The 144,179-nt window shown below is 33.0% G+C and overlaps 4 protein-coding genes across 5 annotated transcripts; 1 reads left to right on the top strand and 3 right to left on the bottom strand.

Annotated features, from left to right (window-relative positions):
- The first annotated feature begins 11,544 nt into the window (after positions 1–11,544).
- Positions 11,545–27,097, top strand: LOC134705606 (zinc finger protein 236-like). Its single transcript, XM_063564329.1, has 5 exons — positions 11,545–11,655; positions 14,789–16,304; positions 16,860–16,939; positions 23,810–25,611; positions 26,406–27,097. Exons 2-5 carry the CDS (start codon positions 14,799–14,801, stop codon positions 27,023–27,025), a joined length of 4,008 nt encoding a protein of 1,335 aa, XP_063420399.1. The 5' UTR covers positions 11,545–11,655; positions 14,789–14,798; the 3' UTR covers positions 27,026–27,097.
- Positions 27,098–36,389: 9,292 nt separating this feature from the next.
- Positions 36,390–42,436, bottom strand: LOC134704905 (uncharacterized). The gene is made up of 7 exons (XM_063563690.1): positions 42,212–42,436; positions 40,933–41,020; positions 39,774–39,901; positions 38,613–38,697; positions 37,981–38,120; positions 37,117–37,243; positions 36,390–36,541 (listed from the first exon to the last, which is right to left on the bottom strand). The coding sequence occupies exons 1-7, from the start codon at positions 42,367–42,369 to the stop codon at positions 36,476–36,478; spliced, it is 792 nt and encodes a 263-aa protein (XP_063419760.1). The 5' UTR covers positions 42,370–42,436; the 3' UTR covers positions 36,390–36,475.
- A 6,078-nt stretch (positions 42,437–48,514) lies between these two features.
- Positions 48,515–68,315, bottom strand: LOC134706512 (uncharacterized). Its single transcript, XM_063565523.1, has 14 exons — positions 68,175–68,315; positions 64,264–64,858; positions 63,372–63,473; positions 62,204–62,302; positions 60,784–60,882; positions 60,410–60,508; positions 55,599–55,699; positions 54,609–54,948; positions 54,124–54,315; positions 52,860–53,140; positions 51,474–51,735; positions 50,674–50,974; positions 50,078–50,125; positions 48,515–49,316 (listed from the first exon to the last, which is right to left on the bottom strand). Exons 2-14 carry the CDS (start codon positions 64,798–64,800, stop codon positions 49,012–49,014), a joined length of 2,766 nt encoding a protein of 921 aa, XP_063421593.1. The 5' UTR covers positions 64,801–64,858; positions 68,175–68,315; the 3' UTR covers positions 48,515–49,011.
- Positions 68,316–71,290: 2,975 nt separating this feature from the next.
- LOC134706513 (uncharacterized) lies at positions 71,291–85,739 on the bottom strand. 2 transcript variants are annotated; one of them, XM_063565524.1, is made up of 14 exons: positions 85,598–85,739; positions 84,848–85,102; positions 84,318–84,419; positions 83,465–83,563; positions 81,895–81,993; positions 81,108–81,206; positions 79,545–79,645; positions 78,610–78,949; positions 77,161–77,352; positions 76,314–76,594; positions 75,495–75,753; positions 74,294–74,594; positions 73,607–73,654; positions 71,291–72,257 (listed from the first exon to the last, which is right to left on the bottom strand). In XM_063565524.1, exons 2-14 carry the CDS (start codon positions 85,058–85,060, stop codon positions 71,953–71,955), a joined length of 2,439 nt encoding a protein of 812 aa, XP_063421594.1. In that variant the 5' UTR covers positions 85,061–85,102; positions 85,598–85,739; the 3' UTR covers positions 71,291–71,952. The 2 variants fall into 2 exon arrangements, with proteins under 2 accessions (XP_063421594.1, XP_063421595.1); XM_063565525.1 differs by lacking the exon at positions 81,895–81,993.
- Between the last annotated feature and the right edge of the window lie 58,440 nt (positions 85,740–144,179).

Below are 144,179 nucleotides of genomic sequence, written 5' to 3' on the forward strand. Positions count from 1 at the left end.
TCTTTAACCTTTCTCTATTATAAATTATGTGTTATTCGTGTCATGTTGAACTCGTACAATTAGATATAAAAAAGAAGATGTGGTATGATTGCCAATGAGACAACTATCCACAAGAGACCAAAATGACACAGACATTAAAACAACTATAGGTCACCGTACGTCATTCATCAATGAGCAAAGCCCATACTGCATAGTCAGCTATAAAAGGCCCCGATATGTAAACCAATTCAAAGGAGAAAACTAACGGCCTTATTTGTATGAAAAAATGAACGAAAAACAAATATGTAACACATAAACAAACGACAACCACTGAATAACAGGCTCCCGACTTGGGACAGGCACAAACATAAATAATGTGGCGGGCTTAAACATGTTAGCGGGGTCCCAATCCTCCCCTAACCTGGGACAGTGGCATAATAGTACAACATAAGAACGAACTATAAAAATCATTTGAAAAAGGCTTCACTCATCAGATTGACAAAAATAAAAGTGGGAGTGGCCGGGTACTTGTTCATCCCGACAACAAAAAGACACTAGGAACAGATCTGAGAGTACTCGCAGTTATCAAAAGTCTAGTTCAAAGTCACTAAAAACTAATAAAAAAATCATACATCTAAGACTAAACTTTTCTATCATCTGTTTAATTTCATTTTAAAGATTGAAAAACATATGGTTATTATAACCGATTTTTTCCCTGCATTATAGTGATTTTTTTTGTGGATCGAATCAGTCAATCAAATAATTTAACTTTGTTTCACTTTTATTGTTGACATTTTTTTCCTTTAATCAACCGAGCAGGCACATTTTGTACGTTATCCATCTCTGGGTAAGGGGTTAAATTGAAGTGCACATGAATACGGATTCAATGAAGTCGTATTATTCACTTGCAAGTGAATAATTCATCATCAATGTTTCTTAGCTTTATTTGACCAAATTGAAACGCTAAAAGCGAATTATTATTTCACTATTTCACTTTCATTAATGAACAAAAGAACCATACTTTAGATTTTTGTTTATATATCTCGTAGCTATAGTGCCCTTTTTAATAATAATTTGATCATAAATTATTAGAAGTTCGAATGTCAAAAAAAGTTTGTGTTCAGCTTCACTGCATTGTTTTTGTTAGTTTCTTATATTTTTGTATGATGCAGCTCGAATAAAACAAATTATAGACCCCTGTACATCAGGATAATGTCAAAGCTAACCTGAGTTCAACAAGTATGAAGGTAGGTGGTCATTTCACTATTAGTTTATTTCCAATTGATAGAATTCAATAACGGTCTGTCTTATTTTCAGTTTTCTAACCTTCGGGTTGATCTTCTCTGTGAAAAAGCTGTGAATCAAATTTGGTAGAATGGTTATCAGCAAAACGCTTAAGACATGAAGAATTTCACTAGATTCGTCCGTCCGCATCGGTCTGACGTATTGCGAAACAAAAACGATTGATGCCGAGATGAGAAATGACATCAAAGCTATCTGTAGAACTGACAAGAATATGCAAATGTGTAAAGGGCGATACTTCCGAGAGACAAATTCAAATAACTTTTTGGGTATGCCTGGCAACTGTCTTCTCTCACGGACTCGGCGTTCTTTTGTGTCCTTAGATAGCATCTCAATATTAACGAATTCTGATCCAGATTCGGTAACCGCATAATTCACATCCTCTCGTGTTTCACCGATGTATTTGGCAGCTTTAATTGTTTTGTGGAGCAACTGAGAGTAGTCGTGTTCTATTTCAGAACCAATGCGATATACAAAGAACAAAAGCATGAAAAAAGAATAAACAAAAGTGAAAGAATAATTTGGAAATATCACAACCGAAAGATATACAAAAAATATTATACATGTCAAAAATGTGAATGAAGCCAGAATGATAATACAACACATAAAAAGATAATACAAATATAGTATAGTTGTAATAAACATGAATATGACTGTTAAAACACAATGTTTCTGTGTGAAATAGCGATGCAGACTTATTGTATAACCTCTGACACATATAAATAGGAATGAAATCATAGGTAACCCATAGTATATTATTACCAGGGAGAACTCAACAAAGCACAACATTATGTACAATGGCAACAGAACTATGCAAAATGGCCATATTGGAAAGTTACATTGATCATTAAAAAAGCTAAAACTTCTTTGAAAACGCATAATTTGATAACAGATAGTGAAACTCCAAAATTTCGGATTAATAAGCATGAAAACATTCGATCGTAGGACACAATAAATTTTATGATAACCTGTACGATTGAGACAACGCTTTGAAGATAACTTTTCAATTGTTGCAACATTTATTGACAACAGGGACGAATATGCTCCGTTGTCTGACGGGAGACCCATTTCTATATGTGATCCATGGTCAACTGGTATTACTAATAGAGCAATACCAGCTACAAAATACAGAAACAGAGCTATAAAAGGGCCACCAAACATTGGTAGAAATAATGATCGGCTTTCAGTTAAACCACCTAGAATTGATGTAAAGCCGAATGGTATTTTATTTTTCACCAGAGCTGGTGCAAGTTCTGGCCATCCGATATAATACATAAGAATTTCCAAATAAACAAATAATGGTAGCCCTAGTACAAAAACAATTCGTCGTATCCTTGTAGCAGCAACTGGATGCTTAAAACCCAATCCACAAATGCCAAGGAATAAGCTAGCCACAGAAACGGGGCTTCTTTTTTGTAAATATATATATTCTTCGTCTAAATCCAAACTCTGGTAAGATTTTTGCTTTGTGGTTCTAATCTTACTTCCAGATTTCATAGAGCGAGCGCTGCATTTCATCAACATAATAGGAAAAAAGCAGAAAAAGACCATTCCAACGTAATATGGCATCAGCTGATATTGGTTTAATCGACTACCGTTTTCGTCGGTGCATTCAAAAAGCTCTGTTCTGGTTTTGTAACAGCATCTGTATCCAAACATTCTGATGGCAAAACCAAAATAAATCTTTGCTGTATACCAGGCGGATTCTGTAATGTGAGGGTATGCACTATAGAAACACCAATAAGTCTTTATATTTTTCCTTTTTTTGTCATATTCTCGCCACGTTTTTACAGGCAGGGTATGTAAAGCTGTTGTTATACTTTGAACTGTTTCATTCTCCCCAAATATGATCTGACTTGACGACGAAGTACTTATAAGCTGTATTGTAATATTTGTTAAAGTTCTTGCGTCTAAAAGACCAAATGAGTAAAGCCAGTTGTCTATCATCCATGACGTATACAAATTGCCTTTTGATTCATGACCAAGAGTCGCACTCCATTCTAATGGCAAGAATGTCTCATTTGCTTTAGAATAAATCATTGGTTTCATATTGGGATTATATATTTCAAATTTAAATTTTGCTATCAAACTATCGGAGTTGATCCATTCCGTTTTGAAGTTTTCTTTTGACGATTGACTGACTTTGAACCCACAAACATCATATTTTTTATCTGTTTGTACGTCATTTGTAGACCGAGACATCACTAGATGAACAACAGCAACGAGATAAATGTACTGAAATGAAAGAACGATCCATTTATATTATAACAATTAGCAAATGGTATGTCAAGTACCGTGCTACTGGAATCCGAATTTATGATCAAATATATTGAAATATATTTAGATTTTTTTCTTGCAATTATCCTATCTATATGTTTGATATTTTGTAACAGAAAAGCTCTACAGGAAGTACCAATAAAATTTTCTTGATTAACTATTTGGTTGAGATTTGATGGTTTATAAGGCGTGCAGAAACTAATTAAGTTTGGTAAAAGTTAATTGCATGTAAAAAAAATAATTTTATTATGTTATTTCACTAAAAAAAATACCTTCATCTTTACTGACTTCAACTCGATATCAGGTAAATAAGGAAGTTGATGTAAGGAAACAAATACGTAAAAAGTTTCTTATATTAGAAAGTTCCTTAAAATAAAGACCTGTAATGAAGCGTTACATGCATGATCTATAACACACTTACAATTACAATAATGTTCCTGTTCTTTTGTGCTTGTGCAATTGAGTGAAAACACACTTTTTGTTAACATTTAAAATGATGAAATCTTTCTAGAGATTTTTATATATAATTAAACAGGAACTTTTGAGAAAGAATTTAGTTGTCAACTTGTGCTCAATAAATGCAGCAGAAGTATACCGGTGTTCAAAAGTTATAAATCGATTGAGATTAAACAAATCCGGGTTATAAACTAAAACCGAGGAATACATAAACAAGTGGAAAAAAAGGAACACCAGGAACTTCAGAAACTCTGAACTGCAACAAAAACAGACGCCAACATTCATAGAAACGAACTATTTGATAATAACTGCCATATTCCTGACTTGGTACAGGACAATTTTAAGAAGAAAAAAATTTTGGGTTTAAGTTGGTTACATGGCTAATCAACCCTCCCGCTTTATGACAATGTTAACAAACTACCGCTAAAATGACAAAACGTGACAGAAATACAGCACACACGCAAGAACAAACTATTATTGAAATGAAATATGTTTTGTTCATAACAAAAGAGAAAGATGTAACTATCTTGTGGAAACGACATTACATAGCATCTTGAGGGAACGAGAAACTATCTTGTGGGAACGAAATAACTATTTTGTGGAAACGACTTACCATATTGAGGGAACAAGATAACTGTCTTGAGGGAACGGCATTATATCTTGAGGGAACGACATTATATCTTGAGGGAACGACTAAGTATCTCAAGGGAACGAGATAACTATCTTGTGGGAACGAAATAGCTTCTTGAGGGAATGACTAGTATATTGAGGGAACGACATTTTTTTTCTTTCTTTCGTGGCCGCATTCAGACAGGAATAGCGATACACATAACCTAGGTCAAGTTATATTTTGTAGTTATACAGTTTGATATGATGACAAGCGATAACATCATATTATAGTTAAGCTTATGAAAGGTGAAAAACAAAAAAACACATCTCAACACAAATCAAAAGTTTTCACTAGACGTTAAAGATTTTCCCGAGTACTCGAGTCCTCGAGAGCATCATGACCCGGAGTACTCGAGTATTACATTTCAGGTCACGGCTTTTAACATCACTGTCTTCAACTTTTTTCTTAAATGTATTTCTGCTTTGTATCTATCTGATGCTTACAATGCCTCCATGTCCTAGTTGGCTAAACTTTTGTTTCTAGTTTGATCAGCTCTTCGACGTTTTTGGCTATGGGTTTATAGATATAGGAAGATGTGGTGTGAGTGCCAATGAGACAACTCTCCATCCAAATAACAATTTAAAAAATTAAACCATTATAGGTCAATGTACGGTCTTCAACACGGAGCCTTGGCTCACACCGAACAACAAGCTATAAAGGGCCCAAAAATTACTAGTGTAAAACCATTCAAACGGGAAAACCAACGGTCTATATAAAAAAACGAGAAACACGTATAAATTACATAAACAAACGACAACTACTGTACACTGTATATCAGATTCCTAACTTAGGACAGGTGCAAACATTTGCAGCGGGATTAAACGTTTTAATGGTACCAAACCTTCTCCCTTTTTTCTTTTCTGAAACAATAGCATAACATCACAACATAGAAAAACACACGATAAAATATCAATTAGCAGGCTGAACTCAATCAAAAAACGTAAATTATTACCGTGACTATGAACGAAGAAATTTGATATGCGATATCTTAAATATCGAGACCTTGAGCATCACGGAAGAGACATTAATTGTCTTAATATGCATCTGGTGTCAGTGGTAAAATTGATATCATTCATGATAATAATGCTGCTTCATATACGTTAGCATACTACGACACATGGTGTACCACTTACATTCTCTTCTGAAGCATATTTGGTAAAAAGATGTAAGCCTGTAGAAGCAGAAATTTTTCTTACCTTTTTTATTTTTTTCATTACAAAATTAAATAAATTACTGATTTAGCCGATGCATGATATTAAACCTAGACTACATAATTATACATTCTAGCATAAAATATGTTTGAACTGCAACATATTTAACTATACAGACATCTTCGCTAGCCAAGGGTTACGATCCACTCCGGTTCTCTATGAAGAGAACGGGAGTGGATCGTAACCCTTGACTAGCGAAGATGCTATACAGACGGACATGGATTACACAGGTCGGGGAACATTTTACATTGGATGACATTGCTTCAAAGTGATCGTTGAAATACTTGACAAATGTCCATGTCAAAATTTATGATGAATGCATGCGTATATTCATGCTGAGTTCACACGTAATTCGAATTCGATTCGCATTACAATTCGAATTAGTTTAATTCGCATTCGAAACGTTTTACGTCATAAAGTCAATTCTAATTCGAATTACAATGCACATCAAATTCGCTTTACTGCCCAAACGACGTTAACTTTTAATTCGTATTCACAAAAGCGTATTTTTAATGCGAATTAGATAATTCGAATAAGCCAATTTTGGGTTTAAGTTGGTTACATGGCTAATCAACCCTCCCGCTTTATGACAATGTTAACAAACTACCGCTAAAATGACAAAACGTGACAGAAATACAGCACACACGCAAGAACAAACTATTATTGAAATGAAATATGTTTTGTTCATAACAAAAGAGAAAGATGTAACTATCTTGTGGAAACGACATTACATAGCATCTTGAGGGAACGAGAAACTATCTTGTGGGAACGAAATAACTATTTTGTGGAAACGACTTACCATATTGAGGGAACAAGATAACTGTCTTGAGGGAACGGCATTATATCTTGAGGGAACGACATTATATCTTGAGGGAACGACTAAGTATCTCAAGGGAACGAGATAACTATCTTGTGGGAACGAAATAGCTTCTTGAGGGAATGACTAGTATATTGAGGGAACGACATATTTTTTCTTTCTTTCGTGGCCGCATTCAGACAGGAATAGCGATACACATAACCTAGGTCAAGTTATATTTTGTAGTTATACAGTTTGATATGATGACAAGCGATAACATCATATTATAGTTAAGCTTATGAAAGGTGAAAAACAAAAAAACACATCTCAACACAAATCAAAAGTTTTCACTAGACGTTAAAGATTTTCCCGAGTACTCGAGTCCTCGAGAGCATCATGACCCGGAGTACTCGAGTATTACATTTCAGGTCACGGCTTTAAACATCACTGTCTTCAACTTTTTTCTTAAATGTATTTCTGCTTTGTATCTATCTGATGCTTACAATGCCTCCATGTCCTAGTTGGCTAAACTTTTGTTTCTAGTTTGATCAGCTCTTCGACGTTTTTGGCTATGGGTTTATAGATATAGGAAGATGTGGTGTGAGTGCCAATGAGACAACTCTCCATCCAAATAACAATTTAAAAAATTAAACCATTATAGGTCAATGTACGGTCTTCAACACGGAGCCTTGGCTCACACCGAACAACAAGCTATAAAGGGCCCAAAAATTACTAGTGTAAAACCATTCAAACGGGAAAACCAACGGTCTATATAAAAAAACGAGAAACACGTATAAATTACATAAACAAACGACAACTACTGTACACTGTATATCAGATTCCTAACTTAGGACAGGTGCAAACATTTGCAGCGGGATTAAACGTTTTAATGGTACCAAACCTTCTCCCTTTTTTCTTTTCTGAAACAATAGCATAACATCACAACATAGAAAAACACACGATAAAATATCAATTAGCAGGCTGAACTCAATCAAAAACGTAAATTATTACCGTGACTATGAACGAATAAATTTGATATGCGATATCTTAAATATCGAGACCTTGAGCATCACGGAAGAGACATTAATTGTCTTAATATGCATCTGGTGTCAGTGGTAAAATTGATATCATTCATGATAATAATGCCGCTTCATATACGTTAGCATACTACGACACATGTTGTACCACTTACATTCTCTTCTGAAGCATATTTGGTAAAAAGATGTAAGCCTGTAGAAGCAGAAATTTTTCTTACCTTTTTTATTTTTTTCATTACAAAATTAAATAAATTACTGATTTAGCCGATGCATGATATTAAACCTAGACTACATAATTATACATTCTAGCATAAAATATGTTTGAACTGCAACATATTTAACTATACAGACATCTTCGCTAGCCAAGGGTTACGATCCACTCCGGTTCTCTATGAAGAGAACGGGAGTGGATCGTTACCCTTGGCTAGCGAAGATGCTATACAGACGGACATGGATTACACAGGTCGGGGAACATTTTACATTGGATGACATTGCTTCAAAGTGATCGTTGAAATACTTGACAAATGTCCATGTCAAAATTTATGATGAATGCATGCGTATATTCATGCTGAGTTCACACGTAATTCGAATTCGATTCGCATTACAATTCGAATTAGTTTAATTCGCATTCGAAACGTTTTACGTCATAAAGTCAATTCTAATTCGAATTACAATGCACATCAAATTCGCTTTACTGCCCAAACGACGTTAACTTTTAATTCGTATTCACAAAAGCGTATTTTTAATGCGAATTAGATAATTCGAATAAGCCAATTCGAATCAATTCGAATTAAAAAGAAGAGTGTGGGAACGCGACTTAATTGCGAATTCGATTCGAATTCAATTCGAATTAAATCTCCGTGTGAACGAGGCATTATTCTAATATTGTACAGTGCGTTTTCGTGTGTGTGGTTTATTTTTAATCATGTTATGTCATTTTTGTTTATAAATCTTTCATCGACAACGATAATTTTGGAATAATATTCTGATCCAACAGTTACCGTCACTAACAAAGGATAATCAAACAAAACGGGAATTTTCTGAAATCTTCTAGCTATGTGGTTGCCTATACTTATAATAATTTAATAAGGAGACGGGTGTCTTCCTCCATCTTGGATTGTAAAAAACAGAGAACCAAAGGTCCATATTTTCTAACAAGTTAGCAAAATGTGATGCAGGAATGCAGATACTTAATGTGATTTTTCATTTTTAAGAACCAATTTATAAGAATATAACTTACAAATATTAATATTTTGGCAAATGTTGATTAGTTTTGGTTGTTTTTATTTTTTTTACAATTGACATTTCAAGGGGAGTTAATTCTAAAACAGTGCATTTTCCGGAGGATTCTACATGAAATTTTCCTTTTTTGTATTTTAAAAATATTTAAGGAATGACTGAAATATTTTTTCTGTCTATTCGAAATAACATGTAGCGGGGTTGCTTCCCTTAGTAGAGGTAGAACATATATAGCCAGTTTTAATCAACTGGGCTAGGGAACCGATTCTTTGGCTGAGTGGGTTAAAACACTGACTGTCACCCAGACGACCGTGGTTCGAATCCCGGTGGTGACGATATGAATTTGTAGAGTAGATACGTGCTCTCCGGTTACAAACATAAAAAAAAAATGTGGCGCACACTGTTAAATAACCCCTTACGCGCGTTATTTAGTGTGCACCAAATATTTAATAGTCATAGACATAGACAGAAAAAATATTACAGTCATTCCTAAATAAACCTGTTGTAACCCTGACTGATTCTAGACTCTTCCAGTTCTCAAGGTATTTTGATCATTTGGGCTGAAATGTGCTTTTTTTATGCATGTTTCAAATGTTTTACAGACAGGCCAGGTCCTTTCCTAAATGATTTTTTTTTTAAATTCTTGTTGCGTTTGCATAACAGTAAAGCACAGGTTTGCCGGACAAGTTGAAAACTACAAAATCAAGCCAGACATTACAGAGATCTAGTTTTGTGTTATCATCATATGTTCCGGCTGTCTTTGTGAACTTTAGCATGCCGATATCAGTGGCGGATCCAGGAATTTTCCGATAAGTGGGGGCCCCGGCACTGACTGACCTTAGAGGTGGCCGCTTCAGTCACGCTTCAGTGATTCCCTATATAAGCAACCTAATTTTTCCCAAAAAAAGGGGGGGGGGGGGGGGCTGGCACCCCTAAATCCGCCTCTGAAAATCAAGTTCACAGTACATAAATACAAATACAAATACAAATACAAATACAAATACAAATACATATATGGTCGGTGTACATTTTTGTATCTGAAAATTCCCGTTTTTTTCTTAGACTTTATAATGCATATGTCAATTATCATATACAAAGTCGCTATGTTTTTGCTTTTAAAGGGAACCTATGGAACGCCACGACTGCCTTATGTTAATAATCAGCATTATACGCAGTGTTCACAGCATTATATGAAGTGATCACAGCATTATATGTAGTGCTCACAACATTATATGAAGTGATCACAGCATTATATGCAGTGCTCACAGCATTATATGCAGTGTTCACAACATTATATGAAGTGCTCACAACATTATATTAAGTGCTCACAACATTATATTAAGTGCTCACAACATTATATTAAGTGCTCACAACATTATATTAAGTGTTCACAACATTATACGTTTTTTGTTGTATGATGAGATTGATGTATGATGAGATTTATGAATGATGAGATCATTCGGTAAACTTCGTTTTTTTAGCGGAAATTACCGAATCCATAATTGAAAGTTTAAATTTCTATATAAGACTGCTGATCATATTTAGAAGACAATCTTAGTACTTGCCGTGCTAAAAAGCTTGTAAAAAATGGAATAATTGCCGGATGTAAAGTTATGTTTAACACCTACAGTGAAATGCTTTAAACTGCATTTTCCATATCTGTTAGATACTTATTCATGTAAAAATGCCAAATTCTGAAAATCGATGCCAAAAATGACTCTATCATATGACATATATAAGCTAGCGTAATATGGCACCTATGTGTTATAGAAAGCTGACTGTTTTATTTAAAAGGTAATTAAGCTTTTTAAAACTGAGTACGGACTATAAAGTAGCACCTTGCTAAATTTCTTCAGTAGGAAATGAACTCGAGAATATATATCATACAAATTTTCCTACGATATTTCATTAAATAAACTTTTTATTATTTAACTTACATTTTGCCATTCGTATTTCTTACGACGAACAGAACTACTTCAATCATTCACCTCTCAGTTTCATCTTTTCCTTACTTATTTCAATCAGTTTTAAATATTGTATGCTACCTTATGATAACATGATTTTAATAACTTTTTATGGATTCGGTAATTTCCGCTAAAAAACGAAGTTTACCGAATGATCTCATCATTCATAAATCTCATCATACATCAATCTCATCATACAACAAAAAACGTATAATGTTGAGAACACTTAATATAATGTTGTGAGCACTTAATATAATGTTGTGAGCACTTAATATAATGTTGTGAGCACTTAATATAATGTTGTGAGCACTTCATATAATGTTGTGAACACTGCATATAATGCTGTGAGCACTGCATATAATGCTGTGATCACTTCATATAATGTTGTGAGCACTACATATAATGCTGTGATCACTTCATATAATGCTGTGAACACTGCGTATAATGCTGATTATTAACATAAGGCAGTCGTGGCGTTCCATAGGAACCCGCATTTTTGTTTTAGGTTTTTATGTTTTTTGATTGACTAAAATATTTACCGCTTACACTATGACCATTTGGGGAAGGTGTTGGATAACTGTCACGAAAGTTAAAGTGTGGTAATTATCTAGACCACACGAACAAGGGCGATAAGCAGGAACTTCAACATTTTTAATTACTTTTATTGTGTGTAAATATTTGCATTTAATGGGATTGTATAGTCAGTTCTGCTGTGTTCATTTAGGTAATACAATATTGCAACCTTTAGACAGTACTTTGCATTTTCGTTTCGACCTCTATATAGCTAGGAAAATTAATACACACCCAGAAAAAAATCACAAAAAGTCAACATACATGTCACAGGCACTTGTTTCTACCCATTAGAAGACCAACTATCAACGTATATTTACCTGTGATACATGTACAGCTACAGAGTGTGGCCAAAAGTATTTGTCACTTGAGTTTTTTTTCCCTATATATTGTATAGAGGGGGGATGGGAGGGGTCCTGATCCCGAAATCCCGTGCTTAAAAACTTGAAATCCCGAAATCCCGGACTTAAAAACACGAAATCCTGATGTCCAGAAATTCGAATAAAGAATTCCCAGATCCCGAAAGTATCAATCCCGACATCCTGACCTTAAAAACACCCGATCCCGGAGTCCTGATAAAGGTCATATCCCCCCTCTGTAGTTTTTTTACAAAAATATATTTTGGGGTCATTTTTGGTTTGATTTTAAGGGGACGACCATTTGATATTCTGGGGGGGGGGCCAGGAGGATTTGTTTTTGATCGGTTATTTATTTTTGTTAACTGAGAGGACAGATTATTCATTTTCTGCACTATTGAAGCAAGATTTTTCATTTTTATTAAAGCAAGGGACTGATTATTTATTTTTTACCACTATATTTATGATATTCGAAAACATACAATTTTTTTAAATATTTGTTAATTAAGAACAATTACATATAGGAAGATGTGGTGTGAGTGCCAATGAGACAACTCTCCATCCAAAAAACCATTTAAAAAGGTTAACCATTAATACATGTATAGTCAAGTCATTGTGTACCATTTACTCAGAATACTAGAAGATCATTATCCCCTTCAGAAATTTTAAGATTCAAGATTTCATTCATAACCTCAGTCACATACTTGTGTACTAGAGGACAATATATATACAAACATTTTAAGATAGTACATATAAGCGAGAAAGGACAAATGAAACACAAATACATAGTAATAAGTATATTACAAAAGACAATTGGTATAATTAGATTAAGTATTTTATAATTTTCTTAATGAACTGAATTATTTATATTCCCAAGCAATATACACATATTGCATACATACATAGTCATGATAGTATTAAAGTTAATTTAGTTTGGTTTTACCTAGCCTCTTTCAAAAGTATTGTCAAACATATCTCGCCGAGCGGAGCGAGGAAAATTTTTTTTTGAAGGGTTTTTGAACCGCTGAAGGCCCAATAAGCTATAGACCTGCTGAGTTATTTATTTTCAATACATTGCAAGTCAGGTAATTTATTTTCAAACTACCACAGAACAAACCATTTATTTTTGTGATTATCAAGGATGAGTTATTTATTTTCAAAATCCTCCTGGCCCCCCCCAGAATATCAAATGGTCGTCCCCTAAGCAACTTGGTACCAATAAAAGCAGAATTGTTACAGATGTATTTGTTTATTTTGATATATCTTGTTTTGTGGATCATTTTTATTTTTTCACAAGATATAAAAGTTCATTAACACAAAATATTATTTTTTTGTTCAGAAATTCGCTATACATTCAACCAAATTAAATTATTAAAAATTATTGTACATGTGTATGTGTTCATATCAAGACAAAATAAAAACACCTGAGGACAAAACTATTACCAAATAAACAAACATACTTTCGACAATTCTACGTCTTTTAAGGCCTTGTTGATCAAAATCCAACCATAAATGCCCATAAAACAATTTTTTGAAAAAAGTGTGTTTTTATATAAATGGATAGCAAACAAATGAAGGTGACGAATAATTTTGGGCAGGTACTGTACATGCTGTAGGAGATAACTACAGTGGTCTAACGGCTGTTTTGCCAGACAAGCTGGGGCCGTGGGACATCACAGCTGGTCCATATCAAAAAGTGCACATTTGCTGTCCAATCCTCGCTTCTAGTCCCAATATGGCCAACGGACGGCCTTGGAATTATTTATATGGGGTATCAATTTGTTTATTTTTCATTTATCAATTCTTATGTAAGTTTCACCTACCTGCCACCCTTTATTTTCTCATATTTAGACAGTTATATAAATAATAAATAAATCATAAAAATACAAATTGATCAGTCTCTATGACAATGTATGAGATCTTGAAAGATTTCGTCTGCTATTTTTGCTAAATAGGTTCATTTTGGGTACTCGGTCATGTCGGTTTTGTCATTTGTGTACGGTTACGTTAGAACGAATAGACAACTTTCGAGTTTGATGCATTTCCGTCAAAAACTCTGGTATTAGTGAACATCATTCATCATTTTTGGGGTACCGTCACTTCCATTCAAATGTTGAGTTAGTTGTTGGAAAACTATAATATTGTTGACATGTTTACATGATGAGTCTTTTCTAGACGAAAAGCGTGTCTGGTGTTTATATACAAAATTTAGTCCTGGTGTCAGCTACATTTTGTATGATGAGTTTATTTACTACCACTGGGATGCCACTGCTGGTGGAGATTTATTTCCCCGTGGGTATCACCAGCCCAGTAGTCAGCACTTTTGTGCTGACAAAAAGTGCTGACATGAATTATCATTGATATGGTTATATTTATAAATTTACTGTTCACAAAATTTTTGAATTATTGAAATACAAAGGCTTTTCTACCTCAGGCATAGATTACCTTAGCTCTATTTCGTAAAACTTTTAGGAATTTTGGTCCTCATTGCTCTTCAACTTCATACTTTATTTGGCCTTTTTAACTTTTTTGGATTCGAGCATCACTGATGAGTATTTTGTAAACGAAACGCACATCCTGGTATCTATGATGAGTTTATGTGTCATGTGTATTGCACAATTTTTTTTTTCAGCAAGATTTAATTCACATAATTGACAATCAGCACTGCTGTCATTAGGGAATTGTGATTAAGTATTTACAAAACCAAAATTATTTCTAGTTTATCCTGCACAATGAAGTAAATATATTTGTATTAACCAGCCAAATTGAGAGAAAAGTGAACAATATTATTAAAGATGACTTCTGGTGTCTTTTACAACAAGGTACTATAGTACAGCATGCAAGTAAGGTTTATTAGTACCTGGTATAAAGTTTGATAAATATATACTGTATTTGTATATTGATTTAAGCAATTTCTAAATATTTTTGTAGGTTGACAACTATGGACTTTCGTAGAGTAACTGGACCATTTATTCATAATTCAACAATCAATGAAGAACAGACAATAAATCATGAAAGGAGCAACACAAATGATGAACAAGGTGAACAGGCTAATACTAATGAAGCCAGTTTTTTAGAAATCGCAGAACGCCTTTTGGGCAAATCTGAAATGGTGTCATTAAGACAGGTGAATGAAGAACTTAAAAACACAGAGATAGCTTGTGATATAGAGTCTGGAAATAAAAATAAAATCCCAGGGGAGATAATCTTACCTGAAACAACTGTGCCAGAGAACACAAATACTTATAAACACAGAATAGATGGAATTGATTTACAAAAAAGGGGAGAAAATACAGATATATGCAATAGAAATGATAAATTTATTGACAATATAATGAATGTCAACCAAAGTTTTGAAGATGAGAATTCACTGACTGACAATACGGAACAAAATAAACCATATGTAGCAGAACAAAATAAACCATATGTAGCAGAATTAGTAAAGCCTGATACAAACTATTCAGAATTTGTTGAGGAGAATGTAAAATCAAGGAATGAAGAGGACCATGACTCATTGGGGGACCATTTATCTAAAATTTTAAACCCTAGCTATAGTCATGAGAGTGATTCAGATTCTATTGAAGAAAACTTAGAACTGAAAAGAATTCAGTCTGTTGACAATGAAATTGAGAATGTGGCTCAAGATAATGTAGCTATTAAATTTGACAAAGGAAGCCAAACTTTTATGTTCCTATCATCTTCAAACAAATCAAATCCAAAAGATATGGGGACAAAGAAATTTGTCCCACAGACTGAAACATGTATCTCTGATAGAGAACTCCCTTATAAATGTAAATTTTGTGATCAAACTTTTAGTCTTTTTACTCAATTGAAAAGACACAAGAAAATTCACACCAAAGATGCCCCATTTACTTGTGAAACATGTGGCCGTGTTTACAGAAATGATGCCGAGCTGAAGAAACATAGGAAGAAACATGATAGTTTAAGACCACATATCTGCAAAGAATGTGGTAAAACATTTAGACAGCTTCACCAGTTACAAAACCATGAGAGAATACATAGTGGAGAAAAACCTTTCTTGTGTGAAACTTGTGGACAGGGATTTGGACAGAAAGAAAGTCTCCGACTTCATGAGCGTACACATACTGGATTTAAACCTCACAAGTGTGCTATATGTAGTAAAACCTTTAACAATACTAAATGTCTTCACCGGCATGAACTTACACACTCGGGTGAACGCAATTTTCCTTGTACTGTTTGTGGGAAATCCTATTTGAGGAATGATCATCTTAGGAGACACAAACGGTCACATGGAGAGGAACCACGTTTCAGATGTTCCTTCTGTGGTAAGGGCTTTCATCAAAAGGTCAATGTTGAAGAACATGAAAGAATTCATACTGGGACTAAGCCTTTTACTTGTGAAGTATGTGGAAAGGCATTCACCCAGAGAGGAAATCTCAAATCTCATCTTATTAAACATTCCTTTGTATGAAATGAATTATTCCTTGCTTTATAAAAGGGTTGAATTTGTGTTGTATGTTTTGACATGTTTGAATTGTATAATCATGATTATGGTACAAGGTACATGTACATGTATATGCCAGGCATTGGTATATATGTGTCTCTAAACACAATAGTTTTTATGAAAAAATATTGTGGTTATACATGTATATAATTAGAAAGTTTATCCTAAAAAAAAACCCATTCTGATTCCCAATTTGGTGAAAAGAAATATTGTGGTCAAGCAGATGAGAGAAAATAATATGAATCCCGACTTTCCTCATACATGTACCTTTTCATGCTTAATATACAGTTGAATTTTGAATTGGTAGCATAAAAAACTTAAGAAAAAAAGAAAAAAAAAAAGAATTTCAAAAATGTTTGTGATATATACATGTAGTCAAATAAAAACTTCTGACTTTGACAAAAAAACATGATCATGACCCCCTTGAAGTAAAATGATTGTTCCATTATGTTTAAAATTGATAAAAGAGACTTTTATGTTCTGATAAAAGTCAAAACTTTATAACATACAATGTAGGGTGCTTGTACCAAGGATCGTAAGGATGGGATGTCTGGACAATATGTTGTTCATTGTTATTTGTATGAACAGTTTATTGGGTTAGTTATGATCAGTTGTTGGTGTTTGTGTAGACTGTAATACTGTCTAATATTTGTGGTAATTGCTGATGGTATCCTTTATAAGTATTGCCTGATAAATATATATATTTTGTCACTTGTCATCTTTCATTTTAGGTGTTGTTTAAGACATTTTTATTTTTACTAAATTCTCATCTTGATGATTTGATTTAACAAGTTACTTTAAACACCAGTGTTTTTGTTTTTAAAGAATTATGCTACATTGTACCTTATTTATTTCAATTGTATACATGGTATTTGTTTTGGGATATAAAAGATGGAAAAATGAAAAAGTTGTACACATTTGTCAAAATCACTCTATTTTTGTATTGTCTAAACAATGAAACATGACAAAAGAAAGTGTACATGACAACTTGCATCTTAATTCAACACTAGTTTCATTTGACCTGAATTTTGACCTTTGTTTGTCATGAAGCCTGGCCCATTAAAGATACCCTTATGCTTATTACAATCCTCTTTAAGCATAATGGTAAAGTGATGCTATATTATTAAACATTTATGCTAGCCTGAACATTGTTCTTGTGATTTGTGAGGGCCCTCATGGGGTTTTTGATTATGTGATTACTTGGCCATTTTTTTAATGATTATTTGATTATTAAGCCAAATATTTCATGATTATTTGATTACCTAGGACTGTATTTTTAGTTTATGATTATTTGATTACTAAAGATAAGCAAATATTTAATGATTATGTGATTATATTGGCAAAAAAATGGTGATTATGTGATTACTAGGACCCCCCATGAGGGGCCTCATTTGTTTTATAATCACTGATAATAATTTTATAATTTCTAAAAAACGGCTTAAGATACATATTTCAAAATCCCCTGTTTCATGTGTTTACACTTATGGAAAAAAGACTACTTACAAACATGTAAGTCATGTAAGTGTTCTTTGAAAGAACAACTATATGGTCATTAATTATAACTGAATTTTAAGAAACACTATTTTTTTTCTAAAATATATACACAGTATTATATATACATGTTATCTATATTGTTACATGCATGTAAAAGAGCTTTGTGTGATGCATACATGTATGTAATTGACGTATATATAGTTCATCATTGTTCATTAATATTACAGCTAGCTTTTAAAGCAAGGATTATATAATTCAATGTTCTCAAACATGTTTGATTTTATTTATTCTCATGTGTTCTCATAAAATCTGGGAATAGTATAATTAACCATAATATGTTATTTTCCTGATAAAAATAATGTATAAATTTTCTACATGAAATTAATTTATATTTTGTAATTGTTTGTTTTCACGTGGTTTTTGTGTGACTAAGTGGTTATAATATTATATATGATACAAGTTATCAAAATAAATTTATACTAAATGCTTTCCTCTTTGTGAATGAATTATCAATAATTGCATGTTGTGTACAGTAGTCAGAAATGAAGGAGTGAAGTGAAAGGCATTCAGGGCAATCTCAGATTAAACATTACACCAGAGTTGGACTTTATTTCCACATCATTTATATACATGTATATTGTAATTCCAAAAGTTGAAGACCCATTCCTGGCCTTGGTTGGTTTTTTTTTTGCTCTTTGGTCTGGTTCATGTCTCTTTGATGCTTTTGTCATTTGGACTAGTTCCTAGTTCCAATTTTACTGATACTTCAGAAGCCCTGTGATATATTGATCTTTTGGACAAAGAGGTTAGTGGGGATATTGGAGTAGACCTAGGGTCTTTTGGAGTTTGAGTACCCACATCCATGCACTCACCAATTATTAGAAAGTACAATCTTGTAGAAACTGCATAGCAATGCATATTTGATCAAATATGACTTTTTTCCGTGTAACCGTTTGAAATTTAGCCATTAAGATTGCTTACCCCAAATTCTTTACCCTCACGTTGTAGTACTATCTAGTAACTATTCATTAGTGCAGCGTATATAATTTCTAGACACAAAGAAGTTAGAGCCGTAAAGAACTACCAATACAATGGAAAGTGGATGCCCAAAATGCGTATTTTATCGAATTTGGCTTATTCCATGTTCCGGACGAATTGTTTTGTCCTTTAGTAATGCTTACTGCAGAAATTCGTTGTCCTCTCGTTGTGGTTATATCAAATAGCTATACGTTAAAAGGGTCCGTTAATAATCTCTAACCGTAAAGAACTACCAAGACAATGGATCGGAATGTGCGTATTTAACGAATTTGTTCTATTTCCAGGTTCCGGACGCAATTCCTCTTGGAATGCTTATTGCAGAATTTCTTTGTCCTCCCGTTGTAGTAATACCCAAAAGTATAGAGCTGAGTCTATAATCCCTAGTCGTACAGAACTGCCGGCCGGGGCGACGGGTGTCAACAAGTGGGAGACCCCAGTGCATATTTTATCAAATTTGACTTTTTTTCCTGTGTTACGGACGATATTTTCGGTCTTTAAGAATGCTTACCCTAGAAATTCTATACCCTTATGTCGTAGTACTACTTATTATCTAAACTCTATTCATTAGGACAGGGTCTATACTGCCTAGCCGTAAAGACTGCTACCAATACAATGGGTATGAATGTTGGTTCCCCAATGCGTATTTTGTCGAATTTGGTTTTATTTTTATGTTCCGGACGCAATTTTCGTCCTCTATGAATGCTAACCCCAGAAATGTTTTGTCCTTTTGTATAACTATCCAATAGATATTTATAAGAGCAGAGTCTGTAATCCCATGCTATACAGAAATGCCGAAGCAATGGGTTTCAACAAGCTGGTAACCCCAGTGCAAAACTTGACTTTTTAGATTAGTTGTCTACTGAAATTTCCTTCATTTAAGGTAAGTTGTTTTTTCTATACAAATTTTATATACAAATTGTCATAAACATATTGAAATATGGAATTCGGAATTTGGAAATCCTTATACATTAGACAATTCGTTGAAAAAAAACCATGTACGCATAGGTTGCATGGACCTTATCACGTTTTAACATAGTCCTCGGCAATTTCTGACATTAAACTTATAAACTTTAACAATGAGCAAAGCCCATACCACAAAGTCAGCTATAAAAGGCACCGAAATGCATTAGTTTGAATTACTTTTCGATTATAACAATGTATGCAGTCCATTGTTGTCATGAGAGAATGGTAAGATTTATAAAGAAGATGTGATTTTGCTTTAAATGGGCAATATTTAGAGCTAAGCAAACATTCATTCAAACAGATTATAATAAGCAATCGATTTTGATGGTAAAAAAAGGGGGTGTGTGGGGTAAAAGAAAGAATGGTAAGCTGAATCAACTCATTTGTTTAGAGGAATTAGATTTAGCTATCGCAACTTAGTGAGTTATTGTAACGATATCAATAAAACCATGAGCCACATACTCGCTGTTATATTAAAATGTGCATGTCACCAAGTATACCTATGTAAATAATTTAAAGATATTTTTACGATCTAATTTACATAATATACTAAAGTCTGGCACAAAATTCACTCAATGTGCACGAATATTTATATAGCTTTTGGGAAATTTTTAGAATTTTATTTCAAGAAATATATGTACAAAAATGTTCTTAGTGATCCACTGAATTTTCCGATATATCAATACATGAAGTAGTAAGTCCGAAACCAATGGTACAGTAATGAATTACAGATTACCGCTTGGAAAAGTTGTATAAAGGTAGAAAATAGAGCCACTTGGTACGTATGTCTCGGCTATTTCAATTGAAGTAATTTATAATTTGAAAAACATTATTTTGTGCTATTTACTCTCAAAAACGAAAATGATACTGCATCTCGTTGAAACAATGGAGTCCATATACAGAAACATGGTCAACCGTACAATATTTGTCTTGATGTCTTCAAGATTTTAAAATTTTTCCTTTAAAAACTGATTTTCAAGTTTTGGGGGAAGCTTGTTTACATAGTTATATATATATATATATCCAATTTTGATATTTTGAGTATACATGTTATCTAAAATATTTAACATGTAATGTACATTATTTTTATTTATTCAATTTATCTAAAAACATAAAAAGGATAAAATGATTCTTTAGACGTAAATTCTGTTTATCAATCTCAGACTCAGTATTCAATCATAGAGACCAAATCACTAATTTGCAGTGTAAATATGTAGTATTACCAAGTCACGTGGTAAATAGCATAATGTGTGCATTACTAAGAGCAGGATATGACGCATTATAAATAAAGTTTCTTTGTCCATACACACACAAAGTCAAGTGTGTACTACACACGTCGAGCAGGATCAATCGATCAATATCCTTATCTCTAATAGAGGAAGTGAACGGAAAAGGATAATAATCAAACTGAGTTATCAGGTTTGTAAATGTTTAAACATAATCAACTTTATTTTTAATTCAAAAACTACATTCACTGTAGTTGTTTTTGTCATTAATCATAAATTATATCGTTTTTGTATAATGGAGTGTTTGTTTACGAGCAGGATATACATGTAAATTATTAACCTTTATTATCACGTTCGTGAAGATAAGATTGTCGTTTCTATACACATACCAGTGGCTTGTTATTATTGTGTCAGAAGTATATATGTTTATATCTATGATACTAGGATAAAGGAAAAGATGAAAGATAAAAGATATTTTATTGGTTTAAAATCAGAAATTACAGGGTTGTTACCTAAATTTAACAATAATTATTTTTTACGCATACAAATATAAACCATAGATGTGATTTATGTATAAAAACACGAAAATATCTATGTTTTTATATATAATTTTTAAAACATAAATTTATTCATTGAACTCCATCACTTTAATAGTACAATTAATATGTTTACCAACAGGTCAAAAACAGAATGTGCACTAAATACTTAAGTGACGATGAAACCCCCCACTTTTATTATGCTTATGTTCTCAGTTGTGAACATATGTGCGAATATAATAATTGATGTTTAAGTGAAAGAAAAGAAATAAAGACTTCTTTTGAATGCCCCCCCCCCCCCCTTTTCCGTTGACGGAAAAGCATGACGACCAAAATAATGAGGGGATCAAAACAATGCAAAAAGAATCCTTCAAGGCTTGTCAATATTTGTTGTGTGTCGGGAACATTACAACGAAAAATATTATTATTCACCAATAAATTAAATTAAATCAAAAGCTTTCGTAAAGTTAGAACAAACAGAAAACATTAGCCAGCTCTTTGAGCTTTTATAATCGACAAATGCATACATTTACACACTAAACTAATTTAACATGCACAATACTATTTTTAAAACATAAAAGACACATATAGCATGCATACATGCATGAGTACTAAACTAAAAGCAACATAAAACACTTATTAGCATATATGAATCACACAATTTAAAAAAAAAAGCAAATAAAACAAAGAGTGTGGAAATATATACTGAGCCCGCGTGCGTTGAAGTGGAATAGATTTTTATTCCATGAGTTTATTAGAATCGTTAATTGAGTAAAGTTACGATGTTTCAGTTCTAAAGTGGTTTGGCAACTCATTCCATAAAGTTTGGCTGCAGAAATTTGAATATCTTAAGATTACAAGCCATACTTTTCAGCTATAAAGTTTTGATGTCTGAACAAATATTTTGTTGCTTTATATTAACGTTTATTACCTTGCGCGTTTAAAATTGTTGTTTAACATGTCGGTCTAGTTTACACATGTACAAGGCAAGGTACGTTGGAAATCAGAGTACAGCGTGTTGGATTACTATACAATCAGTTTGGTTAATATTCATATTCATATTCATACTGAATTGATATTTTTCATACGGGTGTAATATTTATCATTGAGCACTAAAGTTAAAACTCCTATCATTTTTTTCATTGTTAATACTATAGAATAGAATAAGAATAAGAATATTTTATTATGATTGATGGGCAGCATAACATGTACACATAGAACAATACATAATGATTTGTAACAGAAAAACATTTTTATATAATAAAATGAAATATTGAAAAAAGTTCAGACAGATGTTATTATCTTCATTCAATAAAATCATATACATTTAATTCCAGGCAGGATCAGAACCATATAATTATTACAATTATGAATTTAACATTTCGTCAAACATATAGACTTGTAATAATATAGCTCCCTAAATATTTAAGTACAGACAAATTTTCATTAGTAAATAACCATACAAATTTTGCCTCATTTGAAAGATGTATAAAATTCGGACAAATACAGTTTATCTCCTTGAAAAATATCTCCCTATTATTTTTGTAAGCTGGACAACTAGTTATAAAATGTTGTTCATCTTCAACCAAATTTAGACTACATTTCTTACAAAGCCTTTGATCTCTCTCTCTATATATAATGTTTTATACCGGTCTTTTTCTATTTTGAGATCATGTGCACTAATTCTAATTTTACATATGGCACTTCTCAATTGAAAATTGTTTAAAGATAGATACATTTCTTTCGAAAAACAAGTTTTAAGTTTGAAATAAGTATCTAATTTACTATCCTGTGTATCTGTTCTTTTTGTGTTCCAATATTTTACAAAACTATTACAAAGTTTTTGCTTAACTGACTTGATAAAAAAGTTAAGCTTCACCTCCAAATTATGTGAAGATCGTCTACACATATACCCCAGTAGCGGATCCAGAATTTTTCATAAGTGGAGGCCCACTGACTGCCTAAGAGGGGGCCCGCTCCGGGCATGCTTCAGTGATTCCCTTTATAATCAACCAATTTTTTCCAAGTCAAGGGGGGGGGGGGGGGGGGGGGGGCTGGGCACCCTCTAAATTCGCCTCTGTGCCCATATGTGCTTTAAAATTTGTGTTCCTAAATAACGACTTACTATCCGCATAACGCATGATAATATGGATAACAAACGCAATTTCGATTTATTGAAATACAAAGAACTATTCACTTTATTTTACAGATATTTACCAGTGGTGATGGAAGTAGACTTGGAGAGTACAGAAAGACAATCTGAATCCAATGTTAACAACCAGCAAAGACAATCTGAATCCAATGTTAACAACCAGCAAAGACAATCTGAATCCAATGTTAACAACCAGCAAAGACAATCTGAATCCAATGTTAACAACCAGCAAAGACAATCTGAATCCAATGTTAACAACCAGCAAAGACAATCTGAATCCAATGTTAACAACCAGCAAAGACAATCTGAATCCAATGTTAACAACCAGCAAATGGTTATACAAGAGAAAACTATACCTCATTTAAAAACTGATCAGAATAATGGCAAAACATCAACCTTTGATAAAACGAACAGAATGAAAGAGGTTTATAATCAATACAAAGTGGTCAATGATAAAGGGAATCAGGACCAGAAAATGATACTTTCAGCTCGAATAAAAACAGATGCCTTGAGAAATACACTGGAGGTAGAGTCGATCAAAGTATCACAAGATGTACCATCTATGTTATCGTCAATTGACAAGCTTGCGCTAAAACTAGCAGCTAGTAAGAAACAGCATATTATCAGTTCAGTTAGACATGGAGGTGACACGATTAGCGATTCGCCAATAGAAACGCATGAAAACTTTAGCAAAGTAGACTCAGCTGATCGTTTCCATAATATTCACATGGCTCCAGAAACATGCGACATGACCAAGATAATTAAAGAAATATACGAGAAAAGTATAATGAGGGACAAACTGTTATTTGATAAATACGGGAAAGCCTCTTTTTACTCTCCAGTAGAAATTAATTTGTCAACTAAACCAAACCAGTTTCTCAGTACGTCTGCTAGTGACAACTTTATTGGTACCCAAAATAGCGATCATATACCATCTGATGATTTTGACAACAATTGTCCTACTGATAACACTGAACACAATATTAATAGTTACATGTGTGACATGAAATCTGAACCTTTAGAACCTAGAGTAAGCGAGGAGTATCAAATAGACAATGGCATGGCACCTCTCAATGAAAGTGTTTGTCCTGAGAAATCTCTTGATGATAAATATGACTATTTTAGCCGAAATATTGAAATATTCGTAACTCATGGGCCACCAAAGATTAAACCTCGTAAAAAGAAAGCTATACAACTGCCTGTTGATCCACAACCAGTGTTTGACAGCGTAGATGACATGGGTGTTGAGGAAAAAGATGAATATACAAAGAAGGGATACGCTAAGCCATTTGGATGCGATATATGCCACCGAATGTTTAGTCAGATTGGCCACCTAAATCGACACATGCGCATTCATACTGGAGAAAAACCATTCCAGTGTGACATATGTGGAAAAGAATTTAGCCAGAGCGGTGATAAACGCAGACACGAACGGACGCACACAACATATAGACCGTATCAATGTTTTATTTGTGATAAAGAATTTAACCAGAGTGGTCATTTACAGCGCCATCTCCGAATACATTCCGGACACATTCTTTATAATAATGGCGAATTTGATAAGGAACTAACCAGACAGAAATACAAGGAAGACAAGGTAGCCTGTGCTGACAAAACAAAATATTGTCCACTTTGTGACAAAACTTTTGTGAAAAAGTATTTATTAGAACGACATATTCGATCTCATACAGGGGAGACGCCTTATAAGTGTGAGGAATGTGGTAAGGGATTCACAAGAAAAGATAGACTCTACACACATGCGAGGATACACAGTGGAGAGAAACCTTATTGCTGTAAAGAATGTGGTAAAGGTTTCAACCAAAGCAGTCACTTAAAAACACATATCAGGATACATACAGGTATATATATATATATAGACAATGGGCAAGGACACGGGAGGAGGGAATGTTCTATGAAAATATCAAGCACTATAGACATGTAGAGACGAATTATTTAAGTAGTTTACTCTTCTGTTAATTAAATTGATTGAATGTTACAACATGTACAATGACAAAAAGAAAAAGAGAATTCACAAAAAAATAATACCGAAAGATTTTCTGCTCCATTGATGTATAACGAGGAACTAATATCTTGGAGACCCATACAGCTATCAGGCATTGCAGCTACCGCTACATAAACACAAAAATTTATAAGTGAAAAGATAACTTGAACATTTAACATGTTTTAGCAACAACAATAAAAAAAAAGATTTATCTTAAAAAAATGATTTCTTAATTTATATTGATACAATTGAGCACACACTGCATTAAAAATCGAAAATATTTTGAAGCAAAATCAAAATTCAAGATTTATAGTCCACTATATACATGATATCATATGTCTGAGACAGTCTGTTAAACAAGCTGCCTGTATCGGCGAGATTTAACAATGAGTCTGAAGTGAACTTATTGTTATGTTCAACTGAAATCTGCTAAATATTCAGCAAAAGCTTGGATACGGGACCTATATTTCAATGAAATTTCGAAATATTTCGCACGTTTGCATTTCATACTGATAGTTATATGATAAATGAAACATATAGAATGAAAATAAATGAAACATATAGAATAATAATAAATGAAACATATAGAATAATATATAAAAAGAGACGAACATAACACTAATTACCTTTATTATCTATTTTCTCTGCTAGGTGATAAACCATATAAATGTGGAGTTTGTGGAAAAGGTTTTGCACAGTCACATGACAGAAAGAAGCACGAACGCGTTCATACTGGGGAACGCCCTTATGTATGTCCCTTATGTGGTAAAGATTTCAGTGATAATTCTCAACTGTGGAAACATGCACGTACTCATGACGAAGAACAAGAGGAGGGCACGTCATTTAAATGTCGAAGCTGTGATAAGGAATACGAGTATAGCTCTCAGTTAATTCATCACATGAAAGAACACACGTTTGAGCGAGGTGGGAGAATTGAATTACCCAATATTGGAGATTTTGGTAATGACTCAGAAATGGAGAAAGTACGAATGACAGCAGAAGCTCTTTTAAAAGATACCCTAGCCATTAGAGACAGTAGTGTAAATACAGAACCAAACCACGCCATAGACGGGGACACACACCCTAATGTTATTAACAGAACGTTTGGATGCGAATATAATAAAACATTCGAAAATGTAGCAGGCAATTCTTCTGATAATGAAGAAAGCGAACCAGATCAGAAAGACGATAACAACGAGGCGTGGGAGTCGAAATGGAACGGAGAAATGTATATTGCTGAACAGGCTCCTGAGAATGGACATTTAATTTGATTTTATTTATATCATAAGCTTCTTAAATATTTATATCCGAATCAATTGACAATGTGATTAAGAATTCGTATAAAATAAAACAGATTTTAAATTCATTATAAAATGTTTTTGTCTTCTTACGCACACACATAAGGAGAAATGGTTTAGTCCGTCTTGGCGATGCTAAAACTTTTTAAAAATGCTAAATAAACCATATGATTTTGTACTGGATTTGTTTCGAAGATATTCAATTGTCTAACATGATAATAGTTATCAAAGGTACCAGGATTATTATTTAGTACGTCGGACGCGCGTTTCCTCTACATAAGACTCATCAGTGACGCTCATATCAAAATATTTATGAAAACAAACTAGTACAAAGTAGGAGAGCATTGAGGATCAAAAAATTCCAAAAAGTTGTGCCAAATACGGCTATGGTAATCTATGCCTGGGATAAGAAAAACCTTAGTTTTTCAACAATTTCAAAGTTTTTTAAACAGGTTTATAAAAATTACCACATTATTGATATTCATGTCAACACCGAAGTGTTGACTACTGGGCTGGTGATATCCTCGTATAACACATTTCTTACTTTTCTCCTCTTATGTGAGGACTTTGCCATTCACTGTTGTAAAGAAGTGGCGTTATAATGAACATTTTTTCTTTCGCCACTGTTGAGGCTTTATTTAAACTAAAAAACTAAACCAGATCTTGGCAAACTATTTGTTTAATTTGTTGAAATATATTTACAGAGCTGAACATTCTGTAAAAATGCTAATACTTTCTCTCGCACATTCAGTATGCAGTTGTTAACCAATATCACGTCTATAATTAGTTGTTTGTATTCCTACAAGCTGCAGTTTGTTAATGGTAGCTGCAGTCTTTTAAGGATGTTCACTGCTCAGTTTCAAAATAAATAACTTTTCATAAAACTAGTATGTATTGATGGGGAATAAATAGAGGAATCAAAATAGCAAAAAAATATAGGGATCCATGTGCATGTTTTCGAGATATTAGCCGTTGGAATTTTGGCGGGAAAATGTTCTCTCTTGATTTATAACTTTATCATTGACTAGTTAAAGTTCTCAAATACTATTAAAAAATAAATTTTATAAGCCTTTTACAAATGACCTATAATTATACATGTAAAAGATTTATAAAAAGAAAAATGGGGGTTCATGGGGATTTTTTTTAAGGCATTCAAATGGATAAAACCAGACGATTCCGAAAATCTGACAAAAAATCCAAAACATGACAAGCGGACATCCTTAAGCATGAAATTAATAGCGTTTTGTTTTGTTTTTCAATTTGGTGTCCTGCAGCCATAACCCTCACACTAATGCAATAATATTCGAGGGAAAATTGTACCAAAACAATCAGTCATAGTCCGAATTTGGGCAGTGAGTCATTTATCGTTCTAGATTTGTGCCCCTTTGTAACTTTTGAATAGTACAAAGCCTGAGTAGGGGGGATTCGTGTCCTCGGACACATTCTTTTTTAATTCATTTTTATCTTTAAATGACAAGATAATCTCAGTATGCAATGGTATTTGCTGGAATATCTTTGTCTGACTTCAAGCTACACCCTTTAGTGTATAATCATGTCTCAAGAAGATTTAAAGGTTTACAATTTATTAATATCATTCTAGTACAGTCATTTCAAAATATTTGCACCAATAAGTAATGAGACTTTGGTGAAATATAAGCTGTCGGGAACAATACGTATTATATATGAAAATTTCATTCAAGTTTTTGAGCTAAAGTTATCTATGCTCGCAGATATATATATAAACGAAGATGCATGTATATATATATAAAAAAAGAAGATGTGGTATGATTGCCAATGAGACAACTCTCCACAAGAAGCCAACATCCCACTCCTAGCATGGTTTCAGTTACTTTCCTAAAGTAGAACCATTGCCAATCCCCGCGATGGTAACATCATCATTCAAATGCAATTAGTTTGTAACGATAATTTTCATTGGACGTTGATAAATATTTTGAGGGGTTAGATTCCACGTCTTAGGCCACAGACCACAATTAATTCCTCTATTAGTTCTTTATAACTTTTTGTCTTATTAAAAAAATTGCACCGAATCTTTTTGTCCAATTTTTTGTGTGTGTAATGTATAGTACTAGTCCAAAAATATATCCAAAATTCAGAAAGATTGCTTTCACACAACTTACAAATTTAGCCAATACACATCCATACCCCTATGGACAAGTCAAGAGATGTTCCGAAAACTGTAAATATTACCTTTTTGCACTTGACCTAATCACTCTTTCCATATTAAAATCAGTTAAAATACCTTCAACAAAAAGTTATTTCACCTCTCTTCTTTCATTTCCACCCCATAAAAACTAACAAATGAATGAAAAAGGCAAAGAAAAAAAATTAAGAAAAAATACACTATAATTAAAGGGAACTATATCCTTCTACCAGTCCGTAACTAAGAAAGCCACCATTTTGAATTCTGGGATATGTAATTTCTCAAAATATAAACAAGATATTCACATTTTGAGCCTCAAAATCTTCTTTTAGTCTATATTGAAACCATTCTGAAGCGAACGAAAAGTAAAAATATGTTTAGTATTCATGTTTGACACCCAGAGTAAACACATGACGTCACATTGTTTAGATGCTAAAGGCAATGCAACAGTTTCGCGGCCTTTTTTATTTATGCCAGTTTTAAGCCAACATATTTATTAAATGACATTTATTTTAATATGTGGCATTAGAATGGAGATAACTGTATTGTATTTTAAGCTTGGCCTTCGTAAAACTCGATTTTACTGTCGCAAATATCCGTTTACCTATCTCCGCTCCGCGTCGCTAGGTAAACTCAATTTGCGACAGTAAAATCTCTAAGAATCGGCCCGGCTTCGTACGTTATCAAACAGCGCCATGGTAACCCTTACAACAATTGATAACGTCACGCTATTGTGCATGGTACCTACATATGATTGCTCGTTTTGATGACACTACAGCTGTCTGCTCCGTTGATCTATCACTCTCAAGTGTCGATTATTTTACTGTATTTGTGTTGGTTTTTTTCAGTCTTTTACTTGGTGATAATTGCAATTTATTAGTATTTTTAAAAACTGATAGCTTCATAGACTTTATTGGTATTAAGAAGATATGTGCCACATTGCCAATATTAATGTTATTTTTAAAAAATGCCACGGCCCATTTTTAAGAAGTAAACTCGTAGACTTATACGTGCTGTTTCTTGCGGTGGTGTCGAGAATTTTTGAAGTTTTTAATAAAGTGCTGTTTCTGGCGGCGGTATCAATAATTTCATGAAGTTTTTAATAACGTGCTGTTTCTGGCGGCGGTATCAATAATTTGTTGAAGTTTTTAATAACGTTCTGTTTCTGGCGGCCGTATCAGCGTCAACGATTTGTTGTATTATTAATATAATTGCTGTTTCTGGTAGCGGTGTCCTATAGCCATTCTTCCCCCATGCCAATTTTTCCTGGGGGAAAAACTGGATCGATCCAATATTTCCCCCGGAAAAATTGGCATGATCCAACTTCCCCCCTCAACGTTATATGGGGGAAAACGAGGATCAGGCCAATTTTTCCCCTTTGCGGCTTGATAAGTTAGTTTTTCCCCTTTATAAATTTATATTATTTATTTATTAATGAAATGCACATTTATACCCCTGGGGGTTGAAGGCATATACAAACAATACAATACAATATACACAATAGAAAAATTAACATTTTAAACATCATATATAAAGTGGTAAAACAGTAATATTTATGCAGGTGTTGTGTCCACTCCCCTCAGTGCAAATGACGGCGACGTCAGTTAGAAATTTTTATCCTAAAAAAAGAATAATAACTTTTTTGATTAGTTTAGCGGTACCAAAGCTTCATCGTATTACTATAAATTGATATGTATTTATATATACAGTGGAGATCACTTCTAACCTCTCATTAAATCTGTCAGAATCTGTCAGGAGAACTGTTCTAGGACAGTACGTAGAACTGTCAGCCTGACACCTTTTAGTCAGTTCTAGGTTAGAACTGTTCTAGCTAGAACTGATTTGGTCAGTTCTACCTAGAACTGATTTGGACAGTTCTACCTAGAACTGATCCTGACAGTTCTACCCTAGAACTGATTTGGACAGTTCTACCTAGAACTGATCCTGACAGTTCTACTCTAGAACAGTTTTAGTCAGTTCTACTTCTAGAACAGTTCTGATTACAAATTCTACGGCTAGAATTGATTTATAAATTCTACGGCTAGAATTGATTTATAAATTCTACGGCTAGATTTGATTTATAAGTTTTAAGAACTCTTTGTCTAAATATAAAGGCTTCGGCAAAATAGCGATTAATATTATAAAGAGTTTTGCTATTTTGCCGGTTTTATTTCAAATTTTTCGTCGGCAAGAGAACATGTTTAACCCCGTCATATTCTGCATGTATGTGACTGTTCCAAGCCTGGAGCCTGTTATTCAGTGATTTTCTTTTGTTGATGTGTAACACAAATTATTTGTTTTTCTTTCATTTTTGAACAGAGATTAAGCCGTTAATATTGGGAAAAAGGGGGGCATTTTTATTTCAATTGTTTTACATTTGTCATTTGGGGAGTCAGGATGGCTCATTTTACATAAAAAAAATTATCTGACCTTAATCTTTGTGTAATATGTTATTCTGGCCCAAACAACATGGACGGATCCAGCAGTTTTAAAGGGGAGGGGGGGTCCAACTAAATGTCCTCATTCAAATGCATTGATCGTGAAAAAAGGGGGTCCCCCCCCACCGCTCTGGATCTGCCATTGAGCCACTATTAACTTAAACTGATCATATTTGATTTCATCATATAAATCTATATACATTTAGCTGCAAACTGCAGGAATCCAGTTAGGCAAGGATACCAATAATATTGGAAAACATTAATGATTTCAAAATTTTATTTGCACTCAATTTATAGTACTAGCATGTCCTCTTTTTATTTTAAATATTGAATTGTAAACAAATGTGATATCTTTTTACAAGTAGTTTTCATACCTCGGACGGACTTGTTATACAAAAATCTTTTGACCGCATCAATCTAAACTGACCTTATTTGCTCTTTCTTCCTGCAAATCTATATAACTTCAGACTGAGTCGTGTAATAAAATATTTTGACCGCACCAATCTAAACTGACCTTATTTGCTCTTTCTTTCTACAAATCTGCTTAGTATATAGCTGCACAGTAATTCAGTTTTAATTTTAGGTCAAGATGGACTATAATATACAAGTTACAGCAATATTGGAAAACAATGACTTCAAAATTTTGTTCGCATGAATTGATAGTGCCAGCATATCCTCTTTTTATTCAAAGTATTGAATCGTAAACAAATATCAGTAGTTTTCATACTTCAGACTGAGTCGTGTAATAAAATCGTTTGACCGAATCAACCAAAAATGACCATATTTTTTTTTTTTATGCAAGTCTATATAGTTGGACAGTACATCAGCTATAATATTAGGTCGAGAGGGACTGTAGTTTATAAATAACTGCAATATCGGAAATCAACAACCACAAAAAAAAAATTGCATTGATTGAGAGTGCCATCATTTCCTACTTTTATTCGAAATATCGCATCAGAAACAAACATCAGCTAGTTTTCATACCTCAGACTGACTCATGGAACAAAAATATGTTTCTGGGCAACAACAACCCAACCATAGAGCAGACAACAACCGATCACGATGGATTGTATAATTCAAATGACAGCATGTCCTCTTTTTATTCAAAATATTGAATTGTTATCAAATTTCAGAAGTTTCGATATATCAGACTGAGTCGTTTTAATAACAAAATTATTTGACCGCATCAACCAAAACTGAACATATGGGACCTTTTATAGTTTGTTGTTCGGTGTGAGCCAAGGCTCAGTGTTGAAGGGCGTACATTGACCTATAATGGTTTACTTATTTTTAAATTGTTATTTGGATGGAGAGTTGTCTAATTGGCACTCACACCACATCTTCATGATCTTCCTATATCTATATATTCTTTATCGTGTAAATATATATCATGTATATGGCTTCATTGTAAACCAATAATATTTCTAAGTCAGGACAGATATTGTATGATAAAGAGGACACCAAACTTTATCCACATCATTTTAGAGCGCCATTATTTCCTCTCTGTATCGATAATATTACTATTTAAGGAATGACTGTAATATTTTTTCTGTCTATGAAGAAATAACATAAAAAATTTGGTGCACACTGATAAATGGGTTTTTTAACAGTGTGCACCACATTTTTTACGTTATTTCGAATAGACAGAAAAATATTACAGTCATTTCTTATAATTTAATTCTAAATTTCATTTTAACAAAACGTTTAACCCTTGGCAATCTATAAAAAAACGTTGATTTCACATGACTAACTTATGTCTATGGGTGTTGATAACAAAATAACGTCAGAAGACCCGTTACATCCAAACTTAAATTATTAAATATTGAACCGTCACAAAAGTGACTTTTAAAGTCAGTCATTCAGTAGTTCATGATGGTTTTTTTTTAAACAAAACTATTTCATGGCATAATCCAACACTCACAAGACTGATTCATATACTTTATTTTAAAATGAAAAGTACATGTATGTATCATGTATGAGAAGTTCTCTTCTTGGAATAGTATACTGACTATACTGTTAATATATAATTTGAAGAAGGCCAATGATTGGTTTTGTTTGTAGCCTAACGTCCAGTGGCAAATATTTCATTTATGTTCAGATCGAGTATATTTTCAGACTTTCAGGACTCCCATATATTATTCATAATCGTTATGGATAAGTTTGGCAACGAGCTTATGCAAATGAACATAGTTTTTTTTACGTTTAACAACACTGATTTCATTAATCCCATAATCCATCCACTGTACAATTTTCGTTTGAACATTTGTCAAAACAGAATCCTAAATCATGAATGTAAATCCAAGGCAAACAAGGTAAATTAAGATTAAATTTCCACAAGGACTTAAAATAGATACGTCCCTGATTTCCATGAATTAAATGCAGAGTTATATTTATGAAGAGACTGTTAAAGACGGGGAACGAAGAAACGTAAACAATGATGTTTCATTTGCAATCTTATAAAAATATTTCTCCGATGAGTTGGATAACCTCCTATCCACTTCGATATTTGTAAATGTAAATTTTGATCGGTAAAAATATAGAAAAATCCGCTATTATATATAGTAAAGTAATTGGAGCTGATTTTTTCTTGTAAATTCTAAAGTGCCCTTTCTGCAGTGACGTCATTTAGAACTGTTCTTCAGTCCTGACTGATTTGGTCAGTTCTGCTGACAGTTCTACAGTTAGAACTGATTTGGTCAGTTCTACCTAGAACAGTTTTAGACAGTTCTACCCTAGAACTGATCCTGACAGTTCTACCTAGAACTGATTTAGTCAGTTCTACCTAGAACTGATCCTGACAGTTCTACCTAGAACAGTTCTAGGGTAGAACTGTTCTAGCTAGAACTGTTCTAGGACAGGTTAGAACAGTTCTATGACAGATTATTCTGACAGTTCTAATGAGAGGTTAGAACTGATCTCCACTGTACCATGTATACATACAAGTTATATTTATACACACGAAGCACATTCTGATGCAGTGATACAATCCATTCCCATTCGTAAACCCTTAATATCATTGACCTACTGAATATAACTACTTAAACCACTTCTGGTCAGTTTGAAGATTTTAACTTTACTTGATAAATCATTTTTGTACCACAAGGTAAAAGTACCCATCAAAGGCATGGACAAAGAAAAATACTCATCGCCTTTAAAGCTTTCATTCAGGAGAAGAATAGAAGTTCGATAAGGATGAAACTTCATCAAACCTAGGGGAGATATGTACCCCCTCTCCAACCAGCATGGGAGACATGCAGTGGAAACGTGAAAGTACAGGAATTACCTCCGTTATTGTGACTCGCTGTATAAGATCTACAAAAATATTCCACCTGCCCTAAAGATGTATGTATAGTGTCGACCACGATGATATTCACCGGAGTTACACGGACCTGGTATTAAGTAAGAAAAGGCCACCGTACGGCCTCCAAAAATGAAAAAATGTATAGTCGGCTATAAAATGCTCCGACCATACAAATTAGGGAACAAAACAAGCAAAACAAACAGGCTTATTGATTACAAAATAATTTACAAAAAATACATACTCATATGACATGAACCAACAACAACCACTGTACCAGGTAATATATATATAAAATCAAAATTGAGAAAGGAAATGGTGAATATGTCAAAGCGACATCCACCCGACCATAGAGCAAACAACAGCCGAAGTATACAGCCGAATATACATGTTCCTGGCTTTGGAATAGACATTGGTACATAAACAATGTGGTGGCCATAAACTCAACCCTCGCCAATGAACCCAACCTAGGACAACACACCGCAAGGAAAAAAGTATCAGTTGCAATTGGCTTCACTAAAAATGTTGATACGTCGAATAATGATCACTTACACAAAAACAATAGAAACAAAGCACCGAAATAAAAGTACTCGCAGTTACTGAAATCTGTTTCAAAGCTAGTGAAAATATAGACGGACTAGTGGACATATACAGACGGGTGAATATGTAGACAGACTTCTCGACATATAGATCGACATACATGCAGTTGAGAATGTAGAAAGACTAGGGGACACAAAGAAAGGCAGATTAGTTGAAACATAGACAGACTGATAAACCTGTAGACAGAACCGTTGTATTAATGTAAAAGAGCTAAAAATTTGTATCTATAGACCTATTTCTAACACCGTTCGGTTTATTTTTCAGACGTGTACATATATATGCTGATATCTATAATATAGGGGGAAAGATTGGCATGGGGGAAAAGTGGCTATATGTATACGTATTGTCAAATTTCCTCGGGGGAAGAATGGCAATTATCCAAAATTTCCATGGGGGAAATATTGGCTCATGTCAGTCTTTCCCCCGGTGGAAAAACTGGCATGGGGGAAGAATGGCTATATAACAGCGGCGTCACCAATTTGTTACAAGTTTTAATATAGTGCTATTATTGGTAGCGTCGTCAACAATTTGTTGAAGTTTTTAATGCAGTGCTGTTTCTGGCGACGGTTTCAACAATTTGTTGAAGTTTTTAATATAGTGGTTTCCGGCTGCGGCGGTAACAATTTGTTGAAGTTTTTTTTTTATAAAGGTTGGTTTAATGGGTAAGCACAAATGGTAAGTAAAAAATAGTTGGAATGGATTTGAAATATTATTGGCACATTTCATTTCACTCGATTAAAAAAAATATATATCACAATATCTGATAAAAGAAATATATGACATCATCGTATTATTGCACGTAACTTTCAAGTACAAAGATGTAGTTCGTAAAATAAAACATGCAAATATTTATCAAAGCTGAAATGTACAATATTATAACAATAGTATAATGCAGTATTTCCATATTAATAAATGTATCAAATTTATCATATCGATGAATATTCAGCAGATGACTTCCCGCGGACTTTTCCATATGTAAATTGGAATCCAGTCTGCAAATAAAAAACATGAAAACTATGAATCAAATTGAATCCAAACTCTTACATTTTACAAATGAAATACCAGTTTAAAGTAAAAAAACAAAAGATTCTTATATTTAAAACACAACTCATACATGTGCATACTGTCATCACACATTTCCCCCGGCCTAATCGCTTGCACTGTGCAGTTTCGAAAGCTCTCACTCGTGGTTAAGGTAACTGCATACGGAAAACATATCGACCAGTTAAGAGAACGGGAAGACAATACTTTACAAAAACAGATTTGATAAGATCTAGGAACAGTATATCTATATTTATCTTACCTCCTATACATTTCTCGGAATATGATTGGTTTAAAGCGACCTCGTGGAGACCGTGTATATTCAATATTAGGTTAGTAGCCAGGGAGGCATCTATATATATGATCCTGGTAAGATATAGGATTGTCTTTGTAAAATAAAACTTGATTAAAGTGAAACTTGAGTCTCACGATCACTGCCATTTCAAGAAAATGAAACTAATAATATATATGATCATGAATTGTGTACTAATGTACATTTGTACTAATGAACGTATATATATAATACCTTTATATTTGTAGGAACACCTGACCAGAATTTTTTATTTGGCATTAAATCCGCCCCTGATGCCTGCTTTCCAAATTTCATGAACAAAACTCCTCCGATCAAGTAAACAACACCAACACAGAGGACTCTAGACAAATAAAGATAAACAGCATTTATTATTATTTTATACGATTAACGAGTCACAATGAGACCTCAAACATAGACTAGAGCGAACGCTCATACTTCACTGAAAATTCAGGATGACCGTTTAAAACAGTTGTTATATATAAAATACGGTGATGTGGTATGATTGCAAATGAGACAACTCTCCACAAGAGACCAAATGGCAATTTAACAGAAAAATCCAATTTCATAAATCGTGCACTAACTGCAGTATTCTTGAATTAATGTCCTTCAAACTTTACATTGTAGTGGGGATTTATGAATGGAAGCTTCCTTGTTTTTTTTTATTTTTTCGATTTGTCGGTTCAGAGTTACAGAACTTTAACGATTACTTTTAAGACAACTTTTCACAAATAGCGATTAGAATTCCAGGATTGATTTCCTCCAAACTTTTTATTATTGTTGGGGTTGATGATACAACGAAAAATATAAATTTACTCAATTTTCCGGTTTTTCCATCCGGAGTTATGCTACTTTGATTGTAAGATTTGAGTAAATTTTCTATATAATGTATCACAACTTGATTCAGTTGATACTTCATATAATTGTCGAAATAAGTGAACATAACTATGATAAAGTGCCTTCAAAATATGCTATATTATTCTTGCAACAATTTCGATATTCACAATAAGGCGTATAATGCGTTCTTGGTGAAGCTGTTTATTATGTCTCAATGCACATATTTTTAAGTAATAAGCTTACACAATACAAAGAATACTGCCTATACTTAGACCATCTATTTCTCCTGGTTCTCCGGGTTTCTTCGTTGGGCCAGGGCCAGTCGGTGGAGGACCATCGGCACATCCACCAGGGCAACAACATTTTGAAGTCAATGTTAAGTACTGAAAGATTTAAGACAATTGATTTGGTGTGGCAAAAGTAAAATAGAAAGGTGTAAACACCACAAAAAGACAATATAGCTATTATTAATCTAAAGTTTGGAAATAAAAAAAACAAGATTTAAAGGTTTGAAAGCAATTATTAAAGCGATTCAACTCTTGCTAAATATAAATTTCAAGGTCAGTGTTACGATACTGTACCATTACCGACATGATTTACTCCTGGTAGACTTAACGGAATTAAAATCATGCAAAGAAAATCAATCTGTCAATATATTTGAAAGCTACTGTTGGCTGTTATCATTTAGATGCTTTTATTGCTAGTATTTAACATGAACATATATAATATTTCCAATCCATATATATCAATCATTATATGTTTTATCATTTTGAATTAAATGTGTCATCAAACATGACTTTTTAAGTAAAATTGTATTTTAATATTTGTTTTTACCCATTAATCAATTTCTATTATACAATAAGAAGATTACATACATATATGCTGCTTCCCTGTTCACCAAGAGGTGTCATTACGGGAGTACTTGCACTTGGATCACATACCAGTGTCACTTGTGATTGTCTGAAACATACAACACATACAACAAATCGGTTGTAAATGAATCAAGGTAAATTATGTTTATTTTTAATAAAATTATGCATTTGGTTACCTTTATTAAAATAAGCATTATGCATACATATTCTAGTAAACCCTGTACGGTATGATATTTGCATGGATTGGCAGGCGATCAGACAAAAACGCCACATTCTAATTAGAGATGTATTATAATAATTACTATTTAGGAGCCTCTAAAAAAGAACATGAAATGAAGTATCAAATATTAAACAAAATGGCTCCTACGAAAAGCTTTGTCAAAAAGAAAAATGTGGGTTATTTTGGTATATCATGAACGCTTAAGGACTTGAGACAACTGTAGAACCCTTGTCAAAAATTTCGTTTGAGCAACAAAATAAATATCTGAAGTTATAACAGGAATGCATATTAGGACTTTTGCCCAGATCAAATGTACTGGTTTTGTACTGTCAAATTTCCTGAAACCAGAAGGAGGTTTGTTGATTCAGCACAAGTCAAGATATGGTATAGTTTTGACCTGCAATGACTTTTAAAGTCTTTTAAAGCAAAAAAAACAAACAAAAAAAAACAATGATGCAACGAATTTAGGGTTTAATTCCTTTTGGGAAACTTAAAAATTAGTTTCACTCGAAAATATACCTGCTTTAAAGATCGATTGGGTTAAGACTGTGAGGTCGTGATACCCATTGGAATTTATAAGAAAAACTGAATTAGTCTATGAATACACAGGTTTCGTCCATCTTTAATGACACAAATGTTGCTAAGAATTTGTTCTAGTACCTTTAAGACAAATATATTGTTTGTACATGTATTTGCAGATAAAATTGCCAAACAAAATAATTTTTGTGTGTAAATCGATAACATGATTAGATTTTACAATTCACTAAGAAACTCAACATATACCTCCACGACACTAACCAAGAAGGTAACTTAACCATGATGGAGAGATGAACTTTTATATCCAAACATTGTTGTTATTATACATTCTTTCCCATATGATCATGTAGTCAATTAGAAAAATGTATTTATGTCACATAATATTAATGTAATTACAATTGTATTACCTTGTCGTGCCAGCGCCATCTGTTGAAGAATACGTAATACGGTTATTGATGCCATCGTTTGAGAACACAGCAGAAACAGCATCTCCAGCCGGATAAGATGTGGTTCTGTCTACTGGAACTTGACAAACCTTTAAAATAACTTCAATCAGAAATTTTACAATGCCATGAAACAGGAATCAAACAAGATCCAGTGATTCGTGACAGGAAATTAAAAAAAATGTAAAACTTTTTAATATTCAAGTATGACAACAGCTATTGTTAGAGACACGTCCCGACAGAGATAAACCAATGGACCGGACTGTGACAATAAAGTGAACCAACGCAGAAGGAAAACGCTCGACAAGTTCAGCAGGACATCATTTAGACAACACAGAACAACGTTACGATTTTGATCTGATACAATGGAATATGTCACAACATATGATACTAACGATTGAAATCCGAATAGTAAGAGACATTTAGCTGAATTTCCCGAATGTTACGAGAAGAACCTAACTATCGGAAGTGATTATCCGACCTATGTGTACCATTCTCGAGCCATGTGACTCTGTTACGAACGTATAAGACCTTTTTTTCAATTTTTATGTCGTTGCGCTGTCTAATCTCAAACGGTCTCGATAATCGGCTAGGTGTGACCGCTGCAAAAGAGAGTTAATTTATAAACTTACTCGGGGGGGGGGGGGGGGGGGGAATTTGTTTTGAAAAAGATATCCTGGCAAAAGTGGCTGATATTAGCCTTTCTTGTCACTTGTATTTCGGCCCTCCGTTGTTCGATTGTAACGGTTTTTGTTCCCACAAAAATAGACTACTAGTAGTTCAACAATTGAACAAAAAGTTAGCTGTTTTTAAAACTGTGTCTGATCCAATATGGCATTTAACAGAAAGCATCTTTGTCTTTTGGGCACTGTTTGAAAAATGTCGTATAAGGGTCTCTTACTGTCAAACAAACCACATCTTCTGATTTTTTTTTGTAAATAATTATGAAATAGGTTTAGATATAAATAACAAGATGTTTTATTGTTTCAATGACACAAGCAATCTTCTTTAACTTTCGGAATAAATTGATTGAATGTCTTGGAGCAAATCGAGAATATGCTTGTCTGGAGTCCAGTCAATCGCGGCCTTCCTACAGATATTTTGCCTAATTAAGTATACTTACTGCCTGGTCAACACATTGAATTTCTGTGAACGGATAACATGGATTGTATGAATACATGTAACCATCTGGTGCTTGTAAATCTGGAAACCTATGTGTGAAAGAACCCAATAGTTTTTATTTGTTCTAATGTACGATCACACTATTTTAAGATCTTATAAGTTTATTTTATCGTGCTGCTATTTGTCGTGAGGTATGGTGTTTTTCTCTGGTCGTTATAAATTTCTACTGGTCAATATAGCATAGGAAGCAAAATACGGTCTTTTTTTTTAAAAATTGCACCTGCTCTATCAAAAAACGAGTTTTACAGTGTAGTGTACATGTACTACTTTTGGGACAAATTATAGAAAAGTCTATAGGCTCTAACCCAAATAAGGACAATTTTATGTTGAGGGCGTATGTAATGCAGCTTGACAGCTCCAGACATACTAGTTTTTTTTTTTTTTAGTTTTTGACCTTTTCAAACTTGACCAAATCTCTACTGGACCTGTAAAAATGCCCATTTTTTTCGATATGTAATTTCATCTCAAGTTACTATTTTATGTATAAGATACATGAAAAATAATTGGAAGATGTATATAAACAATTTTCATGTTAAACATTGTGCATAATAAGGACTCTGATGTACAGTCGTTTGTTTATGTAATATATACGTGTTTCTCGTTTCTCGATTTGTTTATATAGATTAGACCGTTGGTTTTCCCGTTTGTATGGTTTTACACTAGTAATTTTGGGGCCCTTTATTGCTTGTTGTTCGGTGTGAGCCAAGGCTCTGAGTTGAAGGCCGTACTTTAACCTATAATGGTTTACTTTTTGAATTGTTATTTGGATGGAGAGTTGTCTCATTGGCACTCACACCACATCTTCCTATATCTATCTATTTGTAGACAAAGAAAATGAAAGAAGGATAACTCTGTTCCAGGATCTATGGGCTATATCGTGTCGGTCATAGATATTTGATAAGGGAAGTTGAAATGCATGGAAAAACCCATCGACCTTCGACAGGAAGTTAGTTCAGATTGGAGTCAAACGCTTTCGCCATTTCGAACTCACAAACTCAGTGATAAAGTATACTGTTGATACAGTAGATAAACTTCTTTTCTTACATTTACCAATAAGCACTGGAGGCCCCATATATGTAACAGTTATTGTACTCTGAAGATCTTTGAAGTGATACACGTTATCTTAACTTTGGAGTCGGTTAAACAAACAAAACATTTAAGAATACAATTTCACTTTTTAACACAAACCTAAAATTCCAAAAATGCTAGAAAGGACTTACATCGCATTTCCATCTGTTTTTCCTAATGAACTGAGATCTATAACTTGATTGTCAGTAGTCACACATGAACACTGATCTCTGCCAGAACACGCGGGATCTTGTCCAAATATTACACATACGTAACACAGTAATAAATATAAAACACACGTATACTCCATATTTTGAGAATTGATGTTCTTAAAGGAAGAGTGTTTTAGACCACCCCTTCCTTGCACTGTGTGTAAATAAAATATTATCAATATTGATCACATGTTGTTATTTGCATTGTAATAGTGATAACTATGATAAATACATATGATAATTCACTATATATTTCATAAATTACCTATTGCATCTATTTTAAATTTAACTACTGAGAAGTAATGGTTATTTATTTAACAGCAGTATCAGCCGTGTTTTATGTTAAAGAATCATTTTGGTGTCTGGCCATGAGACTGCCTCCGGTGAATCTAGATACACAACAGTTTGTTCAACCTGTGACTGTTATAAATTCCGTAAATTTCTGGTGACAGATTATAGTAAAGTTCCTTTAAAATAATTCAGACATTTCCTCTGTTTTCATTCAGTTGTGTCTTCAGATGTAATAACAACTTACATGTTTTTTTTTAGATATTGGTTCTTAATAATCCGTTTGTCCTTGTCTTTTGGCTAATAGCTTTAATACTAAATTTATTATTAAATTCTAATAGTATGTAGTTTTGTGTTTAATGTTTCTAGAAAATTATGTTTCATCACATTTATAAGGTAATCGAATGAGATCGTATAAGATTATGTCCAATTGTGTTATAAAAAAACTTGTTAAGGTTTCATCAGCATGTGTAGTTTGGGTGCCCTATGTGGAGTAGGATCTGCGTAGCCCTCCGAAACACCTGGGATCGTCCCCTTTTTTGGTGGGGATCGTGTTGATTTTATTTTTCTATTTCGAGTCTTGTGTTCTATAATTTGTCTGTTTGTCTTTTTTTCTTTTTCAGCCATGGCGTTGTCACTCTATTTTCGATCTATGAGTTTGGCTGTCCCTTTGGTATCTTTCGTCAATCCTTTGTAATATCGTAGAAGGACAATACAATTCTTTCTAAGTATTGTTGAGCAGCTGAGACATCTGCCCTTTACATTTATTTAAAAGGAAGTACCCTATGATGTATTTGTTGACAAAACATTAAAATACATTAATCTGTTACGATTTTAAGCTATTTCAATGAGAGATAAATACATTTTATAAATATCTGATCTGATTGTGGTTTATCTCTTCTGTGAACTACTTACGATTCAATCAGTAACCTTGTCATTTATTTAATCTCAATTTCTTGAGCTTGTCATACATTATGAAGCCATGGCGTTGTCAGTTTATTTTCGATTTATGAGTTTGACTGTCCCTCTGGTATGTTTCGTCTCTCTTTTACAATAATGGTCTACTCTAGCGTCTCACACATCGTATATATATGTAAGTGGCCCCCATTTTGAAATGTGGATAAACTAAGGATTTACCGATGTTATCGTCTTACGTTCTCATAAAAGGTTGAAAAGTCCCATTAAATGAGGCACACTCGCATTGATTTTCGGGAAAATAGGTCAAATGTGAAGGTCACCGCAGCTTTTGCTAGACTGCAATCAGTTTGCTTTCCGGGTTATATCTTTTAAACATATGTCCAACATTAACTAAACATACATATTTTTTAGGGGCCATCTGAAGGACACCTACGGGTGCGCGAACTCTCGCTACATTGAAGATCCATTGGTGGCATTCGGCTGTTGTCTGCTCTATGGTTGGGTTGTTTTCGCTTTAACACATTCCACATTTCCTTTCTCAATTTATAGATGGGTAATTGCTCTCTGATAAAGCGACCCAAAGCATATTCTCAATTAATTAACAAAGAAAATATCAGTGCCACAACCACAACAATTAGAACTTACTCTAAAATCTATTACTTATACTACAATTTATAACGATAGAAAAAAGGATTATGCACTCACCGTGCTGGAATTTTTAACATCTCTAATAACGGAATGACGCGTAAGAGAACATATATACAATAAATTCAAAATACAGAGAAAAAAGACCAAGAAAGTTACGATATGCTAGAAAATAAATACTTTTGATGAAACACACAAGAAGTGTCACTCAAGACATCTTTGGAAGAAATGAGAAAATTTCTAGTGGAGGACATCAGGAAAAGGATACATGATCTACAACGTTGCCGAGATGCAGAAAACAGTAGATGAGTGAGTCAGGAGTTATTGCCCTTGAAAGGATTGAACAATACAAATATCTTTCGTATTTGTTGTGCACATGTTAATAGTAATCTTTTTAGTAACAGTGCATTCAATAAACTTGATATATTATTTCTATTTTAGCAGTGTTAATATTTTTTAGCTTTTTAAGAATCCTCGTAAACATATCGTCATATGTTAATTTATGACTTTTAAAAATCCACTTTTTTCATAAGGGATTGTTTCCCGTATGCGTGGTTATCAGGATCAAAAGGTCAATAACTACGACAAGACTACACAGTTATATAACGTAAGTTTAAATCAATCTAAGGACACATGTATATCTGTCTTAATCAAGGTCACTTTACAATTATAGATAAAATACACGGTTCAATAAAGTAGGCAACACTCTTATTATAGTCAAATCCAAATCATTGTCATTTTCTTAATGATAGATTAATATGTTGCATTGGTTTTAGAGTGTTCAACAAAAAGAGAAGTAAATTGAGTTCTGAAATAACAAATGTGTTTTATAAAAAAAAAACCGTGAACGCTTGTACCATTCGATGGTCAATTTGTATATTTTCAGACATTTTTAAGTGAAAAAAGTAGAAAGTATGGCATAATCGATTTAAATTTAAAAGTTTTTTTTATATTGTTTGGCCTTTAATTTTCGCAATAATGTGGTACCTCGATATTTATATTCGAAACTTGAACACATTTTCGAAGGAAGGGTTTTAAAAGATTTTTCGCTTCATTTTAATGTACATGTTATTGACAAGTTTTAAAATAAACTCTTAAATACATGCTATGTTTTTATTATACCAAATACAGTTACCCCTTTTCCTAAAGGAATCAAGATTTATGATAGTTCGTGATTATTTTTCTTTTCCTTTTTATCATAGTATTCGAACAACTTGGTTATTGAGCTACTCTTTTTAAGAATTCTAAATAATCAACGGCTTATAAGATATTTAAACATTCATTTGGACACCTTTCACGGGTGTCATTCGGTTTATCGAGAGAAATGAGCGTGAAAGAATATCTAACGGCGGTCAAGTATTGAGCGACGATCGTGAAATCTCTGGTAACGGATCGTGAAAGACATTTAATGGGAATTCTAGGTCAGAATCTTTAAAAATATTGCTTGATTTTCAAAACGCGGAACAAATCTGAATAAAAAGATATGTCTGTCAAAATGGTTTAACTTCCCCAACATAACTGTGAAATAAGAAAGAGAAAATATGCAGTACTTTATGGAAAAACACAAAAGGCGCAATGCATGTATATGCAATTAATTACAAATAACACGCTTTTTGTTACTATAATGGTCATGTCACAGTTCATCGTGATATATTCGAAATGTAATCTTTGGTGTATCTGATAGTACAGTAAAATTAAGGTATGTTCTCCTCTTTAAAGCATTAATTTGTATATGAAAACCTTGAATTTGTTGAATATCCATCAAACTTGATCGTGAAAGATCAGGCAACGCATTATTTTTATCGTGAAAGATAATGCGTGACCAGACTTATTACTAGTAATCAGAAATCAGTATTTCTTTATCCATTTGATAAACCTGCAACTGGTTGAAGCCTGTAACTATTTTGATAAGGATGAACATTAAAGCTTTTTTTTATTCAACGCTTTACTTTGAAAGTTAAAAAACAACAACTAAAACATCTCTAGATAAGTTTGAAAGATTCAGCTCTGAGAATCGGTCAAGTGCAATTCATGCAGACTGACACTATTTACTAATAGCCAATAATATGGATATGCAACTTTTTTTTTAAAATTATGATTGTCAATGGTTAAAAAAAGAATGCAAGGTCAGATGAACCATGACATACAGATCTCTACAAATATCCCGTAGACCAAATAAATGTGTTCCGATCCTTACAGTGCCTTAGAAACTGAAAAATATAAAAGTTATGCTGGCCAATTAATTCGAAACATAAGGTCAAAAGTATATGAACCCTGACCGACAGCCAGACATAGACATCTTTCTATCATTCAATATATCAAATACAATTGACGTCATTATGGTCATTTATGAAACATGCAAACAGACATGTACACCATACACACAATGCCATGGCGCTATAGCATACAGGTATATATCCAAACACTAGACAACATAAAACGAGCATTGCCAAATGATGCATGACAATGGGTTCAATGTCAGTTGAAACCTTGCAGAAGTCGAAAATGTACACCTCACAATCATAACAACAGACACTTATCCTAAAGCTTAACTAATCCGCGATACGGACTTGACCACAAAAATGAATCTTCATCCATGAAATAAGGTAGCACTCCACAGTTAGATGTGTAGTTTCGCATTTTGGCCCCTGTGAATTTTACAAATATGAGAGCTAGTGTGCAATAAAATTCATTTTTGGATAGCTGAGTATTAAAATAGCTTTTGTATTGGGTTTATATGAACATCAAGGTTATGTAATGTATGTAATATAGGCTGTTTTCTATATGGCAATCCGTATTTGCATATCCCTACCATACATTGGTCCGGCAATTATTGTAATGTTTTTTTCCAACTTTTTATCGCACGAACTTTGTGATTGGATTTTACGAAAAGATGAGGCGAAAGACACCCATTTTTTATTGGACCATTAGGAAGATTTAGGAAAACAGTTTCTAAAAAGGTATCACTCAAAGGCATTGAAATTCTAGTTTGACCCCAATTTACGGGGGAAATGTGACGTGTTCACCCCCTTTTTGCAATATTTTATGGGAAACAAATGCAGAATGTTGCCATAGATACACATAAAAGGAATTAATTTTCACCCTTTTAACTTTTGAAAATCAAATCTATGGAAGATACTGATTGCATACATATGCACATGTACAACACAAACAGTTAGATTAATGTATTAGAAATCCAGGAATAGGAGATGATAAAACATTTTGTGGCTCATTTTTGATTTTATTTTCTAACTGTGGAGTGCTATCTAAGGCAAATTCGGGGTCAGGTGAATCCTGTCTGACGGACATGTAGTTTATAGGATCCAATATACTAAATGTGGATATCCTATAACTCGTGATAAGTGAGTACTTCACATGACAATAAAAAGCTTCATCCTACAATCATCCAACTATTTTACATTTCATTTTCTGAAAATATTTATACTTTGAAAAGCTTAAATCTTTTGAGGATGTTGACCTATACAGCTTTTCTCAATCACAATAACAAGTATTAACTATGATATAATTGAAGAAAAATGTGAACGTCTTCGTAGCATCATATCTTTCACGATCCTTTTCACGATCTTCAAAAATACGGTTTATGATCTTTCACGATCCAAAAAAATAATTTTTGTGTAAATAGTTCTTTATTTACCAAGTTTCATATTATGTTTATACAAAATAACTATAAGAACCATTTGATTAATTCAAATAGAATGCCTTTATTCGTATTAAAGTAGGTTGTCTAGTCGAACTTGTGAAAAAATCATGTTTGTTTACATTTTTTATGTCATTGAAATGTCGAGAAGCAATCTGCCTTTTGTTGTTTTGTAATAACTATGTACTTTTAAAACTGGATATTCTGACATACTGATCATAATGTTGAACCATTTTGACAGACAGTTTTATTTTGTCGTAAATTTGTCTGTGTAATTAATTTAATTAGAATATGTATTGACCTTTCATATGTCTTCTCGATTAAATGTCTTTCACGATCCGTTACCAGAACTTTCACGATCGTCGCTCAATACTTGACCGCCGTTAGATATTCTTTCACGCTCATTTCTCTCGATAAACCGAATGACACCCGTGCCTTTGATGATATATCAAGAATATTTAAGGAAGCAGATAGTAGTGTGTTAACCTTCCGTCTGCCCGTCCAAATCAATTCATCAGTGTCCTTTGATAATTTTAAACAAATTTAAACGTAGAAGCCCATCAATATTAGGGCAACACGGTCAAAGATCAAGATAGTTGTTGCTAAAATTGGAACGAAACTTCAAACATCGGAAGATATAAAAAAAATCTATCAAATGTATATGACTGTGTTTTCATAAACATATCTCCCAGATCCTCGAGAAATAACTTTGACATTAATGATGAAAATAAGAATGTGTTATAAATATATTTAATTGAATAAAAACACGAATTTTCAAAGCTAATATAATACCATTATGTCAATAATTTTTTAAACGGCAAGTACTATTTATTCATCAGTGTTAACTCAGAAGAAGGCACAGGCAGATACACATGCAATTCTAGATCTCCGTAAATGTTTTTAATTTTCGTTTGTGTCAGAAACGCCAACTTTATTTAAGGAATTTTTTATTTATATTTTGAAGCCCGTTTGTTATCATATTGACGGAAATTAATCAAAGTAACTAGCTGACAACAAACCATATAGTAAATTCATGACATGATTTCAGATAATAAATGAAATTGATATGTATAAGATTGGTGCACCTCAAAATAAAATGTGGACCTGTTGTCACTCGACTAGGTTTAAAAAAATTAATCATCAATAAAATAGAATTATAATTTGGTGTAACACATGCACAGTGGGAATAAAAGTCGCACGAATAAAGTTATGTCTTCAAGGAATATTCCTTTTACCAGCTAAAACATATTTCCCTGAGCTCTTTGTGAGCAACTTTGACTTCCTCGGCCTCAATATCCATTCCAGTTCTTTCTAATGCGGCAACCAGAAAATTAACCTGACTTTCGTAAGGACGCCTTCCCCTCCATTTCCAGAAAACTGCATCCAAGAAGTCATCTGTCTTAGGTAAATCACTAGCAAGATTTGCTACTTCTGAAGGGGATACCTTTAGCTGTATTGCTAACTGGTGGGCCTCGTCCATGTTGAGTTTTTTCGCCAGTTGCATTAATGAAGTTATCTTAAGTACTTTAATTGTACCTATAAAACAAATATCTCTTATTAAAAAAATACATCATCCTGTATATTTACCTGCATTATTGGCGTAAAACGAAATTATTTATTTTTGGTCCAAATGAGTTTGAATTGTAACGCAAATAAAAGATTTTTTTAGGCGAAAAATAAAATGGTAAACGGAGCAAAAGCAAAGCACCGTTTTCAACACTTAATGTGTTTTTATTTCAACAAACCATGTATAACATGTTTCAAATATGCAAAAAAACAACAATAACCTAACAATTTTAAACGTTTACTTTTCTAGTTTGAATTTTTAAACGTATTTCAAAACTCACGCTCAAACTCCATTAAACAAAATTAACCGTTGAGAGATTTTTGTATTAGTTATATGTCGTTTCTGGTCATATAGCGCCTCATATATTCCAGTAATCATACGTTTTTACAATAATCGGTTAAAGTGTTTCTGTTGGGGGTTATTCACGGAAATGCAACCCTTACTCAGCATTCCATTTTATAATGCAGATGAGTGATTGTGACTTGTAAAAGCAGATGAAAACACTAAACATATACGGTACCCGGTCAGTTTAAAAATAGTCATTCCCAAAAAGTTACAAAATACAAAAAAGAACATCCTACAATGCAATACACAGAAAAAAATAGAAAAATGAAACCCACCAAAACCTGGTCGTGAATATATTGTTTAAAAAGTGCATTTTGTTCTTAGTCATTACAACAATATGTTAATTTGTTTGAAAATACAACTCTATAAATGTGTTACAGCTTACATTCAATATCCACAGGTTGATGACCAGCTATTGGCGGCTCGTCTATATCTATCAAAATTAATAAGATAACATGGATAACATAGTAGTGAAAGTTTTTTGTTGTTCTCTTATGTACTGTTTTTCGTATCTACATTTGTTATTTAACCATTCAATGTCTTTGTTGTTTTTTCTTTGTTTATGTACTTAATCATTACTACTGTCTTTTTTTCCTACATCCTTGTATTTTATTTTATTGTACTCTCGTCTAAATTTTTATATGTGCATTTTTTATATTAACATTATGTAATAATATTTGCGTTTTGCTACTAAGTATCCGACTTAACCTTCTAAATGTTCTAGAATAACAATGCCATTAGGAACAGTATTTTTTATTGCTATTCATATTGCCATTTATCGTTTATTTTTTTTAATGAAAAACCGCATTCCTGTATTCATTTATCAGAAATTAAATTTCTAATGTACAAAACCGGTGTCAATATTTTTATTAATATATTTTTTTTGGATATGTGGTGTAAAGAAAGCACTGATTTTGAGACAAAAACTATACAATGATCAAAATAAATAAAAATTTCTATAGTGAATTTATTTATACTGACCGTTAGCAGGTGGTGGCCGAAGGTGAACTGGAAGAGAAGTCAGATTCATGTACGTCGTGATTGGATCTCTTGGTATCAACGTTTCTTTATTGTTTAAGCAACCTTTACTTTCAACTACTCTGATTGGTTCTTGTCCAGTCTCTTCTATAAGTTCAATCTTGATTCGACCAATTGGAGGATTACTTTTGTCTACCATCTCAGTGCTGAAAATTTGGTAATTATCTCTGTTTGGATGAAACATGAGCTTCTGTGTATCTGACTGGTCTGTCCCTATTCTTTTTATATTACCATCAAACTTCACCTTTGTTTAGATAGCAAGTGAAAAAAAACCAGTCTCAATAAAAACAAATCAATCTAATATTTTCTCAACTTCTTAAACTCAATTAAATTATCATAAAACCAACTAAGACACGAAGTGTGTACTGCTTCAAATGTAATTGACGAGGATTGCTACTTTTCCTGCTGAAGGTGAGTTGTCTCTTTTCGATTTTTGTTCCTCTTCGTCGATAATCTCTTAACGCCGTGACAAAACTCAAAATAAGACGCGTAAGACACTTTTCATAAGCTACAAAAGTGACGAAACTAGATACTGCTTATTTCTTGTAAACGAAAACATATGTTTACCGACTCACTGATTTATATTGTGTTGTCTTTTATACACAACATGATCTAAATGATCTTTGCAATAATGACAAAAACTACGGCAGCACAGAACTATATCCCCACAAACATTATAGTGCATTGAATGTTGGACTTAATCAACCAATAAAAACTACATGGAAATATGTTAAAATACTTACCCGGAACCACTGATTGACCTTGACTGTATGACTGATACCCTCGACCTCTTGCATCTCGTATTGCTTTCTCTCCCAATGTTTCTTCCTCTTTTTGGCCTTTCTTTGTAATGCACATTCTATAACAATGGCGTATTCGTCACGCGAAAGTGTTTTTACTACTGCAAAAAACTCGACTTGCCTTTCGTTGTTCAAAGCTTTTTGTATAAGCATACACACTCCGATCATATCTGAATCAACCTTTTTCTTTGTTACGCCTGTAAATCTGTAAACAAATAAAATAACACATAAGTAATTGAACAGAAAATTTAAAGTCGACTTATTTTGAATTTATGTGAACAACGAGATCTGATTACTGGACGAGTGATAACCAGGGAACGAAAGGTTAACAATCAGCAGCATTAGAAAAACTATTTGAGAATTGAGATATTTTTTTCTAAACTTTTACAGTCCTATTTGATGACTTTGAAATTTATATTCATTCTGGTTAGAAGTGTGTTAGTCAGTTAGTTGATACATATAAATATTTTGTATGTTATAGATAAAGGCAACAGTAGTATACCGAAAAATTTTCTGTAGAGATTTTCGTTGTTTTTCCTTTTTTAGCCATGAAAATGTCAGTTCGTTTTCGACTAATGAGTTTGAATACTCCTTTGGTATCTTTCGCCTCTCTTCCATTTCTCATATAAGTATCCGTGATTTTGATTGGTTGCTAGTTAGTGTATTTTTTTGTGTATTAATTTCCCGGGTTTCAGATAAATAGATACATATTTTATCACCGACAAGATATACACACAATGTGTCGAGGATTTACCTAAACATAAACACTTATTTAACCTTCACAAAGACGCATGCTCATTTATATGGGGTGACTGTTTTTGCATTTAAAAGTCTTATAAGGAAATTTGCTTTGCCAAAAGATTCATGTAATTGTAGTACCTTTCATCGAATGATTTGTTTTAATAAGAATCTCTTCTTACACATAAGGGACCTCGGTGGCCGAATGAACTAAGAAGCCGAACTTTTGTATAATGCAGTCAACACTGGAGCTGTACATTCGAATTCCGCACGGGACAGGTGCACTCGACTCCAATTTTAATTGACAAGGACTGTTAGTTTTCGGACCGAAGATTCTCTCCCACCCCTTAACTTCCTCCGCCAATACAAACTGACAGCCACGAAAAAGCACAGTAGTGTTGAAAATGACGTTAAACGGTAATCAATTTTCAACATGCTTATTTTTATTCGTGCGTCAGAAAACAGTCTTTTGTATAATGAATGTACATTTATCTAATTTTTGTTATTTCAATCCAAACAAAAACATATGAAACATAAATTACTATTTTAAATGAAATTGTTTTTATTAGAAAAAAATGAGCGCAAACCTACATGGAGAAATGCCTAATTTTAAAATTAGCACTTCGTCGTCGACTATCTTTCTGTGCAGTTTCAATTTCCCAATCTTCTATCTCATCTGGGAATTCTTTTGACGACGTTAAAATAACTATTTCTGTATCTTCATTTAATGTCGAATGCATTGGTAACTTCATGTCTATGGGTTGTTTTGGTTGTTGGTGGTTACTCATGGAGAGATCAATTACATTCGTAACTAAAACAGCTTCCTCCATCGAATCAGCATCTTCAGTATTTACATCTTTAGTCTCCACGACCTGTGAACATGCAAATAAATAGATTTTAAAAGCATATAACTGCACTTTTCTTCGTACCTATTAACATTTTAACAATTATTTATATTTAATGTTGAACGTAAAGCTGCAAAGAGTTAAAGTCATAAATGCAAAAGCTCATGCGAGCAACGATATATTATTGTTCATACCTATATATATTTTGATAATTATTTATATTCGATACTTGAATGAAAAGCTGTATACAGTAGAGTTAAAATCACGCGGAAATTTTGTCAATACAACTTCTTGAAGAATCATTTTGAGCGTGATTTCGTCAACTCTCTTATTATTTCCCCATGGCTATTCAAATCATCAATTATAAGTATCTAAATACGATATAAAGAAAGAACAGTTTACTTTTTGAATTTTGGATTTTTATACTTTTTGCCAACCAGGGTTCGCAAATAGTCAAAAAATATCATAAGGACATAAGAGCTATCGTTCCGTAGCTAGTTTATTACCAATTCATAAATTATAAGTAGCAATGCTAATAAATAGACCTGAGACAAAAGTAGTGTACCGATTTTCAAGTTTCATAAACCCATAAAAAAAATATAAATTAAAGTAAAACAAACACTGAGGGAATCAAATATGATCAGGATGGAGCAAAACCAAAGTCTACGTTAATAAATCTTTACTCAGTGCTCGAAGTATACTATTAATGGTCGCAACTTCAATCCAGTATTTCGATCGGCTTAATTCCGAGTCTCAGTACGGTAATTATCTCTAAATATATACGATAACAAAGCCTAGTCACTATATCAAAAACATTGTGAGTATGATAGCCCAGAAATCAATTAATAAAAATACTGGATTTGGCGTTTCAATCACAAATTTTACATCGAGATAAGTTTTATAAAAAAGTCTGGTAGTTTGGCAGTTAATGCGACTCCTTCTTTAATTGAATCACCCTTTATACCAATCCGTAATGTCTTTGCTACCCTACTATCATACAAATAATATACATTAAATAAAAGGTCTCCAGGAGAATCAAAAGTGTCCTTGGGTATATCTATTTCAGCATCTGGTTCCATCTGTGGTTGAATGGTCACTGCCTGCTCTGTAATGCTAAACACCTCTGGTTTTTCTACGGTGACAAACATGAATGAAACAACTGTACCAGCTTTGATATTGACAGCAACGGTTACATATGTGTTCTAGAACAAAACAAAACATGATCAATAATAATGTATAACCTTTTCTCATAGCAAACATATTTCTTACAGCAATATCAAACTGTCGTTACTTTTCGATAGTTCCAATTAACACATCATAGATACCAGGATTACATTTTGTATTAACGCCAATGTCTACATGTTTTTAAGCTAAATTATTAATGAAGTGGCTTGAAATCTACAGCGAATATTAACTAAATTTTTTTTTAGTGCATTATTAGCACCAAAATAAGATTATTACTTTTATAAGCTAATAAATGGTTATTTGTACATACATTTTTCTCTTCATTCCGAATTGAACTCTCAATATTTGCAATATGTCCATTTGGTGAAACAGCTTTTAAAGTTTCGTTGCACTTTGGTAGTCCAGTCAGCTTAATTTCAAGAGTGAATGCAGTATTTGAACTTCCCCATGCTTTACACTCGTATATATCACTGAACAACTCGTTATCCTCACTGATATATTTCTGGACATTCGTATATTCCACAGGAAGTTTACAACAATAGAAAAAGTAAGGTAAACGTTGTATCGTCTTTGACATTAGAGTAGCTCCAATTTTTTTCATTTTGGTATCCTTTTCAGGCTCGATATACTTAACGCCAAATATAATTCCACTGATGGAGAAAGAAAAAAGTATTGTATTAAAATATATTATAACAGGTAAATATTTCTTCAATTTAGGTCTGTGTCTCTTCTAATAGTTTTAAATATGTTTCCCTCTGTTTAAGCTTGTTATTCGGGTTTTTTTTGTTGCTTAATTGATTACTGTTTATTGAACAGTGAGATATTACTGTTGCCTTGACTAGTCAGATAAATTGCAAAATGATTGAATTATCAAAAAATATCAGAACCTGCATTTTTTTTAGGAATGTTCTTAGTGTATTTGTGAGCTTTGTGTGCTCTAAGTCTTGATCTATTCCATCGATGGACAACTTCAAGCTAAAATTAATGACAAATGTGATGATTGAAATGGTCAAGTTTCGTATTGACACAACCAGTCTCGCTTATGTTGGCTCTAATGCGATTCTCTTGTTTTTTTTTAGCCTTAAGTTGTAACTTCTTACGCAATTTATGAGATTTAAAAGTGGCAAACTTCTATTATATCATATTTTTATTTCATACTGCAGCTTGTTACATACACTATATGTCTAGCTGCGTTTTCTCTTAATCGAATTATGACTTTTGAACAGAAGTATATAACTGTTTCTATTTTTTATTTATCTGTTAAAAATAAATACAATTAGATCGAAAAAATATATTATACCCATGCTTATAACCAGCTAAACGATTGCTTTGCTTCTTGAATATCTCAACAATAGCTTGGTCCTCCTTGTTTCTTGATGTTATTGCTTCTTCTAGCCATTGCTGTCAAAGTGAAAGTAATAAAATGCAGTGGTTACCATTAAATGTGAATTCCGTCCAATCCAAGCGAGTTTGTCTATAGTTTTTACAAAAGTTATACTAAATAAACTATATTTCTTACAGCCAAAATGAGAAGAATGAAAGAACCACACAATATCAAGACTACTAAATCCATCAACTGACTACTTATTAAGGGAATTGTCTTTAAATAAAAATTGAAGTTTAACGTCAAATATGATTTGTACCTCATCTGGTAATGAATTGGAATATGATACTTCCAGATACTGACAAATCCTTCAAAAATTCCGATTCGATAAATGGCATTTTACTTCTTAACATTAACGATAATGGTTTCTATAAATTTTTAATCATTTAGGAACCAAACGGTAGATTGTGTATTTACGGAGAATTGATTAAAGGGAAACTTCGCAAAAAAATCAAAAATTGATATTATGTTCATTCTGTATAGAAATGCTCAAACTCATAGATATTAAAGTTTTATTCTGCTAGATAAGAGATCACCATCGATTTTGAATTTAGAGTATCAATTCTCTGCGGTCGGCCATTTTGTCACCTTCTCCGATTTGCACCGACGATATGTCTAAGGACCAAAACTACAGTAACCCGATGTAGTCGTAATTGCGTGTCGATATCTTGTCAATCGTACGGTTGTTTTATCCGACTAGTTAACTAAGTTGATACGGACAATTTTCTTATCTTTTTTTTTGATAACCATGATCGACGTCATGATCTGTTATTTATAACAATAATGATAAGAAATGGAATTAGTTGAAAAGTAAAAAATTCAAATCATAAATAAGTGTTCCGTGTAACTTGAATTGTTTTCGGAAATCTTATTAGTTCATAATTTTTTATGTAATAAACTTTATTCAAATAAATTAGGATCTTCGCTCCACTGATCACCCGCATGGCTAAAGGTATTACTCCCAAAGGTATTGCAGGGTGTGTGAGGTGACACGTCCAGGTATTCAAGAGATTTCCTGTCGAGCTTGCAAATTCATCATCGTTTCACTTCTTAGGGTATTGATCAGTGTACACGGCTGATAACTTAAAACTGTCCATTTTGAACTATTAGGTGTATAATATGCATCTCTATCTTGCGTGTCCGAAAGTGGTGTAATATACTTGTCATTGCTAAACTCATACGCTTGTTTATGAATAGTATTTCTGGTGTAAAGAAAATTATTTATACAAATATAAATAATACCTAAAAATAAACAACAGATTTGATGAAATAAAAATCTATATACATATTTTTTCCAAGGGTAAATTTGGTAAAATGTAATTTATACTCGTTGTCAATGGTGAAAGATAGATCGGACCATACCAGAAATATTGATTTAAAAAATTGTACGCACTTGTCGACCAGGCACCATTCGTATATACGCCAGGATAATAATTTACGGAACTATAGCGCAAATTCAAATATATATATGTATACATTGTACATAAGAAAGAAACATACATTTTGTGTAAATTGGCTAGTCGACGTATGCCAACAGTATGTAATCATCAAATGTCGAAAGGTTATTGTATACCAAAAGAAGAAGAAGAAGAAGAAGAAGACATTTAAATACAGGTCGATATATATAACTTTCTTTGGCTCATCGAAGCTATGGACATTTATATATCAATTAGATTGTTCTCGAAAAAGGAAGAAATTCGTCATCATCACAATTGTTCCGACATGCATGTAATATGTACGCAACTGGACGTACACTAATAATCCATAAGAGATGTGAATATTTTCCAGGAAAACTATAGAGTATCAAAGTTTCAAATCAATTTCAGGATTTATTTTCTTTCTTGATATTCAATGACAGCAAATTAAGGAAAACAAACTGCTTGTCCGCTTTATTGGTATTCTTGCCAGTTGAAACAGACTTATAATTTACAATAGGGAAAGATGACATTAAATTCGTTCTGTTTTTTTTATACATCGTTGGTCAAATAGCTAAAGTATTATATATAGTTGGGCCCGATATAGTTACGGTGTGAGACGAAGACTATTTTGTTAAGGACATTCCCGATTATGTATAAATTTTGTTGATTTTTTTCACACTTGAAAAGCAAATATGTTCGTAACTTTCGATTCCATTCCAAAAAGATTCTTAAATTTTCTGTCAATTTTTTAAAGCATCTTTTTTCAAATATCTGAAGTATTCGTGCGTTGTGATTTTTAATAATAAAATAATAATATTTGTAATATTGTAGCCAAAACCTGCAATAACATTTTAACAAGGAGAAACAGTATTTTATATCATTAACTACTGTATTTTTAGTATTTTATAAAATGAATTAATAAGTATTATTTGTATTTTAATAGTCTCTCATAATTCTTTTAAGAATGGCACATACATGTATTTAATTGTATTAACTATGTTTACTGTATAATTAATTTTATAATTGTATCTTGTTTTAATCATGTTGTATGTTGTGAGACTTTAATAAACTTTTGAATCTGAATCTGAATCTGTGAGATTTGAAATATTTTGATGAGAACATTAATTCCTAAATACGTGATTAAAGATAACTTTGGATGGACTAAATTATATAATTGCAATTGTTAATTATCTGTTTGAAATATTTAAGGCTGCCGATCCTAATCTAAAATAGTACAATTTTTAGTTCATACACTCGTGATTAAAAGGCTATTTTTATTTATGAATTTATACTTCAATTAAAATAATCAAATATTTTATCGTTACTGAATTAATTAAAAGTCATAATTCATTTAAAAGTGATCTTATCATGCTTATGCAAAATATAAAAATATACAACAGCTATCCAGTTAGTGTGCGACCTTATTATTCCCGTTAATTAATTTGCAATGCCAGTAAACCGTGACGCCTAGATTTCACTGAATGAGGATCAAAGGATTAGAATTACATAATGCTAATCTTTTAATTACCTTGAGTTAACCTACGCGTTCAACATTCTTTAGGTGTCACAAAACAATACACATTTTATTTCCACCGTACAAGCAAGTGAAAATGTTTGATGGAATGAAGCAAAAAGGTCAGAATACAAACATGTATTTTTAATACACTATTGATCATGTCAATGTTATATGTTTGTTTAAAGTATTTGTAGAAAAAAATCATCAAAATATTCTATTGTATGAATTAATTTTATTATTAAAATTCGTTTTAAAATATCCACACGATCTAACTTTAAAAGTTGCATAGCTATCACTTATTTTTCTCGTTGGTTAATAGCTACACCAAAAGTCGTCGATGCGCTTAAAATCGCGTTGTTAGATGGTTAACGAACAAGACTTAAATGAGATATTTTCACTCCCGGCATGCATCAAAGACTTTAACTACGTCTGATAAGTCAGGAAGTTTCAAGAAATAAAATAAAAAATTCCCAATTTTCTTCTTTATTAGATTTCATATCAAAATAAAACTTGGTGAATATGTTTTTTATGGTATTATGAACATAATAAGATGAAAAGAGAAAAATCGCGAATTATTCCTTTAATGCTTTCTGCAAGTCACTCACTCATCAAATACTGTTTAAATTTATGCTCTTAAGGGCATACGATACAGTTTTGATCCTGCATTTACAAGTTCATGAAAATTTGCATATGGGCTATTTTTTACCTGATTTAATCAAATATGTAATAAAAAATATACCTTCATGAGCTACTTTTTTTAGTAAAATGAGGTCGAAATTTTGTATATTTGCTGAAAATTCAGATTTGTGGCCGTAATTTCTTTGTCGAAAGAAAGACATAACTTTTTTGTTATAAAAGATAAACACAAATTGTTTTTTGTTAAATAATCGGTTGTTTCTGTATTTTATAAATATCCTAAAAACATATGCATTTTTTTATTCAGAAATAACTCATTTTTATCAAATGTTCATGCATTGAGGAAAAACGTCATTTTTTATTGCATGTTTATCAAAATTTTAAAAAATCTTTTATTTACAGTTTTATAAAATTTGGGTCAAATAATCTCCCTGCAAAATGAAACAAAATACCGTTTTGAAAAATAGGGGTCCATGATCTCGTTTTCAAATTAAATCAGTTTGAATGATAAAAATCAGTCGAAAAATGCATCTTTTCCCGATATGTTATAGTTTGACGTTGCGAAAATAACAAATTACGTTAGCAACGTCATTACCTCCCCTGTAACTGTATCGTATGCCCTTAATATCTGTTTTGTTCAATCTTGCAGTCAGAAGTGGTGATATAGAGCCAAATTTGCTGGGTAAATAAAAATACAGTTGCTATATAATTCATAGTTTGTGTAGTGTTACTGCAACAACATTTAAGGTTAAGATTTTTCTTGACCACTACTTTATGCAAAATATTTTTAATCCTTTCATAACTTACCTTGACGAAATGGCCATTGCATTAGACGTATAGGTTATTGACTATCATTTAAATGTAAGCCACCATGTGATATATGATAGATGACTAAAGATACATGAAAGCGAGAACAATTTGTAAAATTGACAACAAAATGCTTCTCTAATTATCTAACGTGTGGTAAAGTGCATGTCTACTTATGTTTAACCAATGAGCATTTATTTTAATTATTTTAACGTGTCAACTACAAGTAAAATACAATGAATACAATTTTAAGCAGAAATACACATACATAATTTAAAATTATTGGGTTGATGAATGTACTTTGTGGAAAGTTGTTCGAAATGTTGATCATATCAAGAGTATTTTCTTACCCAGTCTTGCATGACAAGGTCTGCTCCAAAGAGACATAAAGCTTCGATCACTTTGATATGTTTTCCACGGACAGCTAGCTCCAATGGGTTATTACCTTGCTAAAATGAAAAACAAGAGTGTATAAAGTAACTTATATAATGACAATATCGAACAATATTTATTATTCAAAAAGCAACAAAATATATAATCAAATAAGTAATTTGATAATTTAGTCTTTCATCTTATTTATACATGCATGTTTTAATGTGCATCTGTTTCATTTAATTAAATAAGAAATGTTAAAAACTTCGATAACATGTTGAATGAATGAAATGAATTGGATATCTGTTCATCAGTTGCACAATTTGTTTTCATATAAAAAATAAATTCATACCCAGTTTAATGCATACACATCTGCCCCTTTTGATACCAAAGTGACCACTGTTGATTCATGACCCGTACGTGCAGCTTTATGAAGTGCTGTTTCACCGTTCTAAAATGTGAGGAAAAAATAGTTTGATGAACGAATTTACCAGAAGTATACCATAAACAAACAGGTAAATAGATGATGTTCTTTGATCCATTGTTCTGTCTTTCAGTTGATTCCCTTTTATATACCTCTTTTCTATTACTATTATCTAAATATATTTTTTCTTCGTGATCCTTAATCTTGGTACGCAGTTATCCTTTCTCTTGTTGTGTACTGTTTCACAAATGTCCAAAGTTAAGCGGATATGAGGAGTTGTTGAGCACCATCACAAATACTTTATCCGACACATTCTTTATATGCCTGTCTAGGGGCAGGAGACTCTCATGCGGTGATTGAGATTATGTTGATGTCCGTTATATTAGTTCTTCCCGAATTGGTGTGGTCATAATTCAATCCGCTGTATTTTGAGTTAGAATTGACTTACATTTGTCATGACAGGATATTTTAAAGAGGTCTTGAATTTGTTAGTTTACTCATATGTGAAGGCTTATCGTGAGTTTATTAAATCCAGGTTATCTGATAGATATGTTTGCTTTTCGCAATAAGACTTCCCCACCCTATTTAATAATTACAAACCCAATTTATGTTAGGTGCACTTTATACAATGGTTGACTGGTAGAGTTTATTCTGAAAATTCTAAGGTTGTTGATGTTAATGTCTGATGCTCAAAATCTTGTTGATTGACGTGGATTGTATAGAAGAAAATGCAATTTCTGCTGTCGACTGTTTTGTGTATCGTTAAACCGTTTGTATTTTATTTTCAAATATTATTCCGTTTAACATTTTGCTGATGAGATGGATATTTTATAAAACTTGCCTTAAAATTGTGGGTTGAAACTCGTTATTGCAACTTTCAAACGATCTGCAAATTTCATGTTTGTGTCTTGAATAATAGATGCATTTGAAAAAAATGTTTCATTTTGTTTCATTTTAATAATTCGAAAGGATGTTTCGGCTACTTTTTAATAAATTGCTTCGATATTTTGTCTTTTACTTACCTCAATGCGTTCCCCTTTGCTTGGGATTATAAACTACCGTATTAGACTTATATCTGTATAAGTACTTATATCATACCTTTCCAGGGCACCTGAGATTACCCATGTTTTTGATTGGTTCATGTTTCGTGGTCTTTAGTTTTATATGTTTTGTTTAGTGTATAATTTTTCGTCTATTTGTGTGTTGGTATTTTCATTTGTTGTAACCGTGACGTTGCCAAGCTGTTTGTTTTCGACTCACAAGTTTGAATGTCCATTCGGTATCTCTCTATCTCCTCTTTTTAAATTCTTTTTCAGGAAGTTTGCCAAAAATTATACGAAATACTTACACAGTCCCATATCTTTACACTGGCCCCTTGTGATATAAGTTTTAAAATCAAATCATCATATCCTGCTAAGGCTGCATAGTGTATTACATTACATTTTGTCTGAAGTAAAACATAGAAAAGACAGATTAGCCTAATTAACATTTCGACTGTAAAGTATGATAGGAATCCAATAGACATATCACATTCGTTATAATACTATAATTGCGTTTGGGTATATATAGATATTGTGTGAGTGTCAAAAGACGGCTCTCCGTCCAAGTTACTTGTAAAGGTAAACCATTATATGTCTGTTGATATCTATTAATGATACCAAATAACATAACCATCGGCAGTTTTTGGAAGTCATGTTAATGGTTAGTCAGAAGACGTTTAGTCCAAAAACAAAATAATAATAAAAGCTGATTTTTTTTAAGATTGAAAATAAAGCTCATTGTTTCCTATGTAAATTTGTTTAATGTTTAAATATGTTATAATTAAAACAGTTAGGGTCAACTATGTGATAATGCATTTTACAGCTAATGGTAAGTGTTGGTACCTGACAACTTTTTAACAGAGCTATATAAAAAAGTCTTTTTGGATAGCACGATATCCATACAGTCACGTTTAAAAAAACAAATTCAATTTATTAACAATTTATTTCATTCAATTGGAACAAATAAATATCAATTTAATATACATAGTCTTTTACTGTGCATTTAAAGTATTTAACAAAACAGACTATAACTTTAAACGCCATAGCCTGTACAAAAATGCATAAAAAGATATCTTGCGTCATTAAAGTATTTGTAAATGTAAATTGCTTTGTGACAAAATATCACCTGTGTATTTAAACATGGATGTTATATACAATCAATAAAACAGCCGTTTTAATCAAAATTTGCACAATACAATACATTTTTAACTATAATTAACGACATCTTAGGTATTAAACAAATATACCCCAATATTTATTGTATTCAAATTTGTTAAAATCTCCACTGCTTCCATATCGATTGTAATTTACGATTTGTTCATATGAAAGATTATTTAGGTTTTACTTGATGGCTTTAATGATCACAATATTATTATGTTTATATGGATCATACTGTAATTGTTTTAGTTAATTAACTCTTATAAAGGCAAACGAATTTACAACTTTTTTTTCCTTTTGTAATTTTAAAATATTCACTTGATCAAGAAAATGTATGTCAGCTCCATTGTCGATGAGTTTCAAAGCTGCTTGTTTCTTCCTGTTTTTCACTGCAAATAACAGCTCAGATCCCCTACTGTCCTGAAAGTAAAATTATCTGTGATTAAAATAATGTTCAGCATCAAGTAGTGTTAAGTCGACCTTCATGAGGTTTTCTTTCTTTCTTTTGTTTGAAAATTGTCACTTACGATAAAAATCCCCGAAGCGAGCATGTTCCATATTAAGAATAAGAAAAAAATAGTTTGTACCCTTTATCATATACACGACATATTCTTTTGAAGATGTCGTTATATGATTCATGTTATGAAAGAAGTAAAGTCACACAAATAAAAACACACATACTTATATACATGGATACAGTTCTAATAGACAAGTTATTTTATACATACATGTATACAAGGATTTGAATAAATTTAGTATATATATTTTTTTCGAAATCTATATATATATATATATATATATATATTTCACAACAACAAACAACTTTGACCAAAGGAATATTCACTTTGATGGTAAACAAATGTATCGTTGTAGAATGAATATAATTTTTATCTGTTCAAACTACAATGTCAGTTTGTTTTTGTTATGATTTCATTAACACCCATATATCCTTACTTACACTTTTCATATATATTTTTTGTACAAAACAGCTATCAGAAACTAGATGATATCAAGAGAATGTCAGATGTTGAGATGAATGGTGTGCATTTGATCGATACATGGTATGATCCTACAATTATATCTGATACACACCAAGTTCTAAATGAAAAGTATATACAATGTACATAAATTGATTTATTATCAAGGTGATAATTGTTTCCTATATTTTGGAATAATGTTTTTGCTCAGCAAGCAACTGTACAATAATTACCTCAAGTATCTGATTCTTTTGCACCTCAAGTGTCTCATTGTTTTGCAAACTGTCTTGCAAAATAGGAGCCTTATTTTCTTTGCCAGTCTCATCTGTCACAACTGGAGACACTTTAGATGTGTGTTTTGATTTTCGACGTTTTGATTTGTGTTCTATCGAACCTGGATCCGTTGTATTCTCACTTGTGTTTATCGTCGATGTTTCATCTCTGTCTTCGTTTTCAACTACTGACAATATTTTGTTATCCTTTACTTCATCAACTACTGGCAATGTTTTGTTATCCTTTACTTCATCAACTATTGACATTGGTTTGTCATCCCTTGTTTCATCATTTATTGACAATATCTGTTCATCCCTTGCTTCATCAACAATTGGCAATTTATTGTCATCTTGAGCTCCATCGACTTGTGTTTCCTGTCCCTCATCAAAGACCCTACTCGTCCCATCGTTTGCATTATTACTCAGATCATTATTTTCATGTGTGTCTCCAGTGGATGACTCGTTTATATTGACTGATCCATCAATTTCGTCAGCCATAGTTTTAGTTCAGATAAGGATTTTGCATTTCAGGTTACTTATATATGCGTCATAAAACCTTTAATTAAGAAAAAAATCATTTTAGTATTAATGAATCAAGATTGATGTTAGAATGTTTGAAAAAAATGGTAAAACGTTCATGAAGATGGCTGATAACACCAAAAAATTTTGAAGCCAAAACAATCATAAGAAACTGACGTTAATTTTGTATAAAAGTATTCATCAACTTTTGATTATTACTAACTGTTCAATTATTACCAGGGGTATTCAGATAACTCACCATCCCAAGTTAAGAAAGACAGACTTGGTTGCCATGTCTCATGCTTTTTTAAAAGTCGTATTTTTATGGACACAGATCCATACCAACATCGAAAACACATCTGTGAGCCTTCTTCTTATAAAGAGTATATGTATACATATGTAACTACTATTATATGCAGTTAAACTATTGGAACGTAAAATTATTAGCCGCACACCAACATATATGTGTGAGAAAGGAAGTGAGGTGTTAGTTATACTAGTGACAGCCGTTGTGTAGGTAATTACAAGTCAAACTGGGCAAAATGTCGTTCTGAGGAATTGTCCGGTTAAGTGAAAAAGAATACATCGTGGCTATCCACATAAGAAACATATACTATGTCATAGAAGAAATTCACACCCATACATCGAAAATGAACTGACACGCAATGGACTAAAAAAAAAACCGTCGTGTTGCTCACTTAAGTACACACCTGTTATACGTTACATTCTGCAGATGACATTCAGTGAAAAAGGGACGGAATATTTGGAGGATTTTCGTGTTCCTCTGTGAAACATTATAAAACAAATTGTATATGTTGTGTCCTAGATATTGAATTAATTTAACACTTAAGACCTAATGTATTTATTTAGTTTATCAATTGTGACAACTTTTAAACCCATACTCGTTCATTTTGTCTTTAATGATAAACAAAATAAATTTTCTTTCAGATTGTATAGCTTATTATGAAAGGGCCCTGTATAATGTATTTTGTTTTATTATGTTTTTTACAATTGTGTGCAGATTACTTTTAATTGTCTTTCATTTATATTAATTGTTATATTTGAACTGTGAAATAAAACAGAGTCACTTTACAAAATGGACTATCGGTTGTTAAATGTATCCGGCATTTCTCTTATCTTACGATACCATTTAGTTATAAATAAACGTAATACGGGTGCAACACATGTAGACATGTAAATGGCAATATTCCAAACAAAATATGTGCATGAGTATGAGGTTAATAGTATGATTGAAAAAGCCTTTCTGTTCATGACAAAAACAAATAGCATTACACCTAAATACCCTTTTTATCAACATCTTAAAAATGTTTGATATTTCACCAACAATTTAGGGTTGTTGTGTTCTTAACTTTTTTAAATTTTCAAAGTAGATATACGAACTGTATTCAATCTGAATAAAATTAAGTTTTAAAATCAATATAAAAATACACCATTGACATTGAGGTGTACCAATTTATTCCTAACGATTTATAAGTTATTTTATAGTTTGAATTGAATGAAGTATTGTACTTTATCTATATTTAACAAGGGTTAAAAAAACGGTTTTTAATTTAAATATCTTTATTTCACTTGGATACTGGTTAAGCTTTGTTTCTGGTACATGTAAAGGCTAACTAGTGTATACAAGTAACAAAAACCGTTGACGATCAGCTGTTTTTCCTTATTATTTGTTTTCTCCGATAATAGTTTAATTTATTTTAACCAAATCAGCATTAATCTAATGAAATACCTTTTAGGATAATACTCAGTGTCGACATTTAATATTTCGCGTGTTTTGTAATGAGGTTTACAAAAAATGTAATAACCATACTTTATTCAAGAATTTTGAGAAAATACTTATTAATATGCGGATTGCAAATATTGAAATTCAAGCAAAGAGAGAAATAACTTCCAACAGCTAATATTCTTTTCCTTCACGCTCGTTTTCTAATATAGTTTACCTCCTAATAGGTTGTACTTCTATAAAAAGAGACAATGCAATTTCCCATAGGAACTCCCTTTGCAAATAAATCTGTACCACTTTTACTATGAAGTGTCGCGAAAAATTATATCTCAGAACGGAAAATTGATGAGCATTACTTTTTTATTCAAAGGTCAAAATATAGGACTGTGGGGCATATTTTCAACATTTATATAGTATTACCCTGAAATTCTAAGAGTTTAAACTTATACTAAAATACCAAACTACCCTACCTCCACTATTGAACTTCCTGAGAATTAAATTTTTGGCGCTACCCTGTTTTTTCTGTACCGGTAACATTCTTAACTTATGTCTCTATGAGATGAAATACATATATCATATCTGGAAACCTGTACGTTAACAAATTATTCCATATATGTATATTATATATCTCCCCAAAAGAGGCCTGACACGTATTACACAATTGAATAATTGATCGAAACAAAAAAGACTTAAATGGAACAAAATATGAGAAAGACAGTTACATTTTTAATGCAGAAAAAAAGTAATTCTGATATATCAAATATAATTGACAGTGAGTTAACAAAGAATGCATATTCGTTTGTCTTTTATATATTTTAGATATAACACTAGAGCACTGACTACTTGGATGGTGAAGCAAACAGAAACGAAAACGTTCACTAGCTGTGGCATTGATCCAATGGATACGAGGAGTTTAATTTTATAATTTATTTTCCTCGAACGTGTCATTACCGATTGAGAATTGAGACGAACGGATTTTCCTTAAAACTTTTATGATTTTCTTTTTAATAATAAAAAATCCATATAGGTCTCTGGATTCTTTTACTATCAGAAGAAATAATAAGTCTTGAAATGTATATTTGGAAATTAAAAGGATAAAGTAAAGAATAAATGTGACATCGGCCAGCTTTCAAAATCGTAATTTGGCATGTTTCTTCCCATACTAGTATATTTTTCAATTTATATAAAATGTGTACATTAAATAACATTTTTTGACACTCTCTGAAACGCTCGTCTGGCAGACAAGTAGTAAAGCCTGCTATCTATGAAGAGTTTTTATAATGTGTGAATGCATCAAAAAGAGGAGATTTGACAATGTCATTATAAACAGGAACTGTATTAGATCCTATTGGAACAAAACATGTTAATATAACCTCCTTCACAAACTCTTAAACTCATAAACTAAGTAGTCGCAAGCTAGCTCTATTATAAAGACGTATTACAAATGACATTTCAAGAACATTATTTTTTATATCTAAGATGAATAAACAGCAATTATGAACTTGTACTCAATTTATAAAGGTATTACAATACGTTTGTCAAGAGACAACATTATGGTGGTATAAGAATAATAGATAAATGAAACAAATATGTAGAACCAAAAACATACCTTTAGACTGCATACCTGTATTTAAACATGTCGTATATATATTGATTAGCTTATTGCATACGTATAACGGTATATCGTACCCGAATGTGACTAAGAATCTAATAGTCTTTGCCAAAATCAACAAAGATAAAATTTAGATGATTTGTGCGATAGAACTTCCTGGATCATTAGACCGAATCGAATCAATAAAAGATCTTTTTTTCAGTCATTTAAATTTTTGTTCTAATAGGTACAATAAATTAACAATACATTTTTAAATATACATTGCAAAATGCATCGGCTTTTTTATACGTCGATTCAATATACTGTCATCAATACAAAAAGTCGAATTCGGTTTTCAATAGACATCAAAAGTAAGCAGGTAATTTCTAAAGGACATACAACACCACTATGTCACCACTAAAACAAAACGAAAAAGTAATGGTCCTCCTTCACTACACAATTGATAAAAAAAAAGAAAAATGATCCTCGTCAAGACATATGAATTACTTGTAAGTTAACGACGAATATGTCCCCGTTGTCGAACTCTATTATCTTTTATTCGAATGTGGCGTTGCCAAAAAGAGACTTAGATTTGAGTTCGTACTTGCATAAGCACCACGACGGGTGCTACATCTGGAACTGGTTCGTGTTGATTGGTTTGTGGGTTCTATGTTATGTTCTTTTTAAATGTTGTTTGAACTATCGTCGTTTTAATTTTAGTTTTTTTGGGACCAAACGTGTGGGATCTTCCTTTCACATGACGTGTGTCGTCTGTGGTCCGTCGTCGTCCATTTTAAATGATATTTTAAACATGGGCCATCCCCTGGAAATACTCAAAAACATCTAATCAAACCTTGTCACTATCATTGACTGGGTATTAAGTTTTTAATTAATGTTTCCGATAACCTCGCCTACAAATGGCTGACATGACTAAAATAAAACATAGGGGAACCTTTTTCTGGTTTAATATCTTTAAAAAAATCAGACATGAGCACAAACGGTCGACATGTGTGATGTATTGCCAATATACGACACATTTTTAACACAAAAAAAGCCTATTACCGCGAACATAGCTCAAAATATTATTAGCATAACAGGATCTACAATAAGTAGACTTGTTTGAAATTGTCAGTCGACTACATTTGGCAAAATATTTAAGAATGCATGGTTCTCAATGCTCTTCAACTTCTTACTTTATTTGACCTTTCAACATTGTTTGATTTGATCGTCACTGATGAGTCTTTTGTAGGCAAAACGCGCTTCTGGAGCAATTTTAAAATTTAAATCCTGGTATCTGACAACCACTGGGTTGATGCCACTGATGATGGAGTATTCATTCCCCGAGGGTACCACCAGCCAAAAAACACTTCTGTTTTGACCTTCAGTTTGTACGTCTTAATCAAATTAATAGATATAGGAAGATGTGGTATGAGTGCCAATGAGACAACCCTCCATCCAAATAACAATTTAAAAAGTAAACCATTATAGGTTAAAGTACGGCCTTGAACACGGAGCCTTGGCTCACACCGAACAACAAAATATAAAGGGCCCCAGAATTACTAGTGTAAAACCGTTCAAACGGGAAAACCAACGGTCTAATCTATATAAACAAAACGAGAAACGAGAAACACGTATATATTACATAAACAAACGACAACTACTGTACATCAGATTCCTGACTTAGGACAGGTGCAAACATTTGCAGCGGGATTAAACGTTTTAATGGATCTAAACCTTCTCCCTTTTTCTGAAACAATAGCATAACATCACAACATAGAAAAACATACGATAAAATATCAATTGACAGACTTAATTCAATCAAAAAACGTATGATTACACAATGAACGAATAAATTTGATCTGCGATATCTGAATACAAATGCACAGTTAATTAAATATTAGAGACAAACATTCATGACCAAAAAGCTAACAAACAAATTCAAACACACTGAGAAATATTTAACCAATCAATGTTCACTTTAGAAAAAAACCGGTTTTTTATAGACTTGTTTTAAAACTTGTCAAAAAGAAATTTTTGTCATTTTTTTTTCAAAAATATATTTAAAAGTATGGGTCACCGGAATTTTTTTCACGCTACAGGTTGTAAAAAAATGTCAGCTTTTGTATAGATTATGCATGGAAAATCAAATTTTGTGTGATAAAAAAAAAACGAACATCAAATATCTAGACCAAAATTATCTCCTTCTTCAAAATGTCAGATGGAGGAAGGCACCCAAGCAAACTCAAGTGTCATTGAAATGGACATAATTTTAAATGAACTGTTTACAAAACTTTGAACTTTTGAAATACTAAGGCATTACTACCTCCGGAATAGTTTACCTTAGCTTTATTTGAAAAACACTTAAGGCCCTCAATAATCTTCAAATTAGTACTTTATTTGGCCTTTTTAACATTTTCTTATTCAAGCGTCACTGGTGAATCTTTTGTGGACGAAAAATGCATCTGGCGCAAATATATTTTTTTAATCCTGATATCTATGATGAGTTTATTATCGACACCTTTTGAAAGTCTGTTTCTTTTAATGACGATTGTTTCCATTGCATTTGCTATTTTACATACATTATTACAAAAACCATAACTATAGATAGATCGGAAGTTTTAACAGTTAAACTAATCAGCGAGACAAGATCTACAAATGCCATGACCAAACTCTATAGTCGACTCATAATTTGTAGTAGAGTTATTGCTCTTTAATGACTTTTACCACCTTTTTGCCTATAGCTTGAAAACTATAATAGATGAAAAATAAGAAAAATAATTAGAAAAAAAATATCTTTAAACATGGAAATGTCGACTTGACTGAAATTGCCAGTTAGTTCTTAATAGAGTTTATATGTGTGTATAAAAAAAGATACATCAGTCTATATTGTGTTATAATCTCAACACTATAAAAACAAACAAATATGTCAACAAAGAAAAACAAAAACACATATAGGCAAAACGCATTAGCAAAAACTAAAGACAAGCGTTAAGATTACACAAAAAAACTTATTACAGCCCCAAAACATAATGACTGTGCCAAGTCAAATATATATTCGTAAAAATACAATAAACATTAAAAGTAATATTCTAAAAAGACATACATAGAATAATAAAGAATAATAAACACAGAAATAATTTCAAACACCCACACATATGTTCAAGGCGAGCACTTGGTTTATTTCTTTTAAAAATTTCGACATTTTATATCTTTATACTCGAACACTTTGTAAATTTACAACTCAAATTATAAATACAATGTTTATTTCTGTGTCTTAAATAAATTAAATGTTATTAATATTGACAGGCATGTATTTAAAAATGTACAGTTATGACACATAAAGAATACATATTATTGTGATCTCTATTTAGGGATGGAAGATAGGTTTCATCTCATCTTGAAATGCAATGAATATCTACCGCTAAAAAGATTGCCATATATTTTCGCTAGGGCAGTTGCCTTGATTTTAGTTGTACAAAAGGTAGTTAACTTACTTTTCTGTGTTTCATTTGAAAATAATGTTGAAGTGATATATTTGAAATTCTTATTATAAAAATAAAACATTAAAATACAAAATTGACTTTGTAGAATTCATCGTTCTAACACAAACAACATTAGCATTGTTCATTTAAGATCTTTGTGTTATACACCGGATGTCCCTTTACAAGTTATTTTGATTAAATATCACAAGCAAATTTTGAGCTGAAACAATCATATTATCAACTTATTATAATCGATAATATCATGTCAAAATCAAGAATGACCAGTCTGCTAGGGATAGTCCTTTACTTCTAAATTACCAGCTAAAATTTATTTCCCTATCGTCTTTCTGTGCCATTCTAACTTCCTCAGCCTCAATCTCTTTTTCAATTCTTAATAATGCGGCAATCAGAGTGTTAATTTGACTGCTATATGGACGCCTTCCTCTCCATTTCCAGAATACTGCATGCAATAAATCATCAATCTTAGGTAGTTCCTTTGAAATTGCTACTACATCTGTTGGGGACACTTTTAGCTGTATAGCTAATTGCTGGGCTTCATCCTTGTTAAGTTTATTAGCTAGTTGCATTAATGAACTTATCTTAAGAACGTTAATTGTACCTACAAAACAAAACCATTGGTTACATTTGTCATTTTTATAATTTAAGAGACGGACGAAAGATACCAAAGGGACAGTCAAACTCACAAATCTAAAACATTCCGACAACGCCATGGCTAAAAATGAAAGAGACAAACAGACAAACAATAGTACAAATGACACAGCATAGAAAACCAAAGAATAAACAACACGAACCCCTGTTTGCCAAAGTATAAATTAATCGAAATAATAAGGATTTTCTTATCCCAGGCATAGATTACCTTACCTTTTTTTGGCACAACTTTTTGGAATTTTGATTCCTCAATGCGCTTAATCTTTATAATGTTTGGCTTCTGCTTATTTTGATCTGAGCATCACTAATGAGTCTTATGTCACGAGTTGTTTAACCGTTAGGGAATAACCGTTTCACAAATGATATCGGATATGTTCCTCACGTCGTCATTACAATCCCCTTCCCTTTCATGAATGTTACCTATTGAATTAGACTATTTACCGGATTTGTTATCACATGAGCAACACGACGGGTGCCACATGTAGAGCAGGATCTACTTACCCTTCCGGAGCACCTGCGATCATCCCTGGTTTTTGGTTGGGTTCGTGTTGTTTATTCTTTAGTTTTCTATGGTGTGACATGTGTACTATTGTTTGTCTGTTTGTCTTTTTCTTTTTTAGCAATGGCGTTGTCAGTTTATTTTTGATTTATGAGTTTGACTGTCCCTTTGGTATCTTTCGTCCTTGTGAAACGCGTGTATGTTATTTATAAGTCTAGTACCATTGATAACTACTAAGTAATTATAATAATATATTTGTAACTTTTCATTAAGCAAACACATTTCAAGTATAAGACAGTAACCAGAATATATGAATATCGATATGAGAGAACAATTTAAAATGGTCTCCAAGCAACATTAAATTGTGAATAATTTTCAATTTTTATTTGCCATTTATTGATGGAAAATATGCACTTCATACATTTCCGCCATAGTTTTTTTTAACAAATATATCATTTTCAATATAACAGACACATGTCAATAGTTATCTATTTGTTTTGTTAGTCTCAGCTCTTATTGAAGTTGACTATTTTTGTAATTCAAAATACAAAAAAAATGTTTTTCTAATATTTTTTTTGTACACTTTTCCACCCTTTTTAATTCACTGATGTGTTTAAGGTGTAACATATCCAATTACGTTCATTTATCGAACTTTAAAGCTTGATTTTTAATTGTTGTTTTTTCTAGTAAGTTTGAAATTGGATTTACTTGCCAAGTATAGTGTATATTAATGTAAATATTAGAAAACAACCTTTTTTAGACTATTTGTTTTGTACATATCTATATGTAATGCAACTTACAGTCATTATCAATCAAGTGTTGAGTATTCTTCGGTTGATTGTCTTCATCTTTAATTTAAATAAAAACAGTTTAAGTATTAGTTACATGCTGTACTAGTAATAATTTTTTTCACTTTGATTTTCGAATGTTCTACTATTAAAAATTCTGTCTTTTGATTTCTCGTTAAAGTTACTTAGAATATAGTCTACTTGACTTTCTACAGTTATTTTTTGCTCTAACATCTGTTTGGTTGATGGGGGTACGTTTTTAAATTCCGGATTGTTATGTTTTGTTTTATTTGGTTTATCATTGTCTTTGAAGACGTTTATACAGTTGCTACAAGGACTAATTATAAAATGAAAAAGTAACGTAAAAAGGCAATGCAAATATATTAAAACCTATCGCGTGGATTTATAAGACACAGAAAACATTCCCATTTTTACACAAACGGTTACTTGCTCAAACAAAGCTACAATGTTTAAAGAAAAAGATTGTGAACATATGATAAATTTCATAGCTATAACGAATCAGCACTTCCTGCAATGAATAAAATTGAGAATGGAAATGATATATTTGTGTTATCATAGTATTTGCAAAGGATACAATGATTTTTCATCGCGCTAGTACGACTACAATTTTCGACAGTTAACTTATAAAATGCTTAAACAAAACAAACCTACTAGTAGTATAAATAATTTCATACTTACTAACAGCTGATGGAGATTGAAGGTTGACAGAAAAGGATGTGAGATTCGTGTATGTCGTGATTGGATCCTGTGGTATTACTGTTTCTTTAGTTATGCAACAATTAACACTGTTCAACACTATGATTGGTTCCTGTTCTTTCTCTTCTATAAGCTCTATTTGGATTCGACCAATCGGAGGATTAATTCTGTTTGATATCTCAGTTTTGAAAGTCTGGTAATTATCTCTGTTCGGGTGAAACATCAGCCTCTGTGTATCTGATTTCTCTGATCCTATGATATTTATATTCCCGCTGAACGTAATCTTTAAAACAACAAGTGAAATTAAAAAAGTTGGTCATTATAAACAACATCAATAGTTTCTTAATAGATATTTATTTGAAATAATTTGAATAGTTTTATGAAATCATTGATTAAGGAATGACTGATATATCTTTTTTCAGTCTGTGAAGAAATAACATAAACAAATGTGGTGCAGACTGAATAACCTGCATATAACTGTCATTCCTCATTATCTAATTCTGAATTCCATTTTCAGCCGAAAAAATCACGAAAAACGTTGATGACGTCACGTTCACATGACAATTGTATCTTTGAGTTGATAGACAAAACACAATCAGCCAATCAGAAGACGCAATACATCGAATATTAAATTATTGTAACATAATAGTCAATTTAAAAGTTTAGTTTCTTTCCAAACTATACTTAAAAAGACACGTGTTATCCACTCTGCAATTACTAGAAGGAAAAAAAGAAATATTTAAACGCTTCTTTATTTAACTGCTAAGCTCATCAATTCCCGTTTTTATTCTATTTTCAATGTTGACGTCAGTGTCAGATTTACTATATATTACACCATATGACTAAAAACAACTGTCATACAGCTGAGATTTTCAGATAGCTGTATACCAGGTTTAACAACCAATTTTTGCCAGAAAATACCTGTACCAATTTAAAAATATGACAATTTGTTTTTCTTGTTCGTTTATTGATAAAGCGTGATTTTGTCAGTTTCCATTATACATGTGCTTTCAAAAACGGTATTTTTGTCATTCCTTTTTAGACATAACTCTGTGTTTAATATCTAAATGTTTTTATGGTGAAAACTTGTTGAGTAGATATATTTTTCCTCAAAATATCACATATTATATATGGGCAGGATTGGACTAATTGACCTCACATGTACATCGGATAGATTACTTACCCTAAACCACTGATTGATCTGGACTGTATGGCAAATATTTTCTGCTTGAATCTCATACTGCGCTTTCTCCCAAGCTTTCTTTCTATTTGATGCCTTTCTCTCTAATGCACATTCTATAACAATTGCGTATTCGTCCCAGGAAATTGCTTTTGCTAGTGCAAAGAACTCGATTTTTCGTTCTTTATTCAAAGCTTTTTTGATCTCCTTACAAACGCCGATCATATCCGTATCCACCTTTTTCTTTGTTACACCTGTATATCTGCAAAACAGACAAATAAGGAACGTTTTCAAAGTTTTATGAGTATAACGTATAAATTAATAAATAGATGGATTGATGAATGAAAAGATTGATGGCTGTTTGATATCCAGTGGCAAATAAATGCATAACATGTTAATGAGATATAAATATGAACACAGCTTTGTTAATTACTTCTTACAATTTCTTACCTCTCTGGGGAATTTAAAGTTATATATGTTATTGCCTCTCATTTGTCAGAGACATTGAAACAAAACACTCTTTGTGTTTATTTTTGTTACTTCGTTTTTTGATTGAGTTAAGTCATTCCAATTGATATTTTATAGTGTGTCTTTCTACGTTGTGATGTTAAACTACTGTTTCAGAAAAGGGAGAAGGTTTGTACCATTAAAACGTTTAGTCCCGCTGCAATTGTTTACACCTGTTCGAAGTCATGAATCTGATATTCAGTGTTTTATAAAGATTCTACTCTGTAGTATGATTGATAATAATTTTAGATTAAGCTTATTCAAATAATTGTTGAGTTTACAAGTATCTGTGATGAGTATTTAAAGTAAACCTACATAGAGAAGTGTGTGATTTTGAAAGAAGCACTTCTATGTCGACTATCTCTTTGAGCAGCAATAATTTTCCAATCTTTTATTTCCTCTGGATATTCTTTTGACGACGTTAATATTACTATTTCATTGTCGTCGTTTATCATCGAATGCGTTGGTAACTTTATGTCGATTGGTTTTTTAGGTTGTTGATGGTTACTCATGGAAATTTCAATGATATTTGTAACTAGTGTCACTTCCTTGTTCGGATCTGTAACTGCAATATTTACATCTTTTGTCTCCAAAACCTGTACAAAGGTAATCGAATTTGAATTTGAAACAATAGATCTCAAAATAATTGTCTATCTTTATGCATAAATGTATGTTGTGTTGAGTTGAAATGTTAATCCGAGTTTGTTTTCTCTCAATCGATTATGACTTTCGAACAGCAGTATACTACTGTCGCCTTTATTTATATATCTTAACATCAAATTGAACAAGAACTCTGACCTGACAGGTAAAGTCTCTATTGCACATTTATATGTGAGATTCAGTTAAAATCCTTAATACTGATACATACATAGCAACTCCAATTGATTGAGTGTCATTTGTTTTTCTTTATAGAACACAATGACTTAATTCAGGATGTGATTTCGAAAAGTTTTTTTTAATATCTTTTATTGAAAATCACGCAGACACAAATAATCTGAAGAAACATAATTTTACCAAAACTAAATTACTATCACTCTATACATCAATAGATACAAAAAAGACGCTTCTAAACATTTGCGAATGTTTAAATACAATATTTAGCAGTAAGAAGCAATACATTACAACAGTCTTTTAATTGCTGCACAATTATAAAATATCTTACATTAAACAGAAGATGTCCGGGAGAATCAAAAGTGTCCTTGGGTATATCTAATTCAGCACCTGGTTCCATCTTCGGTTGAATGATCACCGACTCATGCAAGATGGTGAATACCTCTGGTTGTACAACGGTAACAAACATAAATGAAATAACTGCACCATGTTTGATGTTGACAGTTACAGTAACATCGGTGTGCTGCAACGACCAAAAACCTAATCAATGATTATTACTAACAAAGTTTTCTTACAGCAGTAACAAGGAATAGTGCAATAAACCGTTATAGCACTTAATTTTTCAGATGCGCATTTCAACATGAATATCTCTTCATTGATGCTCGAAGTTAAAGTTTTTTTTGAAAATCCCACACTTTAAACAAAACCTACGAACAGCCTATTAAATAAAAAGGACAAAAAATATAGTTAATGTCGTACAAGCTCGTTTTCGATATCGGTTTTATCAACCAAAGTTTAGTATCACCAGTAGAATAAAGAACACTATAATTTAGATGTTTAAGTCCGTTAGGTTGACCGATGTTCAAGATGGCTTATACATTCATTATCATGTTCACTCCTATAGTATATCAGACTCATTTGTAAGGTTAAGGCATGTACATTGTTATCGACTTTTTTCAATATTATTTTTGTCAATCTATTGTCACATCGTTGTCAACATTATGGAATTTGGTGCGACTGTCATACAAGTGAGAATTTTACCTAGCTATAAAACCAGTTTCAATCAACCATTTTCTACAGTGGAAAATGTCTGTACCAAGGCAAGGATATGGCAGTTTTTATAGATTCGTTTGACGCATTTGAGACTTTTTGTTACGAATCTTCCTCGAAGTTCAGTATTTTCGTAATATTTTAGTTGTATGAAAAGTTTTAATTTTATAATATGGGTAAAATTAACTTTGATTTCAGTTGTTTAACTGAATGTCATTTGAGTGAAAAAAGAGCATCCAAAAAGTGTACATCACGACACGAACTATTCTCAATAAAAAAAAATTAGAAATATACTCTCCAAGAGGTGTTCGTAATAAAAAAGTCAAATAAATCCAATGATCAAAATGAGCATCAGATGCAGTAGGTTTGTATTATAATATATATATACTGGAGATATAGCAGTTGTCGAAAAATACATATGATGCATCAAAATTGCTACTTTATATAACCTTAGAAAACATTGCAGGTGATGCATGACTAGCATGCAGTATTCTCGTGTCTTTATTAGATGTTGAGACCTCTTTTACTAATATGTTTGTTTGTCTAGCTTGAAAATTACTTTACCTTCACTCTTATCCTTGTTGTCTTATTCATATATGTATAAAGCAAATTTAAATGATCTGAATTGTAACTGCTTTTATATACTATGTAAGAAGGTAACTGTGAACCGATATATTGACTAGTACACTTAAGAAAATAATTTTCCTTATAAACCACAACTTTAACATACGTTTTTCCTTTTAAACCGAGTAGAGCTGTCGATATGTGCTACATTTCCATCAGGAGAAATGGCTTTCAATGTTTCGTTGCGCCTTGGAACTCCATTAAGCTTTAGTTTCAAAGTGACTGTATTACCAGAAAACCCCCATGTTTTACATTCGAATATATCACTGAACAACTCTTCGCCTTCACTGATATACTGACGGATATTCGTGTATTCTACATGAATTTTGGAACAGTAGATGAAGTATGGTAGATGTTGGAAATTCTGTGACAGAAGTGTCGCTCCTAATTTCTTCATATCCGTATCATTTTCAGCTTCAATGTGTTTAACAGCGAATTTTATGCCACTAAGAAGCAAAAAAAAAAAAAAATATATTTTTGAGTTTTGGATAATATAAAAAAAGATGTGGTATAATTGCCAATCCGACAACTCTCCAAAAGATACCAAATGACACAGAAAGTATCAATTAAAGGTCACCCAACGATCTTCTACAATGTGCAAAACCCATAATGCATAGTCAGCTACAAAAGCCCCCGAAATGTATACCAATTAAAGAATATGCATTTACAATGTCATGTTTTCATGAAAAGTAAAATAAAAAGAATTTTTACATCATAAAAAATACATCATTTATTTGTTGGTGATGCTGCAGGTAAGATTGTTTGTCTTACTACAGAGCTGTACAACGGTTATGTTACATTTCTGGTCAAGGTACAGAAAATTGGTCGTATCGAAGTTTTCGAATTTTTTGCATACGATTTTGGCTCATTGAACTTTAACTGAAAATCGACAATAATGCATTACATTGTACTTGCTTTTATGTGGAAGATGAATGTTAATATAGAAAGTAAATTAACATTAAACAAGAATTTGTTCTCGTTTAAAACAAATTTCTTTTTAAAAAAATATATATATAAAGAATGATAAAACATCATTTGTACCCATGCTTATAACCAGCAACACGACAGTTTTGCCTCTTGAATGTCTCAACAATGTCTTGATCTCTCATTTTCTTTGACTGTATTGTTTCTTCTAACCATTGCTGGTAGAATTTGAAAAAAAGATATAAATTATAATGCAGTTTTTATTTGCGACGCAATACCCCCTTACTGGTACCTACCAAGAGGTTTATGAAAATCATACCAGTGTGAAATATGGTGTCAAAATATTACCTTCCTTTATAAAAACGTAAGCAACACGTTTAACAATTGCGTGCGAATCGCTTTTCTGGATTTACCTTCATCAGGTACGTGCAAAGCTAAACATTTGAAATTCGAAGATGTATAAGTACCGAAAACGTTAAAGAGGTATATGTAAAAAAAAACCTAAAATAAATAGCCAAAATCCATTTAAATCCAACGTTGCCTGAGGGTGTTGAAACCTTAGTTTCTTATTAATTATAAAGTTAAAAATTTACGGACAATTTTAGTAAAGTTTGTTTAATCATGTCAGTACCAAGGTATTGACTACTGAGCTGATAATACCCTCGAGGACTGATAGTCCATCAGCACAGATATCGACCCAGTGGTGTAAAAAAGTGTTTAAATAACAAAAAGAATCGATTGATGTGCAGCAAATATGAACACTTTACAGATTAAGTTCAAACGAACATTATCCCTGTGTACATCAAAAATACATTTTAACGGAAAACCTACTTGTTTAATATTTATCTTTAATTTTTTAACTCACAATTTTTTTATCGTTGTATGCAAGAAAGGACGCCACTATGATATTGAATTTCACCTGTCAAAATCAGTCGGGCTTTCTCATTTTTTTTTGTATATTTTAGGAAATTGTAACATGCTAAGGACTATGTGTCTCACTCTAGAAATAGTTGTTTAATGCAGTTATTTCGATTAACTAGGGGGCATTAATTATGTGTTTGCAATTACATTTCTAATACATGTAACAAAATAAATTGTTATTAAAGTGAGAGGGTTAGCGCTATAGAACAAGGTTTAATCCACCATTTTCTACCTTTGAAAATGCCTATACCAAGTCAGGAATATGACAGTTCTTGTCCATTCGTTTTTGATGCGTTTTGTCATTTGATTTTGCCATGTGATTTTGGACTTTCCAAATTGATTTTCCTCTGAGTTCAGTATTTTTGTGATTTTACTTTTTGTTTGTAAGAGGAGTTACGTTTCTTAATTAAACTCTCATCGTTTTTGCTACTGATACTACGAAAGTTAATTTCTCATTTGAGTATACATAGGTGTTTTACACATAAACGCACTATACATTTATATTCAATAAGATATTGCTTTTCAAATTTCTCTTATATCTCAATTACTTTGTTATTATATCTTCAAACACCTATGCAACTTTGAAACGTTACATAGGTGTTTGACATGGAGTTAAGGTTGTTCCATGTTCATTTAGAAATATAAAAAATAAAGTCACAAAAATTCAATCCGTTTACTAATACCCAAACTACATCATTGTCCTAACAAATACCACTTAACAAAAATCACCATTTCATTTAAAATGCAGTTTATTCTTACCCAGTCTTGCATGACAAGATCTGCTCCAAATAGACACAAAGCATCGATAACCTTCACATGCTTTTTCATGACAGCTAGCTCCAACGGAGTCTGACCTTGCTAAAATATTTATAAATCAGTGGGTTAGTTATATTGTAATCATAAATGCAATAAAGGGACAATTGATTAAAAGACCATTAGTAACATTTAATTCAAATCTCATAAATATAAAATTAATTGTTATCTGTACAATTCAATTGATCACGGAGTTCATATAAAAAAGAAGATGTGGTATGATTGTCAATGAGACAACTATCCTCAAAAGACCAAAATGACACAGACATTAACAACTATAGGTCACCGTACGGCCTTCAACAATGAACACATCCCATACCGTATAGTCAGCTATAAAAAGCCCCGATAAGACATTGTAAAACAATTCAAAGGAGAAAACTAACGGAAAAATAAACGAAAAACAAATATGTAACACATAAACAAACGATAACCACTGAATAACAGGCTCCTGACTTGGGACAAGCACATACATAAATAATGTGGCGGGGTTAAATAGGTTAGCGGGGTCCCAATCCTCCCCCTAACCTGGGACAGTGGTATAACATTACAACATAAGAACGAACCATAAAAATCAGTTGAAAAAGTCTTAACTCATTAGATGGACAAAAATACAAGTGGACGTGGCCGGGTACTTATACACCCCGACACAAAAAGACACAATGAACAGATCTGAGAGTACTCGCAGTTATCTTTGTAATTTTGTGATTTCACTTTTTAGAAGTAAAATTCATACCAAGTTTAATGCATTAACATTTGCGTCATTTGCCACCAAAGCGACAATGGTTGTCTCATTGCCCGATCGTGCAGCTTTATGAAGCACTGTATCGCCGTTCTACAATATAAGAAGAATCATTTTCTGAATCCGGTTATTTATAATATGCTGTTTAAAGTCAGAAATAGATGTGCTACTTCATTGCTGTATTTGAAGTATTTTTTTAATTCTTTTTTAACTTTTCCTGTTGTTAAATTTCACTATTTTTACATGATATTTTTACATGCATGAATGAAGGTATGATGCTAACATTGAGAATATCATGAGAATTTTACAGCTAAAGATCAATATAGATGGATTGAATTTGAACAAACCAGACGTTTTATATTATATGATATTCTCAACAGTCCTAATCTGAATTTATTATCAATAAGTAATAAAACATTCCATGTTTGCCTTATAACATTTAATACTAAGGATTTTCGTATCCCAGGCATAGATTACATTAGCCGTATTTGGAACAACTATTTCGAATATAAGGTCATCGATGCTCCTTGACTATTTACTTTATAACTATTTTGATCTGAGCGTCACAGATGACACTTATGCATGCAGCCGGTTATTGTTGGGCTCCAGTTATGTTTAAACTTTTTTTGCTATTGGTTTTAATATAAAATATTTCTGATAATTTGGGACCGCCGGGACCTTTATTACATTTTATCTAATCTAAATCGTTCCGCAACGTTAAAAGCAGATTTAATTTAAGATTCTCGGATTTTGATATTTGTTATATGAAAAAATATTCCAGCAGACTAGGTCTTCATTAAGGTGACAGGTACGTTGAAGAAACAATCACAACCTAAGGTGGTCAGAAGCCTTCCTTACTTTATTTCATCTTTTTAGTTTTAGTTTTATGTTGACATTGTTTCCAAATTTCCTCAGAAAATCTGCTGTCTATTTGTATCTCAAAAGCGAACACATGAACTATTGTTATGTTTGCATAATGGTGATGGTTTAACGCATTGTATTAGAAAAGATATCAGAAAGGAAAATATTGTATTTAATACATTACAGTTGTTGTATATGTATTTGTCAAAGGTGTACAAAATCGAACATGTAAAATGTTGTTTGGTTAATTATAGTAAGTTCGGTTCGATTTGGATATTGACTTCATGCACGGAGAAATCAGTTTAAAGTCATTTGAGCCATTGCAGTAAAAGTGTACATTAGCATTTTGCAAAATAAATAATGTTATTAATCATATTATTTATTTTCAGATTGGTGGACCTCAAGTATGGGGAAACCAGTACAAGCTGCTTGATAGCTTTGTAAATTTATATGAAATTCACAATATTGTACTCATATTTATAATAAAATGTGTGCTTGTCTCTGCAAGTGGCGTCTCCCATGTAAGAGTTTGTGGTTATTTGGTCAATATGTTATGTTTGTTTGAGGTAACGAATTAGAATTTAAGATTAAATGTGCACAGAAACGTAAACGCATATATTCCCCTATATAATTAACAAAATAAATCAATCTGAAATATCAGAAGATTTTCCTCTTTTTTTTATTTTCAATAAGAATTACTTACACAATCCCGGATGTGTACACTGGTACCTTTGGAAAGACATTGTAAAATCAAATCGTCATATCCTGCTAAGGCAGCATAATGTATGACATTACATTTTGTCTGAAATAAAGAATATTTGCGACAATTATGCCAAATTAACGTATCATCTTGACAATGATGCCAGTTAATTGGATATACTTATTTACAATATTACAAGCACATACTACATATCTAAGCTCTTAAACAAAATTTTGATGTATACATGATAGTAATTTTTTAAATAATTGAAAGCGACAACCTAATAAAAAAATACTTTTGGCCAACATGAAAACACTTTGCAAGGGTAATGTAATCGAAACTTATAATAAGTAGGCCAATAATTATTCATCGAAAAGAACTTTGGCATGAACAAGGAAGTTTTTCTTTAATAATGCATTTTAATATTATGGATGTCTAAAATCATTGCATCCTTTTTTTAATTTAAATAATTCTATAGAAATTTTACCGAACATAATATGCAGTCAATTAATCTATTAAAGTCCAATTTCCAAATAATATCGTACAATATATTTAAAATCTAACCAACTGTCAACTGCCAACTTATAACAAATAAACAAATACACAAAAGAAAACCATCGTTAATATTTAAAGAGCAAAATACTTTACTTTTTTTGCTTTTATCATACATAGAAAACTTAATGTATATTTTGTCAATGTGCCAGGCAAAACTCTTATTCTACTTTATGACTAGAAATATATTAATTACTAATGTGAATAAATAAAATATTGCATAACTTTTGTAAATAGTTATTATATCGCATGACGAATAAATCCTTAAAATTGTAATTTTCTTATTTGTATTTAAAAATAGTACTTGATCAAGACAATGTATATCAGCTCCGTTGTCGATGAGTTTTAAAGCTTCTGTTTTCATCTTATTCTTTACAGCAAATAACAGCTCAATCCCTGTACCATCCTGAAAGTAGAATTCGACAAATTTTGTTTTTGATGTTCAAATCTAATAACTCGTTTAACGATTAACAAACCAAGGCAACACACAAGAACTGAAGTATTGCATGTGTTCAAAATTTACCGAGATCAAAGCTGAACGATAGTTATTGTCTCTGATAATATAGTCAGAGCTTTTGCTATTGCAATTTGATAAAGGACTTTCCGCTTTGAATTTTCTTAGGAGTTCTTTATTTTTGCAATTTTACTTTTTTATATGAAATCTCTAAATAAAAAAATACGATATGATTATTTTGATATTGAACTACTTTTACTTTAAGTGAAAAAACTGAAATCATGGGGTTCATGTCCATTTATTGATAATCTTGTTAATGCCGCAACTTTGCATTTTTTTTTAATTCGTAAACTCTTATCAATGGACAATATTTAGCTCACCTTTGGTGTCAGGGTGTTGTGCAAAATAACTCGTAGACCTGATACATTTTTCCCTTTCGTTGTCTTAGCTGGAAATACTTTGGCTGTAAATTTCGAATAACGTCGATTTACTTTCGTCTCTTCTGAATCAATCGCTTTAGTAGATTTATTTGTTTGTGTTTGTATATCTAGAGACTTGTTAAAACTAGTAAATACTTTTATTTGGTCAGCCATAGTATTAAACCAGATATAGTTGTCGCTTGTCGTTAATCTTGTCTATAAATAAAGAAAAAAGTTTGCCTGATTAGAAATGCCAAAAACATCATTAAAATATCAAGCTTAATAGACAAGTTGTGTTAATTGATGTCACAAATAGGACTTTATTATTTTCAACTAAATTAATTTTTATGACGGGAAACCTAAAACAGCGCATAAATCAACAATACAAATCTTTTAAAAGTAAGTTAGATATAACAATGTACATGTTACAATTTACATGTTATATATACTTAAAAAAACTCAGAGTAAGAGAAACCTGCGCTCTGCGCTTCTAACTCTTTAACTATCAAAGCATCAATGCCATTATTTTTTTTTCAAGAAAAGAAACATCGTAATGTAATATTTGTAATTTAAAATGCTATAGTATCGAGAAGAAGATGACTAAATAATCTTTTCTAAGTTCATTAGTATAAGACTATATATATAGAAAAGGAAATATTCCGGTGGTATAAAATTATTAGAAAAATGAAAAAAAGTACAAAGACTACATACCTTCCGACTTCATATCTGTATTTAAACTTGGCGACTTATTATATATCTATAATTCACTAACATGTATATACGCAACCCATATCCTGTTCCAAAAACAACAAAATTACTAGGTAAACTATTGATGCTATGTAGGAAACACTTCCTTAATCACAGAACCATATCGAATCAATGTATAGATTATAAATATACAAAACGAATGCTGCTTCATGCAGATTTTCTAGGAAAAGGAAGCAGTCATTTTATACTTATAGAACTTTTTGGTAAAGCAAGAAAATAAACAAATAAAAAGAGGTAGCAGACAGACCAATGAGATACCTGCCCACTTGACATGAAATGAAGTATATGCTTTCAACTGTAGGTAACAGTAGGACAATGAATAAATCTATATAACAAAGGATATTTGAAAATGCCCCAGCCTGACAAAATATAAACCAAGAAAACAAGAAAAAGAAGGGCGAAGGATACCAGAGGGACAGATAGGCTAATAGATTGAAAATTAACTGACAACGTCATGGCTAAAAATTGACAAGATACTGTAAGATTGATCAAACCAAATAAAAACCAATCACGTTGGCACATGTATCAAAGACAAAACAAGCCAGTAGACATCTAATCATTTTAGTGAACAGACTTCATAATAATCCCCTGGAAACATACCCTCTGTTAACACCAGGTTCAATCCTGTGTTTTCCACATAGGGGAATGCCTATATCAAGTCCGGAATGTACCAGTTGTTTTCCATTCGACTGATGTGTTTGAGCTTTTGATTTTACCATCCAATTAGGTACTCTGCGATTTGAATATTCCTTGAGGTTTGGTATATTTGTTATTTACATATAATTCAATACTAATTAAGTTATTGTTATAACTAATTGATATCAAACAGTAAGTCACAACGGCCCTACAACACAATGACCACAGCATAGGAAAATATTATGTATCTAACTTTACAAAAAACCAAAACTTTTCGCAAAAGACACCCATTGAAAAAATAGGTATTAAAGTCTGCTGTTCCGACAGAGCCAGCAGTTCTGAATTTACTATTGGCACGCTTATATGGTTATGAATGATCTAGTGACCAGTCTCTGTTGATACTTTTAATAAACGATAAATGACACAGGTTACATGCTATAATATACTTAGTCATAATTCTGAATACAGAATTCAAATGCGCATATACAAGGAAAGACACATACAAAGCCTTGTTTAAGACTAATCAATATTAAAGAAATTAACACAATGATATGTTTGACATTGATAACGAATTTAAAGGATAAGCAAAAGATTTTTATTCAATGACATCCGGAAAACTAATTCAAAATTTACTCGGATATAGTTTACTCATACTACCTTTCTGATCAATAAGAATTTAAGTCGGTTAAATATATTATTCAATATCTACTTTGATGAACCATTTACACATTTCAGTATTAAATGTGACGTGAGGTAGAATCTATTAATAACTAAATCGAAAACTATTTGGTGGTCAGTTTAGTGGAAATTGGTCAATATAACCACGCGTGTCGTACATCCTAGCTATAGAGTAGGTACTATATACTCCTTAACCTCACTACCACGTACATGGTCAGTGCAGCTGTTTGCACTTCAGACCGGAATTCGCTACTACAATGCTTTTAATAATTAAATGTTATAAAAGTATTAAAAGAATTTCAACTCCAAGTGGGAAGTCCATAAAATATATAATTAATTTTTATATACAGGAGTGTTTTATACCTGAGAAAACATTGATCTAAACAATTTTTTTTTTCGGGTTTTCTTTATAATTTCTTCATTGGTTTTCTGGTTTTTGATATTCAATCTTATTGTTTAGAGCGTACTTGTAAAAGTGCGAGTCAAACACACTTACATCGACCCTACACGTTGATATTCAAACACATATTGATTCAATATCTACTGTTCATATTCAAGAGCTATTTCATTTATCAATATAGAGTATATCTAAAGGTTGATTATTATGGACAATGAAGATCCTTTTTATTTTGCACATAATTCTCAAATATTGGCCCTGTATACAGATTGTAAATATGTAGTGGACATGAAAAGGTATTTACGCTTACATTGTTATTATTTGTTGAAATAATGTTTATTCGACTAAATTTTGAACGCATATTGATGTCGCGCCTTTTTGGAGAACATTAGTGCATACTTATGCACCTGTTTCTTCTTCGGATTGTAATAAATATTAAATAATCAATTGTCAGTGAAATGCAAGTACAATGTCTGGAATATGACAAATTGTTTCCATTATTCTGATGTGTGTGAGCTTTTGAATTTGAAAAAAACCTTTTTTATGAATAACTTATAGAAACAAGAATGGAAACGGGGGATGTGTCGTAGAGATAACGACCCTAATCAACAGCCAAAAAAACAGCCCCAGCCCCTAAACCACCATAAGGTTGTCATGGCATGGTGAAAATCCCACACATGGACATGATAGAGGCGGAATTCCTTTGACACTTGATCAAAAATTGATACCATTTCAGCAAAATTGATGCCAATGCAAATTTAATTTCGAAATATATAAAATGACCAAAATTAAAACAAAGCACACGACTAGTTATTCTTGACTTTGGACAGGCAAACAAATGTAGCGTGACTTATCATGTTGTTTATGATCTCAAAATTAAGCTCGACACATTATGCAGTTAATCTTAACGTAAGGTTATTATTTTATCATATTGAAGTCAAGCACAAATCCTTCGTGCTGACCCTATGCGAAGGACCCTATGTGGGAATCAATATCCATTCCAAAAAGATGCCTTCTTAATGAACAGTAACGTAACTACATCCCTTCCGAATAAGTCTGTTTAAAGGTTTGGTGATCTCCTTGGTTGTATGCCGACTTGACTGTGCTTTATATGGAATATTACCAAAACAGATGGGATACACAATACATGAACTTATAACATGTATAACATGTTGTTACTTATATGTATTCTTCCAAATGATGTCCATATACCGATTAGAAGTATAGTTTACAGTCTTGACAATGTTGTGATTTTGAAAACCCTACTGTAATTTTTCAGTAATACACAGATTTTGTTCGTTAAGATAAAATGAATGTGTCATATACACTACTAATTGAAAAGTGGAGATGTATAAACACCCTACGATTATGATTTTTCGCATGGGGACGTCGCCATCTAAAAACGAATAATAAACATTGGGATGGAAACCATCCCTTTTACTGTCATTTTCAATCAAGCTTCCCTCTTAAGATACATATATGTAGATCTAGGAAAGAGTTGCAATATTGTTTGATATAAGCCTTATTTGAAATAGGTTCAATAGATAAATATCTTTATTGTTCATAGTGAGGTCGTCATTATTGAAATCCAAAATACCATCCAAATATGTAAAACTGTTATAAAAGTAGGTAAAAGATGTTATTTGCTGTTTTAAGTGATGGATTATAATTCGTTACAACACAGAAACAGGTCATAAATGCGTTGGGCGCAATGTGTCCCCGTTGGAATTCCGATTACTTGGCGATATATTTATATATATATATATATATATATATACAACTCGTCTAAACATCAACCCAACAATGTTAGATCTGTAAATTTGCTTTCGCAAATTTTTGGTTCTTCCCTCGCCGGGATTCGAACCCATGCTACTGTGATATCGTGACACCAAATCGCCTGCACTGCAGCTGTCCCGCTAGACCACACGACCACCTGGGCTCTCAAATAAAAGAGCTTTCGGTGGCCATATGTTACCTTTCCACGTCAGTTTTAATCTAGCGGCGTACTACAGTACATGATATATAAGGCATGGATTATTTTCTGTGACTGTATCTTACATTAATTTGTAGGATCCTTTACTATAGATAATTTAGCTGATCTGTAACAATAACATCTTCAGTAGCATGGGTTCGAATCCCGGCGAGGGAAGAACCAAAAATTTGCGAAAGCAAATTTACAGATCTAACATTGTTGGGTTGATGTTTAGACGAGTTGTATATACATTATGTACACAGCCATGTATCACCATCATTGATGGCGATCCGATGGATACATCTGTTGTAGGGTTGTCACTGACTCAGACGTACTTATATATATATATATATATATACTGAATTAAATCTCCACAGCAATGCACAATTTTAATAAATTAAAATGTATGTGCAGTAATCATATTAAAGCAGGTCCAATCGGCATTTTATTTTGTTTGTTGCTATTTAAAAACATGCACATGTCAAGACATATATGTTCCCATTCTTTTAAATGCCCATTTAGGTAAATTATTTTTTTTATCAGAAAATAAGGCAAAGTGATAAGGTATAAATAAAGAACTCCTAAAAAAGATATGACATGCCATAATTTATAAATGCCACAATTTTCGTAGACCTTAATTGAAAATAATGCAAGGTTTTTTACCAAGTGTACTAGCAAGTAGAAAAGACAGAGTAAACTGAAGTAGTGGTCCTTTTTTTAAAATCATTTCATCTTCTGGTACTGGGAGGTATTACGGCATGGAAACAAGGATCAAAAATGAATATGGAATAACTTCAATCTGTATCTTCACTGATATTAACCTGTTTGCAAATTTCGCTAAAATGAGATAATTTTTTATAAATTAAAAAAACCAATTGCAGGTCTTTCTACTTCAAAGAAACAAAAGGTCGAAAGGTCGAAAGGAAACACGATTAGAATAATTTTGACTTTCCTGATAATATCCGTTTTATTTATGTTTTTAGTTTAAGAACACTACCTCTAGTAAAAAAAAAAAAACACCACCACACCTCCAATGTCTGGCATAAGTGGAAAATTTTAGTCCTGGTATCAATGAAGAGATTATTTTCAACCACTGGGTCGATGCCACTGCTGGTGGTGATTTATTTCCCCGCCAAGTATTTGAGTTATCATTGATATGTTCATAATAATAAATTAACTGTTAACAAAACTTTGAAGTTTTGAAATACTAAGGCTTTTCTACCTCATGAATAGATTACCTTAGCTGTATTTGGCAAAACTTTTAGGACTTTTTTGTCCTTAATGCACTTCAACTTCGTAAAACTGTAAACTTTTAGTCCTGGTATCTAGGATGAAATTATTTAGTGTGGTGTGCAGTTTTATCTAGATGCCTACTCAATTGTTAAAGAAATGAAGAAAAAAGTAGGAACCAAAAAGCGTTGAACGAGGAATTAAACATTAATCAATAGACCACTTTCGAGTTCATCCGTCACCGGCAAAAACTCGTCAATTATGCACGCCTTTATGACGTCATTTACTAGATAGAGGGGGTCGCCTGTATCCCTGCACTATTTACGTTCATCAAGCGTCTTAGTGATCGTCTTTGTGCAGGATAAACTAGAAATAATGGTTGCTCTGTAGGTACTTACTGACAATTCCCTAATGACATCAGTGTTGATTGTCAATTTTGAGAATTCAATTTGCCGAATAATTCATACAATATAGAATTATAGTTTTCCAACCACTCGCTCAACATTGGAAGGGAAGTGAAGACGCCCCTAAACGGACAAATGACGGTGATAAAGGCGCGTATAATTGACGAGTTTTTTCCGGTGACGGATGAACTCGAAAGTGGTCTATTAATCATAACTACTGCTATCGAGCTTGAAGGGATGTTATGAGCTCAAATGTTTTGTTGCAATATATAACTTTAAATAGCCATATATCTTTCTATATCTATTTACATTAGAATACATTTTATAAGAAAATCAAAATCAAATTTATCGATATCTTTATTATATTCCTGCTTCCAAAGCTTCAAAGAGATTAAGGCGGACACATTTAACAAAGAGCATATTCTGTTTTTGTTTTTGTTTGCGTTTGCGTTTAACTTGATACCACTCAAAAAAATCTCAAAAATATTTACACTTGTGATGCTTATATTATAATGTCAAGTGAAGATCTATGTTCTTTAACTTTTGTGATTCTTAATTTCTCTGAACAACTTATTTGTTCAAGAAAGGACAAGAAAAAAAAATAATTAAAAAGGGAAACTAAATTGTACATTTTTTTCTTGATAAACATACAAAGAACAGAGTAATAAAACATGTTCCTTAAAACAGAAAAATCGATGCCAAAGGAAAATTGCATGTATGAAACGTTTTAATTTTTACTGATCAAGGGGAAATAACACACATTTACAAGTAGAAAAAATATTACATAATAGTAAATAACGGACTCAACGTATTGTCATGTATCGTATTTGAACAATTATAAATGATAGTTCTTTAATTTCTGTAGTCTTTGATAAATGATTTACTTCAATTTCCATCACAGACAGTCAAATATTTTGTTATAACACAGGAATTTTATATAACTTTATCCAGAACATTATATTAGTCAAAGAAAAGATGGGTTCAGTTTTTGTTTTGGTTATGTTTGCAACATTTAGCGATATAGTTTTGGGTTTAGGAAACCTTGCACACATGTTTGATAATAATTTTGATCCAGGACGGACTACAACATCAAAGTATAGCAATGGTTTTAAACCAGAGGGTACCACGAACTACAAGTTTTACCATGGTGTAAATCCAGAGGGGACACAAACTTAAAAGTTTGAAAATGATGTAATGTCGGAACCGGTTGAAGATACTGAGAATATAATAAGTGAGTATTCTATGTTTATAATATACAATCTTGCAATACTAATCTAATTTTTAATCTACTGTGAATTCATTTTAATCGTCGGTACCAATTTTCGTTCATTCAGATAAACTTGCATGTTCATAGACTTGTGATTTCGTGGTTTTGCCGAAGTCTTAACAAGATAATAGAACATTAGTAATTCGAGGAACATTTGAATTCGTGGTTCACCTGTATTCCCTAAAACCACGACAATAGGAATCCAATGAATAATAATGAATAACAAGTATAAGCTTTTACTTTTCCCGTATAATTACAAAGTCAAAATCGTCAGTTTTGTTGCTTCATTTACGAGTCATCGAAGAAAGCGGTACAATTGCTTAGGAGATCGTGTGCTTCAAACAGATCTTACGACATTTACTAATATAATGCATGTGCACGCCAGGGGTTTAGACGTAATTATAGCTACGCGCCCAAAACAGTACGTAGCAACCTCATCTAAGGAGATCATGATGGGATATGCAAGTTCTAAAAAATCGTATTAAATGGGAGATATATACTCATATGCAGACATGTTCTACTGGAATTTTGCTACAAAAAATAGAAGTTAGAAAATCGTAAGTTGAAATGAACTTTTATGTAGTAAAGTTTTGTTCTCAAACAACCAAGTAACTTTCTATTGATGTGTACTTTGAATGACAGACAAGGAATCTTTCTCACGATAACGCTTGAGCTTCGTCCCTTTATCTGAGGTCTTCTGTCCTGGGGCTACTAGGGACATACACTTAACAATGACCTAGCTGTACCGTTGTTCACATATTATAAGCTTATTTGATGCTGTGAACTATTTTTGTTGTAAATATAAATGCAGCTTATAAAAAGGAAAATGTGGTCTGCTTGCCTATGAGACAACTCTCTACAAGAGACCAAAATGACACAGAAGTTAACAACTATAGGTCACCGTACGGCCTTTAACAATGAGCAAATCCGATATCATATAGTCAGCTGTAATAGGCCCCGCAATGACCATGTTAAACAATTCAAACGAGAAAAGTAACGGCCTTATTTATATAAAAAATGAACGAAAAACAAATATGTAACACACAAACTTGTTTGCATTACTTATCTATTTTACCATTTGTATATAGTTTTTTCGTCAAAGATTTCTTCTCATTTAGTATTGTAATGCTGGAGAGTCATTTGTTTAAAATATGAAAACAACTTGATGGCATTACTGACCTATTTTTCAGTCAAGGTCTTGTTGATATTAGTCTGTGTATAGATTGTTTTACTATTTCTTATAAACTGTAATGCTCTTATATTGTATGCTATTATTCCTAATATAAATACAGTTTGTTTGCATTATTGGTCTTTTTTTATCATTCATATCTTTCGGCAACTTTTTCGTATATTTATTGTTTCATTATTCAATTATTCATTATATAGTGTTTGTATTTTTCGCAAATAGATTGTTTCATAAACTAATTATTGTAAGCCTGCAGACTAGTTTTGCTCTGCTTACGTAATAAATGTAAATGTCAAATGTTTGCAAAGATTAATGTCATTAATATTTAATTAAAAGTGTTTTTTCTATAAAATGTTATGACATACAAAGTGGTTGAATGTCCTTTGAAAAATAGCTAAGTATAAAAAAGAAGATTTGATCTGATTGCCGATGAGACAACTGTCCACAAGACAATGAACAAAGCCCATACCGCATAGTCAGCTATAAAAGGCACCGATATGACAATGTAAAACAATTCAAACGATAAAACTAACGGCTTTATATATATAAAAAATGAAAGAAAAGCAAAGATCCATTCTGTTCTCTACCTCAAGATTTCTTATTTGTTTTGAGCTTTTCTTTTTTCTACTGAATTACTGAAAATGTGTAAAACATTTTTAATTTATAACGATGACGAAAATAATAATAAAAAATGCTATCCTTTATCTCCTTTGAAATTGTGTTTATTCAAACTATAACCAGGATAGTGCATAAGCAAAAGAAAAATAACTTAATAAGCAATTATTATTGGAATAGTGTCGAAATCCGGGGTCACGATGAGCTCAAGGTAGGGGGAGTTAAAGTAATCATAATCAGATAAAAAATAAACTTACAACGTCATGGCTAAAACATAAAAAGTCAAACAGACAAATAATAGTTCACAAGACACAACATATATTTTGACAGGGTGTTGTTTCAAACGGTGGGGATGGAGGCGTGGCAGGAGATGCTACTCATTCTTCCTTGTTAGGGAGTTTATGCACTTCCTTTTTTTTCATTTGTGACCTTGATTGAAGTTTCCTTATTATTCATGAGCTTTAAAAATGGTTTATTTCTCTAATGTACAGATGTTTGAATAGAATAGAGACAAGTTATTTTTAAAACCAAAAACATTCCGTTTATTTTACTTCTTAAATTTTTTGTTGCTCTTGGTACATTTATAACAACTTGAATGTATTTAAGGACATGTTTATCAAAGTTTTTCAATTGATTTAAAAATTACTTTTGACACGTTGTCAACTTTCTTACTTTCATTTAAAAACAAAAAAATGCAGATCAGTATTCTAAAACAATTTATTTATTTACATCTACCAACGTGCTAGTGTTTCAAACGAAAACTTTAAATGTTTTTTGGTAAGGAGAATTTCTTTAATTAAGTTAATTTAAAATAAAAATATATACGTATAACTATGGTAATTTTTTTTTAGAGAACATCACAACTATTGCCATTGCTTTATTATTATTTTTACTTTTTTTTATACTTTATACTCGCTTGTATATTCTTTGGTTACTTTACAAAATTACTCTTTTTCTTGCGCCCACCGGAAGCGTTGAGTATTGGTCAAGTTTGACAGATCAACGTAGAATGTAGATGTAGATGTAGAGAAGATGCGCATTTGATGTATTAAATTTCTAAATTATGATTAAATGCACGCGAATATCGGTGCATTGGCTGTTAGTTTATGACTTGTTTCTAAAATCTAGTCTGTAGATTTCACCTTTCTTAATTAAATGATTAGTGTTAATAATCGGTAAAATTAATGAGAATATGGAGTAATATTTATTTAGAAATTAGATTATTCATGACATTTTTGAAAACAAGGTATGAAAAAAACTAACCCTTTTATTTGTTGTCATATTGTTAAAAGTTGGCTAAAATCTTCATTGTTGTTTCTGATTCATGAGATAACTATAAAGATATTAAGCGACAATAACAATCTAAAAGCTACACCAATGTAAGTAGATACAACAATCCTATATCAACATTTTTGTAAAATTGGTTACAAACATTCTGTTTTCATATCATATTCTTATTTTAGGACTTGCGAGTAATGTTGAATATGACCAAGATGTCAAAGAACTTCTTCAAAAATGTCCAAACGGACCTGTTATGCAAAAGTTAGTATGCTATCCATCCTTGGAATACAATATCAGTTTGGTCAATGGCATTATTCCTTACTTTTCCGATTTGTGTATGTTCTTTGCAGATGATATTCAAAACTGCAAGGAACTTTTCAACAAATTTATTAAATCACAAAATAACGTAGTATCAAACGCAGATGTTTACAATTTTTTAACGAATGATTATACCTGCATGGAATTTGCTTCCTTCACAAACAAATATATCTTTCTTAGAAATTAAACGAAAGAGGAAGTATTTTTACAGGATTCATATTTCCATATGAACCAGAAAACTATATACGAATTTATGTCATATTGAAACAACATTCATGTAGGGAACATTTTAATCAGTACGTTAATTTGAATAGCCCACAATTCTCTGACGAGAAAATTCTAAGGCCACTAGCGTTTAAGGTCTTTTATCATGTAGAGAATACAAAATTTAAAAACATTCTCAAAAAATCACTTTCACCTGAATGTAAAATTAATTCATATTTTTCTACACCTGATTCATCCCTCAGTTTGGCAAGTTATGTTCAGGCTATACTGTATAGTTTGTCCAATCTTACTGTTCAGATATATTGACTTAAGTCGGGTACACAAAAGAGCAACCTAAATTATGGAATGCAAAATACTTCCGTACTACATTAAGCTGTCTTGTTCAAATATTTCATAATTGAGATTAATTTGCCGTTATTTTGAATTCAATCTTTTTTCAGCAATTTTTTTAATTGCAAAAGACAATTCATATTTGAACCAAGATATGCAGACAAAACACTATGTTCATAAACGATGTCATCGTGGTGTTTTTAAATATGGCGTCAGCAAGCATTTACTTTGATCACCGATGTGTTGCAGTTACTAAAAATATTTTACTGATTTTTTAATTGATAATGTCAATTTCAGTGATTTTTTTTGTTAAAATCAAAGTGATTCTTTACAAAGTAGGATTTATCCCTCCCCAAGTCAAGACTACGTTCGTCATTCGTTTTCATGAAACATAGCAATACCAACTCTATTAATTTTTCTTTTACTTTGGAATGGGGAATACTTGTGTAAAGTGTAGAAAAGTCAAAAGTTTAAATACTATTGCAAGTTGAAAGAGTCTTAGATTGTATTTACTCTAAAAGATTTTTGATTTTTTTTAGTATCCACATCTGATTTACCTACCTGTAGAATAGGCAGTTTCACAATAACTTTGAAGTCGAGTTTCGATTGCTGATCAAATAGATGTTTTAAAAGAAAATGGAGTATTAGGAAGACCCAGCAATATACCATTGTTTGTAAGAACTCGTATGTAGTTAAAGAATCCAATACCGTGATGGAAGATCCAGTTCTTCACCTTTGGTTCAAATTCTAAAGGACATAGGACAGACTTATGGTTAACTCGGATTTCCTCTTTGGTAATGATAAGATTATGGTATCATTTCCCAAAACTCTGTATGGTGAATAAAAGTCATGCTATCATGGTCTTGAACGTCGTTTGTCAATTAGTTATGATCATATGCAGGTGCACGAATTCACCAGACTTTGAGTCCATTGGTTATGATATCCCTTCAGTACCTATTAAAAGTAAAAACAAGCGCTTGCTTGCTAATAGTCCCACTAGACCACGATCGCACCTCTCTCACCACGATCTGAAATAAATAAAGATCGTGGTGAGGTCGCGGTATGAGCGACATGAAAATGTAAATTTTCGTTGCTTTCACGATGCTACTACGACCTCATTACGCTTCTAAAACGATCCCGCTACGATAATACAATGTCTCACCGCGCTTATTCTGCGACCTCACTACGCTTATCAAGATATGTCTACGCTCAGCACGTTGTCACTACGACCGTACCGCAATCTTACTACGCTTTCAGCAATAACGTCAACATCGTGTTCCATATGAATACAGTTCCATTCCTTCTATTTCTGATTAATAGGCGAGTGACATTTTCAGAAAAGACGCTTAGTTAGTGACTTAAATGCACCGACCTAACACACAGCTGAATTTTTTATATGTTATAGTATTATATCTGAACTTTCTTTTTTGGTCGGTCGTAAAAAAAATCGTACGGTGCAATTTTTGTAAAAATTGAATTAAAATCGAGAAATAATTCTAAATTGAAAAATGACTAACAGTGTTGAAGTGTGAAAAATTAACATGAAGCTTTATATTCTGTTATCACAATGCAAAAATTGTGTACGTATAACATGTCAATGTATAAAAAAAATACTTTTCAAAAATAAAAGAACTAATTTTTGCGAAAAAAAAAAAGATTTTTGTAACATTTTTGGAATTTTTTCATTTTTTTTTCATTTCTGAGATATGTTCGGCTTGCAACCCAGTTTAATGATGTTTGTATTATTCAAAAGTTCATTACTTGTTTGATAAATATCGTTATCACTGTATTATTCTGGATTTTATACACTTATACACACTCCCTCTTTTCAACACCGCGCTGAAGTACGTCCATTATTCATAGTTCATTATTCATTATTCAATAATGAATAATGAAATAGTTCACTATTCATTATTCAATATTAAAAAATGAATAATGAATAATGAAATAGTTTATATTTCATCATTCAACTTGAAACGGTGAATAGTGAAATAAAAGATAAAAAAATTGACTGTGACACTATATATAGCTATATCCCGTATTTCTAAATTCGTCTTTTTGGTGATATCTAACAAATGTTCAAATTAATATCAGAAACAATAGATAAAAACACTCTTTAAGTTTCATTTTATATATTAATCTAGTTCTTAGTTTCGGAGGATAAACTAGTGGTGTTTTCCTAACTATTTTTAACAGGAATTCCATGGTTCAATGTATGGACGACCTGAATACCAAAACATATTTTTCAAAATTGAAATAATCTACGTGGTCTTTCTTTTTTAGTTTTCACTAGACCTTTGCTATTCTCAATCCTTTAATTTTTTTTTAGATAAAACAAGTCGATTGTGCCGCAATGACCAAAAGAGAATTACGGAGTTAAATGCTAAAATACGCGTGAAAATTAAAAAATAGCCAATTTTGAATAATGAAATGGATATTTTGAATAATGGAATGGACTGCTGCGACCCTTTAACCCCTCATTTTAGATAAACCTTATACCTCATTCGAAAGCTTATTACGAGAGGAACAAAATGTATATAGTCAACATGTTCAGCGATGCATATTAGAGAACTTAAATATCGAAATACGCGTGAAAATTAAGAAATAGTCAATTTTGAATAATGAAATGGATATTTTGAATAATGGAATGGACTGCTGCGACCCTTTAAGCCCTCATTTTAGATAAACCTTATACCTCATTCGAAAGCTTATTACGAGAGGAACAAAATGTATATAGTCAACATGTTCAGCGATGCATATTAGAGAACTTAAATATCGAAATACGCGTGAAAATTAAGAAATAGTCAATTTTGAATAATGAAATGGATATTTTGAATAATGGAATGGACTGCTGCGACCCTTTAACCCCTCATTTTAGATAAACCTTATACCTAATTCGAAAGCTTATAATGAGAGGAACAAAATGTATATAGTCAACATGTTCAGCGATGCATATTAGAGGACTTAAATATCGAAACACGCGTGAAAATTAAGAAATAGCCAATTTTGAATAATGAAATGGATATTTTGAATAATGGAATGGACTGCTGCGACCCTTTAACCCCTCATTTTAGATAAACCTTATACCTCATTCGAAAGCTTATTACGAGAGGAACAAAATGTATATAGTCAACATGTTCAGCGATGCATATTAGAGAACTTAAATATCGAAATACGCGTGAAAATTAAGAAATAGTCAATTTTGAATAATGAAATGGATATTTTGAATAATGGAATGGACTGCTGCGACCCTTTAACCCCTCATTTTAGATAAACCTTATACCTAATTCGAAAGCTTATAATGAGAGGAACAAAATGTATATAGTCAACATGTTCAGCGATGCATATTAGAGGACTTAAATATCGAAACACGCGTGAAAATTAAGAAATAGCCAATTTTGAATAATGAAATGGATATTTTGAATAATGGAATGGACTGCTGCGACCCTTTAACCCCTCATTTTAGATAAACCTTATACCTCATTCGAAAGCTTATTACGAGAGGAACAAAATGTATATAGTCAACATGTTCAGCGATGCATATTAGAGAACTTAAATATCGAAATACGCGTGAAAATTAAGAAATAGTCAATTTTGAATAATGAAATGGATATTTTGAATAATGGAATGGACTGCTGCGACCCTTTAAGCCCTCATTTTAGATAAACCTTATACCTCATTCGAAAGCTTATTACGAGAGGAACAAAATGTATATAGTCAACATGTTCAGCGATGCATATTAGAGAACTTAAATATCGAAATACGCGTGAAAATTAAGAAATAGTCAATTTTGAATAATGAAATGGATATTTTGAATAATGGAATGGACTGCTGCGACCCTTTAACCCCTCATTTTAGATAAACCTTATACCTAATTCGAAAGCTTATAATGAGAGGAACAAAATGTATATAGTCAACATGTTCAGCGATGCATATTAGAGGACTTAAATATCGAAACACGCGTGAAAATTAAGAAATAGCCAATTTTGAATAATGAAATGGATATTTTGAATAATGGAATGGACTGCTGCGACCCTTTAACCCCTCATTTTAGATAAACCTTATACCTCATTCGAAAGCTTATTACGAGAGGAACAAAATGTATATAGTCAACATGTTCAGCGATGCATATTAGAGAACTTAAATATCGAAATACGCGTGAAAATTAAGAAATAGTCAATTTTGAATAATGAAATGGATATTTTGAATAATGGAATGGACTGCTGCGACCCTTTAACCCCTCATTTTAGATAAACCTTATACCTAATTCGAAAGCTTATAATGAGAGGAACAAAATGTATATAGTCAACATGTTCAGCGATGCATATTAGAGGACTTAAATATCGAAACACGCGTGAAAATTAAGAAATAGCCAATTTTGAATAATGAAATGGATATTTTGAATAATGGAATGGACTGCTGCGACCCTTTAACCCCTCATTTTAGATAAACCTTATACCTCATTCGAAAGCTTATTACGAGAGGAACAAAATGTATATAGTCAACATGTTCAGCGATGCATATTAGAGAACTTAAATATCGAAATACGCGTGAAAATTAAGAAATAGTCAATTTTGAATAATGAAATGGATATTTTGAATAATGGAATGGACTGCTGCGACCCTTTAAGCCCTCATTTTAGATAAACCTTATACCTCATTCGAAAGCTTATTACGAGAGGAACAAAATGTATATAGTCAACATGTTCAGCGATGCATATTAGAGAACTTAAATATCGAAATACGCGTGAAAATTAAGAAATAGTCAATTTTGAATAATGAAATGGATATTTTGAATAATGGAATGGACTGCTGCGACCCTTTAACCCCTCATTTTAGATAAACCTTATACCTAATTCGAAAGCTTATAATGAGAGGAACAAAATGTATATAGTCAACATGTTCAGCGATGCATATTAGAGGACTTAAATATCGAAACACGCGTGAAAATTAAGAAATAGCCAATTTTGAATAATGAAATGGATATTTTGAATAATGGAATGGACTGCTGCGACCCTTTAACCCCTCATTTTAGATAAACCTTATACCTCATTCGAAAGCTTATTACGAGAGGAACAAAATGTATATAGTCAACATGTTCAGCGATGCATATTAGAGAACTTAAATATCGAAATACGCGTGAAAATTAAGAAATAGTCAATTTTGAATAATGAAATGGATATTTTGAATAATGGAATGGACTGCTGCGACCCTTTAACCCCTCATTTTAGATAAACCTTATACCTAATTCGAAAGCTTATAATGAGAGGAACAAAATGTATATAGTCAACATGTTCAGCGATGCATATTAGAGGACTTAAATATCGAAACACGCGTGAAAATTAAGAAATAGCCAATTTTGAATAATGAAATGGATATTTTGAATAATGGAATGGACTGCTGCGACCCTTTAACCCCTCATTTTAGATAAACCTTATACCTCATTCGAAAGCTTATTACGAGAGGAACAAAATGTATATAGTCAACATGTTCAGCGATGCATATTAGAGAACTTAAATATCGAAATACGCGTGAAAATTAAGAAATAGTCAATTTTGAATAATGAAATGGATATTTTGAATAATGGAATGGACTGCTGCGACCCTTTAAGCCCTCATTTTAGATAAACCTTATACCTCATTCGAAAGCTTATTACGAGAGGAACAAAATGTATATAGTCAACATGTTCAGCGATGCATATTAGAGAACTTAAATATCGAAATACGCGTGAAAATTAAGAAATAGTCAATTTTGAATAATGAAATGGATATTTTGAATAATGGAATGGACTGCTGCGACCCTTTAACCCCTCATTTTAGATAAACCTTATACCTAATTCGAAAGCTTATAATGAGAGGAACAAAATGTATATAGTCAACATGTTCAGCGATGCATATTAGAGGACTTAAATATCGAAACACGCGTGAAAATTAAGAAATAGCCAATTTTGAATAATGAAATGGATATTTTGAATAATGGAATGGACTGCTGCGACCCTTTAACCCCTCATTTTAGATAAACCTTATACCTCATTCGAAAGCTTATTACGAGAGGAACAAAATGTATATAGTCAACATGTTCAGCGATGCATATTAGAGAACTTAAATATCGAAATACGCGTGAAAATTAAGAAATAGTCAATTTTGAATAATGAAATGGATATTTTGAATAATGGAATGGACTGCTGCGACCCTTTAACCCCTCATTTTAGATAAACCTTATACCTAATTCGAAAGCTTATAATGAGAGGAACAAAATGTATATAGTCAACATGTTCAGCGATGCATATTAGAGGACTTAAATATCGAAACACGCGTGAAAATTAAGAAATAGCCAATTTTGAATAATGAAATGGATATTTTGAATAATGGAATGGACTGCTGCGACCCTTTAACCCCTCATTTTAGATAAACCTTATACCTCATTCGAAAGCTTATTACGAGAGGAACAAAATGTATATAGTCAACATGTTCAGCGATGCATATTAGAGAACTTAAATATCGAAATACGCGTGAAAATTAAGAAATAGTCAATTTTGAATAATGAAATGGATATTTTGAATAATGGAATGGACTGCTGCGACCCTTTAAGCCCTCATTTTAGATAAACCTTATACCTCATTCGAAAGCTTATAATGAGAGGAACAAAATGTATATAGTCAACATGTTCAGCGATGCATATTAGAGGACTTAAATATCGAAACACGCGTGAAAATTAAGAAATAGCCAATTTTGAATAATGAAATGGATATTTTGAATAATGGAATGGACTGCTGCGACCCTTTAACCCCTCATTTTAGATAAACCTTATACCTCATTCGAAAGCTTATTACGAGAGGAACAAAATGTATATAGTCAACATGTTCAGCGATGCATATTAGAGAACTTAAATATCGAAATACGCGTGAAAATTAAGAAATAGTCAATTTTGAATAATGAAATGGATATTTTGAATAATGGAATGGACTGCTGCGACCCTTTAAGCCCTCATTTTAGATAAACCTTATACCTCATTCGAAAGCTTATTACGAGAGGAACAAAATGTATATAGTCAACATGTTCAGCGATGCATATTAGAGAACTTAAATATCGAAATACGCGTGAAAATTAAGAAATAGTCAATTTTGAATAATGAAATGGATATTTTGAATAATGGAATGGACTGCTGCGACCCTTTAACCCCTCATTTTAGATAAACCTTATACCTAATTCGAAAGCTTATAATGAGAGGAACAAAATGTATATAGTCAACATGTTCAGCGATGCATATTAGAGGACTTAAATATCGAAACACGCGTGAAAATTAAGAAATAGCCAATTTTGAATAATGAAATGGATATTTTGAATAATGGAATGGACTGCTGCGACCCTTTAACCCCTCATTTTAGATAAACCTTATACCTCATTCGAAAGCTTATTACGAGAGGAACAAAATGTATATAGTCAACATGTTCAGCGATGCATATTAGAGAACTTAAATATCGAAATACGCGTGAAAATTAAGAAATAGTCAATTTTGAATAATGAAATGGATATTTTGAATAATGGAATGGACTGCTGCGACCCTTTAAGCCCTCATTTTAGATAAACCTTATACCTCATTCGAAAGCTTATTACGAGAGGAACAAAATGTATATAGTCAACATGTTCAGCGATGCATATTAGAGAACTTAAATATCGAAATACGCGTGAAAATTAAGAAATAGTCAATTTTGAATAATGAAATGGATATTTTGAATAATGGAATGGACTGCTGCGACCCTTTAACCCCTCATTTTAGATAAACCTTATACCTAATTCGAAAGCTTATAATGAGAGGAACAAAATGTATATAGTCAACATGTTCAGCGATGCATATTAGAGGACTTAAATATCGAAACACGCGTGAAAATTAAGAAATAGCCAATTTTGAATAATGAAATGGATATTTTGAATAATGGAATGGACTGCTGCGACCCTTTAACCCCTCATTTTAGATAAACCTTATACCTCATTCGAAAGCTTATTACGAGAGGAACAAAATGTATATAGTCAACATGTTCAGCGATGCATATTAGAGAACTTAAATATCGAAATACGCGTGAAAATTAAGAAATAGTCAATTTTGAATAATGAAATGGATATTTTGAATAATGGAATGGACTGCTGCGACCCTTTAAGCCCTCATTTTAGATAAACCTTATACCTCATTCGAAAGCTTATAATGAGAGGAACAAAATGTATATAGTCAACATGTTCAGCGATGCATATTAGAGGACTTAAATATCGAAACACGCGTGAAAATTAAGAAATAGCCAATTTTGAATAATGAAATGGATATTTTGAATAATGGAATGGACTGCTGCGACCCTTTAACCCCTCATTTTAGATAAACCTTATACCTCATTCGAAAGCTTATTACGAGAGGAACAAAATGTATATAGTCAACATGTTCAGCGATGCATATTAGAGAACTTAAATATCGAAATACGCGTGAAAATTAAGAAATAGTCAATTTTGAATAATGAAATGGATATTTTGAATAATGGAATGGACTGCTGCGACCCTTTAAGCCCTCATTTTAGATAAACCTTATACCTCATTCGAAAGCTTATTACGAGAGGAACAAAATGTATATAGTCAACATGTTCAGCGATGCATATTAGAGAACTTAAATATCGAAATACGCGTGAAAATTAAGAAATAGTCAATTTTGAATAATGAAATGGATATTTTGAATAATGGAATGGACTGCTGCGACCCTTTAACCCCTCATTTTAGATAAACCTTATACCTAATTCGAAAGCTTATAATGAGAGGAACAAAATGTATATAGTCAACATGTTCAGCGATGCATATTAGAGGACTTAAATATCGAAACACGCGTGAAAATTAAGAAATAGCCAATTTTGAATAATGAAATGGATATTTTGAATAATGGAATGGACTGCTGCGACCCTTTAACCCCTCATTTTAGATAAACCTTATACCTCATTCGAAAGCTTATTACGAGAGGAACAAAATGTATATAGTCAACATGTTCAGCGATGCATATTAGAGAACTTAAATATCGAAATACGCGTGAAAATTAAGAAATAGTCAATTTTGAATAATGAAATGGATATTTTGAATAATGGAATGGACTGCTGCGACCCTTTAACCCCTCATTTTAGATAAACCTTATACCTAATTCGAAAGCTTATAATGAGAGGAACAAAATGTATATAGTCAACATGTTCAGCGATGCATATTAGAGGACTTAAATATCGAAACACGCGTGAAAATTAAGAAATAGCCAATTTTGAATAATGAAATGGATATTTTGAATAATGGAATGGACTGCTGCGACCCTTTAACCCCTCATTTTAGATAAACCTTATACCTCATTCGAAAGCTTATTACGAGAGGAACAAAATGTATATAGTCAACATGTTCAGCGATGCATATTAGAGAACTTAAATATCGAAATACGCGTGAAAATTAAGAAATAGTCAATTTTGAATAATGAAATGGATATTTTGAATAATGGAATGGACTGCTGCGACCCTTTAAGCCCTCATTTTAGATAAACCTTATACCTCATTCGAAAGCTTATTACGAGAGGAACAAAATGTATATAGTCAACATGTTCAGCGATGCATATTAGAGAACTTAAATATCGAAATACGCGTGAAAATTAAGAAATAGTCAATTTTGAATAATGAAATGGATATTTTGAATAATGGAATGGACTGCTGCGACCCTTTAACCCCTCATTTTAGATAAACCTTATACCTAATTCGAAAGCTTATAATGAGAGGAACAAAATGTATATAGTCAACATGTTCAGCGATGCATATTAGAGGACTTAAATATCGAAACACGCGTGAAAATTAAGAAATAGCCAATTTTGAATAATGAAATGGATATTTTGAATAATGGAATGGACTGCTGCGACCCTTTAACCCCTCATTTTAGATAAACCTTATACCTCATTCGAAAGCTTATTACGAGAGGAACAAAATGTATATAGTCAACATGTTCAGCGATGCATATTAGAGAACTTAAATATCGAAATACGCGTGAAAATTAAGAAATAGTCAATTTTGAATAATGAAATGGATATTTTGAATAATGGAATGGACTGCTGCGACCCTTTAACCCCTCATTTTAGATAAACCTTATACCTAATTCGAAAGCTTATAATGAGAGGAACAAAATGTATATAGTCAACATGTTCAGCGATGCATATTAGAGGACTTAAATATCGAAACACGCGTGAAAATTAAGAAATAGCCAATTTTGAATAATGAAATGGATATTTTGAATAATGGAATGGACTGCTGCGACCCTTTAACCCCTCATTTTAGATAAACCTTATACCTCATTCGAAAGCTTATTACGAGAGGAACAAAATGTATATAGTCAACATGTTCAGCGATGCATATTAGAGAACTTAAATATCGAAATACGCGTGAAAATTAAGAAATAGTCAATTTTGAATAATGAAATGGATATTTTGAATAATGGAATGGACTGCTGCGACCCTTTAAGCCCTCATTTTAGATAAACCTTATACCTCATTCGAAAGCTTATTACGAGAGGAACAAAATGTATATAGTCAACATGTTCAGCGATGCATATTAGAGAACTTAAATATCGAAATACGCGTGAAAATTAAGAAATAGTCAATTTTGAATAATGAAATGGATATTTTGAATAATGGAATGGACTGCTGCGACCCTTTAACCCCTCATTTTAGATAAACCTTATACCTAATTCGAAAGCTTATAATGAGAGGAACAAAATGTATATAGTCAACATGTTCAGCGATGCATATTAGAGGACTTAAATATCGAAACACGCGTGAAAATTAAGAAATAGCCAATTTTGAATAATGAAATGGATATTTTGAATAATGGAATGGACTGCTGCGACCCTTTAACCCCTCATTTTAGATAAACCTTATACCTCATTCGAAAGCTTATTACGAGAGGAACAAAATGTATATAGTCAACATGTTCAGCGATGCATATTAGAGAACTTAAATATCGAAATACGCGTGAAAATTAAGAAATAGTCAATTTTGAATAATGAAATGGATATTTTGAATAATGGAATGGACTGCTGCGACCCTTTAACCCCTCATTTTAGATAAACCTTATACCTAATTCGAAAGCTTATAATGAGAGGAACAAAATGTATATAGTCAACATGTTCAGCGATGCATATTAGAGGACTTAAATATCGAAACACGCGTGAAAATTAAGAAATAGCCAATTTTGAATAATGAAATGGATATTTTGAATAATGGAATGGACTGCTGCGACCCTTTAACCCCTCATTTTAGATAAACCTTATACCTCATTCGAAAGCTTATTACGAGAGGAACAAAATGTATATAGTCAACATGTTCAGCGATGCATATTAGAGAACTTAAATATCGAAATACGCGTGAAAATTAAGAAATAGTCAATTTTGAATAATGAAATGGATATTTTGAATAATGGAATGGACTGCTGCGACCCTTTAAGCCCTCATTTTAGATAAACCTTATACCTCATTCGAAAGCTTATTACGAGAGGAACAAAATGTATATAGTCAACATGTTCAGCGATGCATATTAGAGAACTTAAATATCGAAATACGCGTGAAAATTAAGAAATAGTCAATTTTGAATAATGAAATGGATATTTTGAATAATGGAATGGACTGCTGCGACCCTTTAACCCCTCATTTTAGATAAACCTTATACCTAATTCGAAAGCTTATAATGAGAGGAACAAAATGTATATAGTCAACATGTTCAGCGATGCATATTAGAGGACTTAAATATCGAAACACGCGTGAAAATTAAGAAATAGCCAATTTTGAATAATGAAATGGATATTTTGAATAATGGAATGGACTGCTGCGACCCTTTAACCCCTCATTTTAGATAAACCTTATACCTCATTCGAAAGCTTATTACGAGAGGAACAAAATGTATATAGTCAACATGTTCAGCGATGCATATTAGAGAACTTAAATATCGAAATACGCGTGAAAATTAAGAAATAGTCAATTTTGAATAATGAAATGGATATTTTGAATAATGGAATGGACTGCTGCGACCCTTTAACCCCTCATTTTAGATAAACCTTATACCTAATTCGAAAGCTTATAATGAGAGGAACAAAATGTATATAGTCAACATGTTCAGCGATGCATATTAGAGGACTTAAATATCGAAACACGCGTGAAAATTAAGAAATAGCCAATTTTGAATAATGAAATGGATATTTTGAATAATGGAATGGACTGCTGCGACCCTTTAACCCCTCATTTTAGATAAACCTTATACCTCATTCGAAAGCTTATTACGAGAGGAACAAAATGTATATAGTCAACATGTTCAGCGATGCATATTAGAGAACTTAAATATCGAAATACGCGTGAAAATTAAGAAATAGTCAATTTTGAATAATGAAATGGATATTTTGAATAATGGAATGGACTGCTGCGACCCTTTAAGCCCTCATTTTAGATAAACCTTATACCTCATTCGAAAGCTTATAATGAGAGGAACAAAATGTATATAGTCAACATGTTCAGCGATGCATATTAGAGGACTTAAATATCGAAACACGCGTGAAAATTAAGAAATAGCCAATTTTGAATAATGAAATGGATATTTTGAATAATGGAATGGACTGCTGCGACCCTTTAACCCCTCATTTTAGATAAACCTTATACCTCATTCGAAAGCTTATTACGAGAGGAACAAAATGTATATAGTCAACATGTTCAGCGATGCATATTAGAGAACTTAAATATCGAAATACGCGTGAAAATTAAGAAATAGTCAATTTTGAATAATGAAATGGATATTTTGAATAATGGAATGGACTGCTGCGACCCTTTAAGCCCTCATTTTAGATAAACCTTATACCTCATTCGAAAGCTTATTACGAGAGGAACAAAATGTATATAGTCAACATGTTCAGCGATGCATATTAGAGAACTTAAATATCGAAATACGCGTGAAAATTAAGAAATAGTCAATTTTGAATAATGAAATGGATATTTTGAATAATGGAATGGACTGCTGCGACCCTTTAACCCCTCATTTTAGATAAACCTTATACCTAATTCGAAAGCTTATAATGAGAGGAACAAAATGTATATAGTCAACATGTTCAGCGATGCATATTAGAGGACTTAAATATCGAAACACGCGTGAAAATTAAGAAATAGCCAATTTTGAATAATGAAATGGATATTTTGAATAATGGAATGGACTGCTGCGACCCTTTAACCCCTCATTTTAGATAAACCTTATACCTCATTCGAAAGCTTATTACGAGAGGAACAAAATGTATATAGTCAACATGTTCAGCGATGCATATTAGAGAACTTAAATATCGAAATACGCGTGAAAATTAAGAAATAGTCAATTTTGAATAATGAAATGGATATTTTGAATAATGGAATGGACTGCTGCGACCCTTTAAGCCCTCATTTTAGATAAACCTTATACCTCATTCGAAAGCTTATTACGAGAGGAACAAAATGTATATAGTCAACATGTTCAGCGATGCATATTAGAGAACTTAAATATCGAAATACGCGTGAAAATTAAGAAATAGTCAATTTTGAATAATGAAATGGATATTTTGAATAATGGAATGGACTGCTGCGACCCTTTAACCCCTCATTTTAGATAAACCTTATACCTAATTCGAAAGCTTATAATGAGAGGAACAAAATGTATATAGTCAACATGTTCAGCGATGCATATTAGAGGACTTAAATATCGAAACACGCGTGAAAATTAAGAAATAGCCAATTTTGAATAATGAAATGGATATTTTGAATAATGGAATGGACTGCTGCGACCCTTTAACCCCTCATTTTAGATAAACCTTATACCTCATTCGAAAGCTTATTACGAGAGGAACAAAATGTATATAGTCAACATGTTCAGCGATGCATATTAGAGAACTTAAATATCGAAATACGCGTGAAAATTAAGAAATAGTCAATTTTGAATAATGAAATGGATATTTTGAATAATGGAATGGACTGCTGCGACCCTTTAAGCCCTCATTTTAGATAAACCTTATACCTCATTCGAAAGCTTATAATGAGAGGAACAAAATGTATATAGTCAACATGTTCAGCGATGCATATTAGAGGACTTAAATATCGAAACACGCGTGAAAATTAAGAAATAGCCAATTTTGAATAATGAAATGGATATTTTGAATAATGGAATGGACTGCTGCGACCCTTTAACCCCTCATTTTAGATAAACCTTATACCTCATTCGAAAGCTTATTACGAGAGGAACAAAATGTATATAGTCAACATGTTCAGCGATGCATATTAGAGAACTTAAATATCGAAATACGCGTGAAAATTAAGAAATAGTCAATTTTGAATAATGAAATGGATATTTTGAATAATGGAATGGACTGCTGCGACCCTTTAAGCCCTCATTTTAGATAAACCTTATACCTCATTCGAAAGCTTATTACGAGAGGAACAAAATGTATATAGTCAACATGTTCAGCGATGCATATTAGAGAACTTAAATATCGAAATACGCGTGAAAATTAAGAAATAGTCAATTTTGAATAATGAAATGGATATTTTGAATAATGGAATGGACTGCTGCGACCCTTTAACCCCTCATTTTAGATAAACCTTATACCTAATTCGAAAGCTTATAATGAGAGGAACAAAATGTATATAGTCAACATGTTCAGCGATGCATATTAGAGGACTTAAATATCGAAACACGCGTGAAAATTAAGAAATAGCCAATTTTGAATAATGAAATGGATATTTTGAATAATGGAATGGACTGCTGCGACCCTTTAACCCCTCATTTTAGATAAACCTTATACCTCATTCGAAAGCTTATTACGAGAGGAACAAAATGTATATAGTCAACATGTTCAGCGATGCATATTAGAGAACTTAAATATCGAAATACGCGTGAAAATTAAGAAATAGTCAATTTTGAATAATGAAATGGATATTTTGAATAATGGAATGGACTGCTGCGACCCTTTAACCCCTCATTTTAGATAAACCTTATACCTAATTCGAAAGCTTATAATGAGAGGAACAAAATGTATATAGTCAACATGTTCAGCGATGCATATTAGAGGACTTAAATATCGAAACACGCGTGAAAATTAAGAAATAGCCAATTTTGAATAATGAAATGGATATTTTGAATAATGGAATGGACTGCTGCGACCCTTTAACCCCTCATTTTAGATAAACCTTATACCTCATTCGAAAGCTTATTACGAGAGGAACAAAATGTATATAGTCAACATGTTCAGCGATGCATATTAGAGAACTTAAATATCGAAATACGCGTGAAAATTAAGAAATAGTCAATTTTGAATAATGAAATGGATATTTTGAATAATGGAATGGACTGCTGCGACCCTTTAAGCCCTCATTTTAGATAAACCTTATACCTCATTCGAAAGCTTATTACGAGAGGAACAAAATGTATATAGTCAACATGTTCAGCGATGCATATTAGAGAACTTAAATATCGAAATACGCGTGAAAATTAAGAAATAGTCAATTTTGAATAATGAAATGGATATTTTGAATAATGGAATGGACTGCTGCGACCCTTTAACCCCTCATTTTAGATAAACCTTATACCTAATTCGAAAGCTTATAATGAGAGGAACAAAATGTATATAGTCAACATGTTCAGCGATGCATATTAGAGGACTTAAATATCGAAACACGCGTGAAAATTAAGAAATAGCCAATTTTGAATAATGAAATGGATATTTTGAATAATGGAATGGACTGCTGCGACCCTTTAACCCCTCATTTTAGATAAACCTTATACCTCATTCGAAAGCTTATTACGAGAGGAACAAAATGTATATAGTCAACATGTTCAGCGATGCATATTAGAGAACTTAAATATCGAAATACGCGTGAAAATTAAGAAATAGTCAATTTTGAATAATGAAATGGATATTTTGAATAATGGAATGGACTGCTGCGACCCTTTAACCCCTCATTTTAGATAAACCTTATACCTAATTCGAAAGCTTATAATGAGAGGAACAAAATGTATATAGTCAACATGTTCAGCGATGCATATTAGAGGACTTAAATATCGAAACACGCGTGAAAATTAAGAAATAGCCAATTTTGAATAATGAAATGGATATTTTGAATAATGGAATGGACTGCTGCGACCCTTTAACCCCTCATTTTAGATAAACCTTATACCTCATTCGAAAGCTTATTACGAGAGGAACAAAATGTATATAGTCAACATGTTCAGCGATGCATATTAGAGAACTTAAATATCGAAATACGCGTGAAAATTAAGAAATAGTCAATTTTGAATAATGAAATGGATATTTTGAATAATGGAATGGACTGCTGCGACCCTTTAAGCCCTCATTTTAGATAAACCTTATACCTCATTCGAAAGCTTATAATGAGAGGAACAAAATGTATATAGTCAACATGTTCAGCGATGCATATTAGAGGACTTAAATATCGAAACACGCGTGAAAATTAAGAAATAGCCAATTTTGAATAATGAAATGGATATTTTGAATAATGGAATGGACTGCTGCGACCCTTTAAGCCCTCATTTTAGATAAACCTTATACCTCATTCGAAAGCTTATTACGAGAGGAACAAAATGTATATAGTCAACATGTTCAGCGATGCATATTAGAGAACTTAAATATCGAAATACGCGTGAAAATTAAGAAATAGTCAATTTTGAATAATGAAATGGATATTTTGAATAATGGAATGGACTGCTGCGACCCTTTAAGCCCTCATTTTAGATAAACCTTATACCTCATTCGAAAGCTTATTACGAGAGGAACAAAATGTATATAGTCAACATGTTCAGCGATGCATATTAGAGAACTTAAATATCGAAATACGCGTGAAAATTAAGAAATAGTCAATTTTGAATAATGAAATGGATATTTTGAATAATGGAATGGACTGCTGCGACCCTTTAACCCCTCATTTTAGATAAACCTTATACCTAATTCGAAAGCTTATAATGAGAGGAACAAAATGTATATAGTCAACATGTTCAGCGATGCATATTAGAGGACTTAAATATCGAAACACGCGTGAAAATTAAGAAATAGCCAATTTTGAATAATGAAATGGATATTTTGAATAATGGAATGGACTGCTGCGACCCTTTAACCCCTCATTTTAGATAAACCTTATACCTCATTCGAAAGCTTATTACGAGAGGAACAAAATGTATATAGTCAACATGTTCAGCGATGCATATTAGAGAACTTAAATATCGAAATACGCGTGAAAATTAAGAAATAGTCAATTTTGAATAATGAAATGGATATTTTGAATAATGGAATGGACTGCTGCGACCCTTTAAGCCCTCATTTTAGATAAACCTTATACCTCATTCGAAAGCTTATAATGAGAGGAACAAAATGTATATAGTCAACATGTTCAGCGATGCATATTAGAGGACTTAAATATCGAAACACGCGTGAAAATTAAGAAATAGCCAATTTTGAATAATGAAATGGATATTTTGAATAATGGAATGGACTGCTGCGACCCTTTAACCCCTCATTTTAGATAAACCTTATACCTCATTCGAAAGCTTATTACGAGAGGAACAAAATGTATATAGTCAACATGTTCAGCGATGCATATTAGAGAACTTAAATATCGAAATACGCGTGAAAATTAAGAAATAGTCAATTTTGAATAATGAAATGGATATTTTGAATAATGGAATGGACTGCTGCGACCCTTTAAGCCCTCATTTTAGATAAACCTTATACCTCATTCGAAAGCTTATTACGAGAGGAACAAAATGTATATAGTCAACATGTTCAGCGATGCATATTAGAGAACTTAAATATCGAAATACGCGTGAAAATTAAGAAATAGTCAATTTTGAATAATGAAATGGATATTTTGAATAATGGAATGGACTGCTGCGACCCTTTAACCCCTCATTTTAGATAAACCTTATACCTAATTCGAAAGCTTATAATGAGAGGAACAAAATGTATATAGTCAACATGTTCAGCGATGCATATTAGAGGACTTAAATATCGAAACACGCGTGAAAATTAAGAAATAGCCAATTTTGAATAATGAAATGGATATTTTGAATAATGGAATGGACTGCTGCGACCCTTTAACCCCTCATTTTAGATAAACCTTATACCTCATTCGAAAGCTTATTACGAGAGGAACAAAATGTATATAGTCAACATGTTCAGCGATGCATATTAGAGAACTTAAATATCGAAATACGCGTGAAAATTAAGAAATAGTCAATTTTGAATAATGAAATGGATATTTTGAATAATGGAATGGACTGCTGCGACCCTTTAAGCCCTCATTTTAGATAAACCTTATACCTCATTCGAAAGCTTATTACGAGAGGAACAAAATGTATATAGTCAACATGTTCAGCGATGCATATTAGAGAACTTAAATATCGAAATACGCGTGAAAATTAAGAAATAGTCAATTTTGAATAATGAAATGGATATTTTGAATAATGGAATGGACTGCTGCGACCCTTTAACCCCTCATTTTAGATAAACCTTATACCTAATTCGAAAGCTTATAATGAGAGGAACAAAATGTATATAGTCAACATGTTCAGCGATGCATATTAGAGGACTTAAATATCGAAACACGCGTGAAAATTAAGAAATAGCCAATTTTGAATAATGAAATGGATATTTTGAATAATGGAATGGACTGCTGCGACCCTTTAACCCCTCATTTTAGATAAACCTTATACCTCATTCGAAAGCTTATTACGAGAGGAACAAAATGTATATAGTCAACATGTTCAGCGATGCATATTAGAGAACTTAAATATCGAAATACGCGTGAAAATTAAGAAATAGTCAATTTTGAATAATGAAATGGATATTTTGAATAATGGAATGGACTGCTGCGACCCTTTAAGCCCTCATTTTAGATAAACCTTATACCTCATTCGAAAGCTTATAATGAGAGGAACAAAATGTATATAGTCAACATGTTCAGCGATGCATATTAGAGGACTTAAATATCGAAACACGCGTGAAAATTAAGAAATAGCCAATTTTGAATAATGAAATGGATATTTTGAATAATGGAATGGACTGCTGCGACCCTTTAACCCCTCATTTTAGATAAACCTTATACCTCATTCGAAAGCTTATTACGAGAGGAACAAAATGTATATAGTCAACATGTTCAGCGATGCATATTAGAGAACTTAAATATCGAAATACGCGTGAAAATTAAGAAATAGTCAATTTTGAATAATGAAATGGATATTTTGAATAATGGAATGGACTGCTGCGACCCTTTAAGCCCTCATTTTAGATAAACCTTATACCTCATTCGAAAGCTTATTACGAGAGGAACAAAATGTATATAGTCAACATGTTCAGCGATGCATATTAGAGAACTTAAATATCGAAATACGCGTGAAAATTAAGAAATAGTCAATTTTGAATAATGAAATGGATATTTTGAATAATGGAATGGACTGCTGCGACCCTTTAACCCCTCATTTTAGATAAACCTTATACCTAATTCGAAAGCTTATAATGAGAGGAACAAAATGTATATAGTCAACATGTTCAGCGATGCATATTAGAGGACTTAAATATCGAAACACGCGTGAAAATTAAGAAATAGCCAATTTTGAATAATGAAATGGATATTTTGAATAATGGAATGGACTGCTGCGACCCTTTAACCCCTCATTTTAGATAAACCTTATACCTCATTCGAAAGCTTATTACGAGAGGAACAAAATGTATATAGTCAACATGTTCAGCGATGCATATTAGAGAACTTAAATATCGAAATACGCGTGAAAATTAAGAAATAGTCAATTTTGAATAATGAAATGGATATTTTGAATAATGGAATGGACTGCTGCGACCCTTTAAGCCCTCATTTTAGATAAACCTTATACCTCATTCGAAAGCTTATTACGAGAGGAACAAAATGTATATAGTCAACATGTTCAGCGATGCATATTAGAGAACTTAAATATCGAAATACGCGTGAAAATTAAGAAATAGTCAATTTTGAATAATGAAATGGATATTTTGAATAATGGAATGGACTGCTGCGACCCTTTAACCCCTCATTTTAGATAAACCTTATACCTAATTCGAAAGCTTATAATGAGAGGAACAAAATGTATATAGTCAACATGTTCAGCGATGCATATTAGAGGACTTAAATATCGAAACACGCGTGAAAATTAAGAAATAGCCAATTTTGAATAATGAAATGGATATTTTGAATAATGGAATGGACTGCTGCGACCCTTTAACCCCTCATTTTAGATAAACCTTATACCTCATTCGAAAGCTTATTACGAGAGGAACAAAATGTATATAGTCAACATGTTCAGCGATGCATATTAGAGAACTTAAATATCGAAATACGCGTGAAAATTAAGAAATAGTCAATTTTGAATAATGAAATGGATATTTTGAATAATGGAATGGACTGCTGCGACCCTTTAACCCCTCATTTTAGATAAACCTTATACCTAATTCGAAAGCTTATAATGAGAGGAACAAAATGTATATAGTCAACATGTTCAGCGATGCATATTAGAGGACTTAAATATCGAAACACGCGTGAAAATTAAGAAATAGCCAATTTTGAATAATGAAATGGATATTTTGAATAATGGAATGGACTGCTGCGACCCTTTAACCCCTCATTTTAGATAAACCTTATACCTCATTCGAAAGCTTATTACGAGAGGAACAAAATGTATATAGTCAACATGTTCAGCGATGCATATTAGAGAACTTAAATATCGAAATACGCGTGAAAATTAAGAAATAGTCAATTTTGAATAATGAAATGGATATTTTGAATAATGGAATGGACTGCTGCGACCCTTTAAGCCCTCATTTTAGATAAACCTTATACCTCATTCGAAAGCTTATTACGAGAGGAACAAAATGTATATAGTCAACATGTTCAGCGATGCATATTAGAGAACTTAAATATCGAAATACGCGTGAAAATTAAGAAATAGTCAATTTTGAATAATGAAATGGATATTTTGAATAATGGAATGGACTGCTGCGACCCTTTAACCCCTCATTTTAGATAAACCTTATACCTAATTCGAAAGCTTATAATGAGAGGAACAAAATGTATATAGTCAACATGTTCAGCGATGCATATTAGAGGACTTAAATATCGAAACACGCGTGAAAATTAAGAAATAGCCAATTTTGAATAATGAAATGGATATTTTGAATAATGGAATGGACTGCTGCGACCCTTTAACCCCTCATTTTAGATAAACCTTATACCTCATTCGAAAGCTTATTACGAGAGGAACAAAATGTATATAGTCAACATGTTCAGCGATGCATATTAGAGAACTTAAATATCGAAATACGCGTGAAAATTAAGAAATAGTCAATTTTGAATAATGAAATGGATATTTTGAATAATGGAATGGACTGCTGCGACCCTTTAACCCCTCATTTTAGATAAACCTTATACCTAATTCGAAAGCTTATAATGAGAGGAACAAAATGTATATAGTCAACATGTTCAGCGATGCATATTAGAGGACTTAAATATCGAAACACGCGTGAAAATTAAGAAATAGCCAATTTTGAATAATGAAATGGATATTTTGAATAATGGAATGGACTGCTGCGACCCTTTAACCCCTCATTTTAGATAAACCTTATACCTCATTCGAAAGCTTATTACGAGAGGAACAAAATGTATATAGTCAACATGTTCAGCGATGCATATTAGAGAACTTAAATATCGAAATACGCGTGAAAATTAAGAAATAGTCAATTTTGAATAATGAAATGGATATTTTGAATAATGGAATGGACTGCTGCGACCCTTTAAGCCCTCATTTTAGATAAACCTTATACCTCATTCGAAAGCTTATAATGAGAGGAACAAAATGTATATAGTCAACATGTTCAGCGATGCATATTAGAGGACTTAAATATCGAAACACGCGTGAAAATTAAGAAATAGCCAATTTTGAATAATGAAATGGATATTTTGAATAATGGAATGGACTGCTGCGACCCTTTAAGCCCTCATTTTAGATAAACCTTATACCTCATTCGAAAGCTTATTACGAGAGGAACAAAATGTATATAGTCAACATGTTCAGCGATGCATATTAGAGAACTTAAATATCGAAATACGCGTGAAAATTAAGAAATAGTCAATTTTGAATAATGAAATGGATATTTTGAATAATGGAATGGACTGCTGCGACCCTTTAAGCCCTCATTTTAGATAAACCTTATACCTCATTCGAAAGCTTATTACGAGAGGAACAAAATGTATATAGTCAACATGTTCAGCGATGCATATTAGAGAACTTAAATATCGAAATACGCGTGAAAATTAAGAAATAGTCAATTTTGAATAATGAAATGGATATTTTGAATAATGGAATGGACTGCTGCGACCCTTTAACCCCTCATTTTAGATAAACCTTATACCTAATTCGAAAGCTTATAATGAGAGGAACAAAATGTATATAGTCAACATGTTCAGCGATGCATATTAGAGGACTTAAATATCGAAACACGCGTGAAAATTAAGAAATAGCCAATTTTGAATAATGAAATGGATATTTTGAATAATGGAATGGACTGCTGCGACCCTTTAACCCCTCATTTTAGATAAACCTTATACCTCATTCGAAAGCTTATTACGAGAGGAACAAAATGTATATAGTCAACATGTTCAGCGATGCATATTAGAGAACTTAAATATCGAAATACGCGTGAAAATTAAGAAATAGTCAATTTTGAATAATGAAATGGATATTTTGAATAATGGAATGGACTGCTGCGACCCTTTAAGCCCTCATTTTAGATAAACCTTATACCTCATTCGAAAGCTTATAATGAGAGGAACAAAATGTATATAGTCAACATGTTCAGCGATGCATATTAGAGGACTTAAATATCGAAACACGCGTGAAAATTAAGAAATAGCCAATTTTGAATAATGAAATGGATATTTTGAATAATGGAATGGACTGCTGCGACCCTTTAACCCCTCATTTTAGATAAACCTTATACCTCATTCGAAAGCTTATTACGAGAGGAACAAAATGTATATAGTCAACATGTTCAGCGATGCATATTAGAGAACTTAAATATCGAAATACGCGTGAAAATTAAGAAATAGTCAATTTTGAATAATGAAATGGATATTTTGAATAATGGAATGGACTGCTGCGACCCTTTAAGCCCTCATTTTAGATAAACCTTATACCTCATTCGAAAGCTTATTACGAGAGGAACAAAATGTATATAGTCAACATGTTCAGCGATGCATATTAGAGAACTTAAATATCGAAATACGCGTGAAAATTAAGAAATAGTCAATTTTGAATAATGAAATGGATATTTTGAATAATGGAATGGACTGCTGCGACCCTTTAACCCCTCATTTTAGATAAACCTTATACCTAATTCGAAAGCTTATAATGAGAGGAACAAAATGTATATAGTCAACATGTTCAGCGATGCATATTAGAGGACTTAAATATCGAAACACGCGTGAAAATTAAGAAATAGCCAATTTTGAATAATGAAATGGATATTTTGAATAATGGAATGGACTGCTGCGACCCTTTAACCCCTCATTTTAGATAAACCTTATACCTCATTCGAAAGCTTATTACGAGAGGAACAAAATGTATATAGTCAACATGTTCAGCGATGCATATTAGAGAACTTAAATATCGAAATACGCGTGAAAATTAAGAAATAGTCAATTTTGAATAATGAAATGGATATTTTGAATAATGGAATGGACTGCTGCGACCCTTTAAGCCCTCATTTTAGATAAACCTTATACCTCATTCGAAAGCTTATTACGAGAGGAACAAAATGTATATAGTCAACATGTTCAGCGATGCATATTAGAGAACTTAAATATCGAAATACGCGTGAAAATTAAGAAATAGTCAATTTTGAATAATGAAATGGATATTTTGAATAATGGAATGGACTGCTGCGACCCTTTAACCCCTCATTTTAGATAAACCTTATACCTAATTCGAAAGCTTATAATGAGAGGAACAAAATGTATATAGTCAACATGTTCAGCGATGCATATTAGAGGACTTAAATATCGAAACACGCGTGAAAATTAAGAAATAGCCAATTTTGAATAATGAAATGGATATTTTGAATAATGGAATGGACTGCTGCGACCCTTTAACCCCTCATTTTAGATAAACCTTATACCTCATTCGAAAGCTTATTACGAGAGGAACAAAATGTATATAGTCAACATGTTCAGCGATGCATATTAGAGAACTTAAATATCGAAATACGCGTGAAAATTAAGAAATAGTCAATTTTGAATAATGAAATGGATATTTTGAATAATGGAATGGACTGCTGCGACCCTTTAAGCCCTCATTTTAGATAAACCTTATACCTCATTCGAAAGCTTATAATGAGAGGAACAAAATGTATATAGTCAACATGTTCAGCGATGCATATTAGAGGACTTAAATATCGAAACACGCGTGAAAATTAAGAAATAGCCAATTTTGAATAATGAAATGGATATTTTGAATAATGGAATGGACTGCTGCGACCCTTTAACCCCTCATTTTAGATAAACCTTATACCTCATTCGAAAGCTTATTACGAGAGGAACAAAATGTATATAGTCAACATGTTCAGCGATGCATATTAGAGAACTTAAATATCGAAATACGCGTGAAAATTAAGAAATAGTCAATTTTGAATAATGAAATGGATATTTTGAATAATGGAATGGACTGCTGCGACCCTTTAAGCCCTCATTTTAGATAAACCTTATACCTCATTCGAAAGCTTATTACGAGAGGAACAAAATGTATATAGTCAACATGTTCAGCGATGCATATTAGAGAACTTAAATATCGAAATACGCGTGAAAATTAAGAAATAGTCAATTTTGAATAATGAAATGGATATTTTGAATAATGGAATGGACTGCTGCGACCCTTTAACCCCTCATTTTAGATAAACCTTATACCTAATTCGAAAGCTTATAATGAGAGGAACAAAATGTATATAGTCAACATGTTCAGCGATGCATATTAGAGGACTTAAATATCGAAACACGCGTGAAAATTAAGAAATAGCCAATTTTGAATAATGAAATGGATATTTTGAATAATGGAATGGACTGCTGCGACCCTTTAACCCCTCATTTTAGATAAACCTTATACCTCATTCGAAAGCTTATTACGAGAGGAACAAAATGTATATAGTCAACATGTTCAGCGATGCATATTAGAGAACTTAAATATCGAAATACGCGTGAAAATTAAGAAATAGTCAATTTTGAATAATGAAATGGATATTTTGAATAATGGAATGGACTGCTGCGACCCTTTAACCCCTCATTTTAGATAAACCTTATACCTAATTCGAAAGCTTATAATGAGAGGAACAAAATGTATATAGTCAACATGTTCAGCGATGCATATTAGAGGACTTAAATATCGAAACACGCGTGAAAATTAAGAAATAGCCAATTTTGAATAATGAAATGGATATTTTGAATAATGGAATGGACTGCTGCGACCCTTTAACCCCTCATTTTAGATAAACCTTATACCTCATTCGAAAGCTTATTACGAGAGGAACAAAATGTATATAGTCAACATGTTCAGCGATGCATATTAGAGAACTTAAATATCGAAATACGCGTGAAAATTAAGAAATAGTCAATTTTGAATAATGAAATGGATATTTTGAATAATGGAATGGACTGCTGCGACCCTTTAAGCCCTCATTTTAGATAAACCTTATACCTCATTCGAAAGCTTATTACGAGAGGAACAAAATGTATATAGTCAACATGTTCAGCGATGCATATTAGAGAACTTAAATATCGAAATACGCGTGAAAATTAAGAAATAGTCAATTTTGAATAATGAAATGGATATTTTGAATAATGGAATGGACTGCTGCGACCCTTTAACCCCTCATTTTAGATAAACCTTATACCTAATTCGAAAGCTTATAATGAGAGGAACAAAATGTATATAGTCAACATGTTCAGCGATGCATATTAGAGGACTTAAATATCGAAACACGCGTGAAAATTAAGAAATAGCCAATTTTGAATAATGAAATGGATATTTTGAATAATGGAATGGACTACTGCGACCCTTTAAGCCCTCATTTTAGATAAACCTTATACCTCATTCGAAAGCTTATTACGAGAGGAACAAAATGTATATAGTCAACATGTTCAGCGATGCATATTAGAGAACTTAAATATCGAAATACGCGTGAAAATTAAGAAATAGTCAATTTTGAATAATGAAATGGATATTTTGAATAATGGAATGGACTGCTGCGACCCTTTAAGCCCTCATTTTAGATAAACCTTATACCTCATTCGAAAGCTTATTACGAGAGGAACAAAATGTATATAGTCAACATGTTCAGCGATGCATATTAGAGAACTTAAATATCGAAATACGCGTGAAAATTAAGAAATAGTCAATTTTGAATAATGAAATGGATATTTTGAATAATGGAATGGACTGCTGCGACCCTTTAACCCCTCATTTTAGATAAACCTTATACCTAATTCGAAAGCTTATAATGAGAGGAACAAAATGTATATAGTCAACATGTTCAGCGATGCATATTAGAGGACTTAAATATCGAAACACGCGTGAAAATTAAGAAATAGTCAATTTTGAATAATGAAATGGATATTTTGAATAATGGAATGGACTGCTGCGACCCTTTAACCCCTCATTTTAGATAAACCTTATACCTAATTCGAAAGCTTATAATGAGAGGAACAAAATGTATATAGTCAACATGTTCAGCGATGCATATTAGAGAACTTAAATATCGAAACACGCGTGAAAATTAAGAAATAGTCAATTTTGAATAATGAAATGGATATTTTGAATAATGGAATGGACTGCTGCGACCCTTTAACCCCTCATTTTAGATAAACCTTATACCTAATTCGAAAGCTTATTACGAGAGGAACAAAATGTATATAGTCAACATGTTCAGCGATGCATATTAGAGAACTTAAATATCGAAATACGCGTGAAAATTAAGAAATAGTCAATTTTGAATAATGAAATGGATATTTTGAATAATGGAATGGACTGCTGCGACCCTTTAACCCCTCATTTTAGATAAACCTTATACCTAATTCGAAAGCTTATAATGAGAGGAACAAAATGTATATAGTCAACATGTTCAGCGATGCATATTAGAGGACTTAAATATCGAAACACGCGTGAAAATTAAGAAATAGCCAATTTTGAATAATGAAATGGATATTTTGAATAATGGAATGGACTGCTGCGACCCTTTAACCCCTCATTTTAGATAAACCTTATACCTCATTCGAAAGCTTATTACGAGAGGAACAAAATGTATATAGTCAACATGTTCAGCGATGCATATTAGAGAACTTAAATATCGAAATACGCGTGAAAATTAAGAAATAGTCAATTTTGAATAATGAAATGGATATTTTGAATAATGGAATGGACTGCTGCGACCCTTTAAGCCCTCATTTTAGATAAACCTTATACCTCATTCGAAAGCTTATTACGAGAGGAACAAAATGTATATAGTCAACATGTTCAGCGATGCATATTAGAGAACTTAAATATCGAAATACGCGTGAAAATTAAGAAATAGTCAATTTTGAATAATGAAATGGATATTTTGAATAATGGAATGGACTGCTGCGACCCTTTAACCCCTCATTTTAGATAAACCTTATACCTAATTCGAAAGCTTATAATGAGAGGAACAAAATGTATATAGTCAACATGTTCAGCGATGCATATTAGAGGACTTAAATATCGAAACACGCGTGAAAATTAAGAAATAGCCAATTTTGAATGATGAAATGGATATTTTGAATAATGGAATGGACTGCTGCGACCCTTTAACCCCTCATTTTAGATAAACCTTATACCTCATTCGAAAGCTTATTACGAGAGGAACAAAATGTATATAGTCAACATGTTCAGCGATGCATATTAGAGAACTTAAATATCGAAATACGCGTGAAAATTAAGAAATAGTCAATTTTGAATAATGAAATGGATATTTTGAATAATGGAATGGACTGCTGCGACCCTTTAAGCCCTCATTTTAGATAAACCTTATACCTCATTCGAAAGCTTATTACGAGAGGAACAAAATGTATATAGTCAACATGTTCAGCGATGCATATTAGAGAACTTAAAAATCGAAATACGCGTGAAAATTAAGAAATAGTCAATTTTGAATAATGAAATGGATATTTTGAATAATGGAATGGACTGCTGCGACCCTTTAACCCCTCATTTTAGATAAACCTTATACCTCATTCGAAAGCTTATAATGAGAGGAACAAAATGTATATAGTCAACATGTTCAGCGATGCATATTAGAGGACTTAAATATCGAAACACGCGTGAAAATTAAGAAATAGCCAATTTTGAATAATGAAATGGATATTTTGAATAATGGAATGGACTGCTGCGACCCTTTAACCCCTCATTTTAGATAAACCTTATACCTCATTCGAAAGCTTATTACGAGAGGAACAAAATGTATATAGTCAACATGTTCAGCGATGCATATTAGAGAACTTAAATATCGAAATACGCGTGAAAATTAAGAAATAGTCAATTTTGAATAATGAAATGGATATTTTGAATAATGGAATGGACTGCTGCGACCCTTTAAGCCCTCATTTTAGATAAACCTTATACCTCATTCGAAAGCTTATTACGAGAGGAACAAAATGTATATAGTCAACATGTTCAGCGATGCATATTAGAGAACTTAAATATCGAAATACGCGTGAAAATTAAGAAATAGTCAATTTTGAATAATGAAATGGATATTTTGAATAATGGAATGGACTGCTGCGACCCTTTAACCCCTCATTTTAGATAAACCTTATAACTCATTCGAAAGCTTATAATGAGAGGAACAAAATGTATATAGTCAACATGTTCAGCGATGCATATAAGAGGACTTAAATATCGAAACACGCGTGAAAATTAAGAAATAGCCAATTTTGAATAATGAAATGGATATTTTGAATAATGGAATGGACTGCTGCGACCCTTTAACCCCTCATTTTAGATAAACCTTATACCTCATTCGAAAGCTTATAACGAGAGGAACAAAATGTATATAGTCAACATGTTCAGCGATGCATATTAGAGGACTTAAATATCGAAACACGCGTGAAAATTAAGAAATAGTCAATTTTGAATAATGAATTGGATATTTTGAATAATGGAATGGACTGCTGCGACCCTTTAACCCTTCATTTTAGATAAACCTTATACCTCATTCGAAAGCTTATTACGAGAGGAACAAAAATGTATATAGTCAACATGTTCAGCGATGCATATTAGAGGACTTAAATGTCGAAATACGAGTGAAAATTAAGAAACAGCCAATTTTGAATAATGAAATGAACTGCTGCGACCCTTTAGCCTCTAATTATAGATTAACTTTGTTCCTCATTCGAAAGTTTATTTCGAGAGGAACAAAATGTTTATAGTCAACAAGTTCCGCAACGCATATTAGAGAAGTAACGAACGACTTAAATATCGAAATACGCTTGAACATTAAAAAATAGCTTATTTTGATTAATGGAATGGACTACTACAGCCCTTCAGTCCCTAACAAAGGCAAATTTTATACACCAAATTAAAGCGTATCGATAGAGGAATAACTTGAGTATAAATGATATGTGCCGCAATGACCATTAGAGGGGTTACGGAGGACCTAAATGCCAAAATACGCATGAAAATAAAAAAATAGCTAATTTTGAATAATGAATTGCATACTTTAAATTACAGATCAACTGTCTTACAGAATGGACTATTGTGACCCGTTGATCCCTTATTACAGATATACCTTATACCTCAATTGAAGGCTTATTAAGAGATGAACAGTAGCATGATTATGAGAGTTCTGCCACACACCCATTTATGGTTGGAGTCGAGGGAAACGTTTTCTTTGTGGATGAAATAAACACACACACACACACACAAAAATAGAAATTCACAGATATAATAAACACAATGGACTTTAATATTACAAATATGTCTGGTCAGAGATAGAATACGGCGCAAGAGGTGGAAATTCTGAAAAAAACTGGCCGCTGTTAAGGCCAATCGAGAACAGCGCTGCAATGATTAGGAAATTATCAAATTGCGAAAAGTAGGGCAGGACTCAACTTGATTGTCAAAGACATTAAAGACTTCGACACGAAGTAAAGGCCTGAAAAATTATAACCTTGTGCTGGAAAGCGGAAACTATTCGCACATGGGGATGTGACAGATTAAATAAGCAACTGACTACCGTCTTGGCAAAGAGAGAACCGATGGAGCTGTGCAAATTGTGAGCTATGGGATGGAAAATCATGACGCACCGCGTACGTTTCTGTCTTTTTTATTTTTATAAGGATTGTAGGATCGAAAGAGTTCAAATATATATATAGCAGGCTGATAGACTGCTGAAGAAGGTACAGGAAAAGATTTTAGAAGATAGGAAAGCCATTGCGGATAAAATTGAGGTACATTCGCCGAAAAAACATTTAAAGATTTATTTACTACCTGAAATATGACCCCGCTTATTGGCATGGACGTGCATACCTCCCTTATGGGGTCTCTCTGATGTCACGGATTGAAATTAGACGATTGGGCGTTTTAAGGGGCAAAACAATGTGATCATGCACTGTATGTACCTTTGTAAATATTAATCCGACAGGTAAGGCGGATGATGAGAACGAGGGATACTTTCACTCGGGAAACTAGATTTTCACCACGGCCAAGGACTTTGTTGAAACCTTTGAGGAGATGGATAAAAAGATCGTAGAAGGTCAATTGGACATATGACAAAACTAGGGAAATAGTGAATACTTCCTCGGTCCAGCGGGGGTGTATCCCTTCTCCAAAGTACCTTTCTTCTTCGGAAATTTGCGGTGGTTGAATGGGAGGGAAAGGTTCCAATATAAATTGTTTTTCATGCTCCTTATGACTTACGGCAACAGGGGCCATCTTGATAGCGGTGTTTGTTGGTATTGTACTGGCGAAAAAAATCGTCCAGGACATCGATATAGGTGCGTGTGGAGTTGGCTGAAAAGTTTCAAACGTTTGACAATACTCGAATTATCTTCGTTCCCGCTGGAGTAGATATCAATACTTTGCTTTTGAAGCAGCTGATTTACGTGTTTGTTGTACAATTTTTGCCTTTGTCTGTCGATAGCTTCTTGGGCACAACGCTTGGAATGCATTCCGCACCGTCACCCCTTCTTTTTCTTGAGTGGTATAATCCAGCCATATTTGGAAAATACATCGATAATGCTCAGGATAAATTCATTTCCCTTGTCCCTGGAAAAGTCACTCAAATCAAAAAGGTCGCCCGCCCAGGTCTTATCCACACCTCCCACCGCTACACAGCGTTTATGAAACTAGCATCGAACTGTTTTGTGAACCCCTCAGCCAGCTCATCGGTCCAGCGAACATTTTTTTTATCACCCAGAACGAATCCAACGTTGGTACTGATGATGGGTCCGACGATGCTGCAGTCCAAGTGTTAAGCGAGGCTACATTGTAGCATAGCTTCGTGAACGATGGAGTTGTGTGCGGATGAATCAGTGTACTGGGCATAACAAAGATCGTGGTGATATGCTGCCTCGTCAACTTGATTAATGGGTTTTGACCAGGGTTTTTTCCTGGGTCAATTATTTTTTTCGCCACCTCTTTCGCCAAAACAATATATTTTTTGCAACTTTATTATTTTTTTCGCCAAGTAACACAAATATATATTTCTTTGAATTTTTTTCCTTTTTTTCCATTACATTGAAGGGTTACTCTCATGCCAACCTTTTTTATAGATTTCTTTTTAATGACAGTTTTCTTTCCTAGACCATCGTGAATAAGTAAACCCACGTGTGTCACTGAAACGATTTTGAAGTACTCACTCAAATCAATGATCTATATGAAAGTTAAACGATAAAGTTATAAATCAGAGAAATTTCTTGCTATTGAACTTTTTCGTCATAACAACAATTTACTTTTCTGGACTATCATTAAAAGAAGGAGAGGTAAAGCGTAAACGTTTTTGCTTCAAACACGTGCGCGCAAAGTGGTTAGTAAATCCCTTTTGTGACAAGTGATAGAAGCCGTTTAACCTTATCATTTTGTCATATCATACAATCAACACCTTTATTAATTAGTCCTTTGATGTCAATATCTATGAATGCAATCAGCTGAATATTGATTTGCTGTCAAAATCTTAACGAGTTCAAGGTGAATTCCGAGTATTGTCTGATCGGTAAAGTCAGAGAAACCCGAAAAGGTAAATAAACAAGATGGCTGAAAATAAATCGTTATTTATAATGTTATATTTCTTTCGCCAAATTCCTTCGCCAAAGACGAATTTTAATCGCCACAATTATTATTTTTTCGCAAATTGCGAAAATGGCGACCGCCAGCGGAAACCCTGGTTTTGACCAAGCCTTCATGGTGTCGTCGGGAAGTTGTCGCTTTCTAAGTTAAGTCCCTGGCCTGGTGAAGTTGTGTTCTGGTAGATGCATTTCCATGGGTAATCGGTTGATTAGATTGTTCATGAACCCTGTACCGGTTGAAGCAACAAACTGAGACATCTTGGCATCGCACAACTTGCAGTTACCAACCTTTCACCGTCGCCCGTTGCTGGTCATTACCTCGCTGGTGTTACCTGTGTCCGTCTTCCTACGACTTTCACACAGAAAATCGTCGCTATTTTATTTTAATAAATGAACATTAAGGACATTTCATAGAGTGCCAACGCCCACACGAGGAGTAATCACTACCTCCTACTTCAATGATCGATAAGACGGTCGATCATTGGTAAGTCGGACTGTGGTAAGCTTAAGACGACGCAGCTAAACAACCTATTCATGTGCGATGGATGGCTCCGACTACAATCAATTGTTCGTCTTCGGATTATCCATTCACCAACCTATCTACCAGCTGTTGGAGCAAGCGCTGGAATAAAGCTTTCCCAAAGAAGATATCCGAGACCTCCTACAGTGCAGGGCAAGTCACCCTTCTCGTTGATCGATGTGGTCAACACCTTACTACCACCACGACACCCGAGTATCGACACTTTTTTCTTCGAGCAAGGAAGTGATGTACTAGACCCCCGAGAACTTGATCCCAGCCGTAAGAACCTCATGGTAAACCTCATGGTGTTCTACGATGTTGAGAAAACAGAACACGTGTGAAGACAACGACGATTGTTTCTACCTGTGCCAGAACTACTTCACACTGCCCATCCAGTCGATCCGGGAGAATGCCTACTTCTCCTGCATCTTCCAGCTTAGAAAATCGACCACATCCGACGCAATCACTGCAACAATCTCACCAAGAAACAGTTTGACGCTCTGTGTAAGCATTGCTGGTCCAAGGCAAATGGAAAATATCGATGCAAACTAAATGAGTGTTATGCGGTATAAGATAAAGAATGGATCAGCTCGAATATTTCTTTATTTATAAAGAATATCTGGACACAGTTCGAATGGCCCTTCAAATGCAATTTTGAGTGGATTCCAGTCGATATGAGGAGCATTTGTTGAAAATGCGGTTGCGTGATTCTTCACCCGATTTAAAGCGGTGGAGGTGATTTCAACGCAAGGACCTCCACCATTATGGTAGGATGGAGCAATTTTCTCAATCCCAATGCCCTGCCAAGACGATTTGAGGCCATCAGTGCACATAACCACGACACGTGAATCTATCGAAGAAAAGGGATCCGTATCAGCTGTGTAATACCTTCATGTGCAACTCATAAATTAGGGCGTTCACACAAACGCTTAGGTTCGTGCAACAGCATTCGATCTATTAGATAAATGACGTAAGTTGCAAGACACCAAACGGAAGATTCAAGCCAGTTATATGCAGCATCGTCTCGACAAGACTGAACGTAGCTGGGACCTTTAAAAGGTGTTCAAGCCTGTGGTTGAGGCTCAGCGAGAGGCAGCTTCACAGATCATCGAAAATATGGCAGACCTTCCTGCAACAGTGCCAGCCAGCCATCCCTTCACCACCGCCAGAGTTTGCCGACCCACTTCTCATTACACGACATACAGACACCGTCCTCGGAGCTCGAGCACAGCAGCATTTGCAGCTCAGTATGCCGACAATGGTATCTTCATCGGAAGCTCACTAGTTACTTTTGACGGCGATAATGTTTTTATGGATAGAGTGAAGTACAAAGGAACCCTTGGCTTCTGGGAAGTCATGGTAAAAAAGAAACCATAATCGTTCGAGCTCGACGACCCTGACGACTATGCAGAGATCCTTAAAAGTTCCGGTACTATGTATAAAGGAAATTCAATCCTTGCAAGAACCCCGAAGGCGAAAAAGAAGTACATGTGGAAGGGAATCGTGTCCCACATCTACCAGAAGTATTAGTTTGGCATTGAGCTACAAACCGTGCTTTTGTTCACTTCAAGCAGCTTCTCGATCGCTTGGAACTGTGTGCTGCAGCTTACGGAGCAGGAAATAATGGTGTGCGCAACGAAATTGTATCGATTTTCCATGCTATAAAAAAGGGTAGACATATATATCAGCATCGAAGAATATATGGCGCTTCATCATAGCATCCTATAAGTAAAGGTTGCAAATCAAGAAAGGTTACGCCTAAAAGTACGCATACGATGGTAAACTTTGTTTTCTAGTTCTCCACTAAATTATTCTGATCTAAATTTTTAAATAGATTTCTTAAATGACGTAGATTTAAGAAAGAGTCCCCAAACCACATCTTTGATTTAAAGTTTTAGATAGATTGATTAAAACAAAATAAAATTACTAAAACACTAAAAAAAATCAAATTACTACTTTTCGGCTAAAAAAACATATTCATTCATTGTCACCACCGCATGAAAACAAAGTACTGCAGGGGAGACCCGATTTTTCACATTAACAACGACCGCGACATCCTCTGTATTTGTATCTGTATATAAAATTGAGAATGGAAATGGAGAATGTGTCAAAGAGACAACAAACCGACCGAAAAAACAAGAGCAGAAGGTCACCAACAAGTCTCCAATGTAGCGAGAAATTCCCGCACCGGAGGCGTCCTTCAGCTGGCGACTAAACTAGTACTAGTTCAGTGATAATGAACGCCATACTAATTTCCAAATTGTACGCAAGAAACTAAAATTAAAATAATACACGTCTAAAAAGGCCAGAGGCTCCTGCCTTGGGACAGGCGCAAAAATGCGGCTGGGTTAAACATGTTTGTGAGATCCCAACCCTCCACCTATACCTCGAGCTAATGTAGAAAAGTAAACGCATAACAATACGCACATTTAAATTCAGTTCAAGAGAAATTCGAGTCTGATATCAGAAGATGTTACCAAAGAAAATGAACAAAATGACAATAATACATAAATAACAACAGACAACTAGCAGTTAACTCACATGCCAGCTCCAGACTTCAATTAAACTGACTGAACGATTATGATTTCATAATATGAACATCAGGCACAATCCTTCCCGTTAGGGGTTTAGTATCATACCATCATTACATAAATGAGAATAACATAACCCGTGTCATGCCAACAACTGTTTTTTTTTTATAAATGTGTCTAGTTCCGATGCAAAGACCCTATAAGTGAATCAATATTAACGCCAAAATATGCAATCTTTAATGACCTGACAACAGTATCGTAACTATATCCCTTCTTAATAAGTCTATTCAAGGGTTTTGTTTGTTTCTGAGGTGAATACTGACACCTTTGTGCTTTAATGAATACATTGTCGATACCAATTCTGGATTTAATATAACGGTTTGAGAGAGCGCGCAGATATATTGACGAGCATTAAGAGCAGATTTGACGCTCTCTACGCTTGATGCACACACTTAGTCTACAGTGGTGTGTAGCTGATTCGACGCGATCACTGTCTTTTAAAAGAGTGAGTTTGAGTATTGTGGTGTTTTGCTTAGTGGAATGTCAAACCACTCAGAGTGATTCTAACTTGTTTTCCACAATATTTGTTGCGTGATAATCTTCGAACTTCTTGGCAGTTATGTTTCTCCTAGGACGTGCTTTTTTGTAGAAATTCGTCTGGTTCAATAACGGGAATCAGCCCCTGAACCACTTTGTACATAAACATCAACTTCTAGCTTGTTAGTCTTGCAATTGTAAAGAGGTCTTGTAGTTCCAGTTTGGCAATCATATTGGAGACACAACCGTCCTCTCTTGGCTTGTAATAGATGGTGATGAATCTTGGCGCCTGCCGTTGTATCCTTTCTAGCTTATTTGTGTTAGTTACCGTGTATGGGTCCCATACTATGGCTCCATATTCCATCGTTGATCTGACGATCGAAATGTTTATTATGTGGGTGGTCCATTTGAGGTCTTCCGAAATATTTAGGACTAGGAACGGGTCATGCTTGACTTGTTGAAGTATGTGTCCACTTAAAATGTAGATTGTATGGCTTTTGTTTCTGATGCTTAGGATGTAGAATCTTTTGCATTGAACCGCATTCCCCAGTACATCCACAATGTACAAGCTTCTGCCAGAATGATGAGGCCTTAGAAAGAGTTATTAATAAGTGATCCTCTTTGTCCCTTCGCCATTCATTAGCGCTTGAACTGGGTAGCATAATAGCCAATTCCAAGCTCGTCCCCTCTAAACACCTGCCTTGGTATATTGCACGTTTTACATGCTGGAAAAGTCTAGACCAACGTGAGGGAATACCCTAATTTAGTCTTCCCTTTTGCGTAAATAGTTAGTTTCTTGAATCGTTAACATTGTTAACCTCATTTGATATGTCTGTATGATCTAACAGTTAAACCTCGGTGATTTATGCTGATCAATCATCATTCTTTACCTTAAATTCACATCTTCAAATTGCCATCAATGTAGCCCACATTTTTTCCTTTTCAAGCAATCAGAAAACTATATCACAACCGGTAAAGACATGGATCACAATAAGTGTTTGTAATCACTCATTGCCAGGTGCATTTGAAAGGTAATTAATATACTAGTATATTTATCAAAAGCTTTTTGCCCTCCAAACCACAACCCGTAGTTCGGATACCCCTGTCACGGAATAGCTAAATAGTCATGACAGCATCATCAGTAACGACTATTCGAATCATGACTCGTGCAAGTTCGTGTTTCATCACATTAGACACATGCAACATGATTCAATCGCAGCCTCTTAATGTGAGCATGGTAATTAACTTGAAATACATCACGAGGTAGATAAGATATAATATCAGGAGCATTTTTATAAGAAGCAAGAGCTACATTTAGGGAAAGGGGAATACACAGACGAACCCAGAGTCCAAACAAAATCCTCAATATTGGCAAAGTGTTCTGAAATATGACGACAATAAGTAAGAACTTTTTAGTTTTCATTCGCAACAGATTGCTCAAAGGATTTTGAGGAAAAGGTAGTTGTAGCAACACTTACTCATGATGTTTTGTGTTATCCACCACATAATGATGTTTCAAGCTTAGCACCATGTTCACACGAAGAGGCTGACACTTGAATCAAGATGCATGTGTCTGATTCAGTGAAAAACAGACTTCAACTGAGTCATGGCTCGAACAGTCGATACTGATGTTGCTGTCATTGATGTCTCGCTATTCAGTGAAATAGGTGCAGACGAACTTTGGCTTGAATTTCGAAGTGAGAAAAGCTTCAGATAAATACCTTCCATGACCTTTTGTTACAGTTTGCTGGAGAAGGAACTGCTTTTTGGACATGGATTATTTTTGAAGATGTGACTCTCTCATTTAAAATGATGATTGATACCCAAAGTCTCCAGATATGGATTTAACAATGTCGTTGATAGAACGATCTTTGGTTTTGTTGTAAGATCGAACAAACCTATTATATGGGGTTAACGAAGCAAGAAAACATATGTTTTTTGGAATAGGAAATACTTAGGGAGGCTATTCCCACGACTTGGTCTAGTCTTTTTCACCAAGTATAAAACGTGCATTATACCATGGCGGCTCCGAATGAGTAACAAACTTTGTGTTTGTTTCTATGCTAACTAGTCAAGACGCTTATGAATGGCGAAGGGAAAATATGATCCATGCGAACCCTTTTGGACAACTCTTTGTGAGGCCTCTTCATCTGATCAGGAGCTTGTACATTACAGATGTAAGGAAAAATATCACGATCTTTGTAAATTTGGAAAATAAACTCTCCGATTGTGAATAAACATGTATTTGCGGCTATAAAATAGTATTTTTTAAGATGTTTCAGAACTTTAGTGATTTTATTCTGTTTTAATCAATCTATTTAAAACTCTTCATCGAAGATATGGATTGAGTACTCATCTTTGTAATTTAAGCCATATTGGTTTTTTTCCCGGAAGTGTTAACTTTGTATTTTAACATATAAAACTGAATAAAATTAGTGGTTTTGAGGATGACTTAAAGCCAAAAATTTAGTGACCAGCTAAAAAAACATTTTCTTTACATTGGGAGAAAAGTTAAATATAAAAATGAAATACAATATTTCTATGTCCGCCATATTGGATATATCCGGAAGTAGGGTTTTAAAGACATATGTCTTATACATTGTATCCATGACAAGCAGCAAAGAAAGGTTCTTGCTCAATATATTGAAAGTAGCAATAGTTTAAAATACATTTCAATTACCCTCCCTAAAAGTAAGCCTATTATAGTACAATGTCCACCATGTCGGCTTTTACGGAAAGTAGGGTTTTTGAAGACGTCTAATCTATATCATATATCCAAAGGAGTACATAACAAAGGTTTGTACCAAATTTCATGATAGTAGCATGTTCATAAAGTCTATTCACATACTAGCCTTCGGTATTGGGCTAATTAAAGTATGATGTCCGCCATTTTGAATTTTACCGGAAATGAGACATTTTTTTCAAATGCCTCACTATCTGAAATAAAAGAGAAATAGTTTAGTAAGGTCTGTGCCAAATTTCATGTTTGTAGCAGGATGTGCCCAATTTTTTACAAAGCCGCCGTACTATATCAACCATATAAGTTATGTAAATGGTATTACAGCAGTCTTCCATCTACAGCTTTTTTTCCGCAAACGGTCCTGGTATAAAAATCATTCAAACCCCCAAGAAACTAGTATACTTACCAGTGATCTTGCAAACCAGCAATCGCATGCAAACATATCTCAACGACTAAGACGGTAGGCAAATCGACCGAGAGGTATGAATAAATGACTTATCACGAATCAGAATTAAGAAACTGAATGGGTCCATCAATGCCCATGCTACGTCAATCTTCAAAGACCCAAATGTTGCTAAACACCTATCCGACCTCCATGATAAATACCCAAATAACATCGTTTTTGTCTGTAAAAGTCATTACATTAAATGCTTGATAAACGAATTAGGTATAGACAATTCACTTGAAAACTCAACCTATACCCTCACGACACTTGCCTAAGAGGAAATCCTGGATAATCATAGGTCTGTTCTTTGTTCCTTTGGTATTTAAACCAAAGATGAAGAACTGGATCTTCCATCACTGTATTGGATACCTAAACTACATAAGTGTCCTTACAAACAACGGTATATTGCTGGGTCTTCCAAGTGCTCCACGAAACCCCTTTCTAAATTATTAAAATCTATTTTATCAGCAGTCAAATACGGGCTTCAAAGTTATTGTGAAACTGCCTATTCTAGAGGTGGCGTGAATCAGATGTGGATACTTAAAAATTCCAAAGATCTTTTAGAGTACTTACAATATAACTCTCTTTCATATTGTCACAGTAATAAAACATTTGACTTTTCTACTCTTTACACAAGTATTCCACATTCCAAACTAAAAGACAAATTAAAAGAGTTGGTATTACTTTGCTTCATAAAAAAGAATGGCTAACGTAGGTACAAGTATCTTGTCTTAGGGAGGGATAAATCCTACTTTGTAAAGAATCACTCTGATTCAAACAATAAATTCTCTGAAACCGATATTATAAAGATGCTTGATTTATTGATTGACAACATATTTGTTACGTTCGGAGGACGTGTTTTTCAACAGACTGTCGGCATACCAATGGGAACAAACTGTGCCCCTCTACTTGCTGACTTGTTTCTTTATTATTATAAGGCTGACTTCATGAAGGAAATTCTTAGGAAGAAAGATAAGATGTTAGCAATATCCTTTAACTCTACTTTCCGCTATATAGATGACGTTCTTTCACTAAACAATTCAAAACTTGTTGACTTTGTGGAACGCATCTATCCCATCGAATTGGAGATAAAGGATACTACAGATACAGTTAAGTCGGCTTTCTTGACTTACATCTAGAAATTGACAATGTGGGTCGGTTGAAGACAAAATAGATGATTTCAGCTTTCCAATTGTGAGTTCCATTTTTAAGTAGCAACATTCCAGCAGCACCTGCATACGGGGTATATATCTCCCAATTGATACGATATTCCCGTGCTTGCATTTCCTACCATGATTTTCTTGATAGAGGGTTACTGCTCACAAGGAAGCTATTAAACCAAGAGTTCCAAATGGTGAAGTTGAAATCATCCCTTCGTAAATTTTACGGACGCCATCACGAGTTGGTTGACCGTTATGGAATAACCGTTTCACAAATGATATCGAATACGTTCCTTACGTCGTAACTACAATCCCCTTCCCTTTCATAAATTTGAGCTACCGAATTAGACTATTTACCGGATTTGTTATCACATAAGCAACACGACGGGTGCCGCATGTGGAGCAGGATCTGCGTACCCTTCGGAGCACCTGAGATCGCCCCTAGTTTTTGGTGGGGTTCGTGTATTCTTTAGTTTTCTATGTTGTGTCATGTGAACTATTGTGTTTCTGTCTTTTTCATTTATAGCCATGGCGTTGTCAGTTTGTTTTAGATTTATGAGTTTGACTGTCCCTTTGGTATCTTTCGTTCCTCTTTTCTTATACAACGGACTGCCAAGTCTGCATTCGTTTGTCCCATCCAAATCTGGCTCACCTCTCTAAAGGTTCAAAAGATTACCAAGCCTCTCCAAAAAAGGTACTGGTGGAATGAATCGGAAGCTGAGTACCACCAAAAATGAAGGTAAACGCAACAAGTAGGTGGATATTTACCCATGTTGCCAGGGTTGGAAATAAGGGCACTCCCCATGATAGCAAAAGACCATTCTACCAGCCTTGGGTGTTGGAGCCTTGAGCGGTGTGGGTGGTGAAGCCGTCAACAAGGTCTTAATGTCTGGAGTGTACCTGTAGCGTGGTGGATGCGTTTGCGCAGTGAATCCCAGTGTCAACGGTTTCTACCTGAAATCCTCAAACGCCCGGATTACCTATGGGACTGGACTTTACTTGAAGCGTGGTCTGCAATTCCACGACGGAGCTGGTCTGATCTTATTTTTGGATGCTAACAGCCTCTTCAAAAACATTCCCCTCCTCGGTATGCTCCTATAAAATAGATGAACGATTTAGATTCTGGGTACCGGCGACTATAGTCGAATGTGTGTAGAATCAACTCGATACAGAAATTGAAGGTATCAAACTACATTTAACGCCTATGTACGTCTGGACAAAGCTGTATCTGTAACACTGTGCGCTTGTTCTGTGGGTAGTTTGGTGTTAAGCAACAGTACCCTGGGTTCAGCTTTGACCGGCACAGGTGTTAAAGCCACCCTTCCTCTGGGATTTCTTTCTTGCTTAAATGCTATCACCGTAATGGATTTCACACTATTTCTAGGCATATAACCAAAAAGAAAAAGAAACACCACGATACTTTGCGATTGGCCCAGTCCAAAAAGTCCTTGGTTGAACAATGTGTCAGATCTGCTTTAGCTGATGATGAACAGATCGATGATGCCGAGTTTGACTCAAAAACTACTACGACCTAAAAGATCAGATGCAGCAACCCATGTCAAGTTTCAGCGAGGATCTGTCAAAATGCTCCTTTTAGGTTTACCTACCATCCCCAATTCAATTGTTTGAACCCCATTTTCAGGCCGAAACAACTTATTCTCACACTTCCAATCATTCCATTTTTATTAATTATATAAAAGTCGTGGTATTCATACCCTGTGCGCCTATTTTAAGCTCACCTGCGTGAGCTTTTCTCACCACTTGGCGTCCGTCGTCGGTCGTCCGTCGTCGTCGTTAACTTTTTACATTTTGAACCACTAAATGGAAGGAAACCAAACATGGCATGAGTCTTCCTTATGAGGTGCTGCCCAAGTGTTATTACTTTGTAGCTGATCTATCATCCAAGATGGCCACCAGCGGGGGACTTAGTTTAACATAGGACCCTATGGGAAATGCATACAAATGACTTCTTTTAGAGAACCACTGAATGGAATGAAACCAAACATGACATGAATGTTCCTTATGAGGTGCTGACCAAGTGTTGTTACTCTGTAGCCGATCCTTCATCCAAGATGGCCGCCAGTGGGGGACTTGGTTTAACACAGGACCCTATGGGAAATGCATACAAATGACTTCTTTTAGAGAACCACTGAATGGACTGACAACCAAACATGGCACAAATTTTCCTTCTGATGTGCTGACCAAGTGTTGTTACTTTGTAGCCGATCCATCATCCAAGATGGCCGCCAGCGGGGGGACTTAGTTTAACATAAGACCCTAAGGGAAATGCATACAAACGACTTCTTTTAGAGAACCACTGAATGGATGAAACCAAACATGGCATAAATGTTTCTAAAGAGGTGATGACCAAGTGTTGTTACTTTGTAGCCGATCCATCTTCCAAGATGGCTGCCAGAGGGGGACTTAGTTTCACATAGGACCCTTTGGGAAATGCATACAAATGACTTCTTTTAGAGAACTACTGAATGGAATGAAACCAAACATGGCATGAATGTTCCTTATGAGGTGCTGACCAAGTGTTGTTACTTTGTAGCCGATCCATTATACAAGATGGCCGCCAGTGGGGGGAATTAGTTTAACATAGGACCCTATGTGAAATGCATACACAAGTCTTCTTCTAGAGAACCTCTGAATTGAATGAATCAAATATAGCCTGAATGTTCCTTTCCTTTTGAGGTTGTGTTGTTAGTTTTAGCCAAAGTTTATATTTGTTTATATGATTTCAAAAACCAAAGTAGAAGCAGGTGAGCGATACAGGCTCTTGAGAGCCTCTAGTTTTTCATCTCATTGCTCACGATTTGCACAGCTCCACCGGTCTCTCTCTTTGTCTAGACGGTGGTCAGCTGCTTGTTAAGTCTTTCACATCCCCAAGTGCGGATATTTTTTTCTCTTTCCAGCACAAGGTTATAACTTTTGCGAACCAACACTTAATGTCAATATTTTAAATGTCTTTGACAGTCCAGGGTGAGTCCTGACCTACTTCTTGCCATTTGAGGGTTTCCGCATCAGTATTTTCCAAAATTTCTACCTCTTGTGCCATTAACTCTCTGATCAGACATATTTGTAATCTTACAATCCATTGTGTTTATTCTATCTGTGGATTTGTTTTGGTGTATTTATTTTTTTTGACAAAATTACATTTTCCCACGACCCCAACCCCTACCTTTTCCCTTCAAGCCCAACAAACAACGTTTTGCCCTCTTAACCTCGTCAACGAGCGTGAAAGATTTTCGGATTTTAGGTGCAGTCCAAGCAGAAATTACCCTCAAAATGTTCAAGCGTATTTCTATTTTCAGTCCCTTGTTACTGCGCGGAATAAATTGACTATATACCATTTGTTCCTCTTTTTATAAGCTTCCAAAAGAGGTGGTCTGTACATTTGTTCCTCTTTTTATAAGCTTTCAAAAAAGGTGGGTCTGTAATTAAGGGCTGAAGGGTCCCAGCAGTCCATGCCATTATTAAAAATATCCATTTCATAATTCAAAATAGACTGTTTCTTATTTTTCACGCGTATTTTGGCATTTACGTCCCCCGTAACCCCTTTAATGGTCATTGCAGCACATATCGTTTATACTCAGTTTATTTCTCTATCAATAAGCTTTTATTTGGTGTATAAATTTTGCCTTTATTAGGGACTGTAGGGTTGCAGAAGTCCATTCTATTATTCAACATACTAGTAAGCTATTTCTTATTGTTCAAGCGTATTTCGATATTCAGGTCGTTCGTTACTTCTCTTATATGCGTTGCGGAACTTGCTGACTATAAACATGTTGTTTCTCTCGTAATAAGCTTCAGAATGAGGTATATATAAGGTTTATCTATAATTAGAGGCTTAAGGGTCGCAGCAGTTCATTCCATTATTCAAAATAACCATTTCATTTTTCAAAATTGACTATTTCTTAATTTCCATGCGTATTTTGGCATTTAGGTCCTCCGTAACCCCTCTAATGGTCATTGCGGCATATATCGTTGATACTCAGTTTATTCCTCTATCAATAAGCTTTAATTTGATGTATACAATTTGCTTTTATTAGGGACTGAAGGGCTGTAGTAGTCCATTCCATTATTTAAAATAAGCTATTTCTTAATGTTCAAGCGTATTTCGATACATGTATTTAGGTCGTTCGTTACTTCTCTAATATGCGTTGCGGAACCTGTTGATTATAAACATTGTGTTCCTCTCGAAATAAGCTTTCGAATGAGGTATAAGGTTTATCTATTATAATTATGGGCTAAAAGGTCGCAGCAGTCCATTCCATTATTCAAAATATCCATTTCATTATTCAAAATTGGCTATTTCTTAACTTTCACGCGTATTTCGACATTTAAGTCCTCTAATATGCGTTGCGGATTATGTTGACTTTATTCATTTTGTTCCTCTCGTAATAAGCTTTCGAATGAGGTATAAGGTTTATCTAAAACGAAGAGCTAAAGGGTCGCAGCAGTCCATTCCATTATTCAAAATATCCATTTCATTATTCAAAATTGGCTATTTCATAATTTTCACTCGTATTTCGATATTTAAGTCCTGTAATATGCGTTGCGAAACATGTTGACTATATACATTTTATTCCTCTCGTTATAAGCTTTCGAATTATGTATAATGTTTATCTATAATTAGGGGATAAAGGGTCGCAGCAGTCCATTCCATTATTCAAAATATCCATTTCATTATTCAAAATTGGATATTTCGTAATTTTCACGCGTATTTCGACATTTAAGTCCTCTAATATGCCTTGCGGAACATGTTGACTATATACATTTTGTTCCTCTCGTTATAAGGTTTCGAATTAGGTTGAACGTTTATCTATAATTAGGGGCTAAAGGGTCGCAGCAGTCCATTCCATTATTCAAAATATCCATTTCATTATTCAAAATTGGCCATTTCTTTACTTTCACGCGTATTTCGACATTTAAGTCCTCTAATATACGTTGCGGAACATGTTGACTATATAAATATTTTTCCTCTTGTTATAAGCTTTCCAATGAGGTATAAGTTTTATCTATAATTCGGGGCTAAAGGGTCGCAGCAGTCCATTCCATTATTCAAAATATCCATTTCATTATACAAAATTGGCTATTTCTTAACTTTCACGCGTATTTCGACATTTGAGTCCTCTAATATGCGTTGCGGAACATGTTGACTATACACATTTTGTTCCTCTCGTTATAAGCTTTCGAATGAGGTCCAAAGTTTATCTATAATGAGGGGCTAAAGGGTCCTAGCAGTCCATTCCATTATTCAAAATAACCATTTCATTATTCAAAATTGACTATTTCGTACTTTTCACGCGTATTTCGACATTTTAAAAGTCCTCTAATATGCGTTGCAGAACATGTTGACTATAAACATTTTGTTACGCTCGTTATAAGCTTTCGAATGAGGTATAAAGTTTATCTATAATTGGGGGCTAAAGGGTCGCAGCAGTCCATTCCATTATTCAAAATATCCATTTCATTATTCGAAATAGGCTATTTCTTAACTTTCACGCGTATTTCGACATTTAAGTCCTCTAATATGCGTTGCGGAACATGTTGACTATATGCATTTTGTTCCTCTAGTAATAGGCTTTCGAATGAGGTATAAGGTTTATCTAAAATGAGGGGCTAAAGGGTCGCAGCAGTCCATTCCATTATTCAAAATATCCATTTCATTATTCAAAATTGGCTATTTCATAATTTTCACTCGTATTTCGACATTTAAGTCCTGTAATATGCGTTGCGGAACATGTTGACTATATACATTTTGTTCCTCTCGTTATAAGCTTTCGAATTAGGTATAACGTTTATTTATAATTAGGGGGAAAAGGGTCCTAGCAGTCCATTCCATTATTCAAAATAACCATTTCATTATTCAAAATTGGCTATTCCGTAATTTTCACGCGTATTTCGACATTTTAAAAGTCCTCTAATATGCGTTGCAGAACATGTTGACTATACACATTTTGTTCCTCTCGTTATAAGCTTTCGAATGAGGTCCAAAGTTTATCTATAATGAGGGGCTAAAGGGTCCTAGCAGTCCATTCCATTATTCAAAATAACCATTTCATTATTCAAAATTGGCTATTTCGTACTTTTCACGCGTATTTCGACATTTTAAAAGTCCTCTAATATGCGTTGCAGAACATGTTGACTATAAACATTTTGTTACGCTCGTTATAAGCTTTCGAATGAGGTATAAAGTTTATCTATAATTGGGGGCTAAAGGGTCGCAGCAGTCCATTCCATTATTCAAAATATCCATTTCATTATTCGAAATAGGCTATTTCTTAACTTTCACGCGTATTTCGACATTTAAGTCCTCTAATATGCGTTGCGGAACATGTTGACTATATGCATTTTGTTCCTCTAGTAATAGGCTTTCGAATGAGGTATAAGGTTTATCTAAAATGAGGGGCTAAAGGGTCGCAGCAGTCCATTCCATTATTCAAAATATCCATTTCATTATTCAAAATTGGCTATTTCATAATTTTCACTCGTATTTCGACATTTAAGTCCTGTAATATGCGTTGCGGAACATGTTGACTATATACATTTTGTTCCTCTCGTTATAAGCTTTCGAATTAGGTATAACGTTTATTTATAATTAGGGGGAAAAGGGTCCTAGCAGTCCATTCCATTATTCAAAATAACCATTTCATTATTCAAAATTGGCTATTCCGTAATTTTCACGCGTATTTCGACATTTTAAAAGTCCTCCAATATGCGTTGCAGAACATGTTGACTATAAACATTTTGTTACGCTCGTTATAAGCTTTCGAATGAGGTATAAAGTTTATCTATAATTGGGGGCTAAAGGGTCGCAGCAGCCCTTTCCATTATTCAAAATATCCATTTCATTATTCAAAATTGCTTATTTCGTAATTTTCACGCGTATTTCGACATTTAAGTCCTCTAATATGCGTTGCGGAACATGTTGACTATATACATGTTGTTCCTCTTGTTATAAGCTTTCGAATGAGGTATAAGATTTTTTCTATAATTAGGGTTTAAAGGGTCGCAGCAGTCCATTCCATTATTCAAAATATCCATTTCATTATTCAAAATTGGCTATTTCATAATTTTCACTCGTATTTCGACAGTTAAGTCCTGTAATATGCGTTGCGGAACATGTTGACTATATACATTTTGTTCCTCTTGTTATCAGCTATCGAATTAGGTATAATGTTTATCTATAATTAGGGGATAAAGGGTCGCATCAGTCCATTCCATTATTCAAAATATCCATTTCATTATTCAAAATTGCTTATTTCGTAATTTTCACGCATATTTCGACATTTCAGTCCTCTAATATGCGTTGCGGAACATGTTGACTATATACATTTTGTTCCTCTTGTTATAAGCTTTCGAATGAGATAGAAGGTTTATCTATAATTAGGGGCTAAAAGGTCGCAGCAGTCCATTCCAGTATTCAAAATATCCATTTCATTATTCAAAATTGGCTATTTCTTAATTTTCACGCGTATATTGACATTTAAGTCCCCTGACATGCGTTGCGGAACATGTTGACTATTTACATTTTGTTCCTCTCGTTCTAAGCTTTCGAATTAGGTATAATGTTTATTTATAATTAGGGGGAAAAGGGTCCTAGCAGTCCATTCCATTAT

This window comes from Mytilus trossulus, chromosome 2, assembly GCF_036588685.1.
Source record: "Mytilus trossulus isolate FHL-02 chromosome 2, PNRI_Mtr1.1.1.hap1, whole genome shotgun sequence".
In the NCBI taxonomy this organism is placed as follows: Eukaryota; Metazoa; Mollusca; class Bivalvia; order Mytilida; family Mytilidae; genus Mytilus; species Mytilus trossulus.

What these genes read in the sequence shown, in the direction of transcription:
- LOC134704905 (XM_063563690.1), bottom strand. Translation starts at nt 42,369, where the DNA reads ATGGAGTATACGTGTGTTTTATATTTATTACTGTGTTACGTATGTGTA. An exon ending in TTCAATGTGTTGACCAGGCA is followed by an intron (nt 39,902 to 40,932) that starts GTAAGTATACTT and finishes GTTATTTTAAAG; the next exon opens with GTTTGTCAAGTTCCAGTAGA. An exon ending in GATGGCGCTGGCACGACAAG is followed by an intron (nt 38,698 to 39,773) that starts GTAATACAATTG and finishes TGTATGTTTCAG; the next exon opens with ACAATCACAAGTGACACTGG.
- LOC134706513 (XM_063565524.1), bottom strand. Translation starts at nt 85,060, where the DNA reads ATGGCTGACCAAATAAAAGTATTTACTAGTTTTAACAAGTCTCTAGAT. An exon ending in GTGTACACATCCGGGATTGT is followed by an intron (nt 81,994 to 83,464) that starts GTAAGTAATTCT and finishes CTTATATTGTAG; the next exon opens with AACGGCGATACAGTGCTTCA. An exon ending in ACACTTGATTGATAATGACT is followed by an intron (nt 72,258 to 73,606) that starts GTAAGTTGCATT and finishes TTTGTTTTGTAG; the next exon opens with GTACAATTAACGTTCTTAAG.
- LOC134705606 (XM_063564329.1), top strand. Translation starts at nt 14,799, where the DNA reads ATGGACTTTCGTAGAGTAACTGGACCATTTATTCATAATTCAACAATC. An exon ending in ATCTTATTAAACATTCCTTT is followed by an intron (nt 16,305 to 16,859) that starts GTATGAAATGAA and finishes CATACAATGTAG; the next exon opens with GGTGCTTGTACCAAGGATCG. An exon ending in TTGTATGAACAGTTTATTGG is followed by an intron (nt 16,940 to 23,809) that starts GTTAGTTATGAT and finishes TTTATTTTACAG; the next exon opens with ATATTTACCAGTGGTGATGG.
- LOC134706512 (XM_063565523.1), bottom strand. Translation starts at nt 64,800, where the DNA reads ATGGCTGACGAAATTGATGGATCAGTCAATATAAACGAGTCATCCACT. An exon ending in GTGTAAAGATATGGGACTGT is followed by an intron (nt 60,883 to 62,203) that starts GTAAGTATTTCG and finishes CTCACATTTTAG; the next exon opens with AACGGTGAAACAGCACTTCA. An exon ending in TCAACCTGTGGATATTGAAT is followed by an intron (nt 49,317 to 50,077) that starts GTAAGCTGTAAC and finishes TTTGTTTTATAG; the next exon opens with GTACAATTAAAGTACTTAAG.